At 38.3% G+C, this 144179-nt stretch overlaps 1 protein-coding gene and 1 non-coding gene across 3 annotated transcripts; one reads left to right on the top strand and one right to left on the bottom strand.

Annotated features, from left to right (window-relative positions):
- Nucleotides 1–27949: 27949 nt before the first annotated feature.
- LOC117197542 (U1 spliceosomal RNA) lies at nt 27950–28113 on the top strand. The gene has a single exon (XR_004478208.1). It is a non-coding gene; the product is annotated as a U1 spliceosomal RNA (small nuclear RNA).
- Nucleotides 28114–46359: 18246 nt separating this feature from the next.
- Nucleotides 46360–131803, bottom strand: RGS5 (regulator of G protein signaling 5). 2 transcript variants are annotated; one of them, XM_049709196.1, is made up of 5 exons: nt 131656–131803; nt 70513–70623; nt 63805–63866; nt 55666–55832; nt 46360–51474 (listed from the first exon to the last, which is right to left on the bottom strand). In XM_049709196.1, exons 4-5 carry the CDS (start codon nt 55765–55767, stop codon nt 51313–51315), a joined length of 264 nt encoding a protein of 87 aa, XP_049565153.1. In that variant the 5' UTR covers nt 55768–55832; nt 63805–63866; nt 70513–70623; nt 131656–131803; the 3' UTR covers nt 46360–51312. The 2 variants fall into 2 exon arrangements, with proteins under 2 accessions (XP_049565153.1, XP_004282084.1); XM_004282036.3 differs by lacking the exon at nt 131656–131803 and adding an exon at nt 99029–99180.
- Nucleotides 131804–144179: the final 12376 nt, after the last annotated feature.

Raw genomic sequence — 144179 nt, 5'->3', positions numbered from 1 at the left:
ATTACTTTTTATAAAACAATCTGTCAATCTTTGTTTTATGGATAAAAGTTGCTTACCAAGATTACAAAGACCAATTCGTCAGGGTATTTTACTAATATTCTTCTATGTTTTATCCTAATATTTTTACATTAGATTGTTTTTAGTTTTATGTATGTTAATATATTTGGAATTTTTTAAAAAATTTGTTGAAGTATAGTTGATTTACAATGTTGAGTTAGTTTCAGGTGTACGGCAAAGTGAATCAGTTGTACATACACTATATCCACTCTTTTTTAGATTTATATTTCCCATATAGGCCATTAAAGAGGCCTTTAAACTACGTGATGACCAACTAAATTGTTCATCATCAAAACCTATTGTTGTGATATGTATTGCTTTGCTTCTCTGATGTCTAGATGTTACATAAAAATATGGCATGAGAAAAGAAAATACTGGGTTTTGTCCTTTCTGTAATATAGAAAAGAGGAAAATTTGAGTGAGATGACTAAGGAAGTGTTCACCTAGAAAAAGAGTCCAGTGTTTTAGAGTTTGTATGCAAAATTATAATAAGAGAGCTGGGGCCAGGGACTTCTTAGTCACATCAGTGGAGGTAAACAATGCCTGGAGAAAGAACTGGGTTTCCAAAAGAAACCTAAAATTTAATAGTAGCATCTTACATTATGGCAGGCTTATTAATTGCCAAGTCTATGCTGAGTGTTTCACATGATCTCATTTAACCCTTAGAACAAAACTCTGAAGTAGATGTGCTTAGTATCTTTCCATTGTGGATGGGGAAAATGTGATATAGGAAAGTCCAGAAATTTACACATGATCATATACCAAAGAAGTGGTAGACTTCACACTGTTTGCAGATGACATAATACTATAGTATTATAGAGAATCCTAAAGATGCCACCAGAAAACTACTAGAGCTAATCAATGAATTTGGTAAAGTTGCAGGACACAAAATTAATGCACAGAAATCTCTTGCATTCCTATAAACTAATGATGAAAAATCTGAAAGAGAAATTAAGGAAACACTCCCATTTACCATTACAACAAAAAGAATAAAACACCTAGGAATAAACCTACCTAGGGAGACAAAACACCTTTATGCAGAAAACTATAAGACACTGATGAAAGAAATTAAAGATGATACAAACAGATGGAGAGATATACCATGTTCTTGGCTTGGAAGAATCAATATTGTGAAAATGACTATACTACCCAAAGCAATCTACACATTCAATGCAATCCCTATCAAATTACCAATGGCATTTTTAACAGAACTAGAACAAAAATCTTAAAATTCGTATGGAGACACAAAAGACCCTGAATAGCCGAAGGAGTCTTGAGGGAAAAAATGGAGCTGGAGGAATCAGACTCTCTGACTTCAGACTATACTACAAAGCTACAATAATCAAGACAATATGGTACTGGCACAAAAACAGAAATATAGATCAATGGAACAGGATAGAAAGCCCAGACATAAACCCACACACCTATGGTTAATGACATGATGCACCTTAATCTATGACAAAGGAGGCAAGGATATACAATGCAGAAAAGACAGTGGTGCTGGAAAATAAGTGGTGCTGGGAAAACTGGACAGCTACATGTAAAAGAATAAAATTAGAACACTCCCTAACACCATGCACAAAAATAAACTCAAAATGGATTAGAGACCTAAATGTAAGACCAGACACTATAAAACTCTTAGAGGAAAACATAGGAAGAACACACTTTGACATAAATCACAACAAGATCTTTTTTGATCCACCTCCTAGAGTAATGGAAATAAAAACAAAAATAAACAAATGGGACCTAATGAAACTTCAAAGCTTTTGCACAGCAAAGGAAACCATAAACATGACGAAAAGACAACCCTCAGAATGGGAGAAAATATTTGCAAATGAATCAACGGACAAAGGATTAATTTCCAAAATATATAAACAGCTCATGCAGCTCAATATTAAAATAACAAACAACCCAATCCAAAAATGGGCGGAAGACCTAAATAGACATTTCTCCAAAGAAGACATACAGATGGCCAAGAAGCACATGAAAAGCTGCTCAACATCACTAATTATTAGAGAAATGCAAATCAAAACTACAATGAGGTATCACCTCACACCAGTTAGAATGGGCATCATAAGAAAATCTACAAACAACAAATGCTGGAGAGGGTGTGGAGAAAAGGGAACCCTCTTGCACTGTCGGTGGGAATGTAAATTGATACAGCCACTATGGAGAACAGTATGGAGGTTCCTTAAAAAACTACAAATAGAATTACCATATGACTCAGCAATCCCACTACTGGGCATATACCCAGAGGAAACCATAATTCAAAAAGACACATGCACCCCAATGTTCTTTGCAGCACTATTTACAATAGCCAGGTCATGGAAGCAACCTAAATGCCCATTGACAGATGAATGGATAAAGAAGAATTGGTACATATATACAATGGAATATTACTCAGCCATAAAAAGGGACGAAATTTGGTCATTTGTAGAGACGTGGTTGGATCTAGAGACTGTCATACAGAGTGAAGTAACTCAGAAAGAGAAAAACAAATATCGTATATTAACGCATATATGTGGAACCTAGAAAAATGGTACAGACGAACTGGTTTGCAGGACAGAAATTGAGACACAGACGTAGAGAACAAATGTATGGACGCCAAGCAGGGAAAGTGGCAGGTGGGGTGGTGGTGGGATGGATTGGGAAATTGGGATTGACATATATACACTAATATTTATAAGATGGATAACTAATAAGAACCTGCTGTATATAAAAATAAATAAAATAAAATTTTTTTAAAAAGTGGTAGACTTCAGTCAAACCCAGAAATCTGTTTGAAATCCACACGTTTAATTAGTCTAGTCAAGAAGAAAGAGAAAAGAGGGAAGATAAGGAAGGAGGAATCAAAGCAAGCAAGGGAAGAACGACAGGAAGAAATATAAATGGAGAGAAGAGGTAAAAAGATTAAGAGTGGAGAAAGGAAAGGAAGGAGAGAAGGGAAAGATGGGAAAGAACTGTGAAAGAAATGAATATGAAAGGCATAGTAGAAGAAAAGGAAATAAAGATACACATTGTGGGACTTCCCTGGTGGTGCAGTGGTTGAGAGTCCGCCTGCCGATGCAGGGGACACGGGTTTGTGCCCCGGTCCGGGAGGATCCCACGTGCCGCGGAGCGGCTGGGCCCGTGAGCCACGGCCGCTGAGCCTGTGCGTCCAGAGCCTGTGCTCTGCAGCGGGAGAGGCCACAACAGTGAGAGGCCCGCGTACCGAAAAAAAAAGATACACATTGTGAAGGACAAAATCTCAGACACTCACCAGTCCTCATATTTGGTTTTCTACCCTTGCCCTACAGCATTGTGCTGCTACTGGGTTATCTCATACCCTGCCTGAGCTGGGGCAGGTGGAATATCTCTCTGGGACGAGTAAAAAGTGAGTTTGGGAAGCAAGCAATAAATACTAGCCAAGGTTTCTCATTAAGAATCATTTCTCCATTTCCTTTTATTTCTTTCTCTAAATTTGCCAAATCCTGAACCATTCTCCAGAGCAAGTCTTTGTTTGTTTTTTAAATACCTGAAGGAAGAAGAAAAGAAGATACAAGAACAGCTCGACTCTCCTTTGGTTTCAGCTCACCTCTGCTTTGGGGTAACATTGCACAGGAAATCCCAATCATTCAGCCCCTGTTGGAGTCACACAGAGCCAGGACCCCAGATAGAAACAGGCATTTGACGTGAGGTCCTGGTCACATTGCTCCTGCACCCCACCCCCACCCCCAAAAAGATCTTGTTGTGAGGGAAGCCAGTGATGACCACAGAATCTGGCTTAAAGGGAACCAACCCTCACATGAGTCTGATCAAGGCAACAGCCTGTGCAAATCAGTAGAGTTAGACTGTGGGAATTAGTGAGCCGTGAACTCTTGAGAGTGACCTTCCAGGGTCGACTTTAGGGGCATTGCTTCTAAAGAAAGCAAAATAAGAGTCTTGTTGATTTATAAAAGTACTAGTTGTAAAATTCCCAGAATATTCCACCAATCCATCTGGACTTTCTGTAGCTGTCTTCTCCTAGGACAGTATAACCCTGAGATATCTTTTCAGTAGCAACAAATCCTGCTCATTTTTTTCTCTCACCACCGTGCCTGTAAGCTCTACCTTCCTCCTCCTCTTCTCATTTCTTCTCTGTAGGACATGTTATTTTTGCTATCCTTGCCTTGTTGCTAATAATTACATACCTCTGAGGTGTTAGAAAGGCCACCTGTGAGAGCAGTTTGCAAATTCCAGATCAATTTCTCTTCCAATTCCTCTATTGGAGATGGCCTTACCTTACTTACATGGAGTCCCTTAAACTAGAAACTGCAGAATCATCCCTCTGCAATTCTTTCTTACTCACTCCAAACACCCAATAGTTACCCAGCTCTGCAGAATTCCTCTGGGTGAGGTCTCTCAAAGCCCATTCCTCCATCTCCATTGGCATGGCCATAGCAGGCCCTCGTCACTTGTGGCCTGGTTTATTGCCTTGGCCTTACTCTTAGTCCCTCTACCTCTAGTCTGATATCCTCTACTTCACTCTAAATGACTGCCAGTCTGCTTTAAAATGCATATTTGCTCTCTCACCCTCCTGCTTAAAATTTGCAAAGCTCCCAACTCTAGGCTAGTACTCAAGATTCTTTATAGTTTTGAATTCTTTCTATCTTTCTGGCCTCAACCCTTACAACTCCTCCTTTGATCCAGCTATAACGATTCATAGTTCCTAATGTGGCATGTTGCTAACTGCCTCTGTTATCATTCAAGTCAGTCTTCCATTCCTGTCCTTTATCTAGCTAAACTCCAACTCTTTATTTTTAAACTCAGCTCAAGACCTACCCACATTGAGAAGTCTTCTCTTAATTTCTGGAATGATTCAAATGTTCCCTTCATATTCTTTCATGTTTTTATTATTACTAGCACATTGTCCTGTAACCATTGATTTATAAGTGTGTCTTCCAAACTATACTGCCTCTTCCTCGAGGTTGCCAACCATGTCTTGTTTGCTTTTATAACTCCTGCACCAGTAAGGAGCCTAATACATAGAAGGTGACTGTTTGTTGACTGAGTGATTGACTTCTGTTTTACATACTCCTGGATCCATCCAGCTCTTCCTATTTCTTGAGTGCTTACTGTGTACTAAGTACTTACATGACCTAATACTCTCAGAGACTACTGTACTCTTGTCATTTTCCTCTTGGAGAATGCAAGGATATTTCTCCCAGGCTTGTGCTGGGGGCTGGGGGTGAAATAACCAGAGTAAGGAAGAGTTGGTTGGAGCCACTTTACAGAGAAAAGAAGATTTAAAAAAAGAAGTTACAAGAGTGCAAGCAGTGTGTTCCTATACCTATTTTGTACATACAATTAAAGCTTACATATACTTTATGTAATCTTATATATAATTAAAATCGGCGTGCTCCTTTATATGCACAACATTCTTGTTTATATCCATGGCATAAAATAGCTAACATTTATTGTTTACTTTCTGCTAATACCTATGTGTATTAATTTATTTAATGCATGTAACAACCTTATCATGAAGAGACACTAAAATTTATCACCTTCCTTTTATAGATGATTAATGAAGTCGCAGAAAGGCACGTATCTCGCCCAAGATCGTGCAGCTCAGAAGAAGAGGAGCCAGGAGTTGGCCTCAGGGCCTGGGGTCCGGAACCCATGCTCTCTGCTACACTGTCTCTCACATAATCCTGGAGTTCTGTCTACTTGGTGATCACTCAAAAAAACTAGCTTAATTGACCACTCTGCTCTCAAAAATTGTTTCTTTGAAAGTTTCTTCTGCTAATCTTGTATCACACTCATTTCTTGGTATGCCCCTGTTTCTGTTTGTCTCCCCTGTTTCTTGTAAAAAAATTTTAACAGCTTGCTTCTGACTGTGTCTTCTGACACTCTACCCAATGTTTCCTTCAAATCCTTCTCCCATGACCTATACAAGATATTCCTGTCCTTGGAGTGATAGTCAAGACTGCTAAAACCAAACTAAATCTAGACCAGTGCTGTCCTGGCATGCCCAACATAACTAGCTCACTCAGCTGCCTCCTTAATTTCTACATCCCCATTGACATTTGGACTCAGTCTGTGGAATAATTATAGACTGAATAATTATAGACATCCCCCCCTGCTGGTGGGGCAGCCTCCACACCTGCCTCTGATTCTATTCCCTGATTGATGGCTCTTCAGCACACTGATAATTGAGAAATAATTGAGCATTCTGTGACCTCAGCACTAAAAATAAATGCTCAAAATAGGCTCTCAGCATTATTAATTTCTTAGGATGAAAACTTACAGAAAATTTGAGTCAGATGAATAACCTTAAGTATAAACAGAAAGACCAATGCAAAGCAAATGGAAGAATTAAAGCAAATGGGGAAATAAATGTAAATGTTTAAGTCCACATTTTAAAAGTAATAATAATTTTCACTTACTCAGGACTGATGAATGGATAAAGAAGATGTGGTATACACATACAATGGAATATTACTCAGCCATAAAAAAGAATGAAATAATGTCATTTTCAGCAACATGGATGGACCTAGAGATTATCATATTAAGTGAAGTCAGACAGAGAAAGACAAATATCATATGATATCACTTATATGTAGAATCTTAAAAAATGATACAAATGAACTTATTTATAAAACAGAAACAGACTCACAGACATAGAAAACAAATGTATGGTTACCAAAGGGGATAGAAGGGGCAGGGGAGAGATAAATTAGGAGTTTGGGATTAACATATATACACTACTGTATATAAAATAAACAACAATGACCTACTGTATATCACAGGGAACTATACTCAATATCTTGTAATAACCTATAATGGAAAAGAATCTGGAAAAGCATATATTATGTATCTATCACCTATCTGTCTATATTTTAATAAGTGGTGGTTTTACAACTGGCTACTTATTCTGCAATTCATATTACAGTCAAAATGAAAACACCAGGGTTTAAAAATGTTCTCCAAAAAAAAGTCAGTTTCAATACTTGGTGATATTTCTCTGAATTCACACTTTCACTTTGTTTATTGGCTTTTAAGATTTCTTTTTCTTTTATTTTATTTTACTCATTTATTTATTTTTGGCTGCATTTGGGTCTTTGTTGCTGCACATGGGCTTTCTCTACTTGCTGCGAGCGGGGATTACTCTATGTTGCAGTGCGCGGGCTTCTCATTGCTGTGGCTTCTCTTGTTGTGGAGCACGGGCTCTAGGTGCACTGGCTTCAGTAGCTGTGGCACGTGGGCTCACTAGTTCTGGCTTGCAGGCTAAGAGCTCAGGCTCAATAGTTGTGGTGCACGGGCTTAGTTGCTCCACAGCATGTGGAGCTGGAGCAGGGCTCGAACCTGTGCCCCTGCATTGGCAGGCGGATTCTTAACCACTGCACCACCAGGGAAGTCCCGTGACCTTGTTATTTAAAACTGTTTTTTTTCGGATGTGGTTAAATTAAGGACTCAGGATGAGGAGATTGTTCTGCATTGTCTGGGTGAGCCCTGAATTCCATCACGTGTCCTTATGAGAGAGAAGCAGAGGTGGACACACAGACAGAAAGCAATGTGACCATGGAGATAGGGATTGGAGTGATGCAGCCACAAGCCAAGAAATGCCAGCAGCCACCAGAAGGTGGAAGAGGCAAGGACAGATTCTCCACTAGTGTCTCTGGAGGGAACATGGCCCCACCAGATTTCAGACTCCTGGCCTCTAGAATCGTGGCAATAAATTTCTGGGGCTTTTTTGTTTGTTTTTTTTTTTTTACATCTTTATTGGAGTATAATTGCTTTACACTGGTGTGTTAGTTTCTGCTTTATAACAAAGTGTATCAGTTATACATATACATATGTTCCCATATCTCTTCCCTCTTGTGTCTCCCTCCTTCCCACCCTCCCTATCCCACCCCTCTAGGTGGTCACAAAGCACCAAAAGATTTCTTTTTTTTATGCCAACCTTCTGAGGCATTTTGTAGGATTTATTTTCCGTATTATTCAGCACTTGTTATTGTTCCTATGGAATATTTGTTTAGTATATCCGGTCCGCCATAGGAGAATACACCCATGGCTTTTTATGCGGGCTCGTGGTCTTAAGAATGTGTGATGCAACAACAGTTAAAGAAACTGACATAAAGCAGTGTTTTTGCAGCAAAGAGCACTCATGCAGGAGGAACTGTAGAGGTTTTTCTTTATTAAACGTTCATGTAATTTATCTACTAGGACAAAGATTAAGATAAAGGTGGCTGTAGAGTTTGAGTTAATCAACATCAGTTGAATATGCTCAGCGTATCAATGAGTAAAGCTATAAATACATGTTAAGAATATATAAATGAGTCTTTGATATGAATAAAGATTAGTAAATGTTACTTATTATAGTGAAAGTGTTGAAAAACTACTCTAAACTTTTAAATCCAGAAAGACCCAGATGTAGAAAGAGATAACAAACTGGAAGAAAAATCATTGTTTTCTTGTTATCCTGTTCCCCCTTCTCAACCTGGTTACACCCTCTTTCATCTTCCTTTTTCAAATTCCTAAATTCCTGTCTGTATTTTCTAAGCCAAGTGAGGTCTCACCCTTCAAGGAAAATATTAATGACCCCCATGTTCTCAGTGATTCACTTCTTTATGCACAACATGCACAGCTTGAATAAAAGTCAATTTTATGTTACCTTGTCAGTCTTTGATGTTTTCCTAAATTCTTGTTCATCTTCTCTGAAACAAACAAACAAAACAAAACAAAACAAAAAAATGAGTAAGGCTTTTGAGAGCATATCCCACATGAAGATTTCTTCTATATATCCCAGAGCTCTAGAACAGTGGTAGGCATATAGACTAGTGTTCAGAAATGCTTTGGTGATATTTATAGTGACGTTTTTCACAAATACATAACTTTAAAATATGACGTTAGTTAAGGTGTATTTCATGCAAGCACCAGAACACATCTGAGACATATTCCCTGCACTGCAGGACTCTTTAAAGTCTTAGAGCTCAGTTATAGTCTTCTCTGGAAAACCTAACACAGGATCAGAGTAGGTGCTCAATAAATGTTTGCTTGCCAAACAAAGGGAAATTGAATGCAAAAAAAAAAAAAATAATAACCAAAGAGAAGAAGAGAGAGAGAAAGAAAAAGAGATATAAAGAAAAAGAAAGAGAGAGAAAGAAAGAAAGGAAAAGAAAGAAAGAAGAAAGAAAGAAGGAAAGAAAGAAAGAAAGAAAGAAAGAAAGAAAGAAAGAAAGAAAGAAAAAGAAAGGAAGGTCAATTGATTTAATTCCTTATAGATTTGTGAAAATAGAATTTCAGAGAAAAAAGGCAAATTAGGGAATAAGAAAGCTAATATTAAAAAAGAGGAAAAATAAGGAGGATATGTTCTAGTCAGAAACATTATGTGCTTCTTAATCATTTGGTACTCAAATGAACATTCTGATTGCCCTATTGGTTAAATGAACATTAAAGATGTTCATTAAGAGATGCTGTCAGATAGCCTGCTTACTGGAAAGGTGTATCGGTCATCTGAATTTCACTTTCTCAGATCACTGGAAAAAAAGTTGTTCCAATAGTTCCAATCAAACAGCTGTTCCTTTGTGTACAAGATTCTCTCTTGCATTTAGTTAGTCTTTACCTGAATTAACTTATTCCAGGAACTGGACTATTCCAAATAATTTTAAGGCACATTGGGCAGTTACATTGATTATTTTAGGTGACAGATTGTCCTTTAATCAGTTCTTTTTCTCACTGAGGTCTGCTGACTTCAAAGTGGGGAAAAACCCACGCAGGAACATTGTCTTTGTCAGCAAAAAAACCTACGGAATTCATTCTGATGGTTTTTCACCATCCATCAGCAGATGGCAATGATGAAGCCAGTATTGCTACCTTAAAGACGTAGGTATATCTATTACTCAAGATGGTTCTCTTTAAGACCTTGAGACATTAAAATGAAGTTTTCCTCCCTATCCATCAGTGTTCAAAATGAAATGAGAGCCAGAGGAACAAAATGAAGAGAGAAATGGAGCTTATTACCTTTACAAGCTGAAATTGTAACTATAATAAATCCATTTTATTGTTTATAGTTCATCAGTTTTAATTTGGAATGGAATGGGGCAAGTGATGGAATAAAGATAAGCAGAACTTGTTTAATCTCCAATGAGTCATGTGTATGAAAAATCTTTGCTTCATAGGCACAGAAAGTTCTTTGAAATTCATATCCACAAATTAAAGTGAAGACAATGTTATAGAGGCCCAAGGTGGATATTTATATCCTTGTCCTGAGAATATAAAGAACCCCTTACCTGCAGCCTGAGAAAACAGGAAGAAAAGATAATAGATAACACAATCCATACTTTCCAGATACTAGTCACAATTTATTAAGAAAAAGATTAGACGGGTTTCCCTGGTGGTGCAGTGGTTAAGAATCTGCTTGCCAATGCAGGGGACACTGGTTCGAGCCCTGGTCCGAGAAGATCCCACATGCCGCAGAGCACCTAAGCACATGTGCTACAAATACTGAGCCTGTGCTCTAGAGTCTGCGAGCCACAACTACTGAGCCCGTGTGCCACAACTACTGAAACCCATGTGCCTAGAGCCCATGCTCCACAACAAGAGAATCCACCACAATGAGTAGCCTGCACCCCGCAATGAAGAGTAGTCCCCACTTGCTGCAACTAGAGAAAGACCGCATGCAACAACGAACAACCAATGCAAACATAAAATATATATATATATATATTAGAGATCAGCAGGGAAAATAATTTTAAGGAATTTTTCAAAAATAGCCATCTATACTGGAATCAAAGGCGGCAAGCTGGAACTCAGTGGGATTCCCTGAGAACTAAAATATTTATTGGCCATGAAACCCTTGAAAAGTATTGGGTTATATATTTACGTAAGGTGCTATTGATAAGCCTATAAGGAATGGATACAGTACTGGATGACCTCAAGTAAAGATGCTATGGAGTCTAAGTATAAAATCCCGTGTTATTTCTGGACTAGACACTAAAAACATTCAAAGCACAATGAATTTATGTAGTCATAGGTCATCTTTCACTATGATTAAAAAATTGTCCCCCCCCCAAAAAAAATCAGGCAACTCCTGATTTGATGCAACTCTGATGCAAGTTGGAACATGCTGCTATGTCTTAATATTGAGATCCTTGGGTAACTTGCTGATGGAAAATATTGACAATAAGAATTATCAAGGCCATTCAGTTGTGAGAAGACTGCTGATGATCAATTATCCTTCCTCTATTCCATGTGTTCCTAATGGGGCTATCAGTCATAATAACATGACCCCTTCTGCCCTCCATGCAATTGGACACATGAAATAAACAGGGCTAATCAGGCTCTGTCACTTGAAATTTGAACATGAAAATGTCCATGAGTTCCTGCTGCTAGGATCTGTGACTCTTCCCTGGTCCTGAACTTTTCAAAGCTTGATTATTCAGCTCTTCTTTTGATTCTGTAAACCATATAGCACTTTTGATACATTCTCTTTGAGCCTCCTTAAGTTTGCCAAAGCTGTTTTCTAATCTTTAAAACCAAAGGCCACTACTGGTGATAATATTATCACTATCAGAAATGTGTTCTGGCAGGTGGAAATCTTATATAAAATTTGCAGACTCTCTTTGTTTAGATTTTTGTATGTGTACTTCAAGCAAACTCTGATTACCAATTTAGTTTCCTTGTTTCTTGAACCAGGGAGGCAGTTCTCCAGAATGTTTAGAATGTTCATTTATTTCTACATCAGTTAACATTTTCTGCATAACAAACCACTTCAATATTTGAAACTCAATGACTTAAAACAACAATTACAGGCATACCTTGTTCTATTGTTCTTTACTGCGTTTCACAGATATTGAGTTTTTTTACAAACTGGAGGTTTGTAGCAACCCTGCATCAAGAAAGTCTATCAGAGCCATTTTTCCAACAACTTTTGCTCACTTCATGTCACATTTTAGTAGTTCTCACAATATTTCAAACTTTTTCATTATTAATATATTTGTTATGGTGATTTGTGATCAGTGATCTTTAATGTTACTACTACAACTTTCTGAAGGCTGAGATGATGGTTAGCCTTTTTAGCAATGAAAAAAATTTTTAATTAAGGTGTATACATCTTTTAGACATAATGCTATTGCACACTTGGTAGACTATAGGGTAGTGTAAGCATAACTTTTATAATGCACTGGGAAACCAAAAATTTGTGTGACTCCTTTACCATAATATTTGCTTTACTGCAGTGGTCTGGAAAAAAACCCACAATACTTCCGTGGTCTGCCTGTACTTATTCTAACCTGGGTGCCTGTGGAAATGCTGAGGGTCCTCTAGTCTAAACCAGGCACAGTTAGACTTGTCCTTAGCTTGCATGTTGTGTCTAGGTCTTCTCCACATACTTTCCTCCTATCCTTGGCCAGTAGGCAATCCACGTGATGTTCTACTCATGGAGATGGCAGAAGTGCAAAATGGCAAGACCCACTTTATAAATATATTTCAAGTCTTTCCTAACATCTTATCCACTAACATCACATTGGCCAAAAAGTCACATGGCCAAAACCATGTCAGGAAGCCATTTTGGGAACTATACTTTGCCCATGTAGAAGAGAGAAGGAAATGAGTATTTGTTGTGAAACAATCTAAATTATCACATTACACCTTTTATTCATATTTTAATATGCCTTCCACACATAAAATATGCTCACTCCATTGTAAGACACGTAAAAGTCTTATGCAATTCTAGCCTCAAGCTTAAAGTTCAGAATCTCTTGATCTACTTCATATTCAGATAAGGTTCATCTTATTCCATAGGTCTATACATTTACAAGAAGATCTGCCCTCCACACACATCAACATAAAATAGGATACAGACTATTTCTAAAGAAGGTATCAGTAAATCTATTACCCTCTTTGTCACTTTGCAGCTTTCTCTGGCTGCTTTCCACCTGTAGAAAGTTGGGAATATGGAGGTCTTTTTACTTATTAAACAGTATCAACATGTATATCATCTAAGTTAGCAGCACTTTTACCAGTACAACTCTATTAAAACTTTATGAGTTTGGCACTGAGGGACTGGTTGCGATGAAGGGGTGGGACAGAGGCTGCCTGGGGGTGTTGGCTGTGAAGACGGGGCTGTGGCTGAGAACTGTCAGCAGGAATCTGCGTTAAACAATAAGTGAATTTCAGAAGCCTGGGAAGTCCAAGATCAAGGTGTCAGCAGATTTGGCATCTGGACTGATTTTGAAACTGTATGAAGAGCCACCAGATTCTGTCATCACTTGGACAGTGCCTTATAAACAGCTCTCAACTGACCAACAAAGAACTGCTTGTTTTATGGATGGCAGTTGTAAGCAGGACTTCTCAAACTTTCATGTTTATATGAATAACCCCAATCACCAGGGGATCTTGTTAAAATGCAAATTCTGATTTGATAGTGGAGTAGAAGGATGTACTCTCACTCCTTCTTGCGAGAACACCAGAATAACAACTAACTGCTGGACAGTAACTGACAGGAACACACTGGAACTCACCAAAAAAGACACCCCACATCAAAAGACAAAGGAGAAGCCACAATGAGATGGTAGGAGGGGGGCAATCACAATAAAATCAAATCCCATAACTGCTGGGTGGGTGACCCACAAACTGGAGAACACTTATACCACAGAAGTCCACCCACTGGAGTGAAGTTTCTGAGCCCCATGTCAGGCTTCCCAACCTGGGGGTCCGGCAACAGGAGGAAGAATTCCTAGAGAATCAGACTTTGAAGGCTAGCGGGATTTGATTGCAGGACTTCAACAGGACTGGGGGAAACAGAGACTCCACTCTTGGAGGGCACACACAAAATAGTGTGCACATCAGGACCAAGGGGAAGGAGCAGTGACCCCATAGGAGACTGAACCAGACCTACCTGCTAGTGTTGGAGGGTCTCCTGCAGAGGTAGGGGGTGGCTGTGTCACACCGTGAGGACAAGGACACTGGCAGCAGAAGTTCTGAGAAGTACCCCTTGGTATGAGCCCTACCACAGTCCACCATTAGCCCCACCAAAGAGCCCGGGAAGTCTCCAGTGTTGGGTCACATCAGGCCAAACAATCAACAGGGAGAGAACCCAGGCCCACCCATCAGCAGACAAGCGGATTAAAGTTTTACTGAGCTCTGCCCACCAGAGCAACAGCCAGCTCTACCCACCACCAGTCCCTCCCATCAGGAAACTTGCACAAGCCTCTTAGATAGCCTCATCCACCAGAGGGCAGACAGCAGAAGCAAGAATAACTACAACCCTGCAGCCTGTGGAACAAAAACCACATTCACAGAAAGATAGACAAGATGAAAAGGCAGAGGGCTAAGTACCAGATGAAGGAACAAGATAAAACCCCAGAAAAACAACTAAATGAAGTGGAGATAGGCAACCTTCCAGAAAAAGAATTCAGAAAAATGATAGAGAAGATGATCCCGGACCTCAGAAAAACAATGGAGGCAAAGATCAAGAAGATGCAAGAAATATTTAACAAAGTTCTAGAAGAATTAAATAACAAACAAACAGAGATGAACAATACAATAACTGAACTGAAAAATACACCAGAAGGAATCAATAGCAGAATAACTGAGGCAGAAGAACGGCTAAGTGACCTGGAAGACAGAAAGTTGGAATTCACCGCTGCAGAACAGAATAAAGAAAAAAGAATGAAAGATATGAAGACAGCCTAAGAGACCTCTGGGACAACATTAAACACAACAACATTCGCATTATAGAGGTCCCAGAAGGAGAAGAGAGAGAGAAAGGACATGAGAAAATATTTGAAGAGATTATAGTCAAAAAGTTCCCTAACATGGGAAAGGAAATAGCCACCCAAGTCCAGGAACTACAGAGAGTCCCATACAGGATAAACAAGGAGAAACATGCCAAGACATATTGTAATCAAATTGGCAAAAATTAAAGACAAAGAAAAATTACTGAAAGCAGCAAGGGAAAAATGACAAATAACATACAGGGGAACTCCCATAAGGTTAACAACTGATTTCTCATCAAAAACTCTACAAGCCAGAAGGGAGTGGCATGATATACTTAAAGTGATGAAAGGAAAGAACTACAACTAAGATTACTCTAGCTGGCAAGAATCTCATCCAGATTCGATGGAGAAATCAAAAGCTTTACAGACAAGCAAAAGCTAAGAGAATTCAGCACCACCAAACCAGCTCTACAACAAATGCTAAAGGAACTTCTCTAAGTGGGAAACACAAGAGACAAAAGGACCTACAAAACCAAACCCAAAACAATTAAGAAAATGGTAATAGGAACATACATATCGATAATTACCTTAAACGTGAATGGATTAAATGCACCAACCAAAAGACACAGGCTTGCTGAATAGATACAAGACCCATATATATGCTGTCTACAAGAGACCCACTTCAGACCTAGGGACACATGCAGACAGAAAGTAAGGGGATGGAAAAAGATATTCCATGCAAATGGAAATCAAAAGAAAGCTGGAGTAGCAATATTCGTATCAGGTAAAATAAACTTTAAAATAAAGAATGTTATAAGAGACAAGGAAGGACACTACATAATGATCAAGGGATCAATCCAAGAAGAATATATAACAATTATAAATATATATGCACTGGACATAGGAGCACATCAATACATAAGGCAATTGCTAACAGCTCTAAAAGAGGAAATTGACAGTAACACAATAATAGTGGGGGACTTTAGCACCTCACTTACACCAATGGACAGATCATCCAAACAGAATATTAATAAGGAAACACAAGCTTTAAATGACGCAATACACCAGATAGATTTAATTGATATTTATATACATTCAATCCAATAACAGCAGATTACACTTTCTTCTCAAGTGCACATGGAACATTCTCCAGGAAAGATCACATCTTGGGTCACAAATCCAGCCTCAATAAATTTAAGAAAATTGAAATCATATCAAGCATCTCTTCCGACCACAACGCTATGAGATTAGAAATCAATTACAGGGAAAAAAACGTAAAAAACAGAATCACATGGAGGTTAAACAATACGTTACTAAATAACCAAGAAATCACTGAAGAAATCAAAGAGGAAATCAAAAAATACCTAGAGACAAATGACAATGAAAACACAATGATCCAAAACCTATGGGATGCAGCAAAAGCAGTTTTAAGAGAGAAGTTTATAGCCATACAAGACTACCTCAGGAAACAAGAAAAATCTCAAATAAACAATCTGACCTTACACCTAAAGGAACTAGAGAAAGAAGAATAAACAAAACCCAAAGTTAGCAGAAGGAAAGAAATCGTAAAGATCAGAGCAGAAATAAATGAAATTGAAACAAAGAAAACAATAGAAAAAATCAGTAAAACTAAAAGCTGGTTCTTTGGGAAGATAAACAAAATTGATAAACCATTAACCAGACTGATCAAGAAACAGAGGGAGATGACTCAAATCAATAAAATTAGAAATGAAAAAGGAGAATTTACAACAGAAATACACCACAGAAATACAAAGCATCTTAAGAGACTACTACAATGAATTTTATGCCAATAAAATGGACAACTTAGAAGAAATGGACAAATTCTTAGAAAGGTATAACTTTCCAAGACTGAACCAGGAAGAAATAGAAAATATGAACAGACCAATCACAAGTAATGAAATTGAATCTGTGATTAAAACTCTTCCAAAAAACAAAAGTCCAGGACCAGGTGGCTTCACAAGTGAGTTCTATCAAACATTTAGAGAAGAGCTAACACCCGTCCTTCTCAAAGTCTTCCAAAAAATTGCAGAGAAAGGAACACTCTGAAACTCATTTTATGAGGCCACCATCATCCTGATACCAAAAACAGACAAAGATACTACAAAAAAGGAAAATTACAGACCAATATCACTGATGAATATAGATGCCAAAATCCTCAACAAAATACTAGCAAACAGAATCTAACAACACATTAAAAGGATCATACACCATGATCAAGTGGGATTTATCCCTGGGATGCAAGGATTCTTCAATTATGCAAATCAATCAATGTGATACACCTTATTAACCAATAGAAGAAGAAAAATCATATGGTCTTCTCAATAGGTGCAGAAAAAGCTTCTGACCAAATTCAACAGCCATTTATAATAAAGACTCTCCAGAAAATGGGCATAGAGGGAACCCACCTCAACATAATAAAAGCCATATATGACAAAACCAAAGCAAACATCATTCTCAATGGTGAAAAACTGAAAGCATTTCCTCTAAGATCAGGAAGAACACAAAGTTACCCACTCCCACCACTATTATTCAACATAGTTTTGGAAATCTTAGCCATGGCAATCAGAGAAGAAAAAGAAATAAAAGGAATACAAATTGGAAAGAAGAAGTAAAACTGTCACTGTTTGCAGATGACATGACACCATACACAGAGAATCCTAAAGATGCCACTAGAAAACTACTAGAGCTAATCAATGAATTTGATAGAGTAGCAGGATACAAAATTAATGCACAGAAATCTCTTGCATTCCTATACACTAATGATAAAAATCTGAAAGAGAAATTAAGGAAACACTGTTATTTACCATTGCAACACAAAGAATAAAATACCTAGGAATAAACCTACCTAGGGAGACAAAAGACCTGTATGCAGAAAACTATAAGACACTGATAAAAGAAATTAAAGATGATACCAACAGGTGGAGAGATATACCATGTTCTTGGACTGGAAGAATCAATATGGTGAAAATGAATATACTACCCTAAGCAATCTACAGATTCAATACAATCCCTATCAAATTACCAAAGGCATTTTTTATGGAACTAGAACAAAAATTCTTAAAATCTGTATGGAGAAGCCCAGGACCAGATGGCTTCACAGGCGAATTCTATCAAACATTTAGAGAAGAGCTAACACCTATCCTTCTCAAACTCTTCCAAAATATAGCAGAGGGAGGAACACTCCCAAATTCCTTCTAAGAGGCCACCATCAGCTTGATACCAAAACCAGACACAGATGTCACAAAGAAAGAAAACTACAGACCAATATCACTGATGAACATAGATGCAAAAATCCTCAACAAAATACTAGCAAACAGAATCCAACAGCACATTAAAAGGATCATACACCATGATCAAGTGGGGTTTATTCCAGGAATGCAAGGATTCTTCAATATACGCAAATCTATCAATGTGATAAACCATATTAACAAACTGAAGGAGAAAAACCATATGATCATCTCAATAGATGCAGAGAAAGCTTTTGACAAAATTCAACACCCATTTATGATAAAAACCCTGCAGAAAGTAGGCATAGAGGGAACTTTCCTCAACATAATAAAGGCCATATATGACAAGCCCACAGCAAACATCATCCTCAATGGTGAAAAACTGAAAGCATTTCCACTAAGATCAGGAACAAGACAAGGTTGCCCACTCTCACCACTCTTATTCAACATAGTTTTGGAAGTTTTAGCCACAGCAATCAGAGAAGAAAAGGAAATAAAAGGAATCCAAATCAGAAAAGAAGAAGTAAAGCTGTCACTGTTTGCAGATGACATGATCCTATACATAGAGAACCCTAAAGATGCTACCAGAAAACTACTAGAGCTAATCAATGAATTTGGTAAAGTGGCAGGATACAAAATTAATGCACAGAAATCTCTGGCATTCCTATATACTAATGATGAAAAATCTGAAAGTGAAATCAAGAAAACACTCCCATTTACCATTGCAACAAAAAGAATAAAATATCTAGGAATAAACCTACCTAAGGAGACAAAAGATCTGTATGCAGAAAATTATAAGACACCGATGAAAGAAATTAAAGACGATACAAATAGATGGAGAGATATACCATGTTCTTGGATTGGAAGAATCAACATTGTGAAAATGACTCTACTACCGAAAGCAATCTATAGATTCAATGCAATCCCTATCAAACTACCACTGGCATTTTTTACAGAACTAGAACAAAAAATTTTGCAATTTGTATGGAAACACAAAAGACCCCGAATAGCCAAAGCAATCTTGAGAACAAAAGAAGGAACTGGAGGAATCAGGCTCCCAGACTTCAGACTATACTACAGAGCTACAGTTATCAAAACGGTATGGTACTGGCACAAAAACAGAAAGATAGATCAATGGAACAGGATAGAAAGCCCAGAGATAAACCCACGCACATATGGTCACCTTATCTTTGACAAAGGAGGCAGAAATGTACCGTGGAGAAAGGACAGCCTATTCAATAAGTGGTGTTGGGAAAACTGGACAGCTACATGTAAAAGTATGAAGTTAGATCACTCCCTAACACCATACACAAAAATAAGCTCAAAATGGATTAAAGACCTAAATGTAAGGCCAGAAACTATCAAACTCTTAGAGGAAAACATAGGCAGAACACTCTATGACATAAATCACAGCAAGATTCTTTCTGACCCACCTCCTAGAGTAATGGAAATAAAAACAAGAGTAAACAAATGGGACCTAATGAAACTTAAAAGCTTTTGCACAGCAAAGGAAACCATAAAGAAGACCAAAAGACAACCCTCAGAATGGGAGAAAATATTTGCAAATGAAGCAACTGACAAAGGATTGATCTCCAAAATTTATAAGCAGCTCATGCAGCTTAATAACAAAAAAACAAAGAACCCAATCCAAAAATGGGCAGAAGACCTAAATAGACATTTCTCCAAAGAAGATATACAGAGTGCCAACAAACACATGAAAGAATGCTCAACATCATTAATCATGAGAGAAATGCAAATCAAAACTACAATGAGATATCATCTCACACCAGTCAGAATGGCTATCATCAAAAAATCTAGAAACAATAAATGCTGGAGAGGGTGTGGAGAAAAGGGAACCCTCTTACACTGTTGGTGGGAATGTAAATTGATACAGCCACTGTGGAGAACAGTATGGAGGTTCCTTAAAAAGCTACAAATAGAACTACCATATGACCCAGCAATCCCACTACTGGGCATATACCCTGAGAAAACCATAATTCAAAAAGAGTCCTGTACCAAAATGTTCATTGCAGCTCTATTTACAATAGCCCAGAGATGGAAACAACCTAAGTGTCCATCATCGGATGAATGGATAAAGAAGATGTGGCACATATATACAATGGAATATTACTCAGCCATAAAAAGAGACGAAATTGAGCTATTTGTAATGAGGTGGATAGACCTAGAGTCTGTCATACAGAGTGAAGTAAGTCAGAAAGAGAGAGACAAATACCGTATGCTAACACATATATATGGAATTTAAAAAAAAAAATGTCATGAAAAACCTAGGGGTGAAACAGGAATAAAGACACAGACTTACTAGAGAATGGACTTGAGGCTATGGGGAAGGGGAAGTGTAAACGGTGACAAAGCGATAAAGAGGCATGGACATATATACACTACCAAACGTAAGGTAGATAGCTAGTGGGAAGCAGCCGCATAGCACAGGGAGATCAGCTCGGTGCTTTGTGACCGCCTGGAGGGGTGGGATAGGGAGGGTGGGAGGGAGGGAGACGCAAGCGGGAAGAGATATGGGAATATATGTATATATATAACTGATTCATTTTGTTGTGAAGCTGAAACTAACATACCATTGTAAAGCAATTATACTCCAATAAAGATGTTAAAAAAAAAAAAAATCTGTATGGAGACACAAAAGACCCCTAATAGCCAAAGTAGTCTTGAGGGAAAAAAATGGAGCTAGAGGAATCAGACTCTCTGACTTCAGACTATACTACAAAGCTACAGTAATCAAGACATCATGGTACTGGCACAAAAACAGAAATATAAATCAATGGAACAGGATAGAAAGCCCAGAGATAAACCCACGCACGTATGGTCAATGACATGATGCACCTTGATCTATGACAAAGAAGGCAAGTGTATAAAATGGAGAAAAGACAGTTTCTTCAATAAGTGGTGCTGGGAAAACTGGACAGCTACATGTAAAAGAATGAAATTAGAACACTCCCTAACACCATACACAAAAATAAACTCAAAATGGATTAGAGACCTAAATGTAAGACCAGACACTATAAAACTCTTAGAGGAAAACATAGGAAGAACACTCTATGACATAAATCACAACATGATCTTTTTTGATCCACCTCCTAGAGTAATGGAAATAAGAACAAAAATAAACAAATGGGACCTAATGAAACTTGAAAGCTTTTGCACAGCAAAGGAAACCATAAACAAGATGAAAAGACAACCCTCAGAATGGGAGAAAATATTTGCAAACGAATCAATGGACAAAGAATTAATCTCTAAAGTATATAAATAGCTCATGCAGCTCAATATTTAAAAAACAAACAACACAATCCAAAAATGCACCGAAGACTTAAATAAACTTTTCTCTACAGATGGCCAAGAAGCACATGAAAAGCTGCTCAACATCACTAACAATTAGAGAAATGCAAATCAATACTAAAATTAGGTATCACCTCATACCAGTCAGAATGGGCATCATCAGAAAATCTACAAACAACAAATGCTGGAGAGGGTGTGGAGAAAAGCGAACCCTCTTGCACTGTCGGTGGGAATGTAAATTGATACAGCCACTATGGAGAACAGTATGGAGGTTCCTTAAAAAACTACAAATAGAATTACCATATGACCCAGCAATCCCACTACTGGGCATATACCCAGAGGAAACCATAATTCAAAAAGACACATGCACCCCAATGTTCATTGCAGCACTATTTACAATAGGCAGGTCATGGAAGCAACCTAAATGCCCATTGACAGATGAATGGATAACGAAGAATTGGTACATATATACAGTGGAATATTACTCAGCCATAAAAAGGGACGAAATTGGGTCATTTGTGGAGACGTGGTTGGATCTAGAGACTGTCATACAGAGTGAAGTAACTCAGAAAGAGAAAAACAGATATCGTATATTAATGCATATATGTGAAATCTAGAACAATGGTACAGATGAACCAGTTTGCAGGGCAGAAATTGAGACACAGATGTAGAGAACAAACGTATGGACACCAAAGTGGGGAAAGTGGCAGCGTGGTGGGGGTGCGTGTGTGATGAATTGGGAGGTTGGGATTCACATGCATACACTGATGTGTATAAAATGGATGACTAATAATAACCTGTTGTATAAAAAAAATAAATTAAATTAAATTCAAAAAAAAAAACCCAGAAAACAAAAAACTTTATGGGTTTTCTATGTATTTGTTTCCAGACAACTCCATGATGCCAAAAGCATACCCACTACTACTTTTTAGATATGCCCCATCGCTAGGCCAAATTACTGCTACTTTAGGCACATCAAACTGCTGTGGTACCATGTCATTAAGCTATCACCCATTTTTTTCAATGATGGAATCCTAATTTCTAGATTTTTAGGGGCAATAATAAAAATCCACAAGTAAATATCTACCACAGTGCATGCCACACAGTACATGCTCCATAAATATTATTTAGAAGTCCATTCTTATTTCATATGGTTTTTAAGTCCATATCTTGAATTTGCTTTAATGTTAACAGGCATGCCCCAAGTAGAAAATTGCTTACTGTCTAGTCATCCAAAGAGAATCAATAAAAATGAAAATTTTATATCTGCAGAGCTGAGAACTAGGCCACTATTACAGAAGTGCAGCAAGATGCCACCTTTACAGGAGGAACGTTCCAAACTACCTTTCTCATACTTTACAACACTGTTAAAAGTCAGCAAGACATTTATGGAGGAGTTTCATAAGTTTACATCTTTGTACCCTCTCTGGTTTTACATTTAGAGAATAGCATCATTATCTGCCATTTAACTCTAAAGTATTCGACCCTGAACAAAACAATGATTGCCGATTCGTGCAACTGAAAAGAGGATGCTGATAGACTCCAGAAAGAAGGCACAAGAGTCTCTCATTAGAGACTCATTAATGACTTGAGTCAAATCACTTTCTGAGCCTTTGTTTCTTCATCAATTCAGTGGACATAATGGTAGCTACCTTACAGTGTTTTTGCAAAGATTGAATAAGGTTATGCACTAACACGTGCCTAACATAGGATGCATAACTGTCAGCAACAGTTCTGATCCCCTTGCAACTTACCTTCCAGTCTTGATAGCTTGGAAAGCTAAAGAACTACATTTCTCAATTCCCTTTGCAGTAAAGTTTCTGAAAGTGATTTGGGCTCCACCAGTGAGATGGATTTATATGAGTCTTTGATACAGAATGGAGTTACATAGAGAGACAGGATATAGAGCAGTCACGTTGCTGGCAAAGATCATGGTAGTGGTGGTAAAATTCTGGATCTAGGACCCCTGGTGTGACTTTCCTGATTCAGCAGCTTTCTGTTCATAGCAAAGGTAGTCTTGCCTTGAATTTAGAAGCCATGGCAACTAATTTCATGCTTCTGCAGTTCCTTGAAAGTGGGAGTGGTAGCAGCTGCTCCTTGGCAGGCCAGTTCTTTGGTGTGGGATTGGTAGTCATTTTTGGAAGCTCAGCTCAAGTTTGTCTCTTCAGCTCTGCCAATGATTCTGTAAACTATTCGTGACCATTTGCAAGTCCATTTTTACTTAAACCAGTTACAGTGGATTTTGTTTCTACATTTTGGAACCCTGATAAACATACTTCACATAATAATGTTAGTTATATCTGAAGATATGTTCTCATGGAAAGCATCCTTTTAGGGAATAAAGTTTGGTATAATGGAAAAATCATGGATTTAGGAGACATTGTATACTCAAATCCGGATGACTTATGAGTCATGGAATAGCCAACAAATTATTTTACGTGTCTGAAATTCAGGCTACTCATCTGTAAAACGTTTCTAATAATGTCAATATAAAAGGTTTTCCATTATTCAAGATATATTATTAACCATTTATTAAATATCAACTGTTTTATACACATTATTTGAACAAAATAGGCTAATGCCTTCTCTTATAGTTGTTTAGGCTCTAGTGGAAAGATAGATACAATTAAAAACCTTAGCAAACAAAAATATACAATAAGTGGAAATAAGTGCTTAGAGAAGGGTTTGGCGTATGACAGGGGAAGAGCAGGTGGACCTTGTTTTATAGAGTGTGATCAGGGAAGGCTTCTTTGAGCTAAGACCTCAAGGATGTGAGGAAGAGAGAATAAGGTTATCTGAAGTAAGAGTATTCTGACAGAGAGAAACATGCTTTGCACATTTAAGGACCAGCTAGAAGGCCAATCTGACTGGAGTGTAATGAATGATGGGAAGAATGGTCGGCAATGAAGTAGAGGCAATGGTTGGCTACCAGATTGGTAGCAGGGGGCCAGATCACAGTTCCCAGGCATTGAATCAGATATCAGATATAATACATACATCCCCTGGCCTGGCACATTAGAGTTCCTTTTCCTTTCCTCCACAAAGTAGGTTAGTTAAATCTCTATGATGTAAGGCCAACCTAGTAGGGCTTCCAGGTTTGATGGCAGGATTTTTTTTGCTTTCTCTGTATTCTTCTCCTCTCTCTCAGAAGCTATTAAAAAAGTTACTCGTCTTCATAGACTACCAATCCTTTGTTGTTAGAACAGAACATTCTTTAATAACTGAATGAATATGAGTTCATTTAAAGAGAAAGAAAAGTAGAGGAAATCAACTTGCAAAAAATTAAAAGAAGAAGTTGATGTCATGCTCTGGGCTTACAACAAGCATGCTGACATTTCATAAAAGAAGAGCCTTGACGAATATTTGTAGCATGAGAGAAAAGTGATTTAAATCAGCCTCTCAGCTAAAATCAACAAACTTCTCTGAACTGCATCTCTGACATAGAGCAGACCCAGCTGTCTTCCTGCCTTCCATTTCCTGCTGGACCTCTCTGTGAAACCTTTCTGTAGCCCACGCTGTTCCTTCTGTCTGGACTGAACAAAGCCTTTTTATCTGACAAAGTCTTTACCTTTTATTTTTTAAATTATTATGATCTAGCTTCTGTGGCTCCTCTGTGAAGCCTCTTCTGATTCCCCAGGGAAGAGTTGATTAATCCTTCTATCTGTGCTCATAGCATTTCCTTCGTATCTTTATTTAAACACTTAATAGTCTTTCCTGTCTCTCACATGAGGCTGTGAGCTCCTCATGACATGTTTATGTCTCATTCTTATGTATTTCCCTGTCATTTAGTCCAGTGCTTGACAAATACGTTTGTTGACAGAAGGAAGGAAGGAAGGAAGGAAGGAAGGAAGGAAGGAAGGAAGGAAGGAAGGAAAGAAAGCCAAAATATTATATTTTTGTTGCATGCTTCTCCAACATTTTTGAAAGAGGCAGAATATATAAAACTTTAATACAACACAAAATGCTCAGAAAACTATAAACATAAGTGGGCATTTTGAAGATGATGAAATGTTGGAGACTTAGAAAATTCTAAATATGAATCACATATTTATAAGAAGTAATATTTATTTTGGAAAACCTTAACATTTTTAATTCACTCCACCTGACCTTATGCTAAATTCCCTAAGATGGAAATGAATAGCAGATCTGCATGTTTTCTTTATGACAAGCAGGAATTTTTTACTTATCCTTATTCAAACAAAACATTGATTTGAGGGATCTGATTTGCCTATTGAGAAACTGAATCCTGGTTTATCTAATCATTTGATATACTGGCAAAGGTAATAGAAACAATTTCCACTGAAGTACATTTTTCTTTTTTCAAGTTTGTTTTGTCTGCTCTGAGCTTTATTTCAACTAAACTGAACCAAAGATCTGAAGAGAGCCAGAACATTGCTAATAATAACAGAGCTCACATTTATACAGACTTCTTTCTGGAAGATTAGTAGATCAGATAGTATTATCCTGCCATTTTTTGAAAAGAGGAACCTGGTTCAGAAAGATTATTTTACTTGTCTAAATTATATAGAATAATTCTATTCTGGAACTCTGCAGTTATGCATTTGTAGATCATCACTATGTACCTAAAATTTTCATTGACTTTTTAAAATTTTCCATTGACTTTTAACTGTTAGTTTTATAGTAATACATCCCTCATTTTAAACATATTGTATTTAGCAACACATTTTATTGATCTCTAGATATTAGGTACAGTTTAAGCTGGCAAGAGGGGAACTCTGGTGACAGTCTTTAAGAAAAAAGACTGCATAAGAGTGAAGGAAAAGATAGGTACAGTCAGGCAGCCCAACTTTTTGAAAATAGAAATGACTCAAAAGAGATGGGAAGTTCTAAAAATGGGTGCTAACAATGTGGAAGTTTAACAATATCAGACACATGACAGAGTTTTCTAAGAAAGAATGACTAAATTCTAAAAAGTTTCATGTGACTAAAATCTAAAAGGTTCCATATGGTGGCATTTGTCATGGCAAATTCAACATAATTTAAGTAGCTTAAACCCTGTATAATATCTAGAAATCAATACGATGTCACTATAAAACTAACAGCTCTACTTTTTCCAGCCCCTTCTGGCTTGCTGATACACATAGCCGAGTGTGAATGTTGGTCAACCATTCTCTATATCCTCATCCTTTACAAATTGCTAAATGGAAGGATACAATTTTTCCATTTAGGATACTTATGACTCCCACTAATGTAATTAATGGGCTATGAGATTTTTGTGGAGAACTAACCTGTTATTTGAACCAAGAGTCATAAAGGCAGAGGAGAAATGGCAGAGAAGTGTCATTCAGTGAGCAGCAGGGATAGTAATTTCTCATTTTGCCTTGGTAGCAATCCTACTGCAGAGAAAAATGCTATCCGGAAGCTAAGAAAGAGTTGGTGGTGATAAATCCCTAAGTGATAAGATGAGCTGGAATGACTTTAAGCAGTTATTATGTACCTACAGAAGTGCTAAGCACTTTGGCAAGTATGATATGGTTTAACTATTGCTGTCTTAATGAGGTTATTATTATTTTCTCCACTTTATAGAAATTCAAACTGAGGTTCAGAAAGACTGAATAACTTGACTGAGGTCACAGGAAAGGGGGCAACCCTGGGCATAGCCAGATATGTAGTGTATACTTGAGGAGAGATCATTAAATATACTCCAAAGGAAAAGTTGGTATGATTTGATAACCCCATTTTTTTTCATGAAAAATGACTCAAAAGAGAAAGGAAGCAAACGAAAGATAGCAGTGTAGAAGTTTAATACCATAAGGCATATGAGAGGGTTCTCTAGGAAAGAATGACTGAACAGTAAGAGGTTCCATGGTGAATTCAATAAGATTCAGGAGATGAACCTCAGTTTTATATACAATAAATTCTGAGAAGACTGTCAATGACCTCAGAGAGTTCAAGTCAAAAAAAGGTAACTCACATTAATAGAATTAACATGAGGTTTACGTTTATAAATTGAACGCCTACTAATGTTTACAATGCTTATTAGAATAAGGCATTTATGCTTGCCTGCTTGGAGCATTCTCCTCTCAAAGACAAGAAAAATAAAAATATCATGAAACCCAAATAGCAGCTCAAATCTTCTGTTACCCTCACCTACACTTTTCTGTGTATTCTAAGGGGCTTATAGCTTATAGTCAGTTCTGTCTCATAGTTTATTCTTTCAATAGTTAATTACATACTACTTTTGCAGCATTCTCCGGGACACCCCAGCCAGAAGGGAACACAATCTCTTGTTCCTGAATTCTACAAAATCAAAGTGAAACAAAAACATAAATAAGTCTAAAGGACATAAATGTGTGTTTGAGATTTTCTGAAGGCTTGAGGAGGCAGATGGGGTTTTCAATTCAAGAATACATAAAACTTAAAATTCTATGTTAGGTATCCCTGTTCTGAAAAGTCCTTTGGCCACTCTGCTAAACGACCCAATAATTACTCTCCTCTACTGTCCTCTCTTCCCTGACTTCCCCAGTAATTAAATTTTAGTTCTTTGTTTTTGTTAATGTTAATCTTTATTAATTTTTAATTACACAGATTATACACTAATACGTTCATCCTTAAAAACCACAACACAGAACATTAGCAATAAATATACGCACACCCCAAATCATTTTCTGTTTCTTTTTTAAAAATGTGCATACTATACTTACCTGGCAGGGGAGATACCATGATCACGAAGGTGGTTTTCCCAGGGCGAGGCTTATCCATTGCACTCCGGATGTGCTGACCCCTGCGATTTCCCCAAATGTGGGAAACTCGACTGCATAATTTGTGGTAGTGGGGGACTGCGTTCGCGCTTTCCCCTGATAAAAAAAAAAAATGTGCATACTTTTTTCTTCTTTGCCAGTGAGTTTTATCCTTTCATAGGTCTTCATATTACTAATTAACATCCTTTCATTTCAGCTTGAAGAACTCCCTTTAACTTTTCTTGTAGGGCCAGACTAGTGGTGATGAAGACAAAAGTCTTAACATTTGTTTGTCTGGCGAACTCTATTTCTCCTTCAATTCTTTTTTTTTTAACATTTTTATTGGAGTATAATTGCTTTACAATGGTGTGTTAGGTGTGTTAGTTTGTGCTTTATAACAAAGTGAATCAGCTATACATATACATATATCCCTGTATCTCCTCCCTCTTGCATCTCCCTCCCACCCTCCTTATCTCACCCCTCTAGGTGGTCACAAAGCACCAAGCTGATCTTCCTGTGCTATGTGGCTGCTTCCTACTAGCTATCTGTTTTACATTTGGTAGTGTATATATGTACATACCACTCTCTCACTTCGTCCCGGCTTACCCTTCCCCCTCCCTGTGTCAAGTACATTTTCTATGTCTGCGATTTTATTCCTGTCCTGCCACTAGGTTCTTCAGAATCTTTTTTTTTTCTTAGATTCCATATATATGTGTTAGCATACAATATTTCTTTTTCTCTTTCTGACTTACTTCACTCTGTATGACAGACTCTAGGTCCATCCACCTCACTACAAACAACTCAATTTCATTTCTTTTAATGGCTGAGTAATATTCCATTGTATATATGTGCCACATCTTCTTTATCCATTCATCTGTGGTTGGATGGACAACTTTAACAGGTAGAATATTCTTGGTTGGCAGTTCTTTTTTCTTTCTTTCAATACTTTGAATATATCTTTCCACACCCTTCTGACTTGCAAGGTTTCTGCTGAAAAATCTGCCAGTTGTCTTATGGGGGTTCCCTTATAAGCAACAGGTTGCTTTTTTTTTTTTTTTTTTTACGGTACACGGGCCTCTCACTGTTGTGGCCTCTCCCATTGCAGAGCACAGGCTCCGGACGCGCAGGCTCAGCGGTCATGGCTCACAGGCGCAGCCGCTCCACGGCATCTGGGATCTTTCCGGACCGGGGCACGAACCCGTGTCCCCTGCATCGGCAGACGGACTCTCAACCACTGTGCCACCAGGAAAGCTCACAAGTTGCTTTTTTCTTGCTGCTTTTAAGATTCTCTCTTTGTCTTGAGCTTTTGACAGTTTAATTATAATGTGTCTCTGTGTGGGTCTCTTTAAATTCATCTTGTTTGGTACTTTTTGGATTCCTGGACCTGGATGTCTGTTTCTTTCCCAAGGTTAGGGAAGTTTTCAGCCATTATGTTACTTAATAAGCTTTCTGCCCCTTTATCTCTCTTTTCTCCCTCTGGGATCTCTATAATGTGTATATTGATCCATTTGATGATGTCCCATAATTCCTTGAAGCGATCTCACTCTTTCTTTTCATTCCTTTCTCTTTTTGTTTCTCTGACTGAATGAATCCCCCTGCCCTGTCATGGAATTCACTGATCCATTCTTTGATTCTTCTAGTCTGCTGTTGAAGCCCTTCTATTGAATTTTTCAGTTCAGTTATTGTATTCTTCAGCTCTGTGATTTTTGTTTGCTACTTTAAAAATATTTTCTATCTCTTTGTATGTGCATTGTTCTCCTGACCTCAGTGAGCATCTTTATGACTATTATTTTGAACTCTCTATTGGGTAAATCAATTATCTCCATGTTATTAAGATCAGCTTCTTAAGATTTATCTTGTTCTTTTGTTTGAAACACATCCCTCTGTTTCTTCATTTTCCTTGACTCTTGGTGCTGGTTTCTGAGCATTAAATAAAAAGCCACCTCTCCCAGACTTGACAGACTGGTCTTGTTTAGGAGATGAAACTTGGCAATCAGCCTGGCCCAAGCTCCTGGCTGCCTCTCAAAACTTAGAGATTGTCCAAGCCATTATCCTTCTTCTTAGTGGCTCCCAGCGGTTGAAGGTGGCTGTGACCTGTCAGTATCACAAAAGGGAGGATCATAGTCAGCACCTAGATGTAGGCTAATTAGAAGCCAGGTTTTCAGGCAGCAGCTGGGAAAGTATGCAGTTAAGCCCCTTCCATGAAAAAACTGGGAGATGAATGTTTTTGCCTGCTCCCTCTGTTATCAGGAGTATAGCCACAGGGAGTGCTCTTGTAGAGAAAAGAGAGAAAAGAGATGTGAAAGATGAGTCTAAGGTTTTGGTGTAAGTAAAGGGGTAAGTAGTGATATCACTCATTAAAGTGGAAACACTTAAGCAGGGTGGTTTTGAGAACAAAATGTCTGACTATGATTTTGGTTTTATTTATTTTAAGACATCAGTTTTGTATACGTAAAAACAGCATCTCCAATCTGTAGAAGAAAATTGATTATTGAATAATTACTTGGGGGACAATCAAGCCATATGGCAAAAAATAAAGTCTATCTTGGAGCTTATGCCAGGATAAAATCCAAATGAATCAGAGTTTTAAGCAAAAAGAATGAAATCATAAAAGCGTGAGAAGAAATGATTGGGCAATTAGATCATAATTTTAAGTTAGAAAAAATTCTTTCTAAATGTGACAGATTTTATTTTTAAATTCCCAACACTGCCAAAATCTCTGCTTTAGCAGATGCGTTCAACTTGTCTTCTTAGCCTCCATTCCATGCATGTGCAGCATAGGAATCAATCACTGACACGGGAAAAATTACATTGAAAATTTTAGGCTCGTTTTGCTGAAGTCTTTTTCCCTCTTCAGTGATACTGGTCCCCTCAGGTCCTTGCTACCTCGAATTTTTATCCCTCAGCTCAGTGATAATGGCTGAAAGCCCTAGCCTACAACTCTGTTTTCAGGATTTATGCTTCATGCCAGAAATCAGCAAATTCTATGCCGGGTGATGGGGGTGGGGAATTGGGGGGTGGGGGAGGTGGAAGCACTTCTAAAATTCTATGGGGGATAGAAAAGCAAATTCTCTGCAAGGATTGGGGGGATGTAGGACTTACCTCAATACATTTTCTTTCACTCCAAATTTTACCCTTCAATTTCTGACTGTTTTAGGTGTTGTTTGATGATTTCATACAACTATTTTTATTCCTCCCACATTTTATAATTATTTTCAGAATGAAGGTTGGTATAATACAAGTTACTCTGTCATGCATGGCCCGTCTCTAAGGAATTAATTAATCAAACAAACAACAAATAAGTAAAGATTTCGATAATTTAAATAGCACACTTTAAACATTTGAACACTTATAAACTTAGAATATTAAACCCAAAACTTAGAGAATACATATTCTTTTTAAACCATCTTGGAAAATTGCAAAAATGTACTGCGTGCTAAGATATAAAATGAATCCAAACAGATTTCGATGAATTATTTTTATGACGACTACAACCATGGAGTATAACTTCTGGACCCGCTTGACCAAGGAGCCCAAACAGTGACCCCAGGCAGCCTGAGAGCTCAGTTCATGGAACTTCCGGGCCATGTAACTTAGTCTACAGCCCTGCTCAGTAACTGGATAGCCACAAGCAAAAGAATGAACCTGGACTTCTATTTTACAACACTCACAAAAAATTAACTCAAAATGAATTAAAATCTTAAATGTAAGACCTGTAACCATAAAACTCCTAGAAGAAAACAGGGGAAAATCTCCTTGGCAATGGTCTTGGCAATAATTGTTTTGGATATGATATCAAATGCACAAGCAACAAAAGCAAAATAAAGAAAAACATCTAACTAAAATGTTTCTACACAGTAAAGGAAATCATCAACAAAATGAAAAGGCAACTTTTTCTTCTAATAAAGCGTTAATATACATATTAAAATATCCTCAAACTCAATAATACGCAAGGAAACGTAAATTAAAACCACAAGTAGCATTTCCTACCCTAAAGATTAACCAAGCATTAGCAATGATTGTCAAGGAGAAAAGGAACACGTACATTGCTTATGGGAGTATTAACTGGGACAACCACTTCGGAAAATAATTTTGCATAATTTATTAAATTTTAACATTCACATAACCAAGCCACTGGTTATACACTTCCAGGTCCAAACTCAGGCAAGTTGCCGTGCATGTGCACCAAGATGTGTAAACAAATGTTACTCTAGCATTATTCATAGCAGCAAAATAAGTAAATGCACAGATAGATAAGAGAAAAAACTCAAATGTTTAAATTCAAATGGGTAAAAAAATTACAGTACTTTCCATGTAATGTAATATATAGCAATGAAAATCAATAAACCAATGCTACATGCATCAGCATAATCTCTAAAGTAACATTTGAGCAAAGCAAAACACATATTATTCCATTTATATAAATTTCAGTGACAGATAAAACTAAACAATATTTCATTTATGGATGCATAAGTGATAAACTTGTAAAGAAAAGCAAAAGAGTAAGTCACAAAATTTAGAGTTATGATTGTTTTCTTTGGGACTTATTTCTGTTCCAATTATTATGTTATTTCAGATCAATTTCCAGTTTTGAAAAAATTTTCTGTAAGTTTAACTTAGTATGTAATGGGGTTATGTTATAAACTAAATAAGGTTTATCTGTGACCCCCTCCTTCATGAGAAACAACCTATTGGCATTCTTGATTCTTTCTACTTTACTTTGTTTCCTATTATTTCCTGTTCTAAAGTTTATTTTACTTACTTCCATCTACTTTCATTAGTTTTTTTTTTTTTGCGGTTCGCAGGCCTCTCACTGTTGTGGCCTCTCCCGTTGCGGAGCACAGGCTCCGGATGCGCAGGCTCAGCGGCCATGGCTCACGGGCCCAGCCGCTCCATGGCATGTGGGATCTTCCCAGACCGGGTCACGAACCTGTGTCTGCCGCATCAGCAGGCGGACTCTCAACCACTGCACCACCAGGGAAGCCCCTAGTTTCATTAGTTTTGCTATGCTTTTCTACTTCTTTCTTTTTAAGATATCTGCTTAGACCACTGTTTTTTTGTTTTTTGTTTTTCAGAAACTCTTTCATTCTTCCATTCTAATATAAGCATCTTAAGCGGTCAATTATTCTGTAAGCACAGACTTGGCTACATTCCACAAATTTTATATGTCATCGTTTTGTAATTATTCATTTAAAAATTCTTTCTAATTTTCACTTGACTCCTTTTTGACATGTGAGTTATTTAGAAGTGAATTCTTTAACTTCCCAACAACCGGGTATTTCCTAGTTATTCCTACTGACTGCTAAATTAATTCTTTATAACTATATGATTTTAATATTTTGAAGTTTTGAGGCTTGATTTATGTCCCAGCATATATTCAATTTTACTAAATGTTCCATGGACACTTTAAAAAATATATATATATATATATATATGCAGCAGTTTGGAGGCATAGCTCCTATACGTGATGATTAATCCAAGTTTGTTAAATAAGTATTCAAGGCAAATAAACATATGAAAAGATGTGGTAAGTCCAAATTAAAACAAGGAAATTTTCTAAACTGCAGTTAAGAAACGTAGAATCAAAACAGAATGCAGTGATTTTGCTAGGTGGAAGAAAGAGAAACTAGAGTTTGAGATGTCTACAGAGGCTAGAATCTGCAGGTCAGGGTGCTCAAGAGGTGAGACTTGCACAAAGAAGGAGCTCAAGAAATCTGCAAAGGAGTCTTCTTGATTTCTATTCAAATTTGAAGCCTGTCTTATACAAGGAGACACTGTACAAGACTGATAGAGGAAAGCCACTGGGGAGCTATGGTTTGAACAGCTATTGTGGAGATCACACAGTGCTAGGGTTGCTAGAGTTCTGACCACTTTAAAAAAATCCTAGCAGGACCTGTGACATACATAGGCAAGACCACAGAAGGGCCACACTTTAGGAATGTGCCTAATCCAGCTCAAAAGGGACACTATTTCTTAGGCCTTAACAAAGTGTTAAACAAGCCTCAACAAAAGAAAGTCAATCTGCCAGCAAATTAGCTACCTGCCAGTAAAATCTCAACACTTTTGAAAAGAAGACAACATAATTCAGAGTATCAAAAATGTAGTATTCACAATGATAAGCAAACACCTAGGCTACAAGTTAATGATAAAAAGGAAAAAGAAAAGATAAAGCAATACCATTTGTCCATTTACAGTTTTGCTTGATTAGATAGATTTTTGTATGTTGTGTTCTTTTTTTCTATCCCTTGGCAAGTGGTGTGCATCATCTATTTTGTTCCAAGGGTTATCCTGCACTGTTGTTTCTTAATTTCTAAGTAGGTAAGACTATGTTGGTAAGGTTTTCGTAGTTTATTTCCAATTTCATTTGTTTCATGATAAAAGCATAATGTATCAATGTATTTCTTTCTCTTGAATATGTATCATATGTGTGTGTATTCAAGAAAAGATACTTTATGTACAGGAGAACAAAGATAAGGTTGACTGTTGTTTTCTTATAAGAAGTTAAGTAACCAAAAGTCAATGCAAAAAATAATTACAACCTAGAGTTCTCTTTCAAGAGAAAATACCTATCGAAAATAAAGGTTTAGGGCTTCCCTGGTGGCGCAGTGGTTGAGAGTCCGCCTGCCGATGCAGGGGACACGGGTTCCCACATGCCTTGGAGCGGCTGGGACCATGAGCCATGGCCACTGAGTCTGTGCATCCGGAGCCTGTGCTCCACAACGGGAGAGGCCACAATGGTGAGAGGCTCGCGTACTGCAAAATAAATAAATAAATAAATAAAAATAAAGGTTTAATAGCCATTTTGACCGGCGGCTATTATAACCTTTATTTTTGATAGGTATTTTCTCTTGAAAGAGAACTCTAGGTTGAAATTTTTTTTTGCATTGACTTTTGGTTACTTAACTTCTTATAAGAAAACAACAGTCAACCTTATCTTTGTTCTCCTACACACACACACACACACAGAAAGTTTAAAAAAAGACATTTTAAAACAAAAGCTGACAGACTTATTATTAGCAAATACTTACTACAAGAAATGTAAAAGGAGTTCTTTGGATAACTCTTTTAAATAAAGGAATAAAGAGCACCAAAAATGATAAATATGTGAGCAAATATAAAAGTGACAGGAGGAAATAGAAAACAAAATGCAAACCCTAATCATAAGAAAGCTGGAGTGGATATGATACAAAGTATATTTCAAGACAAAGAATATTAGTAGCTATAAAGAGGGACATTTCATACTGATAAAAAGGTCAAGTTTTCAAGAAGACATAGCAATCCTAAATATGTGTATACCTAATAATAAAGATTCAAATCATGACGCGAACAATAACAGACCCAAAGGTAGACAAATATAGTTTAATACTCATCACTCAGTGATTAGAATAAGTAGGAAAAAAGTCTGTAAAGGTATAGAAAGTTTAGACAATATTATCAATTAAAAATTTCTTCTCAGAAAAATATATTGTCAATGAAATAAAAGTGCAAGCTATACCCCAGGAGAAAATATTTGAAATAAATATAACTGACAAATGATTTACATATAGAATATATAAAGAACTCCTACATTTCAATAATAAAAAAACAAACAACTCAATAAAAACAAGCAAAAATGGACAGACATGGTGCCAAGGAATATATGCAAATGGATAATAATTACATGAAAAAAATGCTCGTTATTATTAGTCATCAGCTAAATACATAAAATCACAATACATCCATTAGAATGGCTAAAATTTAAAAATAATAATACTAATTATTGCTGAGAATCTGGAGGAATGGATTCTCTCATACATTTCTGATGCACATCTTAGAACATTTAGTGAAAGTAAGGATTATTATGGGGTTAGATTTTTGCTTTTAACTACTGTGCAAGAGAACCCAGGAAAAGAAAATGATGAGCTCAGGGTTTTCAATTCTTAGCTAAATATTCATATGCAAGATCTAAAAATTATGACTTCCCTGAAAGAGAGCTTTACCTCCTGTAGTCACAGGGCCCAAAATTCTGAAAATCAAACCTAATCTAACACTGCAGCTGGTTGAATTACAATGGAAATTGAATTTTCAACTTCACAAGTCTTTGTTGTTAAAGCTAAGGCATTTATTGGGAAGGAATGGGATTCTGAGAATTGGGATTGGAACATGAGCAGATCCTGATGAAGCCACAGACGCTGAGCATCAAAATTTCCCTGAGCCTTCTTGCTAGTAGAAACAACTCTTCCACCCCTGTTTGAAGAATTTGCTCTCTCTCTCTTAAAGAAACTGTAATTAATTATTACCTTTCAAAAGCCCATTAAAAGTGGTAAAAAAAAAATTGGAAGGAAGGTTTCTAAACCTTCCTTTAGTGGTGACCTAGTGTTAAGACCTAAAAAGCCCAAAAGGAATATTTTTAATTGAAGTAGAGTTGACATATAATATTATGTTACAGGTGTACAATACAGTGATTCACAATTTTAAAGGGAATACTCATTTTATAGTTATTAAAAAATATTTGCTATATTCCCCATGGTGTACAATATATGCTTGAAGCTTATTGTATGCCTAATAGCTTGTATCTCTTAATTCTCTAACGTTATATTGCCCCTTCTCCTTCCCCTCTTCCCACTGGTAACAACTAGTTTCTTCTCTATATCTGTGAGTCTGCTTCTTTTTTGTTATATTCACTAGTTGGTTGTATTTTTTAGTGTCCATCAACAGATGGATGGATAAAGAAGATGTGATATATATATATATGTATATATGAATGATAACAACTATCTCATATTTATTTCTTGAGGTTATTATGATAATGGACAGAAAGCTGTCTAGCAAATAATTATTTTATTACTATTAATATTTTTGAAAGGAAATGCTAAGCAAAAGGAATTTATCTTACTTTGTAAGGGGTATGGTCATAATATCTCCATTAATAATTGGCCCTCAAGCTGAGTCTTTTAAAAATGGCTCAGTTGGGTAAAGATGGGGAAAGGTCATGCAGGTAAAGAGAAGACATACCACTAGGAGTGAAGAGGATGGATGTGGTTGTCTGCAGTGTAGCACCTGAGGTTTGATTACCTCATTCAGGTAGGAGATAAAAGATGCCGACAGTGTGGTGTGAATATTCACCCACTGTGCTCTACCATACAAAGGTGGAGGCTCCTTCCTCTAGGATTCTACGTTCGTGAGCTATATCATGTCACTTGTCACCTCCTTTGGGAACTCTGTGTATGCATATATCCCCTCAACTAGATTCCAGGCCCTTTGGAGGGCAGGGGCTGGGTTTAATTCACTTTTTTTTTTTTTTTCTGAGTCTACAACTCAGACCCATTTCCTGAGTTTTGAGTGGGGTCCAGGGAGGGGCCAGCTCTGCAGCGGGCTCAGGCTGCAGTACAAATGGCTCCATCACTTGGGCCTTTTATGATCCAACCATAGAAGCCCTGATAAAGAGTCACAGCACACGCACGTAAGCTCTTGGAGGAATTCTATGCTGTGTTCTGCAGAGAACGACTTTTCCTTCTGATTTAGCTGCAAGCTTGCTTCTAGGACCTGGTAGAGACCGAATGTTTGGCCATGGGCCTTCGAGTGGCCATGTGATCTGGCAGTCTGTATTCCTAACTAGCATATTACCTGGCACATAGGATTCAATAAATAAGTGTATATTAAACAACAGTAGTGAGTGCTGTAATCGAGTTCAGAGCAACGTTAATGTGCAGAGAGGCAGGGAGCCGCTGACTCTGCTGAGAGTGCTGCCAAAGGCTTCATAAACAGGAATGTCCATAAGCATTTTACCAGGATTTTTGTGTTTATGCTACTAGATCACCATTCTCAAAGAGAAAGTTTCTTAGACAGTATGTGACTTGTTTCAGTGATCCCTCAGGATCTAGAAATTTTAACTGTTTGTCCCTCGAAGTTTAGGAATGAATGTTTCTACAGCTGCTGATTTATTAACATTACTAAGGTTATACAAACCTGGTGTGTCTGGGCTGAATTGCAGCTTATCTGGACTAAATATATTTTCTAACCCCAAAACCAGAACACATAGTCTGACAAGTAAACTTTTGGGAAAAACAGAATACGATATTTGAAATGGCAACTGTCTTGGAAAATCTCTGTAATCTCTGGTTGCTATTAGCATAGCCTGTTACTTCCTCGCGCATAAAGAATGTGTGAACTACTGAGGGACCCATAGGTGATGGTCTGTGGTTGATAAAGAGAACTGGAGGTGAGTAGAATTCAGTGGGATTCTACAGAAGTGTGGGGCATCCACAAAAAGTGGACGTGGTAGGAAGAGGAAATGGAAGATGCACTCTGCACTTAGAATTAGATGCCTCTGAAGAAGTCAAACAGAAAATCCAGGCTTTCTACAACCTGGTTTGTAGTTAAAAGGAGGGAAAAGAAAACTAAAGAGGGAAGGAAACGGAAAACACCAAGCTCAGTATTGATAGATACCATGTATTACAACGTGTCACCTTTCTAGCTGTGTGGCCACGAGCTCATCACTGACTCCCTTTGAGTGTTAGTTCCTCATAGAATAAAATGGAGTAAAAGTTCTGGTATCATAAAATCATGTGTGTATCCACCAAGAATATAAGCAAATTAAATTTGGAGTAAGAAGGAAGCTGTATTATATTGTATTTTTAAAATATTTTTATTGAAATATAGTTGATTTACAATGTTAAGTTTCAGGTGCACAGCAATGTGATTTAGTTATATTCTTTTCCATTACATGTTATTGCAAAAAACTGAGTAGAGTTTAGTTTAGAGTTTTCTTTTCCATTACAGGTTATTGAAAAAAAACTGAGTGGAGTTTAATTTAGAGTTTAGTACTGTATAGTTCCCTGTACTATACAGTAGGTCCCTGTTGGTTATCTATTTTATATATAGTAGCATGTATGTGTTAATTCCAACCTCCTAATTTATCCCTCCCCCACCCCTTTCCCCTTTGGTAACCATAAGTTTGTTTTCTATGTCTGTGGATCTATTTCTGTTTTGTAAATAAGTTCATTTGTACCGTTTTTTTTTTTTTAGGTTCCACAAATAAATGATATTTGTCTTTGTCTGTCTGGCTTACTTCACTTAGTATGATAACCTCTAAGTCCATCCTTGTTGCTGCAAAAGGCATTATTTCACTTTTTTACAGCTGAGTAATATTCCACAGTGTATATATACATTGTGTATATATCGTATATATTGATATATATACCACATCTTCTTATCCATTCATCTGTCAATGGACATTTAGGTTGGAAAGCTGCATTGTAGAAATTAAAAAGAAGTAGTAGAAAGGAGTCAAAGATGAGAAAAAAAGAGCAAGTTCAGAAAAAGATAGGAAGAAATTAATCCCAAGAATGTATGATATAATCTTACTCCAAAACAGAATTTTGTAACACCAGAGACTCTGAGGGAAGAGAAACTAAAAGTGGGAAGCTAATATAATCTCATATGTAGAAATTATTTGAAAAGTTAAAGAAAACATCCAGATGTGAGGAGTCACTAAATACTAAAGCAATGTAACCATGAGCCAATATCAGGCTTTCACAAGTGGTCATAAAAGTATAACATCAGATATCAGTCCAGAGTTCCAGATTTGGCAGAATGTGACAGATGGCCCAGCTGGCTGAAATCCGAGACCAAATACCTTTTTAAACAAAGGAACCAGGCAGACGCTTTATAAACAAGCCTGACCACAGACTACAAGAAAATATTCATGTGTGCACTCCTGTATCCTTCCCTTTTTCTTACTCACTTAGATAAACTATGACTTTATTAGTGTTAACCTCCAAAGAGAAGGATTTAAAAAGAAAAATTATATTTTTTATATGCATATACTTTCATCCATGGATCTTCAATAAAGAACACACAGACATTATTCAAGATTTTCACTCTATTACCAACCTCAAAAATACGCTTTAATGTAGAGTTTGTTAACAGCACACTGTAGAGTCTGGCATAAAAGAAAATGAGCTCCAAGACTAGAACCAGAAGATCCCCACTCTAGCTCAGCTGTGATGATGCTAACTGTGTGACCTTGCCAAGTTGTTCTATGTAATGTGACCATTTTAATCCTACCTACTATGACCACTTCACAGAGTTATGAAGACAGTCAAGTGAAATAAGGTTGAGAAAAGCTGTACAAACAGCAGTTATTATTAGGTCATTGAGTAGACTACCATACTAAAGAGGCCAAAATATCTCATGTAGATATCTGGTAGACCAATTAACTGTTCATGATTCTGTATCAACTGGGTTAATTTATATTCCAGACTCTCAGGACACAGATACTAAGGAATAAGATATGGCTCCAGGGCTTCCCTGGTGGCGCAGTGGTTGAGAGTCCGCCTGCCGATGCAGGGGACACGGGTTCATGCCCGGGTCTGGGAAGATCCCACATGCCGCGGAGCGGCTGGGCCCGTGAGACATGGCCACTGAGCCTGCGCGTCCGGAGCCTGTGCTCTGCAACGCGAGAGGCCGCAACAGTGAGAGGCCCGCATACCGCAAAAAAAAAAAAAAAAAAAAAGAAAAGATATGACTCCAGCCTTTATTCAGCTCACAGTTAGGAACTGGCTGGAAGAAGGGAGCAATGCAATGGAGATTAGCACATATTATTGCTCTTTCTTCCGGTGATACCTAAAGAAGTGCTTAGTTTCTCTGCTCATGCCTCTGATGATTGACATTAGCAAGATATAACAGGGAGCAAACTGACCTGAATGATGGGAGAAAAAAGCCTTATTTTGCAGGTTACAAAATCTCTTCATACATATTATTTTATTTATTCCTCATCACCTCTTTGTGTTACAGAAAATATAGGTAGCCCCCTACTTTTGCAGACAGGAGTCTCAGGGAGTTACTACTTCTGCTGCCCAAGATGGTATAAAGGAAGATCTAGCCTACTACTCAGATTTTGTGATTCTAAACCACATATATTGGGCCAACAGGAGAGAAGTGATGGTTGTAACTAGAAAAGCCATTTTTTCATCTCTAAAGCCTAATATTATCTACACATGATTTTCTGGAGTCTGCACTTACAGTTCAAAAAGACATTGATTTAGTTTTTACCAAAATATGCCACCTGTACCTTTAAAACCTCTTGCACATCTGTTGGCTGTCTTGAGGAGCTAAGATCTGAGTAAATACTTTCATTTGGATTTCAAACGCCTTTATCTTCATGATGCAGACACTCAAGAGGTGGACGATAAATAAAATGGAAGGTCCCTCACACAAGCTAAAAATATACACTCTTTTGCTTCTTCTACCTATTCTTATTCATTCTAGAAGGAAAATTTCTCATTCTAGCCTGGGAAATTTTGTCAAGATAAGAAACATGCAATCCCCAAATACCACTAAACTTTTTTAGAGGAATAAAGTGTACTTTTAAAGGGGTAAGATTAGCTCCCTATTCCTGCTTACCTCCTAAAGTGAAAGAAATGCCATTAGAATGAAAAGTCACAATAGCTACCCACCGGAAAAAATCAATAATTATATCTTTTCTCTATTTTTTTAATGGTTAGCAAGTTGTCTGGAATTGTGCAGGGATAAAGAACCTGAGAGTTGTCTGACCTACTTATACAGAAAATGAGCAAAACCAAAGAGTCAAGGAAATTCAGTGCACAGCTACTTTGAAGGAGGTGAGTAAGTGGCTACCTGCCTGGAGGAGTCTGAGATGACTGAGGTCCCTCAAGCCTCCTGATTGGTGCCAGACTGCCCTCCTCTCAGGAATGGTATTTATCACATTGGACAGCAAAAGTGGTGGGTTGTGGGAAGGATATTTTTTCCTGAGGGCATAGTTAAAAGCCACAATAATTTCCTTTCATGGCCTGTCCTAGGAACTTGGGAAGAAAGGGGTATCTGGAATTTTTCATGTCCAGACTTCTTCAGAAGTTAAAATACCAGACCTTTGTTTTTCTAACACTTGTCAAAGAAGTGAATTCCTTAACTGTTCCACATAATTATCCTATCCAATGGGCAGGGACATGTCTTTAGTGAAAACATACCAGAGGAGAGGAATGTCACCCACGTTAGTTAGGTGGAGTCTGATGGGTGTAAAGGAAGTCCCCCAGGGAAGATGATATCTCTGCCCTAATTTTGTAAAAATGTGTAGGTGTTAGCTAGGTGATAAAGAGGGAATGTAGTGAAAAGAACTACCTCATGCAAGGCCTACAGCATGAGGAAGCATGGCACATTGGAGTTCTGCAAGATGTCACCTAAGGCTGGCTGGTATAGAGAATTTTGCATATAGGGATTCAGGGTGCTATTCTCTAGGAGAGTGGCAAACCAAATTTTAGAGTTAAAACAAATTTTTAAGAGTAATTTTGAGGTCATCCATATGAGAGTAGATGTAATATCACTGCATATTAATAGAAAATATTTGAAATGATAAGCTAATAAAAATTCAGGAATGTTTTTAAGTGAATTTGTATTTGCTTTTAAAACTTGAATATTTAAAATAGTACATGGATTTGGAGGTGTTATTCAGTCAATGGGTAGTGAACAGTGTCTATGTGTCTTTACAACTCTACAAGACTCCCTTTGTACCCTGGGACAGGAACCTATCAAGACCATGGAAACTCATCAAAGGGTTTTAAAGAGGGGAATAGCATGATCAGATAAGTCACGAGAGAAGTAACATGATCAGATAAACACTCTAAGCTGTTGAAGATTTTGTGTTACTCCTCCTAGGCGAATTTACGTTTAAGAAAGAACAATGATAGACAATGCTTAACAAAAATTGAAAGTTGAAAATGGTAGTTTGCAATTGGTAGTTAAGGAATTTAGCATGAGAACTTTTCAAGTTCTTCAAATCCCAGTAAAGAGTAAAACAATACCTAATAGTTGCTAGAATAATATGTAGGATAAAAGACTGTTCTATGTCCATAAATCTTTATTTATTATTCAGTGCTGTCAGGGAATGAGGCCATATATAACGTATACGGATGATCAGTTTTCAAAAAATAAGGTTACAATAGACAGACCACTATTTCCCTCAATCAATGCTATCGTCCCCTCAGTCGAAACACCCTTTCCCTCTGGCTGTCTTCAGGAAAGTCTTAAGAATTAAGCAATGTGTATCATCCTCCTAGATTAGTCACATTAAAGTATGAATAGCTAATAACTTTCTAACAGGATATTTTACTTTTAAAGGCGTAGTTTGTTAAACATGAAGGATATCTAATTGGGAAAATTATTAGAGGAACAGTGGACAGGAGTACACTTTTGAGAAGCACAGTTTTTCTTGGCCATCCCTACCCTACCATTTCTCTAGTATCTTACATTCTTTGATATCAACTTTCAGAACACCTATTATTATAGATATGTGAATAAGGCATAACTCGAATATTGTTCCAAAGAAAAAATACCACAGAATGGGAATCAGATCATTGGTAAGAAGCATGCTGTTATCCAGACATATAACTTTGGACAAATCATTTTGGCTCAATGAGTCCCAATTTCCTTATCTTTAAAATGAAGACAGGGAAGAATAATTTCTAAGGATGGCAGAGTGGGTTTTTGTGTGTGACTGTGTTGCTGGACTGATCAGGGCAGTTCGCTGATCTGACTGGCCAGGCAAGTGGGTGCCTCCTTTGCTCCCACGGCCTCGGGTGTTTTCAACCCCCATACCCCCTAGATGCTGGTATCTCAGCTGAAGAGAACCTTTGCAGAGAGCGGAGGACTGGACTTTCATCCTAGGCATATGAGAGCATTTGTGATGTCTATTCCAGCTCTGACATTTTCTGAATCTGGATTTTTCTTATCACCTGGAAACCGTGCCCCATAGACATAACAGAAGCCGGCGGATAACAGGAATTCTTGAGCTCGTCTTGCAGAACAACAGATAGGGGAACAGCTTGTTAACACCCCTCTGCCTGTAAACTACCTTTCCTGATTAAGCTCACTTTAGGTTAATTTTTCCTTCTTTCTCCACCCACCCCTTTAATTGTATACCTTCCCAGCTTCCTATAACTTCAGGAACTAGGAGTCAGCTCTTGTCCAGTGTGAGCCAGTTAAGGCTGGTTGGGGCCACCGATCCTAAAACTGGGCCTGAACAGCTGTCTAAGGAATGGCATTTTGACATCAGAGGGCTGGAAAGCTCCAGCTTCAGATCATGCTAAGTACCTCCATCCTGAACATGCAGACACATGTAAACAAGATGCACCTGTGCAGAACACCGATTACCTCACCTTTTCTCTACATCCAGCCAACTTTCCCCATGTCTAAGACCACCCTGCTTATCCCATAAATATCCCAACCCCCTCACTTTCAGGGAGACAGATCTGAGACATGTTCTCCCATTTCATCGCTTGGCTGCTTTGAGAATAAACTGTTTCTCTGCCACAAACCTTGGCGTGTCAGCATTTGGCTTACTAAGTGCCAGGCGAACAGACCTGATTCTGTAACAACCCCTGTTCTCGTTGTCAGTAGAAATGTGAGTGAAACTCAAGTAGACATATTATGGCTTTCACTGATAAATTAAAAAGTAGTCAAAATAAATATTCAGTTAACAGAAATACAGGAATATCCATCTTCATTCATCCTTATTCATTAATGACCCTGGACTCCAGTTCCTATTTAAATATCTGTGATGTTCCATAAGGATTCTACTTAGAAGCCAAGTGGCTCAATCTGAGGCAAAGCATCTATTCGTCACAGGTCACAGACAGGTCCTTCTAGCGGCAGACAAGGCACCACTTCTTCAAAACATAACTAAGACTTCCAAAGTCACCTGTGGGAGAGCACACCCACCCCTGCCTGTCTGTCACACACTCTGCATCCTCCCAAGGTGGGAGTACTTTGGAAATGTGACATTAACTAAGAGACCCGGCGGCCTGGCCATGAGGCCTGGCTCCCAAGGATCGAGTGAAGACTGCCTCCTCATAAGCTTGGCTTTCTGGTACAATTTCCATCCACATTTCAAATTGTTTTTAATGAGTTTAAACATTGAGAAGGTAGAAATAGACTAAAAAGTGGAAAAGCATGGAATTTGGACCAGGAATTTGCTAGATGAAACTAATTTACATGTAGAATACACTGAGGTATTGGGAAGCCATCTGAAGAGGTAAGGTATTTGGAAAGTGGTTTGTGAACAAAATAATTTTCAAGATACAGCTGATTTAGAAAATGTAAAATTAGCAAAAGACACTTTATAGATTGGAGAGCTTGGAGAACATGGCTTACATCACTAACATGATAGAATGGACTCCCACTAGGGCAGGGGTGGATTTAGCCTGTTTTACTCAAATTAGAACCAGTAATCTTAATGTTTGAGGGATCACGTGTGGTTCCTTTTTTTTTTTTTTTTTTTTTGGCGGTACGCGGGCCTCTCACTGTTGTGGCCTCTCCCGCCGCGGAGCACAGGCTCCGGACGCGCAGGCTCAGCAGCCATGGCCCACAGGCCCAGTCGCTCCGTGGCATGTGGGATCTTCCCGGACTGGGGCACGAACCCACGTCCCCTGCATCGGCAGGCGGACTCTCAACAAATGCACCACCAGGGAAGCCCAGCGTGTGGTTCCTTTGGTTGAATGGATCAACAGCAGTCTGAGAGGCAATCTGACCTGTAAGCTTTATTCTGCCACTGATTCACACAATGACCTCGAGGCATCACTTCTCTGTGGGGCAGATAAAAGTGTTAGTGATCTTTGATCTAATAATGCTTCTTGGTGGAAACTGTCAGAAAATCATCCAAGATAATTCAAATAAAGAGGAGAATAGAATAGATGGTACTGAAATGATCCATGGTGATTGCATCTACATTAAATATACCTAGGCTTCATGGGAACTGTGAATGAGAACTTAGAAACTGTCACAGGCCAAGCAGACATTCTCTAATCTCTCAATTCCTCTCTCCCATTCTCCCTTCACATGGATTCTCATCATTGTTTCTCTCTGTAAACTGATTCTATTCATGCCTCTTTCTGTATACAAACTTTCCCTTTCATCCAATCCCAACCCCACTAAATTGTATAATCTGAGGCCATTACCTAAGCTATCTGAGCACCGAATCTAAGGTCATAGAATTGAGTTGCTTGCAGTGGCACATGGTTTTCAGATCTTTCACCAGTGCAGGAAGAGAAAGGAATAACGATACTCACTGAATATTGCAGGGTCCAAATGGTATAATGTGCTCAGTCAGTGCTAACAGTGAATACCTGCATCAATAAGTTGTTGCCATCTGAATCCAAGAGAAAGTAGTAAACAGTGTATGAATATTGGGCACGTATCTCCCTTTCTGAGTTTAGCTTGTCAGGCTGTATTACAGTTGATATTTATTAGGAGAGGGATCCTCCCAGTTGATCAAGGGCTCACCTGGTATAAGGAGCGAAGTGAATAACAAGCCTACCTTAAGATAGAGTTTCATATCAAGAATGTTCAGGGGTCAAGAAGGACTCATATGAGGTTATTATATAGATATATATTTAATAGAATATATGTGATTGTGGTTACAGATACATATTTGGTGCTTTATCAAGAAGTATGAGTTACATAGTATACAACGTATTGGTTACAAAATTATAAGATAAACACATTGTTTCTAAATGAAAAACTTATAGGATAAATGCTGACAAATGGATTTCCAAACCTTTCATTTCTACACTTTTCTCTGGGCTGGTCTCCTGAAGATGAGTTGCGAGTTGCAGCATTCTTAAAAAATTTAGTCCCCCCAAATTCTAATAACATATGACATGAAAAGAACTTTTGGCAAAAATTATCCAGATTACTTCTCTCCATTGGAAAGGTTTTCAGCATTTCCCATTGTTTTGTCTATGCCTTAGTTTATACATTTTCCTAGATAGTGAGTTAAATGCTTTTAATTGTATTCATTATTAGATAACAGTGGTTAGACTCAACTATTTAAAATGTATCCTCATACGGGGGAGAAAAGAAATGGAGATATAGGTGTGAGACAGAAAGGAAAATTGTGTCAGGTGAAAAAACAAGAGGCTTATCAAACTGGATATAAATGTTGGTTTTGTAGCTTCTCTACTAGAAATGATTATTATTAAACTGCGAGGTGAGGATAATATTCCAAAGTTCGGGTTGTCTGTCTTTTTCCCTTTACTCTCTGCTATGAGTTTCCATTCAAAGCTACAAATGTCTCTGTTGGAAGTCTTGATCTTTTCAGTTCCAGTATGCTGGGGAGAGCCTTTCTTTGGATATCTATTGCTCTGGTCGGCCATATAACCTATTTGAATGAAAATATGTTTAGCACAATGAGTAGTTGCTAAATTGCTAAGGAGCCTTATCCAAGGCAAGAATTGAACACACTCTTATAGAATGGAGAGCCTGGAAAACCCATACACTGAGATGTATCAAGACATCGTGTCCAGAACCTACAGAGAGTTGCCTGGCCCTTGGGTTTGGACATTTGGATGTTAGAAACTGGGTTCTCCATGCTCTGCTCTCTGGCACATGCAAGCCCACTGGGGAAAGAAAATCTTCCATGTTTCTTCTTTTATCTAATCAAGAATCCCTAGGATATTAAAATGGATTTTCACATCAATCTGCATTGTTAGTCAAAAAAGCCTTCCTGCAAGTCTTGATGGTGACAGCAGAAACTACTTGATTTTCAATCGAGTGGAGCTGCTCTTAAATGTCTCCTAGTGAATGGTCTCACTTTGTAGGTCTGGGCACTTACTTCTTTACCACTTCCCATCTCTCCTTTCCCCCCTTTCTTTTCTCATGACCCTATTTCTCCCAAACTTGCTAAATTACCAGGAAACAAGGAAAATACCCTGCTAGAGGGAATGATTTCAGGGATGAAAATGATTCCTCTGAAATATGATAGCCTTTGAAATGATTCTCAAATTATCAAATTTGTGATGGGACGGATAGCTTGACAAAGCCCTGGCAGAGAATGTTTATTAGTTTACCAATTGATTTACTAATGGTCAAGATTTTATTGAAACTTCTGGATATCTATTATTCTTTGGGAAATAATAACAAGTCCACCCTGTTGAAAGGGAGTGTATACAGAGAGCACATCAACCAAGCAGAATCCATGGCTTTGTAGAGGACAAAATAAAAACAATTTCTTTAACAACTTCTTCTCTTTATGCACTAAAAACTGAAATCTGCTTAAAGCATAATTTATACCATAGAGAATTAGAGTACATAGGTGGTATGGGGAGTGGGGCACAAAATGTTTTCATAAATTTGATTCTATTGATTTGAAAGCAAAGTTACTGAAACACCTCAGTTCTGCATTTCAGAAGATGTCTATCTGAGAGAAAGAAAATGTGTATGTGTGTGCATGTGTGCATGTGTGTGTAGGGAGCTGTTCACATAAACAAGCATTGCTTTAGCAGATGAACATGGAACACAGCCTCCTAATTTACTCTGAGAGTCTGTCTCTTTCTTCTGGTCAAGTTTAGATCCTAATCAGACACCAACCACAACCACAAACTATATCAAACCCAGGCAGAAAAACAGGTTATGGTGGTTATCTGACCTACCTGCCAATCTTAGGTTTCTCTCAAGGATGAGAAGCATATACTCCTATTCCCATTGACTACCTCTCTACATTCCAGATTCACTTATGACTGTTACATTTTCACAAGGGAGGAAAATGTCAGCACCACAGGGCTCTCTCCTGCATTGAGTTTCATACTTTCCCAGGCAATTTACTCAAGGGAGAGTGGGGAGGAAGGGGAGGAGGCAAAGGGAGTGATAAACAGATGTTACACATTTTCTTTCCTGGAAAGTTCATCCCAGTTTTCCTAATTTCCCAAAATTTAAAAGAATGTTTATTTTTTTTGTGTTACTATGGCAACTTCTAGCAGCTCAGTTTTTTTTCTAAGTTTAAAAACACCAAAGATTTCAAAGAATTTTCTAGGGCAATTTTTATACATTTGCTTTTTCATTTTGGGCTGTGATATTTGTACTCCTTTTAATTTTATTATTTAGAAGAGTGTGTGTGTGTGTGTGTGTGCGTGTGTGTGTGTGTGTACTGCTTTAAATTTAAAATCATATTTACATATATATTACATGTCACCGGTTGACTGCAAGGCATTCATGCTTCTTGTAGCCTTTACAGCATTGTCCTCCTGGTGCTTTTCCTGCCCTCTGCCTCCTGGGTTCAGCTTATGAAAAGGTGAAGGTCCTTCTTATCCTCCACTGACAATTCTACCCACTTACATAGGATGTGCAGTCAGTTTGTGAATACAGTCAGTCCGAGTCTTTGTCATATCAACCATCTTGGTGAACTCTGTAATCTCTAGTTAATTCTCTGGGTATTTTCAAACATTTTGTTGTTTCAAATAATATGAATAAAATATTTGAAATATTAATGACATCAAAATTTTTCTTAAAAATGTTTTGGCATTCAAGAAAAACATAACTCACCTAGATTCTTCAGTTCTTAAATTTTCTAGCTGCATTAGCAAGTAAAGGATTGGTGATTTTATACTGATTTGGGGCAGCATAGACAGATGCTGAGGATGGTTGTGCTGGGAATTCTTGTTGTGAGTTGCTTGTCACTCCTACACGAATAGACATGGTGAGAACTTCTTTTTCATGCTCACAATGTTGGTCTGGCCTAGCTGTCGACTGCTTGATGACGGAGTTTCTTTGAAGTGAGCAATACTGACAAATATGAATGAACTCATACCAGACTAGCAAGAGTTGGCAGTAGACCCAGTCACTCCGACCCACTTTCAGAGTTTGAAATGGCAAGTATTCAGGAAGGGCACATTAGCCTTTGAAATACAAAAAAAAAAAAAAAAAAGGAAAACCCAACAAATACAGTCAGTGTTTACTCAAAGAATACAGTCATATAGTTGCTTCGCTTTCAATACTCTTAGGAATTAAGTGAATAAATGGGCTACAAACATGTGAAACTAGGAGTGTATGAAAGAAAAAAAGAAACAAAAGGAGTAAATACAAGACTAAACAATGTAGTCTTCTATTTAAACATTTCAGATTTTTATTAGTCCTTTAAAAATTACTTGTTTAGTTAACTCTGTGTCCTCACCTTGGTTATATTCATACATAGTTTGACTCTATTACTAGATTATGTAAATCATTGTTTAATCAAATCTACTAAAGATAAGAAAAAAATTCTAGCAAGACTTATAATAATGAAATACAGAATTAAAAGTTTAAACCTACTAAAAGTACCATGGCTTATCAATTGGTTGTGTGTAAGGCATGTTAGGGGTATAAATGTGCGTTTTGACTATAAATACAATTCATTAATGCAGGGAGCAAAATAGGGAGGGAAGTGAGGGGTTGCTAAAAGATCAGATTATTTTGCAAAATGCAGGGTACTTTAAAATTTTATCTCACTTAGAACGTCTCTGCATTTAGTCAAATTAAGTTTTCCAAAGATAATTTGGTGTTTTAAAGATAATCGTCTTTTACTAAACAAACTGATGGCATCATAGGAAAACTAACCATTTTAGGCTTGATGAGATTTTCCCGTCTTAGTGTACAGCCCTCTTGATATTGAGGTGGGAGACCACTGCAATGAGTAGCAACTGTTTTATATGATTGGAGTCAGAAATTTTGGAATTTTATACTCACACGAATTTTAAATAATTTGAAAATTGAAACTTTGTGCCTACATACTAGAGGCATAGCTACATGTATAAAGTAGTCCCTTGTCAATCTCAGGTCATTGATTTAATACAGAATTTGGTAACTTTATGCATGGGAAGGTATGAGGGAAGTATAGGGAAAGAAGTTATATGGATGGCGTTCAGATCGATTTTATATAAACACAGCATATTTATGTATCTATATCTCTTGTTTATAATCTCTAGCTAACACAAAGATGCTCTCAGAAGAAGATCAATATTTTTTAACCACGTATTTGCTTAAAAAATCCAATAGTGGCTCTGCCTCATAAAATTCTTAGCAACTTTTACTAACCAAGTTCAGAAATAATGAGAGGGGTGACCCCCTCATGGATCAGAATTTTTTTTTAAATGAGATCAATTAGTTTCAGTTGAAACTGGTCTTTCCACATCCACATTCTTCTTCATACCAATTTAGGGGGAGATCCATTACCTAAACCAAATGGACCTACATTCAATGATATCATATTCTTATCTTATATTTCCTTTGATAGATTTTTTTCTGTCATTCTGATTGAGTTTCACAACAACATACAAGAGTAGAGCTTAATTAAGAATGGGGGCAGGAAGAGGAAATTGGAAAAGGAAGGCATTTGGGCAATAGATAAACATCCAAAACAATGTGGGCAAAGGAGGAAGCAACACTCTCTGGGGTTTTCCATTTGAGAGTTTTTGAGCAAAAGCTGCTATAGGAAAATATGTGGGTTGCTGGAAAGTGCAGGGTTATTGTGGAGGAAATAACTGTCAGGATGATTCTCACAGACCAACTACATTGCTACTTGATGAACTCCTGATAAAACCCAGAGCGTACAAAGCGAGGCAGTGAATCCTTTTCCATCAGGGCATGGATTCTTTTCTGGGCCACATCAAAGCTGCTTGGGGAAGGTTCCGCCAGGTTCTTCACTGTGATGTCCTTCGTGAAATGATCAATATTCACCTATGAGACAGGAAACAGGGTCACTGAGTCAGCCAGGTTATGGGATTTGAGGAGGGCTTGGGAGAGAAGTGGAATTTCTCACCAGTATAACACACGAGGGGAAGAGAGTCATAGCAAGTGAGAAATATCATTTCTACTTTATACGCAGTGGGGTAAGGCAACTTCAACAAATGCTTCAACAAATGCATGACTCAGATTAAGATCAACCAGTGATAGACACCCACTGTTAGAAACAAGCAGCCAACACATGCAGACCTCATATAATCCTCACAATAACCCTAAGAATGAGTCTTACCTTTTGTAGGGGAAAGATAGATAGATAGATAGATAGGCAGATAGATAGATAGATAGATAGATATAGATAGAGACTTCTTCAAGATCACAGAACTAATAAATGTATTTGAATGCAGAGACTCTGAATTCGAATCCAAGTATCCTGATGCCTAATCCCACAATCCTCCTACCACAGCATTTTGTTTCACACCTAGTGGGGAGAATGAAGAGAGAGAAAGAACTTCTGACCAGGAATCCAAGAACTTTTGCATGGTTCTCAAAGAATAAGGAAATTTGGTCTTTTCCTGAAACTAAGTGGGAAACAATGGTTCTAGTGCAACAATAATAACAATAGCAGCTAATACTTAATGAGTGCGGAGAGCTTAACTTTTACAGGCACTGTGCTATGAATTCATTGAATCTTACAACTCTAGGAGGCAATACTGACACCTACATTTGATACCTGAGGGACAGAAATGTTAAGTGACTTGCCCAAGATCATAAGTGGTAGAGAGAAAACTCAAAAGCCCAGCAATGTTGCTTTTACCCAGTAGACTGCAGTGTTGGAAGGCATTATGGCGTATTTGTCCTGAATGCAGGGCTACTACATCGAGACATTCCCAGGGACACCATTCATTTTAGGGTCCGTGTAAATGGCCCCTGGAGTTGTACAGTGTACAACCTGCCTGGGCTTGTCTGAGTATGATTTGAGAGAAATCACTGTACAACACGTAGTATGTTTCAATGACTCTTAAGGTGTCTGCATGTAAAAGAGAAAGAAACAAATCAACCAATATTTTGAATTGGAACATGAGAAAATGTTTTAGGTCTCTCCTGGCCTGCTAGAAGTTCTTGATACTGAGAAAAGCTATTTGGGCTCAGAGAATTATGAAGCAGCTTTAGGTCAGAGTCAGGGACAAAGACATGATTGGGGAGTACCAGGCCAGAACACACAGGAGTGACTGTGACTGAAGGTCCAGGATGAAGTGAATTGAGGCTATGACATGTTTTCCACAGGTGAGAGGGGCCTGTGTGCTTTATGCAGGAATGGCGGAAGACTACACAGACAGCACTGGAAACAGCCCCAGAGGTGAGGTAGTCTGACTCCTGCCTTCACGGGTGAAGACTCCGAGACCCAGAGAGGTTGTTACAGGCCCACAAACAGCTAGTGAGGGACAGAGGTGAGGCTATCATGTATATTTCTCTATTCTCAATCTGTTATTCTTCTTACCACACGAAAGCGATATTTCTTCCTTCTTTTAAATATATACTGAGCTAAGGTGGGCAGCCTTACTCAAATAGTTACATTTCTAAAAATTATAGAATTATCTCCTAATCCTATTTTTTAAAGAAGTGATGTATTTAAAACTTTCTAACACATTGTATGCACCAGCAAAAACAGCTATTTGTCTTATAAGTTTTATGTGCATGGGCTCCTCTAATGAATCATTTTGATATATACTCGTCCGTTTGCTAGAGAGCCAAGAAAATATTTTTCATTAATTAAAAATATGGACAGTTGACAATCTGCAGTATACGAGTTTTCTACTTATTGAACTACGCAGGGTCACTTCTCTTTTTTTAATCTTAGTTCCAATTTTTTTACAACTGTATCTCTCCTTCAGTTCCTTATCTTAAAGAACTGAGGTGAATATTCAGAGAAAGAAAATTTAGATTACTATTTGCTTGGGTAGATTTGTTTTATAGGTCAATCTGCTGGTCACCAAAATGAAATAGTAAATTTGGGGGTCAAAATACAAGAGTTGGAGAATTTAAAAAATAACAGCCACAATTTATTAAACATCCTCTAGGTACACATACATATATGTGAGATGATTACAGTTAAGGGAACAGAGAATTAGAGAGCTTTAGTGAGAAACTTGCCCAAAGGTATGCATTGAGAAAGGTCTGGGTTGGGACATCTGCACCCATTCATCTCACAAATATTCACTGAATGTTTATTATGTGTCAGGAGTGATCCACATTCTCTCTGATGCCCAGCTCAGAGACTGGAGGCCAAGGCTATTTTATTTTGAGCTCACAGGTCCTCATAATGAGGGCCACTATTTGTGTGTTCTAGTAACTCAGCCAGGGTTTTGTTTATTTTGAAACTTCATTTTTTTTTTTTTTTTTTTTTTTTGTGGTATGTGGGCCTCTCGCTGTTGTGACCTCTCCCGTTGCGGAGCACAGGCTCCGGACGTGCAGGCTCAGCGGCCATGGCTCACGGGCCCAGCCGCTCCGCGACATGTGGGATCTTCCTGGACCGGGGCACGAACCAGTGACCCCTGCCTCAGCAGGCGGACTCTCAACCACTGCGCCACCAGGGAAGCCTTTGAAACTTCATTTTTAATGTCTCATACTTTCATGATAAACACCAATGTTCTAGTAAGGAACCTTGAGAACAAAATTTTCCTGGAGCTCAAAGCAATAGTCCAGATGAGTCTCCACGATGTGCAGATATTGCAACAAATCCTAGACTTCTGTAAATAGGAATGATGTTGGTAGGAAGATAGGCTGGAAATGGGAGATCAGTTGAAGTCAGAAAATGGGTGTCAAATTTAATACTAATCTCCTTGGTAACATCACAAATAGAGATTCCACGTGGATAGAAGAATAATGTCCCAGCACAAAAGGCATCAGAAGTAGGGGAAGTTAACATATATACATAGGGTGGGAGCCTGAGGAGTAGAACAGGAGATCTGGATAAGATTCCACAGCAAGACTAAGCCCAGTTCCATCTTAGGACTCTCACTTTCTCCACCTTGACCCATGGTGCTCTATACTCTCATGCTCCTGACCTCTACCTCCTGTGTCATGGAGGGAGCTCATCTGTTGGTATTAGGTATATAATTTGTCCATCCATTCAAACATATTTATCTTTTAAAAAGGATCAGTGATGAATAATGCATTACCAAAGGAATAAATATCAAATGGTGGGACCTCAAGAGTCTAGAGCACCTGAGAGAGAAAAATGGTATTGGGGTTTTCCCCTCTCAAATAATCTTAAGTTAATTACTGCCTACCTAGAGGGTTTGCTCAGATCACCCCTGTGATTGACCCCAAATCTTGATGAAATGTTTGATGTCCAGATTGGATTATGGGGTGCAATGTGAAATTAGTGACCTGACCAAAACATGATGAACAGGTCTTGCTGAGGCCATCCTGAATTCCAGAGAAAGCCTTTTCAATTCAGTTTCATAAACAGCAAAGGGCAGATAAACTACCCCAAATCCTTTTTGAAATCAACACACATCTTGTCTTTAGCAGTCAGTTAATGGTACATTGTCTTCTGACATCTCTAGCACTATTATCTTGTAATCATTTGATTTTTGTAAGTAGAAACCCTGTTTCCCCTGACTAGAGTGTAAATGGAAAAGGCCTGGGGGAAACAACTGGATGGGGGAGAATAGAAGGGAAAAGAGAGAGTTTTCATAAGAAAAGAAAGGGAAGGGAGGAGAAGGGCAAGAGGAAGAGAGAAGAAATTAAGTGGTAGAAACATTCAGTAAGCATTCATTAGTTCAAATGTTGAGATATACATTTTCACGTCCGCTCTTTAATTTCATCCTCACAACCATCCTGCAAAAATAGCCTTCATTACCCTCATTTTTCCCAAAGAAAGAAACTAAGTTCAGACAGACTCAATCATTTATCTAAGATCATACAACTAGTATCATTCTGACTTGCGATCACATACTACTGAAAAGAGACCCATGATTGCTTAGAAAGTGACCTAAACAGAGTTCAGGTTCATACCTGCTCGACTGTATTGCTCTGCCTTTCCACTCAGTAGGCGCTTACGAAAGGTGGCCCACTCTCAGATAGGAATAGCCTGTGGCTGCAAAGTGTACCGCCGTTGGAAATCCTTCCTGGGAAGTTGTTGAGCTGACCACACTCACCCACCTTCCCATCAGGACCAACCTCTTTAGGAGCCTCCGCTTGGATGAATTCTTCATAAATCTTCTTTGCCTTCTCAGCCATCTTGACAGGGGACTTGATCTTCTTGTAATCCTCACAGGCCATCCAGAACTCAAGGTTTTCCTCACTAAATTCAGACCTCAGGAAACTTTTGAAACTGGCAAGTCCGTCTAGCAAGGAAAAAGGTTATTTGAGGAAATGTATTCACCCTATCTATCTAACACTATATCCCACATTGTAGCCTAGGTTTATTTACTATATATTCCTGTCATTTATGCCATAACCTTACAAAAGTTAACTCATTTGTTCCTCATTACGAATCTATTTTACAAATGAAGTCAGAGAGATCAAGTAACTTGCCCTTAGTTAAGCAGCTGGTAAGTGGCAGAGCTGGGATTCAGATCCAGACAGTCTATACTTAGGTGATGAAGGTTTACCTGTATACAACATCCAGGGACACTGTGAACACTAATGCCATTCTGGATACTTATCAATTACCAAAAGGAAAAAAATACATTTAAAACTTGATTTGGTAGTGTAAGCAACATTAATGTTGATTCTCGTGTATGAACTACTTGCAGTCTTTTTGTTTTTCTACAGATGATTTTTGAGCAAATATCATGTTCTGGGAATTATGGTAAGTAAAATAGACATGGTTCCGGCCCTAATGAAGTTTATAGATCCTGGGGGAGGTAGAAAAGAAACACACACAAATAAATGTACACAACAAAAGAAAACCATACGAAAGATAGTAAGAGTAACAAAAGGGGTCCTAACCTCGTTTTAGGTTTAGGGAAAGCCTCCATGAGAAAGTGACATTCCATTTGAGACCTGAAGGAGGAGTGGGAAGGGGCCCAATGAAGTCACCACTTGCAGAGTAGTTACTATGCCCGTCAATTATTCATCAGTCTATAAACATATTAAATTCAGTATAATTATAACTACTGTGATTCTGTTTTCAGTGCACTGTTGCTCCTGTAGAATATATTTCAGCTTATAATTTAAATATATATACATCTATATATGAATATCTATCTATCTATCTATCTATCTATCTATCTATTAGAGATTCTTGGGCCTGATCCTTTTGTTTTCTTTTTCTTTCCTACCCCTCCAGCTCTAACCTCCAAAGTGGTAGATAAGTAGAAGGCAAGGTCAGGATTTAGGAAGGCACTGGAGAGGAACAAAGGAAAAATCACTCTTTATCTTCAATATTTTCTTCCTTTTAAAGCTGTCTCTCTCTTTCTATCTATCTATCTATCTATCTATCTATCTATCTATATATATGCTTTTTTTTAAACCCAAATTCTAACAAATGCATATGTACTGAGAGAGAATCCATGTCCATTTACTATGTAGGGAAAGTAGATTTCTAAAGGAAGGAGAGAAAATTCTAGTGTTCCACAGACTGTATCACAATTACAGACATGCCTGGCATGTCATTTGCCTCTCAGGGCAGAAGGTTGGACTGACTATAACCAGTACATCAGGGTCCACCTTTCTAACTTGTTCCCCATCAGGAGACACTTCTTCAATTCATTAGTTTTACTTGCAGACATATTCATGTACTGAATTCATTTCCTTTGACCTAATTTCTATCTATTTCCCTTCCCCTTGAGTATTTCTCCCTACTCCTTTTTATGGACTCTAAATTTTCATTCATTAGTCATTGCATAATACATCGATTTCATACAATATGCACAAAATGTGATGATTAAGCCTGAAATATATGGTTGTCTTTTTTCAATTTTCCTTCTGTGCATTTTTATTGTCTTCATACCCCTCACAGTTCCCTGAAACTGTGTTCAGTTCTAAAGAAACAGAATGACTAAGTTATAATTAATTGGATTAGGGTCACCAGTGATTCTGAATCCAAACAAGACACTTTGCATTTTAATCCCCTCTCCCTGTACTTAACCTAAAACCATTTTTTATTGATCAACACCTAAAAATACATTGGGAAGTGATGGTAGGTATGATAAACAATTTTCTCTAGAAACCCAGCTAGAAGAATTACTTTGAAACCACTTGATAATGTTTACCTGGTTAACATCAGATGTATTTTCCCTCTCTCTGCCCGTATTTCCCACCATATTTCCGGCACTATTTGTTATCATTTAGTGGCACGGGAGTCAATGGTACATGCTGAAAGAAGAAATAACCCCCGAATTCTCTCTCTATCATTCTTAAAGTTTTCATTGTTTCTTAAACAAAAGGTGTCAGGTAGTCTTTGTTGAAATGAGAAAATTCCCAGGCACTTTCTAGCTACCGGGAAATGACGATAGGAATGAAGTCTTATGAGCGCCCACACAATCAGGTCTAAGATTGTAGACAAAGCAATAACTTCACAGAATAAGTCTGGGCCAATTTATTCTCATTAGCCCCATGTCCCCACAACATGGTGATTCAGGCACTCTGAATCACCCTCTCCACATCTTTGAAAAAGGTAGAGATAAAATTCTAGTCCTCAGAAACATTGTTATTTATGACCTGAGGATACATTCCAGGATTCCACAGCAATGTTAACATTTACCATACATATACCAAGTCGTCCGATACAGAAAATGCACTTGGAAAATAACTTTCCAGTGTATTGAGTCCATTTCCTGGGTACTTGTTTCATCATTCTCTTGAATCCCATGATGTTATCTCAAGGCTTTTTGTCAATGTACGCACTCTCAATCAAGACTCATAAAGTGGATTTATTATTGGTCTGGGAGATGTTTAAAGCTATTCTTTCTCTCATCTGGATTTTGAGGATTCTCTAGAGGGTCCCTTCCTAGGACCCTCTAACGCCACTCCCCAGATGATTTCTCCTCCTTAACCTCTGGTTTTCTACTGGTCCATTCCTCAGAGACCCTGAGGAATTCCCATTACCCCTGAGGAAGTCCTGTTGGGTCAGAGTCAAATCTACTCTAGGCCAAAGTCTCTATTCTGTGAGGAACACACATGTCTTCTTTGCCTCACATTATTCCCCTGCCCACTCCACACCGCAGTAGAGTCCTCAGTACACAGCCCTGAAAAATCCCTACATTATTCCTTGCTGAGCCCACACAGAGCCTCAAAATACCATTCCACACACATCTTCGGGCATCCTTTTCCTAAGAAGTAGATGAAACCCACCTGATCTTCTGGTCTGGTGGCAACACTCTGGGTTGTGACCCACATTATAATCCCAGAGCTGGCCCTAATGAGTGATGTCACTTTTGACATCCCTGTAAAATAAAATAACAACCCTGCCAAAGAACAAAATGAAACCACCTATAAAACCACTTTAAAAATAAAAAGAGTATAAGACAAATCCAAGTCCAACTGGTATAAAGGAAAAAAATGCTGAAAAGTAGATTAGCACAAATCTCTTCTCCTAGAGGAAAAATAGTGAAACGTTACTGATAGTTGATAAATACCATTTCATAGTTTACTTTCAAAGCATGGACTCTAGAGTTAAGATTGCCTGGAGGTTGATGCTTACACACCACACTACTACAGTAACTTGGGCAAGTAATCTAACCTCTCCAAGCCTCAGTTGCCACATCTGGTAAGTGGGGTACTAATGGAAACTACCTGACAGGGTGGTTATAAGGGTTAAATAATTCATGGAAAGCTCTTACATGAGGTTGAACACAATGATAGCTCAATAAATGCTGACTTTCATCATTATTATTCATGCCCAATTTAAAAGTAATCTTTATCACCATTCAAAACCCAACTCAAATGTTGCCTCATATACAAGGTAGTCTTTACCCAGTACCTGCAACTTGCTGTTGAGGATTTTTAGCATCATAAGAGGAGAGATCACTTTCTCGGTTTTGGTTGGGATTATTTGCTTCTATGGCTATCTTTCCCAGGAGGCTGTTGACGATTTGAGTTCAAGGTTTGAGTTTCATTTATCTTTGCCCTTCTTTTGAAAGCATCCCACCTCCTAGTCTAAATCTGTGGGCCTAACATTTAATAGAGGTTCAAACTGAATAAAATAAGACCCATTGAGACAAAAGTTTCCTCTCAAGTCTCAAAACTGAAGAATACAAACATTAAGGAAAAATAAAATGACTGATTTTGCTATTGCTGTAGTATTTTATTTCATGGGCAAGTTACCTAAGCTCTCTATGTCTCAGTTCCCTTTTCTGAAAAAATACGGATTGTTTTTGCACCTGTTTTTGTAAGTCCTAAAATTATTGAAATCGTTAGATAAACTAATAAATGCAAAGTGCATAGGACAGTGCCTGGCACATGGTGAATAATAAATGTAAGCTATTGCTTTTATTGTTATAATTGTTGCTTTAAAGGGAATTGTGGCTACCAGTGAGTAAGATGATGATAAATGTGAGCCAGAAAATAGAAGGGAGAAAATTGGAAACAAAAGAAGAGAAGCAGAAGGAGAATGCAAAGATGGAAACAAAAAGAGGAGCCCGGAGCCAGGCTATTCCATTCCCCATGCAAGAGTCCAAATCTCAAGCGTGTCTCAAGGAAATGTTCTGACATTTTGGAACTCCTGGGGCAAAAAGATTCACATAAAAACTTTGCTACTACTGGATTGTGTTTCATTCTTCGTCTGCTCTTAAAGACAGTCGTATGGAAGAGTTTAATGTCACTGTCTTATTTAAACTCATGTGCAACCTGTTTTTGTGTTTAAAAAGCAATACAGCAGTATGTGCCCCATGGACCTTCAAAAAGAAAACAGATGGTGCCACATATAAAACTGAAGACAAGAACGTAAGGACAACTGCTGTGCTTTCAGAACAGAGTCGAATACACTGGGCTATTAAAAACTAGTTTTCATAGGTTATCAGGTAATGCCTATTAGGCTTTAATAGGTTTAATAGGTGATTATCTTGTAATAACCTATAACAGAATATAATCTGTAAAAAAATGAATCATTCTGTACACAATGCAGTATTGCAAATCAACTATATTTCAATAAAAAAAAGATTTTTAAAAACTGAGGAAAGAAAGAGAGGAATCTTGTGGAAGAGAAGAGATTGAGGAGCAGCTTAACCGTCCTTTTTTTAAGAGGTTTGGTACCAATTGATTTCATTTCCAGTCAAGAAAATTTAAGAAAAATGTGGATATAAGAAATGCTTGGGGAACTGAATCAATATCTTACATTAGCACAAGAGAATGCCAAATGTTCCTCATAAATCAGCAAATATGCCATTCCTTGAGGTTAAATGATTTAATTTATCAAATCAAACATGCAAGAAGGGATTGTGAAGTTTTAAATATGCATTTTTCAAATGTGTCTTTCTTCATTACCTATTCTGCATCAATCACAGCTAATGTCAGAACTATCATAGTTCTGGTTATAGACCGTTAGATTTGCAGATTCAAATAAGAATATCTCATAAGAACTGAGTTGCCAAAGTTTGGCTTAAAAGTTATTCATGGTGCACGAAAGCTGGTGTTTGGGGAAATAGGTCAAAAATTGTTTCTTTAGGGCTTCGCTGGTGGCGCAGTGGTTGAGAGTCCACCTGCCGATACAGTAGACACAGGTTCGTGCCCGGGTCCGGGAGGATCCCACGTGCCGCGGAGCGGCTGGGCCCGTGAGCCATGGCCGCTGAGCATGCGCGTCCGGAGCCTGTGCTCCGCAATGGGAGAGGCCACAGCAGTGAGAGGCCCGCGTACCGCAAAAAAAAAAAAATTGTTTCTTTAGGTTGACGGTGTTGGGGTAGAAGTACTTGGGCATGCCTGTCATTCCACTAGTCCTCTTCTAGAAATAGCTGGACAGAGGGCAGTAGAGACAAAGTGGCAAGAGACAGACACAGCAAGAGGGAGAGTCATAGAAGCAGAGATAGAGGGCAAAATGGAAAGAGAGGAAGAGACAGAGACACAGAACAGAGAAACAGAGGCAGAGGGAGGGAGAAGCTGTCTTATTCGCTCATGGCATCACCTCCCATAGAGCATGGCACTCTTTTGTTTCTGTGAGATCTCTGTATCCATACCAGAAACCCTCTTTTTCATTCATGCTAGTTTGAATGGATAGATATCTTCTCAAGGAAAGAATTTTGACTAGAACAGTTATCAAATGCTTTTCCATTTATTGCTTGGGGAAATCGCCCAAGTCTTAAAAGAGTTAATTACTTAAAAGATAATGATGTGGAACTTAAGAACACACATATATATACACAGACATATACTATATATATAACATATATAGTATATATAATTTTAAAATATATCTAATTAAATAAAACATTGTGAATTTTATATATATTTACACACACATGTATATACATACTTCCCCTCTAAGAAGCAGAAAATATTATTGTGAGGCTCTCAGGCCTCAAGCTCACATCATGAAAATCATCTATTTGCAAGCTAAGAACTTCAGTCCCTCAACAAATGCTAAGGTGTTAACACCAACTGCCTCTGGCTTAACTTATAGTTAAGTTCTCCTGAAAGCCTGAAATATATGAACATGTGGCCCTAAGGATTAGTATGACTGAAAAGGATTTTATATGGCCACATAAATATATATCCTTCTCTTTAATGGTTTTAAAAACATGGAAATGGTTCTGCTAATTCTCAGGTTTGTTGACAGTAGCAATAAATACCTGTATCCAGTGTACTTAGAATTCATAATATATAATATGTCATCTGTCAGGTTGCTACTGGCCCTAAAACCACTGTGTAACACAATAAATAAGGCAATTGATAAACATAAATATTTTTCTCCTAGTTGTCTTCATGGAATTTCTGTGTCCTAGAAGAATAATGAAATCATTCATTAACCCAGTTATTCAATAAGCATTCGTGGAACACTTTATATGTATCAAGACTGGGTACTCTGTTTAACACAAGAAATAAAAAGAAAATAAAAAATGGATAATATTGAGAAAGTTCCAAATCAGAGGCTTTGGTGTTCTGCCTCCAAATATAAGATATTGATTCTGTCACAGGTAAGCAGATTAACTCACCAAAAACAAGAAATAAAAAACGTTTGTATACAATTCAACATACATTCTTTGCTATGTAGCCTGTGTCTATTAATCTTGATGGTCCTGTGGGAAATATTTTTTAAATTCTTATTTTTGCAAAGCATTTAACAAAGTTTCATATTCCATCTTGTGATGAAAATGGAAAAATATGGGTTAGATATCTTACATTGAATCCTATTTTTAGAGTGAACGATTCAACAAATATTTGTTTTCCTATTACTGTGCACTTCCTGTTGTGAAATTATCCAGAAGAAAAAGACTAAATCCTGGCTGTCAATGAGTTTATAATCTGTTATAGGAGGGAGACGGCTATGATCAGAGTACAATGTAGCAAGTGACAGCGGCATAAAAATGTGCAGGCAAATTGCACTGGGACCTCAGAGAGAGGATAAATCATTCCGGACGGTCAGGGAAGACTAGGCATTTAGTATTTAGATTCGCTTTTATAGGAGAGGAGAATTTCAACAGACAGAGATATGAATACAAAGTATTCCAGCCAAAGGGAATACATGTAGAAATCCTATATGGAGGGGAGAACAGTTCAATTTGACTGCAGACCAGCCGTATCATCACTATTATGGAGAATCCTAAACATCGGAAATTTGAACTTGATACTTTAGGCCTGGGAATCAGTAAGGATTTTGTATTGGGGAAAGGCAAACGGTGCTCAGGTATATTGGTATTAGCTTGGAGAGGAGTTCTTACTGGCAGTTTTTTCATGTCTTGAATGGAGATATAAAAGGCCTGCTGCCAGAAGAGGAAACTGTGGTTAGGGGAGGTTAGCAACCCATGGCGGGTTACAAAAGCAATGAATAGCAGTTTGAACTGGGACATACACCCAATCCATTCCTCATAGTACAGTGATATGTACCCTGCTACACCGAATCCACAGCAAGCCGTTATGAGACCAAGCTGGAAGAGGCAGTATCTCTACTTTACCGATGAAAATTTTAAGAACTACACAGATCAAGCCACTAGCTCCGCTCACACAAGTAAGCAGGACAGATGGGAATACAACCTGCACTCAGGAGTCCTCAGGACACCTATTTGCACATTCTCCCACCATGAGCTAGATAACTACACTCCCTTGACATTCTTCCAAAATTGAAGAAACGTCAAAATTGGGGAAGAAGGACATGGGCAGCCTAAAGCGCTTTTTTTTGCCTCTGTCCTTCCCCTGACCTTTATAAAGATAATTCAGACTTACAGTTGTTCTGCAAGAGCTTGTCCAGGGAATCACGCCACTGCAGGGCCTTGTCCAATGAGGGTCTAAATCAAGTATTAAGAAAGAAAAAGGAGACAGCCATAAGAAGGGAGTTAAGCACATACACCAACAATGAACTGAATTTGCTTTTCTTTGAAATGTTACAGTTGAGGACCCATTCTCAGGACAAGGGAGTTAGAGCTGTTTTATTCTGAACAAGTGGGTATGATGAGCTGGGTTTGCTTGCCTACGTCTATCTTGCATATTTTCATCTCTTGTTGAACAATTGGGTTAGGCCTCTCCCTTTTCAGAAGGGCCTATTTGTCATGAAGCCACGTCTTGATATTCTTGTGTATCCCATAACAGTGCCTCCAATTGTGGTCTTTTTTTCCAAAAGTAACTGAATAAAATCCAGTTGTCCCATTATAGGGCTTGAACTCATGTTCCCTGCTTCACTAGTGCTGCACTTTAAACACCAACTTAATCCGCAAAGGGCGTCAGATTCCACATCCACAGCCCTTCGCCACCTTATTGGGATTGATGGAAGATGCAAGGTGTGAAGCTGCCTCGTGTTGGGAATGTGCTCACAGGAAGTCTACATTTTAAAAACTCTGGGTGCATTTTCCTGCCTAATTAGAACAGGATACTTTTTTTTTTAAGATTTATTCTTTCTGAGAAGAGTTGTTAGACACCGTGCAAAGGAATGTTGTACACAAATGCTCAGGATGCTGAAGGTACGAGTCGACACATAATTCCCCCTTAGGCTGTTTTTATTTTAATGTTTATATAGGCAGAAACCCTGCAGCTCTTTCGTTTTAACTACCAATTTTTCTTTCACAGCAGAATTGTGTCAAGGTGGGCTGGTATTGTCTCGGAAAAATGGCTGACTGTGCTCTCCCAGGGCTCCCCCCTCAGCCCCCGCTCTCACTCTTGTGTTACAATGTGAGTTCTTCGTTGTCAAATCAAAACAGACTAACAAGGCATTTATTAGAACATTAAGGCCAATGAAGGTGTTTTTCCTAAATTGGAATTTCCTTAGCTCTTAACTGGTTGATCAGCTGTTCAGACAACCCAGGAAAATTCCTGCTTCTGGCTTTTAAAAAAATAATATCTTAGGGCTTTAATTCTTTCGGTTATCAGTGAGATTGATAAGAGTTGCTGATTCTCCTTTTCGTTTTGCTTTCGAGGCTCAGAGTCAGCCTCACTTTATCTATGTAAGGAGTGCAGGATGGCAGTAGATTTTTTGGCTAAAATGCTGTGACTAATTCCTTCCATTCTCTATTCCTCACTGTGGAGCATGTGCAGATTTTGAGTCTTAATTATACGACTTTCCATAAAGTTTTACGCTTTTACTATTTGAAGGTTAAAACATGCCAATACTGAGAGTAACAAACCTGGTGGAATAATCTTAAGTGGTTTCATTTTCCTGGCTAGAAACATATGTATCATAGATCAAAAACTCAACAATAATTCCTTGGAAATTTATTTTTAATGAGTGAACTACCTTCTCTCCTCCCGTTTTCTTCTGGTTAGTGTAAAGAAACACAGGGAGGAGAAATGACATGAGGAAGGAATTTCAAGCATGCCCATATATTTTTCTGCCTCATTTTATTTCTAACAAGAAAAAGAGCTATTTTCTAGAGGTCAGTAACTCCTTTTGGCTCTTCTATATTACTTCATGCTGAGAATTTTTCCTATGTATATATTATTTTGTACCAACGTTTTTAGCACAGTCTTACGAATCTTAATTTCTTCACTACAGTGGGTTCCATGTTTTACATATGACACCCGCGAAGTCTTTATTGCTGACAGAAACAACAAGACATTAAATAATTGAACAAAAGAAACAGAGCAAGGGGAAGGCTGAATCGCCTTCTGATTTTGTAAATACCCCTCGTAAAATGAAATCACCTTCCTGCCTTCCATTTCCTCTGGCTATTATGGAGGGGCACAAGAAGAAGAAATGGCAAGAGCAGGTGCACCGAACTTAAGCATGTTACCAGATCCAAGCTGTCCCAAATGGTCTTGTTAGAACCAGACTAATGGTCACAATCAGCAGTGCCTCACAGCCAAGATTAAATTCCTGAAAAGGATATGTGCAGAACCCGCTTGGGGGTAATATTAGTCCAAATTGTTTCAAGGACACAATCGAGCAGAACACATCCTCCACACCTCGAAGCCCAGTATTCTGATTCCCAGCCTAGGAGGTGCCACAGGTTCATCCCGTTGTGATTCTCAGAATCTGCCATTAAGTCTGAATTCTTTGAAATGAGATAGATGCAGATCTAAATGACCAATAAGTGTCCTGGTTTGCAAGGTTGTAGCTGCCCACAGGGAGTTGACATGGAGTTTCTGTGTGTGGGTGTGGAGGGAAAGAGGAACCCAGTTCCAATGAAAGGCAAAATAAACATTTATAGAGATGATTAACTGTTTTATAATGGCCAGTGTAAATGTCACTTGGTCCAGGAAGTGATGATCTCAGCTGGAAGTGTTCTCTCCCTCTTTACTGTACTCTTACCACATTTACATCTTGAATCTCCTACAAGGCAATGATGCACTCACTGCCTGGAGGTATAGCTTGTCAGCCATGGAGAACTTTTCCCATTCTACCCTGTCCTACAGTGCGTTCCCTGCAGCGTTCATCTACCCAGCAATATGCATGTCAGATTAATGTGTAAATTAATAACGGTTCAGTTTGCTCAGAGTTAGTCTGGTTGATGAAAGCCACAAATAACCCAACACTTAGAGTACAGAAGTTTTAGCCCCATGAACCATGACTACAGCTATAAGCAACTCTGGCATTTACTAGCTCTCACCTTGGGAGATTATTTTAACCTCTCTAAGCACCGGTGGTTTTCTTTTTTGTTTTCTTCCTTTTTAAAAATATCTACACAGTCCCTGGCATACATTTAAACACTCCTGATAATGTTTTCACGTGCTCTTGCCCTTGACAAGGAAAGTAAATCCAAGTTATTTATTGGCACTTAAGTGCCTGTTCAGTTCTCCCTTCCTTCCTGCAACGTGTCTGCTCATGTCCAGTCTCAAGTTCATGGACATTTATTGAGCCCTCCCCCCAGGGCCAACAGTGACTTGGGCACCATGGATGGGAATGCAGATAAATATACCTGCCACTTTTTTTGTTTCTGTTTTTGTTTTAACATCTTTATTGGGGTATAATTGCTTTACAATGGTGTGTTAGTTTCTGCTTTATAACAAAGTGAATCAGTTATACATATGTTCCCATATCTCTTCCCTCTTGCGTCTCCCTCCCTCCCACCCTCCCTATCCCACCCCTCCAGGCGGTCACAAAGCACTGAACTGATCTCCCTGTGCTATGCGGCTGCTTCCCACTAGCTATCTACCTTACGTTTGGTAATGTATATATGTCCATGCCTCTCTCACGCTTTGTCACAGCTTACCCTTCCCCATCCCCATATCCTCAAGTCCATTCTCTAGTAGATCTGCGTCTTTATTCCTGTCTTACCCCTAGGTTCTTCATGACATATTTTTTCTTAAATTCCATATATATGTGTTAGCATACGGTATTTGTCTTTCTCTTTCTGACTTACTTCACTCTGTATGACAGACTCTAGGTCTATCCAGCTCATTACAAATAGCTCAATTTCGTTTCTTTTTATGGCTGAGTAATATTCCATTGTATATATGTGCCACATCTTCTTTATCCATTCATCCAATGATGGGCACTTAGGTTGTTTCCATCTCCGGGCTATTGTAAATAGAGCTGCAATGAACATTTTGGTACATGACTCTTTTTGAATTTTGGTTTTCTCAGGGTATATGCCCAGTAGTGGGATTGCTGGGTCATATGGTAGTTCCATTTGTAGTTTTTTAAGGAACCTCCATACTGTTCTCCATAGTGGCTGTACCAATTCACATTCCCACCAGCCACTTTTTGATGTCTATCCATGGGCCAAACATTGTGCGTCCATCTTTAATCCGCACAGTAAGGCTCACTCTGCAGTTTACCAGGCCGGAGTGTATGTAGGCCAACAGTTTGTAGTGGTTCTCCCCCGTGCACAGGCTAGGGACTGTTTATGTGTGGAGGTCATTCTAGAGTTATAAAGTGGCAAAACAACAGCAACAACAAAAGATAGTTAAAATTAGTGACATCAACAGAGAGTAAATGAACATCTAGAATATAAAATAAACTATAAAAATATCTACACCAGCTCTTGAGTATTTTGCAATTGATTATATTATGAGCCATGATAATAGTTACTGTAAACTAAATTTACATGGTCTTGTAACATCTTTATTTTTCATTATGAGGACCTATAGCAGAGCCTTAGGGAATGCTCACATATAGAAGGTGGACAAAAGTGAGAGCCCTTAGAGAGAGAGAAGGCAGTGGGAGAATTCAAAATTAGAAGTTAAGGTGGAGAGTTTTAAGGTGGCCAACTGATGAGCAGAGTCAAATGCTGTCCACGAGTCAGGAGTTAGCCCTTGGTGATGATGGTTTCAGTTAGGCAGTAAGGTTTAGACCCAACAAAAGGAGTTAAAGAAGAAATTGAAAGCAGTGACTTTCCAGTTCTAGAGTTTTCCAGCATAAGCAAGAGGAAGAGATATGAGTAGAAGGGGTGAGGGGCTGGGAGGGTGTTTTTCAGAGTGGAATATGGTACTTGTTTGTTCTAGTGGAAGAGGGTCTAGAGGGAAAAAGAACAGTTAAGAATACTAAAATGGTAACAGAGGCTGGCCTTGGGTGGTAGGGATATAGGCAACTTTTATCTATTTTTTTAAATGGTTCAATTTTTTTCCTAACGAGAAGAATAAAAATATATTTTAAAAAGAGAAAATGCTTTTTTAAAAAGGGATTGCTTTTTTTAAAAAGATGAGAGGAGTTAAAAATACCTTCCATCCGGAGAAGGTCTATTTTCTCCTCTGAGATTTATTTTCTTCTCCTTGAGAAGAATGTGGGTAAAAAAAATACAGAGAAACTTTTAAGTGAGGAGAAGCGAGATCAGCTGAGTTCCTGCAGAACACAGTCTTCTCCTGCTTGTTAAAAAGCATGGAAATTTGCCAAATATGAGTGAAATGGGGTTTACGAGTTTGGAAGAGGATAGGAAAGATTTGTAATGGTCACTGTTAAAAATGCAGTAGAGATGCACAAATATTCTCTAGGGATAAGAAAGATTTTTCCAAAACAATTCAAACTTCTGGACGAAAAAGGGGGCTAGAAGACAAGAGAAGAAAATAATCCAATGAGTGTCAGCCCCAAGTTATCTTCCAAAACTGCTTCTCTCCAAATCCTTGTTAAAGCCAAATAGTTCAAGTGTCTGTGTGGGATATTAAAGCAGAGAATCAAAGGAGGAAATGTAGCACTGTATTTATTTTTTAAAAGTTAATTCCAACAGATCAATAACCACCACAATGTTTATTTCAAAATAGACTTTTTGATCTTTTGCTATTATGAAATGTGGTTCTTATTCTCTCCCAGTACCTGGTGTCCACCACTCCACATTGAATTAACTTCCCTTTTCTAAGCACAGAAAACTCAATTATGCCTCATTTCCGGTTTGGGATCACTTTGAAGTAATATAAGGAGAGTGGAAACATCCACTTAGATTGATGAAAAAAATTTAAAAGGAATAACCTGTCTCTCTATCCCCCAACCAATCCAGCTATATTAATTTGAAGGTCATTTGGAGAAAAGGTTGGCCAATTTATACAAATATTAAATTTTAAAAGAAATGGAGATTAAAAGGGATTCCTATATTTTTACCACACTTCTGTGATCTCTTCAAAGCTTTTAGGTAGTAGAGTGAAGGGGTTTGAATACATTTGGCTTTTCTTCTTCCCACTTTCCTTTCTTGATTTTAGTGGTGTCTCTGTTTTAAAGGGAAGATGAGTGTATCTGTCTAGTCAGTGTCGGGCTGTGTAGCTAGTGGAACAACGGTAAACACCATGAATGCTGTGAGTATTGTTATTAAGTTAGAGTAATGCCAATGAAATTGTGGGCTATGTTCACTGCCATAACATCGTGAATATTGAGAATTATAGCTTCCCTCCATGCCTAAATTGATAGAAGTATGTTGGTGCATGGTTAGGGACTGCAGAAGTCCTGTCAGGACTATTAATTTATGGACTGGGGAAAAATTGCTTGATGTGCATTAAATAGGAGTATCTGGTCAAGTATTCATTCCTCCACCAGGGAACAGTCCTCTGCTCCTCTTTTAGACCTTGAAGGGACAATATCTTGGAGAAGAAACCTTTAGGCTTAATAGTCTGCCTTGAACTTAGCCTCTTTTTGAGGGAAATGTCACCACTTATATCTCCCTGCTGAGGAAGTAGCCCTCAAGATATTTCCTGAGCAGGTGAGCATCCAGGGATCATAATTAATTGGATCAGCGATGCTCACCTGACCCAAGGACAGCAAGTGAGCAGGTATCTTTAACCACACTTCTGTGTGATGAGGTGGCTGGTGCCATTTTATAAGACACGGCCTGTTTCTCCAATGATGTCCCAATATGTGGCCTTATCTCCATTTTTTAAGCATCCTGCCAGTAAGCAATATTATGCTCCATACACGAGAGAGTGAAAAAAAATCCTATTCACAAACCAAGTCTCTGAGTACTCTTATGATCTTCAATGAGTCACTGAAAGGGGGAGTTCTACAGAGGAAGGATGGTGCTATACACTTGAAGAATAGCCATCCTCTGGAGGAAACGAGTGGAATCCATAATCATGACTCACTTCTGGGTCTTGGCTGGTTTCTCCGCCTTCTCAGGGTATGGAATGACAAGGTCAGCAGCAGACTCCGGCTTCTGGAGGAGAATTCCCAACTTGATCTTAATCTCCTTGGCCCTGAAAGAAGAGATGTATGAGGGGGAAATGGACAGCATATTAGCATAAAGATCTAAAAAAGGGATTTCATTCCGTGTCAAAGAAACAAAAATGAGCAAAATCCTATTTCACTGTTGTGGCAGAAAGAATACTAATGTAGAAATTGGGACACGTGAGTTCTAATAACATTTATCATGCTCTTAACAAGTCCCTGGCTAATATGCATTATCTCATTTTAATCTTAATTATTGTTTTATATGTATTCTTTCATGTTATATATGGCAGATACTATAGTAGTCCTATTTTACAGGTGAAGAAACTAATGACAGAGAATCCAAATAACTTAATTAAGGTAACCCAGCCAGTATGTGGTGGAAATGGACTTGACCCCAAGCTGTCTGACTTTAAGTTCACAGGTGGAACTCACTGTATTGCCTACCAGTCTTCTGAGGGCTCTGGTCCCAGCTCTGCCATTAATTAGACATATAATGTTTGAAAAAATAATCATGTTTTATTGCCAGACCTCCGTTGCCTCATCTGTAAGATGACAGAGTTAACCTAGATGTTTTTTTCAGTCATTTGCACCTATAAAATTAAATTATTCTGATTGATGATTACTTCTCTGTAAACTGTTCTTCTTTTATACGGATTTGACTTTTTTCCAACCCCTTGCCCATTGTTCCACAATGGCTATTGTAGTATCTTACACGCAGTAAGCCTTCAATAGATGAGTATTAATTACCAACAGACTGACAGAATCATATTACTCCTTTCTATCTTCAACATTTTAGTGAACAGACATGGTCAGAATTCTGGGCACTTCTCCACCCTAGAATGCAACTGTTTTCAGGCCCAGTTCAAAACTAATCTCCTAAGTTACCCATCATTTTATCACAAGTCTGAATTCAAAAACACCAAGCAAATCTTAAGCATTAATCCATAAGACAAGCCATTGTATACTGAGAGACCCAAAAAGCTGTCCTTTCACTGTCCCCTTGGCACTTCCTACATACTTTTAAGATAGGGCTTATCATACTGCATTATGGCTACTGATTTATGTGTCTGTTTTCCAAGCTGGATATAAGAACTTTTTGCAGGTGGGAATTGAGTCTTAAATACCTTTTCAACCCTGTGCATAGCACAAAGCTTGGCAGCATAGTCAATATTCAAAAATATTTGCCAAAGTGAACTAAAAATATCTTGATTTTTGTTCCTCACAAATCTGCTGACATTTATTTCCCAGTCAATGCTGATCATAACCGAAGCCTTACAGAGCTGTGTCGGGATTAGGATATCATGCTGTTGCCAGATAGAGTTTTGTTACTATAAACACACTTTCCTCATCCATTCACACGGAGACAGTGATGAGACAATTTAAATAAATAAAATGTGTGACATTAGCAATTATGGATATTAGGGAGAAAAAGTTAAGGACATATACTGTATAACTTAAAAAAACATAAATATTCAATCATATCGTAGGTTCCTTTAGTATAGTAAAGTTATTTTGAAACTCTGATTTAGAATTAGTAACCTCCACAATGTCTTTTCCTTTTCGTTTCTTCCTGCCTCTGTTCTCTCCCGAGGGCCCGCTCTCCAGCTTAAGACAACTCAGGTACCACATTACAGCAGATCAAACTCCGCTGAGCACATTACAGCTGAAACAGAATGTTCTGCTGAGGGAGCTTATATAAAACATGAGAATAAGAATAAGTGTACTTTGATTCCAGGCTCTGCAATTTGCTTAAACTATCTAATGTTAAGTTTTCTCACCTAGAAAGTGGGACTGATAAAATAGTACATACTTATACAATTTTTGTGATGATTAAATATGTTAATGCATGTGAATCACTTAAAGCAGCAGTTGGCATATAATACTGCTTCTTCCAAGTTAGTTCTAACTGCATAATAATTTTTTTCCAGCCAAACTCAAGCCATGTTCCCTAGCTTTGACTACCAAATTAAAACATTCAGAAATTTCCCACATGTTACTAAGAATTAATACACCCACTGCCTCCCATATTCTACCTCTGGAGACAAGAACTGCCAACTTTATATTTATCTGAAGGATGAAGAAAACAGTATTTGGGGGGAAAAATGCATGCAATACATGTGGCTACCCTCTGCTGGCCAGTGTATAGTACTACAGCCAGAAGCAGCAGGTTCATCTTTTCCATCAAGACACGCTATCCCACCCAGAACTTTAAGAACTCCATCCATAATACCTCTTCTGCTTGCTCTACATGCCCCTCAGTTCCTGCCCATAAGGGGAAGTCGTGAAGCAACTGTTTGAGTTTCACTTGACCCAATAGTTCACTCACCAATATTTAGCTAAAGATTATCTAATGAATGTCTAATGAATGTTTCTCCTGTGCTTGGTATTTTGGTTGGTTCTTTAGATTTTTGTTTTGCATTTTTTTCCCCATCTCAACTTCTGTTTCTTTTTTCTTTTCCTCTTTTGCTCCATTTGAGCCATTTGCTTTTGTAAAAGGCAGAGAGATATTTGTGTTTGATTGCCTAGTGAAAGAGTAAGTTGGACATGAACAGGTTATTAGAATGAAGGGGTTGAGCATTTTAAAATTTCATTTATTCATACTACTTTACTCCTTGATCATGTTACTGTGTCATCAGTACACAGTAAACAGACAAACACTCACAGGGTTTTGTCTTTGCCTGCAAGGTACTTATAGCCTATTGAAGTCTCAGGCTTGTGAGCAATCACAAGCAGGTATTAAAGAAGAAGATGCCCAGAAAGCAGCATCTCTCTGGGCATCCAGTGTCCACAAAGGTGAACAACAGAGCACTGGGGGAGGACCTCAATGTCCACAAGGGTGAGTCAGTGGGGCTTCTCAGAAGAGGCAGGGTTAGAATAGCAGTTAGCCAGGTAGACAAGAAAAGGCTGGGACTTCCGGGTAGGAAGAGGATAATGTGCATATCATTTGAAGGGATGCAAAAGTGGTTCTGCATTGCCTGAGTGTAAAGTGTGACTGGAGAGAGAAGAATGCCATGTTAGATGAAGTCTACTCACTCTGCCTCCCCTTCCTGATGGAAGGGTGGATGATGGAGGACCTCTGTATAGTATGCAGCCTTCAGTAAATTTGGTATGAAAACCAAAAAAAGGTAAAACTATTGAAAGGTGCCTTCAAAGACTGTCTCTACATGAAGAAGTGGCAGCCTGTCTTACAAATCTATTTCAAATTTTTCTTTTGCTAATTCTTTCAGGATGCATTTTCCCATGAAAACACTGTCTATACATGGTGGTTAAATTCTCCAAGACATCCCACAAAAGACTTTTAAAACCAGAATGAACCAGAATCCTCGTATAATTTTATCTATATCACTATTTAAATTGTCTTTTTGTGGGATAATCTAGAAATCAACCATTTATAACACTGCCCATAGAAAATCAGATTTCACTTCCTCAAAGTAGAGAAACATGCCAGAACACCAGATTACTCTTTTCCTCATACTTGCCCTGCGGTTGTAAGGGAGAAAGGAAATGCAGTGCTTCAGAAAATACTTCTCTCTATGGTTTAGTATAGGCTCAAACATAGGACGTTAAAATGTTAACGCACATAAGTCGGGAAGACCATTTGGTTGAATTAGGAGTTTGACAGCATATAGGGAGTGAATAACATTATTGTCTCTCTTATAAAACAGTGAATGTTTAAAAGCTGAAGAGTTGACCAGTGCTGAGATTGAAACTACTTGAAACATTTTACTCTTTCTGTAGGAATAAACTGTGTTACTACGTTTGTTTTTCTCCTTAAGAATTCCTGGAATAATATTTCATTCCCCCTTCTCCCCTTCCTCCCCACCATACGGACATATCCAAATATGGGAATGAAAAAAGAAACAACAACAAATGGAAAATCAAGCAAAACAAAAGCTCAAAGCTTCCATTTTATTTTCTCCTTTAAAAATAAGCTTGAATGTATCTGACATTCATTTAATGTCAAAAACAAACCCATCCAGAGAAGAAAACTTTTTAATATGTTTATGATTTCAACTCAGTCCTTGGCTCTGTTTGACCGCCCACCAGGCAGTTTTCCTGGCTATATTACATTAATGCCTGTTAACAAGAAATGATTCGTATCTCTTCTCATCACACCCCCAACCCTGTTATCCTTTGGTTTTACAAAGAAAAACTTGTTTTGAAATAAAATCATTGGAAATGCCTGGGTGAAATTTAAATTAAGGGTTCAGAGGAAGATAATCCTTTCACTAGATGGCTCACATTAGTGATTTCAACCTGAAAAGAGTTTGAATAATTGTAGAGTTGTGCAATTTTAAATCTGTGCCCTGTGTGGGTATGCTTTCAAAAGGCCCTGGACCACCTCTGTCCTTCCAACTAATTGGTGAATTGAGTGAAAATTATTACCTTAGGGTGAATAAGTGTGGAAAACAGTACAAGCAATCACTAAAACAAACACATAGCAGAATTTTTCAAAATACAATTATATTCAAGTAAAATTTATCAGTAACCAGCTATATATAAAGTCCTGTGCTAGGTGTTTCAAGGATTACAAAGATGTTCCTTGCTTCAGAGACACGTGGAACTAAGGAAATGTAGGACATATACATGTAAACTATATGCTAGATATTTTTCTACTCATTGATAAAAGTGGAGGGGATATATTAATAAAAGAACATAGACCCTAGCCTCAAGGAGCTCAAACGTGATAACACGAAGATAGTGTAATAGGAGACACATGCTTTAACAGCTGGCCCTACTATATTCGCAGAGGCCTCTGTATTTTTCCTTCATGGTCCTTATCAATTTGCATTATGTCTCTGTGTATTTATTTGAGTCCTGTCTGTCTCTCCCATTAGAATGTCAGGTCCCCAAGAGCAGGGTCAATATCTGTTTTGTTCACAGCTCCAGTCTCAGCACTTAGCCCAGGGCCTGGCACTTAACAGACATGCAATAAATATTTACTATATAAATTGATGAATCAGCAAACGAATGAATGAATTGAATTGCTAGGTTATAGTAAAACTGCATTTTGGGGCGGGTGGGTGAAATATTGGGGTGTAGCACCAAATAAGCCATCGAGGACTTAGATGTCTCTGATTTGGTTAACTGCAGAGAGGTAGTGTCATTAAATGACTGCAAGGACTCTGACTGAACTCGATTTCTGTCTGTTAGAGAAGTTGGAAATAGACGAATGGGGGCTGAAACGGAGTATGCTCTTCAGTCCCTCACACCAGATAGGACACACTCTGATGAGAGGAGGCAGGGAGGGTAATTACAATCACTCAGTCTAATCAGAATCCATCATGAGACCAAAATTTATCAGGATTTACTTAAACAAAATTATTCCTGAGGCACAGACTAGTTCTGAGATTGGACATATGTCGGGAACAGCCAGGAAGGAAGACAGGAAGGAGATAAATTGGGAAGTATAGGACAGGGTATTTAGGACACATTTCTGAAAGAGGTGTTCCAACCTGTCCCCTGTCAAGGACAATCCAATTTAAATCCAATCCAACTTAAATCTGTGTTGCAGATGCCCCCTGCTGGACATGGTAAATTGTGAGCATCAGTGAAAAAGAGCAGATCTGTTCCAGGCTGCTGCCTTCTGAAGAAATACCACAAACCTTGTTTCTACAGGAGCAAAAAGGACATGCCTTTTCTTGGCTCCCAAAAGTGTGATAAATAGCCATTAAAGATAAATAAAAGTTCCTAAAACACTTGTTAGCAACAAGATTCCACAGCTGGAGAGTACTACAGCCGGATCTGAAAAGCAGAGGAAGAAATGACCTTTCTAAGTTCTTTCAGCCAAGATCTGAGTCACGTAGACAGAACCCCAGCAGATGCTCATGGAGAGAAGGGAGCCCAGAGGACTTATGTCCACTGTGCTGGACCCATCTAGAGAGATTCATTTGGTTCAAGAGTGGAAAACCTTCTTGTTGACTGCTCATTGAAAACTTGAGATCAATGGAGTTTGTTACTGATAGATGGCTCATGAGACACAGGGGTGATCTTGAAAACCCTTAGTAGAGTATAAGGAAACATCTGTGGAAAATCAGGTCAATTCTAGAACTGAAATTCTCAACTCCCCAGGATCCTCCATGCATGGCCCCTTAAAATCAAGATTGACTCTCAAGTGCAGGGGGAAGCCCCTCCAGGGTCATTTTGGTGGAGAAAGAATGTATGAGTTTGGCATCTACCATTTTCCTGAATTAACCTTCTTCTACTTGAACTAAAGAAAGTCCACCCATTGCTTATGTTTTAGCAGAAAATGAAAAAGTAGTTTACTAATGCAATGTGATACCATGTTAAAGTCTGTATTTTTTTATCTGACACATATTAATATATGATACATTATGGAAAATGACTCTAGGTTAGTTAATATGAAATACTCCTCAGTGGTCCAAATGATAGAAAGATGAAGAAAATGCTAAAGAATATACGGTATTATTATTATTCATGCATTAGGATATAACGCCAGAAATGACAGCTCTGTTTCCAAACACAATTGAATCATTCCCTGGTAGAGCTTTAGGTTTTCACTTATATTAATCATTAATTAAATAACAAGCCATGTCAAACTGTAAGATGGCTGAAAAAAATGGAATTGATGAGGACTTCCCTGGTGGTGCAGTGGTTAAGAATCCACCTGCCAGTGCAGGGGACACAGGTTCGATCCCTGGGCCAGGAAGATAGCACATGTCACGGAGTGACTAAGCCCGTGCGCCACAACTACTGAGCCTGCGCTCTTGAGCCCGTGAGCCACAACTACTGAGCCCACGTGCCACAACTACTGAAGCCCGCGTGCCTAGAGCCCATGCTCCACAACAAGAGAAGCCACCGCAATGAGAAGCCCACATACCGCAACGAAGAGTAGCCCCCGCTCGCTGCAACTAGAGAAAACTGCATGCAGCAATGAAGATCCAACGCAGCCAAAAATAAAAATAAATTCATTTAAAAAAAATGGAATTGACAATGTCAGTTGTGTCAAATGTGTGCATAGAAGTCACTTTTGTCTATTATAACCTTCCAACACAGTATTTTCTAACCTCTTCTTTCAGTAAGTTCTCTTAATGATAGCTATTTTCATTATGTTCAAGCCCTTACCTCAACTACCTCAGGTTGATTCATCACCAGGGCCCCTCACAGGCAACCTGCTGTAAAAGACTAAGGATTCCGTCTACAAGTTTACTGACTTGGTTTCATAGGATCACAGTTGAGATAGAAAAGACTGGCCTCAATAGCTTCTCCTCTTGCTCACTTATTTTTTCAACAAATTAAAAGTATGCTTATTAAATGCTTGCCATGTGCCGTAGACTATTACAGGTTTTGAAATCCCCAGTGAAACAAAAAGACAAGATCCTCTCATGGAGTTTATATTTCAGTTGGGCAAGACAAACACAAAATAAGGAATCCAAACAATGAAATGAAAAATTTCAGCTGCTTGTAATTGCTACAGTGTGACACTGGGTAAGCGTTAGCTTCTGCTACTTGCTCTAATCACAGTGGCAGTCAGCAGGCTTGTGAAAAAGGCCCCACTCCAGAGGTGGCTGCTAAGTGCCTCAGCTGTCTTTATAGAGAGCAATACCAGTTGCTTTGTCAATTAGCAGAGCACGTTAGAAGTGAGTTTTTACATGTAGGTTTGTTCAATAGGGAATGGGCTCTCTCCAGTCATAATAATGATATTCAAGTCATTTGTGCTAGAGACACTATTGTGCAAACTCACACCCACTCCATAGAAAGGTTGTAAGAATGTAAATAGCTCTTTACTCTTAGAGATGGCACCTGTGGCTCAATCCCTAAGTAGTCCTATATCTAGGCCTTGATACAGAGATTTCTTTTTGCCTGATACCAGCTACAAAGGTATTAGAATCCAACCTCAGAATATTATTGTCAGAGTAAAATTTTCCTACACGTTATAGTCGGAGCACAAAGAATTGTGCCTTTATTGAGATTACAGAACCAGTCGTATAACTATTTTGCGCCAACTTGTTAGTAACTATCTGCCTAAGTAAGTACGGAATAATTGGGTTTCATTATATATATGGTGGTCTTGCTTTCACTAGCTGGTAGTGAAGTTGTGGAGAAATAACTAATCATCACCCACCACTAACCATTAATAACTACAGTTATCTACCAAAAAGAACCTAAGAGTTGGATGTGAATAAATTGGTTTAGGCTAGTTTTCAATAGCCACTTACAATCTATGGGACCTTATGCAAGCTATATAATGTCTCTTGGTCTCAGTTCTGTCATTTGTAAAATGAAGATACAATTAGTTCCTGCTGTAAAAAGTTTCCGGGTGGAGTGCATGAGATGATGCATGTAAAAGTTAGCCCGGTGTCTGGCACGTAAATAGCATGTCATACATGGTCACCATCATCATCATATCTACTTATTTAATACTATCTTATACCACTTGGTGTTACAGTTTGTAGCAGTTTCCCTTAACATCTGGCGTATTAATATTTGAGTGCATTACGCTCATTTTCTCTCACTTGGTTGAGTGAATTATATGCCTTAAACAGTACTTGCCTGGCGAAAAGCCAGAAGCAATTTCTGGTGACTCTGTATGGGGGAAGATAGGAGGAAAACTACATGATAAAAGCCAGGAAGGTACTGGGCTGCAAAGCAATGATGAAAAAAGAAAGTGAGACCCTGACTCACTTAGAAGCAGTGGGGAAAATTCTATCTTCGCAGCATCTTTGTTTGCTCCCTGTCAGTCAAATGCAGGCTGGATGTAGGCAGGTTAATAGAGCCTGTCCCTACCTGATGATGTATCCTCTTCCTCCATCACCTGGGGGAGAAACACACTCTGTCTCCCCACATCCCTGATATTTCCAAGTGTCGAAGACCATGTGAGGTCACTGGACCTTCATTTTAATCACAAGATCCCTGAATCTAGGTGCAAGCATGCCAGCTGTGGGCAAGAGTTCACTCCTCATGGCACACAGGCAGAAAACAGGTGGCCTGTAGCAACTCTTAAAAGTAATAATAGGGCTTCCCTCGTGGCGCAGTGGTTGAGAGTCCGCCTGCCGATGCAGGGGACACGGGTTCGTGCCCTGGTCCGGGAAGATCCCACATGATGCGGAGCGGCTGGGCCCGTGAGCCATGGCCACTGAGCCTGCGCGTCTGGAGCCTGTGCTCCGCAACGGGAGAAGCCACAACGGTGAGAGGCCCGCGTACCGCAAAAAAAAAAAAAAAAGAAAAAGTAATAATAATAACATATAAAATATTAAGGTATTGAGGTGTTAATTCATGTTTTCCTCTACTTATAGTTTTTCTTCTGACTTTCAAGAAGGTAGCTAGGCATTTGTGCTTTCTTACCTCTGAGGGAGTTGTGTTGTGAGGCCAAAAGCAGGTATTGATGGAAGATGGTATCCCATTTCTGGCCTTTGTTTTCCAAGACCCTAAACTCACTGGGGAGATATGCTGGCTTCGTCCGAAAGGGAAGGATTGCTTTTGATGAGTGAGTGGTAAAGGAAGAGGCAGAAAAAACAGAGAGGGAAAATAGGGAATCCCTACGACAAGGTCAGAAGACTGTGGTTTAGGGTTCTCTAACTAATTGACACCCCACTCTCCCCTGTCACACACACCTTTGTGGGACTCCAGGGAGGTGGGAGGATCACAGAGGGGGATAGTTATATGCTGCCCATAATGAGACTTTGCGCTTAGCCCCAGAGCTCCCGCTTCACCCAAGCTGATACCCAGACCCAAGCAAGAGTTCCTGGAATGACTTTAAGGCACTGTGACGCTTCAAACAAGAAAGATATAAATAATGATATATCCATTTAAAAATTGTTCAAAAGCCAGCCACCTCTAAGAGTGAAAAATCCCTCACAAAAAAAAAAAACAGGAGGGTTCAGGAGAACTTACTAACTGTATGGTGATAAAAACATGGAAATAGTGAACTAACTGTGGCCAACTTTCCATTGCTGAAGAAAATTCGTCAAGAAAAGACAAAACCAGCTGTTTTGAATAACAGCTAAGTCATATGACATCTGGATCTGTCCAGATGATTTCATAAGATACTTTCCAGATCTTGAGTCCATTATTATAGTCACAAGCAGCATGCTGGATTGTGTTCAATCTCTCCCCGACCTTGGCAGAGAAAATTCCAACTCCTAAGTGTGGCAAAACTCCCGTCTCAGGTTATATAACTGGAAGAGTTTGCAAAGCAAGTAGGTTTCGGGTCGAAGAGGCTGTTCCCAGAGAGAAAGTGAAGTGAAACATTGAGGTATTCCCCAGAGAATGTAGCTAATGCCAAAACTAAGCCATTTTTCCTAAAAGGCAATAGACAGTATAGCACAGTGGTTAAGGGCATGAATGTTGAAGTCAAAGTAACCAGATTTATCTTACTACATGTGTGACTTTTGGCAAATTTCTAAGCCTCAGTTTTCTCATCTGTAAATTGGAGATGATAATGGTACCTACCTCAAAAGGTTCTTATGATGATGAAATTAGTTATTATATGTGAAGCACTTACAGTAATGCCTAGCACATTGACAATGCACTCTATAAATGACAGGGTGTATTATTTACTATTATTATTATTATTAATTATTATTATCTTACAGAAAACCCTGTGCCAATGAAGGAACATTTACACACAAAAAAGCCTATAACATATTATGTAACAGTAGGAAGGAAATTTAGGAAAGAAACAGTAAACATGGTAACATTGCCCTTAACTAAACCCTATTTTCAGCTCAGTCACTAATTTGCTTGGTGATCTTAAGAAAGTTCTTTGAGTTCTCTTGTCTTCAGTGAAAAATAAGAAAAGAGAGAGAGGAAGGAAAGATGGAAGGAAGGAAGGAAGGAAGGAAGCAAGGAAGGAAGGGAGAGAGGAAGGAAGGAAACAACTTTAGTGAGAAAAGCTCTAATATCTTCTCTAGCTATTATAAACTAAGACTTCAAGATCATCACAGTCCACATCTCGAGAAAATAAATGAGAAAGCGAGGACCTGAGCTGTGAAACGACTTGTAAATAGTACCACAGATTCCTTTTCTATTCCGTCCCCCTTCCCAACATCCCATGTTTATCTGTAATTACAATATTCTCCTTCCCATAATTTATAAACTCTCTGATTCACATTAAACTGTTTGTCTTCTTTATTCCCTGTAGATAATCTATCACAAATGTTGTTCTTTCTTCCTAGAAAATTCTTTTAAATGTGCCTTTTCCTCTCCATATCTAAATTTAGCACCTTTCTCCAGGCCTGAGTTACTAGGACATCCCACCTTACCATTTCCTTCTTCCTACTTGAATACATCCTGAACTCACTACCAGAGTACAAACACTTTCCTACTCGCTTGTAATGGCTTTCTATTTACCATGAAGTTTCTCAAACTTGAATATATACCCCAATCACCAGAAGGTCTGGTTAAAACACAGATTTCTCAGCCCCATCCCAGAGTTTCTCATTCAAGAGTTCGGAAGCAGGACCGGAGAATTTATATCTCTGGTCCCAGGACCACACTTCTGAGAACTGCTGATCAACTGATTCAGTTTCAAACATCACTTTCTTGCTTCCAAAGTCCTCCACTTCTAAGCTTATTTCCCTTGGCTCCCCATAACTACTTGTATACCTAGTCCCATTGGCTTCCTCCTTAACCTGCTTCCTGACTGCCACCATATGACAATTAAAACTATTCTAATGCTCTAGGACCAGAAAAATCTCACTTTTTTCCTGAAACCTCTGTAACTGCAAAAACCTAGAGTGCTTTCTCTCTCCTCTAACATAAGATCCTCTGTTTTGTGATCATATTTAATGGACCTTACAGAGCTTTTAATTTGCCCTACCCTTATTTTAAAAGTAGAAAAATTGAGGTTTGTGTAAATTAGAATATTTTTCGAAGATCTCATACGATGTTATTCTTAGATTTCTAGTAAGTTGCAGAGCAAGGGATAGAATGCTTTCCTTCTGCTGAAGTTACGGACAGCACATTTTCACCCAATTACTCTACTTTCTCGTGAATGCGTGTCTAAGAGTTCCATGTGTATGTACTCCCAGTGAGATAACAAGCCCATTGAGGGTGGGTACCATATTTTACTTCTTTGATCTCCCAGAGAATCTAGAAAATAACTTTAAAGTTGTTTTAACTCCTAGGATGGTATAGAGGATAAAAGTACAGTTCTATATTGCTTTCGTTTATACTCCAACTCTTACTTACTAGTGGAGTGACTTTGGGCAAGTTACTTAAATTCTAAGCTTCCAATTGTCTATGTAAAATAGTGACAATATAGTTCCTACCTCACATATATATTATGGAGCTAAATACATTAAGGCATTAAAGTGTTTAGAAGAGCAATTAGCACACAGTAAATATTCCCTAAAAGTTACCTATTATTATTACTGTTCTACTGTATTTGTCCTACTATCCTATCACAGCATCTTGCATATGGGTGTTGGGTAATGTTTATTGAATAAATAGAATAGAATAGAACTCAACAAAGATCTTTTTGACTGACATGCGAGATAAGCTCCTTTCAGAAAGTCTCCACCTGGAAATAATGCAACTAACTCTGAAAGCATAGAGGATATACATTTCTGGACAGCACTCCTACAGAGAGACAAAGAAAGCAAATTTGGAGACCTCTGCTGCTGCCTAGCTCAGCTCAGAGTTACATTATAATATCACCAGCCTTGTGCTGCTATTTTAAAATGAAAAAAAAAAAGTATTGTTTTTCCCAAGCACTGACTACTCCCTACTCAAGGATTCCCATGGAAATTGAGATAATTCCCATGCTTTTATGGCCTGTCTCTTACATAGTCATCACTCAGAGTAGGTTATTAGGAGTAAGGAAAGAGACAGTGGAGGAACAAGACAGATAGGGTAGAAGTCTTTTTTTCCCTTTGACCTTAAATTCTGTGTCTTATTCAAAATATTGTTGGCAGGATTTCTGGACTTTCTGTAATTCAATTTGGAAGCCAGATAATGAACAGTGGGAAACTGGTCTTCAAGTTGAGGAAGACAGAAATTTGTGGTTTATTTTGAGCTCCAAAGGTGGAGAGGTCAGAAGGCATTCCCATGAGATCCTCTCTGAACACTGGTGTGACCCATAGCCTTTGAACATCTCCATCTCATTTGTGTTAAATTATAAAGAAGGACCTTCTAGAATGAAGTTTCTAGTTGTACATGGACTCTAGTTGTTTTGTATCTTATAAAAGCAGGAAATAAAGGTGGTAATAAAGGGTATCGGAAAAGAGGGAAAGAAAGAGTAGTAAAGTAAAATTTACCTAAACCTTAATCAACGTGAACATATATTACATCACTTAATAAAACTACAGTTCCCAAAACTTAACGTGTCCGCTGGCAATGAATTTATATAATAGATACAAGTTCGTTGCCTTGAATAATCAGAACACTTGGTCAACATTTATCTTTGCCAAATTATTATGTGTTGAGCAAAATAATGACATAACGATGAAGAATAAGAGGACCTTTACTTGTCTGAAGTACAGAATTATATTTCAAACCATTTCTTCTCTCCCTCCCTTAACATAATGTAACAATGCCTTATTATTCTCAAGATTTCTATTTTCAAGAATTATCTATTTATTGCTTCATAAATTCACTTATCCATTCACTTATCAGACTCTAATAGAGCAACCACTGTTTGTCAGGCACTGTACCAGATAGTATGGGGAGTGCTTTACAAAATTAATAAGAGATTGTTCCAGACCTCAAGTAGTTCCCATTTTATAAAGAAGATATATGTACAGTTGTCACTCAGTATACTCAGAAGATTGGTTCCAGGACCCCTACTCCCCACAGATACAAAAATCTGCAAATGCTCAAACATTTTATTTTCATATGAAAAGGTGTAGTACTTGCCTATAACCTACACACATCCTCCTATGTACTTTAAATCATCTCTAGATTACGTATACTACCTAATACAATATGCATGCCATGTAAATAGTTGTAAATACAATGTAAATGCTATCAAAATTGTTGCCAGCACTTAGCAGATCCAAGTTTTGCTTTTTGGAGCTTTCTTGATTTTTTTTCGCATGCCTTTGATCCCTGGTTGGTTGAATCTGCAGAACCCCCAGGGACGACGGGCCAACTACATACATAGTTTTCTTTGGATGCGGCTATGACAGATAGAATGAGTCCCAGGTTTGAAATTGGCACCCCAGAACTCAGGCATGTGGAGTGTATTGTCTGACCTTGGGCTGGATATTTAACTTATCTGTGCTTCTTTATCGGTAAAATAGTAATGTTGAAAACATCTACCTTGCAGGGTTAGACTAAGAATTAAATTAGATAATGTCAAATACCTAACCAAAGTTGAATCTGAGGGAAGTTGGTTAAGAAGTGATAAGAAATACAGGGACGATGAAAAAATTCTGTGAGAGTTCAAGGGATGCACTGTTAGCTTCTCCATGAAGGAGAAAAGAGAAGGCTTCTCGGAAGGGTTGAGATTTGGGGATGTATGATTTGGTTGGAATCCTGTGTGCGCAGGGAGGAGAGGGTATTGGTTGGATCCCAAAGCAGCTGCTCTCTTCCTGTCTTTCTCCCAGCTCCCCAGGGATCCTTCCAAAAGTTTAATATGGAAGCCCCCATCTTCCTAATATGTTTTCTAAAAATTCCAAAGATGCTTTCAAGGTCCATGCATATGTCACAGGTCAATGCATATGTCATTGCATTCCATGCAATGCTGGAAACTTCTCTCCAGCATTCTTATAGCATTCTCTCATGTTTCTCCCAATGAGCAATGAATTCTGACCTGTGGCACTCACACATCAAGGCTTGGTGAACAGGGATTCTTCCAATTGTGTGGTTATTGGGATAGGAGTTACTAAGTTAGAAGTCTGGGTTCTGGGTGGGGACAGGGTCCAAGAACCAAGCAGATGGTCACCTAGCTGCTGTGCTGCAAGAAAGATGCAAAGCAGCTGTCTTTGAACTGAGCTCTCTCCTCTAGATTGAACACATAGCAATCTTAGACAAATGCAAATGTAACTTTATGTATTGCAGATGCAAATCACAGCTGATAGGAGACCGTCAGCTATAAAATGGAACAAGAGAAAAAAGACCTGAGAGTTTGGGGAAGCAGGCCCAGAGAGCGTGCTAGGGACGTCCCACAGAAAAAAGAAGGAAAGAATAATGGCTTCTATAGGGCAAGTATCTAGTTAACCCTTTGAGGTGTAGCCTGCACCTGAGAAATTTTCAATTAAGATGACAGAAGAATGGTCTGCAGAGCATAGAAACAGGCATAGAAGGAGAGGGGGAGCGAGTCACATGACAGAAGTTTCATTCTCATGTCTCCCTTGGTGGTAGGCTAAATAATAACTCCCCAAGATGTCCGCATCCTAATCCCTGGGACATGTGGATATGTTGCCTTATGTGGCAAAAGGAATTTTGCAGATGTGATAAAGTTAAGGATCTTTAGGTAGAGAGATTATTCTGGATTATCTGGGTGGGCCCAGTGTAATCACAAGGGTCCTTGTAAGGGGAAGGCAAGAGGGTCAGAGTCTGAAAGCAATGTGTCAATGGAAGCAGACTGAGAGAGATTGGAAGAAGCTACACTGCCGGCTTTGAAGGTCAAGGATAGAACCATGAGACAAGGAATGTAGCTGTCTTCCAGATGTCAGACCAAGCAAGAAAATGACTCCTTCCCTAGACCCGCCAGAAAGAATGTAGCCCTAGGACCATTTTAGACTTCTACTTTCCGGAACTATATGAGAATAAATGTGCATTGTTTTAAGCCACTAAGCTTCTGGCAGTTGTTACAGCAGCAACAGGAACCAAATATATCCTCTCTTAGCTTCTGTTTTTCAGACTTGATTCACTACAGAAAATAGACTTAAGGCAGTCAGACTGTCTTCTCATCCCCATTCTACTTTTCTATTTTCAGTTAACAGCTAATCTCAATTCTTTTCACCTTTACTGAATGGTCTATATTTCAGCTTTAGCTTTCTGAATTTCCTCCCTAGACCAGCTATTCTTTTCTAATCTTTCTCCTTCTCTCCTAGCCCCAGGAGCTCAAACCAGACACAGCATCCTATAGGCTTCGGTTTCATGGCATAGCTAGCTAGGAGTTCTTCCCTAGAGTCCTGCATTTTGCAGTTACAGTTGGGTTTTTCTTTTTTTTTTGAAATCAAATTAATTTAGTAACTATAAAACTATCAGGAAAGTCAGGATAAGGTGTTCTGACTTGACATTACCTAAGAATTCCTAAAGGAGAAGACTTGAGTTCAGAGGAAAAAACTCATTACCTACTCCTAAAAAGAATATCCCCCCTAGGCTACCAAATTCTATCAATAGTCCATTTATTCCATCAACACCCAGGCTCAGAGGGGTTATCTGTGATCCCCCTTCTCTCCTGCTTCCTGTCACCTATTTTTCTCATTTGCTTTCTAATGTTCCACGCAATGGGCCCTTCCATTTGAGTCCCACTTCTATATGTCCTGTTTAGCTCTGTAGGGAGATGAAGGTAGTTTAGGATGCTTTCCAGTTCCCTGCTCTGGCCCCATTCTGAGACATGGCTGCAAGGGTATCCCAACATGAAAATAACTAAGAAACATCACACACTTAGAAAAAGTACATGTTCCCCAGCTAACTAAATGGTTTACTCAACCCATATAATGCATAACCCTATTTAGTGTTTATAACAACCCTGAGGGAGGTATAAATGTTATTCCCATCTTGCAGATGGGAAAACTGAGTCACAGAGAAATTAGGTGATTTGCCCAAAAATCATCCAGTAAATGACAGTGGTAGGAGTCACACCCAATCTCACTTCAGCTCCTGAGCTCTTAATTACTAGGCAACACCTCTCTCATGTGTTCAGATGTTGTAATTGGCAGTTGTAGGCATCTGGTAAATAGAAATTTTGTTCCAAATCATTTTTTTTCTTAAAGACTACTGTTTGTTTCCTAATCAAAACCTTTTGAAAGATGGTGTCTATGGAAGAATAAATATCTTAAAAGTGAAGACACAAAATTCATAAATTAATGTTCATCAGATAAAATAAAATGAAGGTGATATGGAAATCCAGAGACCTTGAATTATCTCCAACTCTAACCAGCTATGTGGTCTTGGACAAGTCACCAAACAGTTTGGACATATTTTCTCATCTATAAGAGAAGGAATTTGTCTGTGACACTGATCCTGTTCTCATTCTGTGATTCTAAGCTGGTCACCTTAGAGAAGGGGAAAAAAAAATCACATCCCATCTCAAGGGGCAGAATCTATGATTTCGAGTCACCAGACCTTTATCGTGTGTATGTGTGTAATCAGAATTGTGCTAGGTACTCAATTCTACACTGTCACAATTGTCAATTGTCTTTGCTAATCTTGTCTTTTTCATGCTCTTAAACTGGTATCCATTTAATAAAATATTAAAATAAGTAGCTAATGAGAGTTACATATTCCTTTCCCTCAGCTGCAGTCCAGCCATCTGCACTCACATTTCCGCATAATTGCAAACATCAAGGCCCTGTCTGAACCAGGAAGGGAGACAAAGGTTAATGTATTCTCAGAGGATCTGGAAGATAAATGTTAGAGGGCAATTAAAAATTTTTTAAAGGCTTTTTGAACTATCAAATTACAATTTTGAGAAAATCTCAACTTACAGAAAGTTATTTTCTTCACTGTTGCCTGCTAAAGGAAAAGTGTAAAATTCAACCTGTGAAGGGAGGAAAAAAAATCCCCACTGATCTACATTCATCTATATGAAAAAAAAATTGCTTCCTCCTAGCCAGCTCAGACACTTTCAAGCTGTCTGTGTGAATCTCTGATTTCAACAAACAGTCCATCTTTTTTCCAAGTCATAAAAAATATCAGGTGTGTGTGTGTGTGTACATGTGCACATGCATGCATGTGTGTGTGTTCAAGTGACATACTGTTTTAGACTTGGGGGACTCAGAAACAAAGTCCAATACTCTGAAGGCTTGTTATTCAGAAAGCACCAGACCTTAGATAGGGGGCTCTCCTGGGAAAGTCTTCAGTGTGACCTGCACTGTTGACCTTATCCTAAAGTGCACAGGTCATTCAGTCCCATGTTCCTGTAGACCCAGGTATCTCTTGTAAACTATTACTTAAAATGTTACCAAAATACAACAAACTACTTTGTTAATGAGACATCTTGATTCTTTCTAAACTTCCTGAATCCCCACAGACAAGTGCCTCATCAAGAAACAGATGGTTTGCACAAAAAAATATCAAAAAGTAGTAGCTTGACAAAAACAGCTCCACGCACTTCAGTACCAATAATGAGCACTTACACAGAAGAGCACTTCACATGTTTTTCAGGTATTTTACTTCATGTTTCATATCTTCCTCAGACTCTAATATGATAGTTCCCACAACTTTCTAGAATGTAAAATTTAGGAATCTGAGTGACATTTTGTCCAGATGGGTTAGGAATTGTCTTGAGAAGTGTCTGGGGAAGCAGTTGGAAAAGAGAAAGGAAAGCATGTAGAATACAGAATAATGGTCTTAGCCTTATTTGCTATTTGTGAAGCCAGCTGATTATCAAGTACCTACTGTCCAAAGTGTTCAAAGACTGCTTAGCTGAATCTTTTCAACCCTGAAATATTTCCTTTTTGAAGGAGAAAAAAAATGTCAGGGCAAGGTATTTTATCTCAGCATGGCAACTGAATAGAATGCTTTGCAAAGAAATACCTTGTCTGGACTTTCCAGGAGAATGATGGTCAGGGTGAGTAAGCTCGAAGTCGCGTGTGCATTAGTTGGGTTGGTGGTGCATATATCCTATGATTAGGCTGGCCACATCTACAGATTTTCTAGGAAAGACCCAATTTCTAATGCCTGGTCTAGAGGCAGGCTATATGTCCTCATTCTAGTCAGAAATTGCAGTCACTGTGCATATTTGTGTCTGACATGGATTCATGTAGTCAGAGGCAGTCTTCATGCCACTTGAGGAATTGTCTATACTCCAGTATCCACTCAACTGGTAGATGAAAATTGGTTAATTATGTAAAAGCCTAGAAACCCCAATTCACCCTTCTTATTCCAGCCTCAAGGATGGAAACTCTCACTGTTAAGTTGATGGATGAGTTTCCTTCTGGGCAGCATTCAGAAGGGCATGAGCGGACCACAGTTTCCACTGACTGAAGAAACACGGGACCTAGCGTGAAAGCAGTCAAGGCAGGCACTGCACACTCAAGGTGAGGCGTGTCTGTGTCCTTATTTCACTTTTCCTCCCTGCCCTCAAGGAAGTTATACTCTTGAGATAAGAGAGAACTAAATTAACTGTAAACAAAATACAGTGACCCTTGAACAACAGGGGTTTGACCGGCACAGGTCCACTTCTATGTGGATTTTTTCAATAGTAAATACTACAGTACTACACCATTCAGCAGATGCAGAACCATGGATACGAAGGAGCCAGTGGATTTTCCATTCCAAGGACGGTTGGTCCCCCAATGCCCCGAGTTGTTCAAGGGTCAATTGTACAAGAATCATAGACTGTTATAATCCATGATCTTTGAACCTAATTCACCCTCGAATTTTACAAGAAACTGAAACCATCTGTTCCTTTCATGGAATTTGCCAAAATAAAAAGAGTCACCTTCCACTACTTATAAATATATGTTTTTCACAAACTGGGAGTTTAGTCTGAATTTCATACAAGCATTTTTAAGACATATAGGGTACTGAATTTAGTCCATTGAGATCCTAAGTGACTGGAAGAATATTTCACACTTTTAATCACTGCTTTCAAGCTACATCCAGAAGTTAGTTTCTGGGCCTTCCTGTAGGACTTGGGAAGAGCTGGAAAATTAAAATAAAAATACAATCTTTCTTCAGAGTACACGGTGTCCAAATCGAGAACAATGAAGTAGTGGAGCTAGAAGGAGTGAAGAGGATCATATAATTGATTTCTCACCTTTTACAAATACAGTAATGAGGCCTGGGGAAGGAACTGACTCATAACTCACCCTCTGCTATTTAGTAGAAGCCAAGTTTACAGCTCAGGACCCTGGATTCCCCATCCAGCACCTTTTCCACATGTTACATAGCCTTTTATACTTAAATCTAAAAATTCTGTGTTCTACAAATAAATTGCAAGGAAAAAAGAAATAAAAGACCGGAAGCCCATTGATTAGGAAAGATATAAGAGGCTCTGGACCAATCGAAGTGTGCGACCCTGGGGTTTATGTGGTGTTGGTGCCTGGGTGGTGACTTGGGGTTACTCTTTCAGTTTTTTTTTTTTTTTTTTTTTTTGCGGTACGCGGGCCTCTCACCGTTGTGGCCTCTTCCGTTGTGGAGCACAGGCTCCGGACGCGCAGGCTCAGCGGCCATGGCTCACGGGCCCAGCCGCTCCGCGGCAAGTGGGATCTTCCCGGACCGGGGCACGAACCCGAGTCCCCTGCATCAGCAGGCGGACTCTCAACCACTGCGCCAACAGGGAAGCCCTACTCTTTCAGTTTTAAAAGAGTAGGGTGATTGCATGTGAATCTGTTCAACAGTGCCTCAGGGAAGACGGCTTAGTCTCCTCACTGTTGTGAAGTAAAAAAGCAGAAAAAGGATCTGTGCCCCAGCGGCTTCCAGCTCCAGGCATGGTGTGCGCTGCACACAGTAGGATCTTAGTAAACATGATTTGATGTGGAGGAGCCGGTGGTTCTGCAGTCACTTAAGGGATGTGAAAGGTGGGTGAAAGGGTACTGGAGACAAACCCCTCAGGTCGTCTTGTTTATGAACCGTGGATGCCTCACCACACTCTACCAAGCAGCTCCAAATTAAGATGGCTAAAGTGCCCCCACCAGATAGAAGGCACTGGTCTCTCAGTCTTTCTGGGACCTTAAAGTGCTTTTGCAATAAGTGCTTTTCCATAACTAGAGCCTAATTAATTGTAGAAAGAAGTAGAAATTGCATCTTTGGGACTGGTTATGTTCTTATCAGTCTAATAATAAAATTTAACAGTAGTCCAAAAAAAAAAATGTGTGACCCTCATTTGGACCCTGAGAGGTCAAACAATCCAACTGCAAAAAGGTCATTGAGGATATTTGGACGCTTACTGACTATTTAAGGATATTAAAGAATTGTTAATCTTTCAGTCTAATCGTGGTTTTTAATGTCTTTTAATGTTTTGTAAAGAGCTTTTAAACGGGATACTTGCTGAAAGAATTATGGGCAAAATCGTAAAAATACTGTATTATTATACAAACTCATCATTATTATTATTTTTTTAATGAGGCTATGATGAGGAAGGAGGAAAAGAAATAAGCTTTCTGAAAAGCCGTGGCTCAGGGTTTCCACCGCCTCTCCCACCACCTCTGCTGCCTTAGAACCTGCCGCCGCTGCAGCTGCTGCCGCCGCCTCCTTCTCTGGCCTCTCCGCCACCTCCACAGGACCCAGGCCCTCTGTCCTTGAGAGGAAGCTGTATTCGGTCTCCCTTGCGGGCCCGGGGCCCAGCCATGACAGACAGCGGGGGTGGTGGAGGCACCGGCATGGTGGGTGGCGGCCCCATCCACCCGGCCTCACTGCTTCCTGGAGACCCGCAGCTCATAGCGCTCATCCTGGAGCAGCTCAAGAGCCGGGGCCTGATTGATAGATTTCACCGGGACTGCCTGGCCGACGTGGACACCAAGCCAGCTTACCAAAACCTGAGGCAGAATGTGGATAATTTTGTGTCAACACATCTGGAGAAGCAGGAATGGAATCCTACGATGAACAAAAACCAATTGCGAAATGGTCTGAGGCAGAGTGTGGTATAGTCAGGGATGTTGGAAGCTGGAGTGGACAGAATTATTTACCAGATGGTGGATCCCAAGCTAAACCACATCTTCAGGCCACAGACAGAATGAGCAATTCATGAGTTCCTGGCAGCCCAGAGAAAAGAAGCTGTGCCAGCACCCCCTGCAGAGCCTGAAAGCCAGGACCCTCCAGCTCCATCCCAGGATGCTTCCTAAGAATAGGCCTGACACATTTTGGAAGCTCCATTGAATTAATGGTGAAGAATTGGATTCAGTTACATAAGAGTACAACTTCAGAATGAAGACAGGCCAAGGTCATCACTGACTTCAAGATGCAACGTTGACTGTGAGGCGGTGTCCAGATAAATTAGGGAGCAAGTGGGCCAGTAGGAGAGTTGACCATGTGGGCCCCCATATTGTGCTGCCATCTGGCCAGCCTGTCCAGGGGATGACCCCCAGTAGACACTACAGATATATTAAGAAACACTACCTCAACTCGGGGTTGTCCTGAAACGAACCTTTGTACTTGAACTTAGAAACTGTGTGTGAATTTTAGGGTTTGTGCGTGGGGATAAGCAAAAGCTATAATGAAGGAACATAACCAGTCCCAAAGATGCAATTTCAAAGAATGACACTAAAGGTTCGCCAGGAGTAAACATTGGACAATGCTTATTTGATACTCTTTCTCAGAGTTGTACAAGTCATTAGCAGCAAATAGCTTTAAGATCTTTGTGACCCTCTTGTGCATGACTTTTTGTATCTTCCATTTCCTCTCCCCTGTAAGGTGTCAAAACATGGGACCTTAGAATGCATGAGAAAATGTAGACTTAGATGTACGGAAAAAACATTTGCAGGCTCTCTGTCCAAGGCTTCTTCCTATCCTACAAGGGCTAGTGAGTCTTGGGTGTGTTTATTTTATTCTCATGTTTGTGTTTTTTAGAAGGTGAATAATTAATAAGTGGCTTAAGTTTTGTAATTAAATCATTTGATACTCTGGGAAAAAAAAAGCCGTGGCACATAACTGAAATTTAAATGTTGTTTTTCTGACTACCTATAAAGATGGAAAGAAGGATGGAAGGAAATTAAGTATTTATAAGGGTCTGCCTACTAAAAATTAGTTACCTTATATACATTATTTCATTTATTTTTTATAGCATCTCTCCCCAACAAGATAAATATCCTCATTTATGGATAAAGAATGAAAGCCAGAGAGGTTTAGTTTCTGGAGTTTATACAGCTAAGGAAGTAATAGAGGTGCAGTTACCACCTCCATGTTTTTTTCACTCCACCACATTGCTGATGTTAAGGTAGGGGATAGACTGTGAACTTACATCCTTCCTTACTCTGGGTTTTCTTTAATATCCCTAAAATGTGTAACCTTAGGAGTTACTTTCTCAGTGAAAAACAATCAGGCTTTCACTGTCTTTATCCTCTGGGTGACTCAGCCTTTAAAATAGGGGGCAGGTTTAATGTTATCTGAGACTCCATTCGAATGAACTTTAAAGGAAGAAAGAGATAGGAACCTGTTATCTTCTGGCCTCCAGCCATATTCTGGTTCCTGTTACTAATGATTGATCCTGACTGAACTAATTAAAGTTTAGTTCCTTTGCTTTCTGGCCAGCAGGACAGACAAAAGCCATTAACACACAATCCCAGAAATATAAACTCCCTCCCTAGATAGCATCTATCCCATAATAGTGTGTAGTCCTTGTTAAAGAAGGAGAAACAAATTAGATAACCTTTCAGGTTAGCTTTCCAAACTTAAGATTCTGGGATCTAAAAGCGTTTTTGAATTGATATCTGGTGTTTCAACGTAGCTCAGAGTAAATGAAAGAAAAAATAGGAAGAGGCAACAGAATACAGAATGTAATTCATTAAAGAAGCTGGGACAGTACTGCATGAGAAATAGCCAAAGTGATATAATGTCATGAGGTTCATCTTGCATTAGAAGCAAAAGAAGACTCACCTCTTTAACTAGGTTTTCCTGATGAAATTATAGAAAAGCTTTCTTTCTCTCCCAGTCTCTTCCATTCTGCGCCCCCAAACAGGAAGCCCTCTTTATTTTACAACATACACTCTTTATCCTATTGTAGCATAAAAAAGTCATTGCTCTTGTCCTTCTCAATCCCTTTGGAAGCAGAGAAAGCACCAGGACAACCTGGAAGCAGGTCTGTCTCCACTTGCTATAATAAATATTTGTGCCTTCTTTTGACAAAGTATTTAAGTGCCTACTATGTGCCAAGTACAGATTGTCTTTTTAGTAATTGAAGTCTTTAGACAAAAGGGGGGAAAATCTTCTTCATGAACAGATCTTTTCAATCCTCACAGTTGGTGTGGATGGGCACTGGACAAGTTCCAAGGAAACAGTATGCAGGACGAGGTGCAAGGGAGGTTAACTGTAGATGGAAATCCAAAGTTCCCTCCTTGCTTGCATGAGAGAGACAATACAGACTGCACAAAGATGTCATAACATCAATCCCCTCTCACCTCCCAGCCTTTGCACATGCAGACGTGCCCCTTGGCCTGGGATGACTTCCTTCTCTTTCCTCTTCCTCTCTGGACCTGACCAACTCCTCAGTCCTTTCAGGCTTAGTTCATAAACCTTAGGCATCCTCCCCTGTGACTTCTTAGTTTTCCATAGCTACCCAAAGCTCTATGAGCTCCCCACCCATTCCCCCCACTTTTGTGCTTCTTAGCACTTGGTGCATTTATTCCTCTACAGTGGATCTCAACACAGAGGGCTACTTTCTTCTTATTTATCTCCTTACGTGGACTGAAATTTCCCTGAGAGTTCTTTCACCCTTATGCTTAAGGCAAGTATGGAGGTTGGAAAGGCAATCCAGAGAAACAATAGAAATTGTTTCATCAGTAAGAATTGAAACAAAGGTTTTTCTTAGGAACATCCCCTTGCTATTTTATTAAATAGTTTATTCACTTCCTTAAGATTGCAGGGTTTCACTGAAATATTTGCAATTATGTCACAAGACTCTCTATCAGCAATAGCAAGCTTCAAATTCATACTTGTTCCCAGAAAGCATGATCCCAAACCCTACTATCTCTTTAGGCTTCTTTGATGATCCTGTGTCCGTTCTCATTCATTTATCACTTATTCAAGTTCATTGCTACAGTCTTTAATTCACTAGGTGCTTATCTTTTCTCTATAATTGGTCCAAGGTTGTGCTCATGCCTTTGGAAAAAGCTGTATTTACTTAATCCTGTGGACTCAGGAGCCTTGACCCACTCTGTTTGTTGCTTCTGTGTGGCTTGACAACCTTACAAGATTAGTTGATTAGGTACTTTTCTACTCTAAATTATCCATACTTAGACCCACATAAATTGAAGAAGATGGGGAAACATTGAATGTTTAGTAAAATGATAATAAACAACAAAACAAAACATCACTTTCCCCATTTACTTTCTATAGCTCCTGAAATTCCCAGCATTGCCACACACTTGAGGTGGCCAGAAGCCCCTGTGTGAACTATGGATTAAACACATTCCACAACTAGCAGCCTTTATAATCTTAAACAGAAATCAGATGTAGGTCAGATATCTATAGAAGAGTTTGTGACACTTTATTAACAGCCCAGGGAAAATTCTTTGTCCGTAGCTGTCTTCATTACTCCTTTACTCCCCGTTTTTAGTTTAGTAGAGACTGTAAATTTGGTATCAGGAGTGGTCAACCCCGATGGACAAAAACAATAATAATCACACTGGTTGCTTTATATAATGGTGACAGCTTTGGGGGAATCACAATGATAACACTCTTTGTTTCAGAAGACTTCCATCTTTTTCCAAAGAGCAATATTTACTTTAAAAATTAAACTTGTTCAGAGAAATTCAAGACACTTAAAATAAAATGAATTTTTTAAAAGAAGCCTAAAATTCATAGCGGAAAATCACTGGTAAAAATAAGACTTTCAATTGACTCAACTCTTTCCTTTTCCATTGACTCTAAGATTCCCACCCATACAGCACAGGTTTCAATAGGCTAGAAGGTAAAAATTGTGGGGTGGGGGCCATTTATTGCCCAAATATTTGGATTATTGGTCTCTCTAAATATATAAAAAATGTGAGGTCAACTTTGAGTTTTAATGAGCAATAGTCTTAAAAATATAAATAAATAGTAAAACAATAGTTTCTACAAATACATCAAAGTTGACTCTGGCTTAATGCTTCCGTAAACATTGAGAAAGGACTATTTTCCAAAGCTCCTCGTACATGAAGTAAATGTTGCTTTCTTGGAAGTCAGATTCTCACTGAGTAGATTGCTTCTGCCACAGCCATGATTTCAACACAGGGTTGAATTCTTGACGATTTTCATTAATTGGCTCCCAAACTTTTAGAGAGAAATAAATTAGGAAAAATTTTCCTTTACTTGCATCTCTCGCTAGTCACTGAAACCAGGTGTATTTCACTTTATTTAAACTATGTTATGATTAGAAAGGATGTTAGAGAACAGCTAATCCAACATTCATTTACTAAATAAGAAAATAAAATCCCAGGACAGTGAAATCACTTGCTCATGGACACAAATTAGTTAATGACAAAACTAAGTCTGTTCTTTACTCCGTAACCAGTATTCTTTCCACTATGAATAGAGCCAAGGAAGGCAGGTTTGGAAGGATTTATTCAAGTATCATTTTTCCCTTAGAGTGGACAGTTTTAGGTTCTTTCCATGAGAGTGTGCTAACAGCTCCCTAGCTCTACAATTCCACTTCTCCAAATCACTCATTACAGTCATTGGAAATATGACTATATTTGCAATGGTAACAGATCATGAAAAAAAATGTAATAGGACACAATAATCACAGGATTCTACCATATGCCTTAAAAGTTTCAGGCAATCTATGCAAAAAAGCTTGCTCCTTGGTCAGTCTATAATATACTGTGTGAACATTAGTTATATCCTTGAGCAGAAGAATTTACTGTGAATTAAAAGATTTGTAAAGTGAATCAATAGCAATGTTGGTAGTGAATTAGTGAATCAGATATGAAACAGTTATAGGAATCAATGAAAGAAATGTGCACTCCATGTGCCTCAGTAAACATTATGCATATTTACAAAAACAAATCGGGCAATATTAGTAACAATGCCAAACTTTCAACAAATATTTATTGCTTTTTCACTAAATGCCAAGCAGTGGGTCATAGGATCACAAAATGACTGGCAGACCGATGTTAACAATCATTCTGAGGCAATAGTTCACCAATTAACAAGGTTAAGATTTACCCATTACATGAAAGTACCTGATTTCAAACAATAAGTGGGCTAAAGACATGTGTTAAAATTGTTGTAAAAGTCAAATCTGCAATTCTCAGAGTTGTAAAAATGGAAATGGAAAAAATTATGCATCGTCATGTCCAAGGAATTGCCTTTCACCCCTGTATTCCCCCTGTTTCTCAGGCTTTCTCTAGGGGGAAAGATAGGCTGATAAACAGTACCCAACACTGAAACCTGTCTTCCCCCCTGAGGATGGTCCAATGGCCAATATTGCCCACCTAGTTACAATCTAGTCCTAGTCTAGTTACTTAAGTCCTACTTTACTTTTTTAAAAAATATACACATCTTTCAAAAATAATCTGTGCTTTTTTTTTTTTTTTTTTTTTAATCTGTGCTTTTGACAGCACAAAGTGAGAGAGGTCTTTATTTCCGGTCACTAGACAGTATTGTTGGAGACAAATTCCTTTTCTAGGATGTTATCTCTTTAAAAATTATTTTGAGATTATTTCTAGGGTCGAAGTCATCAAAAAGAAAACCTGAACTTGTAAGAGACAGAAGTACAGATCCATTGAACAACACAACCTTCTTAGGCAAACATTGACAGTGCCTTTAGGGATGAAGTTAGGCTGTACGAGGATCACCTTTATTTCCTTTAAATAATGTAGGATCAAACAAAATTTAATCAAATTCATTCTTAAGAACTAAGAAGAGGAGAAATATCCCTAATTCTCTGCATCAGGTAGGATTTCTGGGTTAAATTTTCTAACAAGTCAGATATTTGTTCTCCTCCTGTTTACTTAGTCTAGATACTTAGGATTCCCTCCAGAACATTGTCCAGTCTGAAGACAACCACAGAGCCTCAAAGATGCTCCTCTGTATCTAAAGAACAATGATAGCTAATAAATAATCTCTATGTCCCAAGGGCTGTCTTCCGTCCAGCAATCCAGCCCCTTCCATCTGATGGTATCCAGATACAAAGAACAATGAGAAGTCCTCTCTGCCTCATTGCAAATCTCGGTCTTCCTTTCTTATTCCATGTACATTAATAAAGGTTAACATTTACACATTTCTCATATGTGCCAGACAGTGTTCTGAGCATTTCACATACAGTAATTCAATCCTCATAACCAGCTAGTGAGGAAGATACTTAGTAGATCCATTTTTACCAGTAAGGAAACTGAGATACAGAGTTTAAATAAAATGTCCAACACCACACAAATAGTAAGTAATGTAGCCAGGATTCAAACCCAGGCAGTTTGATGTTGGAATCCATGCTCTTAACCATACACTTCTGAGTCTGAACAAGTGCTTATAAAATAGGCATCTCCTCAGAGGAAATGATGTTCTGGATATAAATGGTTATGATATATCTCATATTGCATCAGTCTGCTAGCTCAGATCTTTCAAAACCTTGCCATTAACAGAGAGGAGGCAATTCCCAGTCTATAATCAACCACCTGTTTTGCCACAAACTACAGTGGCCCTCTATTGCCTCTGAGTATCCTCCCCTGAGAGAAGATTCTCCTTATCTCCACCTCTTAAGTCAAAATAACTCACCTTTCCAGGCATGAGTGGGGCAAGGCTGCAAGTCCTTTACACATTTTGGCAAATGGCTTAGGTCCTCAGCTTTGAGCACAAGTCCTTATCAGCAGAGTAAGTCTTTGAAAACTTCAAATCCGTCTGGGACTGCCTTTTTCTCTGAGGAATATATAGAGGCTCTTTCCCAGCCCTCTGTCACTCTGTGGACCAATCCAGAGCCTTAGAGGAAATTGCAGGCTGGAGAACAGCAGCAATTGTGTGGGAGTTGGAGGCTGGAATCTTTTCTCTGCTGCAGGCGCTGCTGCATTAGGCTTCCAACTGCTCTTATCAGAACACTTACTCTGCCAGGGCAAGGAGAGTCCCTAAACTGTGCACAAATCATTCACGTTTTAGCTCATAATTTTGAACCAACCACAGCAAAGATGTGGGCTTTGTTATGAGGCAGAGGGCCTTGGGCTAATTCATATATGTCAAAGTCATAGATTGTTAGGACTGTAAGGGCCTTTGCAGATCATATAGCCCAACGTTGTTTCACAGTGGAGGAAACAGTGTTAGAGAAGTTCAGGGGACATGTACATGAGTCCCTATGATGTGCCAGGCACTCAGGTGGATGCTAGGAATTCAAAGAAGAAGGTACTCTCTGCTCTCAAGATCCCCAAACATCATATCAGTACGATATAAGTGAGCAATAGAGGCAGGTCCAGGATATTGTGTTTTCAAGCACCACAAGGGAAGATGTTTTTTGGAGGCAATAACCCCTGAGCTGAGTGATGAAAGAGACAAAATACCTTACATGATTCTATCTACTAGATTTTAGCCCCCAAGTTCCCCTAATTCTATAAGTGGTATTCTGATTGATCTTTATTTGATGACTAGGTTAGGTAATTCTTCAGAGCACCACCCCCACCAAGTCACTCATCCTTGGCTAGATTTGTCATGCTTTCTCCTTCAACATTTTCCTGCTTCCCACCATTCAAGGATTATTTTCACCAAAATTTATTTTATTTGTGTTTCATCCTCTCAGGACCCAAGGGGCTGATAAATTAATATGTAAATGCAAATGCCTAAGGGGTAGGCATGAATCCTAGCTAAAAATAAAGAACATCACATAAGCTGTAAGAAAAGCTCTAAATTTGGAATTAAATATGATGCTCATAAGGTTCCTTGTTATTTGAAATTATTTGTTTTAAACTGTTTTAACTGTTGATCAGGAACTGTAAAGTCAATATAGTGTATTATGACCTCGTGCTTTAAATTAAATAAATATTGGATAATAGGCAAATATCCAATTACATTGCATGAAGAAAGTTAGACATTGTTTTCCGAAATTTTTGCTTTAATTATCCATATATATGTGTGTGAACATGGTCATTAGATAAACTGCATTTCTAACTATAAATCATAATCAAAAAGACTTGAAAGCTATAGCTCTATACTATACATTTTTTTTAACATCTTTATTGGGGTATAATTGCTTTACAATGGTGTGTTAGTTTCTGCTTTATAACAAAGTGAATCAGTTATACATATATATATGTTCCCATATCTCTTCCCTATTGCGTCTCCCTCCCTCCCACCCTCCCTATCCCACCCCTCCAGGCGGTCACAAAGCACCGAGCCGATATCCCTGTGCCATGCGGCTGCTTCCCACTAGCTATCTACCTTACGTTTGTTAGTGTGTATATGTCCATGACTCTCTCTCGCCCTGTCACAGCTCACCCTTCCCCCTCCCCATATCCTCAAGTCTGTTCTCCAGTAGGTCTGTGTCTTTATTCCTGTCTTACCCCTAGGTTCTTCATGACATTTTTTTTCTTAAATTCCATATATATGTGTTAGCATACGGTATTTGTCTTTTTCTTTCTGACTTACTTCACTCTGTATGAAAGACTCTAGGTCTATCCACCTCATTACAAATAGCTCAATTTCATTTCTTTTTATGGCTGAGTAATATTCCATTGTATACATGTGCCACATCTTCTTTATTCATTCATCCGATGATGGGCACTTAGGTTGTTTCTATCTCCGGGCTATTGTAAATAGAGCTGCAATGAACATTTTGGTACATGACTCTTTTTGAATTTCGGTTTTCTCAGGGTATATGCCCAGTAGTGGGATTGCTGGGTCATATGGTAGTTCTATTTGTAGTTTTTTAAGGAACCTCCATACTGTTCTCCATAGCGGCTGAACCAATTCACATTCCCACCAGCAGTGCAAGAGTGTTCCCTTTTCTCCACACCCTCTCCAGCATTTACTGTTTCTAGATTTTTTAATGATGGTCATTCTGACTGGTGTGAGATGATATCTCATTGTAGTTTTGATTTGCATTTCTCTAATGATTAATGATGTTGAGCATTCTTTCATGTGTTTGTTGGAAGTCTGTATATCTTCTTTGGAGAAATGTCTATTTAGGTCTTCTGCCCATTTTTGGATTGGGTTCTTTGTTTTTTTGTTATTGAGCTGCATATGCTGCTTGTAAATTTTGGAGATTAATCCTTTCTCAGTTGCTTCATTTGCAAATATTTTCTCCCATTCTGAGGGTTGTCTTTTGGTCTTGTTTATGGTTTCCTTTGCTGTGCAAAAGCTTTTAAGTTTCATTAGGTCCCATTTGTTTATTTTTGGTTTTATTTCCATTTCTCTAGGAGGTGGGTCAAAAAGGATCTTGCTGTGATTTATGTCACAGAGTGTTCTGCCTCTCTTTTCCTCTAAGAGTTTGATAGTTTCTGGCCTTACATTTAGGTCTTTAATCCATTTTGAGCTTATTTTTGTGTATGGTGTTAGGGAGTGATCTAATCTCATACTTTTATATGTACCTGTCCAGTTTTCCCAGCACCACTTATTGAAGAGGCTGTCCTTTCTCCACTGTACATTCCTGCCACCTTTATCAAAGATATGGTGTCCATATGTGCGTGGGTTTACCTCTGGGCTTTCTAACCTGTTCCATTGATCTATCTTTCTGTTTTTGTGCCAGTACCATACTGTCTTGATTACTGTAGCTTTATAGTATAGTCTGAAGTCAGGGAGCCTGATTCCTCCAGCTCCTTTTTTCGTTCTCAAGATTGCTTTGGCTATTCGGGGTCTTTTGTGTTTCCATACAAATTGTGAAATTTTTTGTTCTAGTTCTGTGAAAAATGCCAGTGGTAGTTGGATAGGGATTGCATTGAATCTATAGATTGCTTTGGGTAATAGAGTCATTTTCACAATGTTGATTCTTCCAATCCAAGAACATGGTATATCTTTCCATCTGTTTCTATCATCTTTAATTTCCTTCATCAGTGTCTTATAATTTTCTGCATACAGGTCTTTTGTCTCCTTAGGTAGGTTTATTCCTAGATATTTTATTCTTTTCGTTGCAATGGTAAATGGGAGTGTTTTCTTGATTTCACTTTCAGATATTTCATCATTAGTATATAGGAATGCCAGAGATTTCTGTGCATTAATTTTGTATCCTGCTACTTTACCAAATTCATTGATTAGCTCTAGTAGTTTTCTGGTAGCATCTTTAGGATTCTCTATGTATAGTATCATGTCATCTGCAAACAGTGACAGCTTTACTTCTTCTTTTCCGATTTGGATTCCTTTTATTTCCTTTTCTTCTCTGATTGCTGTGGCTAAAACTTCCAAAACTATGTTGAATAAGAGTGGTGAGAGTGGGCAACCTTGTCTTGTTCCTGATCTTAGTGGAAATGATTTCAGTTTTTCACCATTGAGGATGATGTTGGCTGTGGGCTTGTCACATATGGCCTTTATTATGTTGAGGAAAGTTCCCTCTATGCCTACTTTCTGCAGGGTTTTTATCATAAATTGGTGTTGAATTTTGTCAAAAGCTTTCTCTGCATCTATTGAGATGATCATATGGTTTTTCTCCTTCAATTTGTTAATATGGTTTATCACATTGATAGGTTTGCGTATATTGAAGAATCCTTGCATTCCTGGAATAAACCCCACTTGATCATGGTGTATGATCCTTTTAATGTGCTGTTGGATTCTGTTTGCTAGTATTTTGTTGAGGATTTTTGCATCTATGTTCATCAGTGATATTGGTCTGTAGTTTTCTTTCTTTGTGACATCTGTGTCTGGTTTTGGTATCAAGCTGATGGTGGCCTCTTAGAAGGAATTTGGGAGTGTTCCTCCCTCTGCTATATTTTGGAAGAGTTTGAGAAGGATAGGTGTTAGCTCTTCTCTAAATGTTTGATAGACTTCACCTGTGAAGCCATCTGGTCCTGGGCTTTTCTTTGTTGGAAGATTTTTAATCACAGTTTCAATTTCAGTGCTTGTGATTGGTCTGTTCATATTTTCTATTTCTTCCTGGTTCAGTCTTGGCAGGTTATGCATTTCTAAGAATTTGTCCATTTCTTCCAGATTGTCCATTTTATTGGCATAGAGTTGCTTGTAGCAATCTCTCATGATCTTTTTTATTTCTGCAGTATCAGTTGTTACTTCTCCTTTTTCATTTCTAATTCTATTGATTTGAGTCTTCTCCCTTTTTTTCTTGATGAGTCTGGCTAGTGGTTTATCTATTTTGTTTATCTTCTCAAAGAACCAGCTTTTAGTTTTATTGCTCTTTGCTATTGTTTCCTTCATTTCTTTTTCATTTATTTCTGATCTGATTTTTATGATTTCTTTCCTTCTGCTAGCTTTGGGGTTTTTTTGTTCTTCTTTCTCTAATTGCTTGAGGTGCAAGGTTAGGTTGTTTATTCGAGATGTTTCCTGCTTCTTAAGGTGGGCTTGTATTGCTATGAACTTCCCCCTTAGAACTGCTTTTGCTGCATCCCATAGGTTTGGGTCGCTGTGTCTCCATTGTCATTTGTTTCTAGGTATTTTTTTAATTTCCTCTTTGATTTCTTCAGTGATCACTTCATTATTAAGTAGTGTATTGTTTAGCCTCCATGTGTTTGTATTTTTTACAGATCTTTTCCTGTAATTGATATCTAGTCTCATGGCATTGTGGTCGGAAAAGATACTTGATACAATTTCATTTTTCTTAAATTTACCAAGGCTTGATTTGTGACCCAAGATATGATCTATCCTGGAGAATGTTCCATGAGCACTTGAGAAAAATGTGTATTCTGTTGTTTTTGGATGGAGTGTCCTATAAATATCAATTAAGCCCATCTTGTTTAAGGTATCATTTAAAGCTTGTGTTTCCTTATTTATTTTCATTTTGGATGTTCTGTCCATTGGTGAAAGTGGGGTGTTAAAGTCCCTACTATGAATGTGTTACTGTCGATGTCCCCTTTTATGGCTGTTAGTTTTTGCCTTATGTATTGAGGTGCTCCTATGTTGGGTGCATAAATATTTACAATTGTTATATCTTCTTCTTGGATCGATCCCTTGATCATTATGTAGTGTCCTTCTTTGTCTCTTCTAATAGTCCTTATTTTAAAGTCTATTTTGTCTGATATGAGAATTGCTACTCCAGCTTTCTTTTGGTTTCCATTTGCATGGAATATCTTTTTCCATCCCCTTACTTTCAGTCTGTATGTGTCTCTAGGTCTGAAGTGGGTCTCTTGTAGACAGCATATATATGGGTCTTGTTTTTGTATCCATTCAGCCAATCTGTGTCTTTTGGTGGGAGCATTTAGTCCATTTACATTTAAGGTAATTATCGATATATATGTTCCTATTCCCATTTTCTAAATTGTTTTGGGTTCATTATTATAGGTCTTTTCCTTCTCTTGTGTCTCTTGCCTACAGAAGTTCCTTTAGCATTTGTTGTAAAGCTGGTTTGGTGGTGCTGAACTCTCTCAGCTTTTGCTTGTCTGTAAAGGTTTTAATTTCTCCATCAAATCTGAATGAGATCCTTGCTGGGTAGAGTAGTCTTGGTTGCAGGTTTTTCTCCTTCATCACTTTCAGTATGTCCTGCCACTCCCTTCTGGCTTGTAGGGTTTCTGCTGAGAGATCAGCTGTTAACTTTATGGGGATTCCCTTGTGTGTTATTTGTTGTTTTTCCCTTGCTGCTTTTAATATGCTTTCTTTGTATTTAATTTTTGACAGTTTGATTAATATGTGTCTTGGCGTATTTCTCCTTGTATTTATCCTGTATGGGACTCTCTGTGCTTCCTGGACTTGATTAAATATTTCCTTTCCCATATTAGGGAAGTTTTCAAATATAATCTCTTCAAATATTTTCTCAGTCCCTTTCTTTTTCTCTTCTTCTTCTGGAACCCCTATAATTTGAATGTTGGTGCGTTTAATGTTGTCCCAGAGGTCTCTGAGACTGTCCTCAGTTCTTTTCATTCTTTTTTCTTTATTCTGCTCTGCAGTAGTTATTTCCACTATTTTATCTTCCAGGTTACTTATCCGTTCTTCTGCCTCAGTTATTCTGCTATTGATTCCATCTAGAGTATTTTTAATTTCATTTATTGTGTTGTTCATCGTTGCTTGTTTCATCTTTAGTTCTTCTAGGTCCTTGTTAACTGTTTCTTGCATTTTGTCCATTCTATTTCCAAGATTTTGGATCATCCTTACTATCATTATTCTGAATATTTTTTCAGGTAGACTGCCTATTTCCTCTTCATTTGTTAGGTCTGGTACATTTTTATCTTGCTCCTTTATCTGCTGTGTGTTTTTCTGTTTTCTCATTTTGCTTATCTTACTGTGTTTGGGGTCTCCTTTTTGCAAACTGCAGGTTCGTAGTCCCGTTGTTTTTGATGTCTGTCTCCAGTGGCTAAGGTTGGTTCAGTGGGTTGTGTAGGCTTCCTGGTGGAGGGGACTAGTGCCTGTGCTGTGGTGGATGAGGCTAGATCTTGTCTCTCTAGTGGGCAGGTCCACGTCTGGTGGTGTGTTTTGGGGTGTCTGTGGCCTTCCTATGATTTTAGGCAGCCTCTCTGCTAATGTGTGGGGTTGTGTTCCTGTTTTGCTAGTTGTTTGGCATAGGTTGTCCAGCACTGTAGCTTGCTGGTCATTGAGTGAAGCTGGGTGCTGGTGTTAAGATGGAGGTCTCTGGGAGATTTTCGCCATTTGATATTATGTGGAGCTGGGAGGTCTCTTGTTGACCAGTGTCCTGAAGTTGGCTCTCCCACCTCAGAGTCAGAGCCCTGACTCCTGGATGGAGAACCAAGAGCCTTTCATCCACACAGCTCAGAATAAAAGGGAGAAAAAGTAGAGAGAATTAGTAGAAGTAGGAAGAAAGAAAGGAAGAAAGGAGGGAAGGAAGGAAGGAAGGAAGGAAGGAAGGAAGGAAGGAAGAAAGAAAGAAAGAAAGAAAGAAGCAAAGGAAAGAAGGCAAGAAGGAAAGAAAGGAGGGAGGGAGGGAGGGAGGAAGGAAGGAAGGAGGGAAGGAAGGAAAAAGGACAGAAAGAAAGAAGATACAGTAAAATAAAATATCATAAAGTTATTGAATTAAATAATTATTTAGAAAAAAAAAGGGACGGATAGAACCTTAGGACACATGTTGGAAGCAAAGCTTTACAGACAAAATCTTACACAGAAGCATACACATACACCCTCACAAAAAGAGGTAAAGGGGAAAAAATCATAAATCTTGCTCTCAGAGACCACCTCCTCAATTTGGGATGATTCGTTGTCTAAAGGAGGGAGGGAAGGAAGGAAGGAAGGAAGGAAAGAAAGAAAGAAAGAAAGAAAGAAAGAAAGAAAGAAAGAAAGAAAGAAAGAAAGAGAGAAAGAAAGAAAGAAAGAAGGTAGAGTATAATAAAGTTATTAAAATTAAAATTAATTATTAAGAAAAAAATTAAAAAAAAAAACCATGGACGGATAGAACCCTAGGACAAATGGTGGAAGCAAAACTATACAGACAAGATCTCACACAGAAGCATACACATACACATTCACAAAAAGAGGAAAAGGGGAAAAAATCATAGATCTTCCTCTCGAAGCCCACCTCCTCAATTTGGGATGACTCGTTGTCTATTCATGTATTCCACAGATGCAGGATACATCAAGTTGATTGTGGAGCTTTAATCCGCTGTTTCTGAGGCTGCTGGGAGAGATTTTCCTTTCTCCTCTTTGGTCTCACAGCTCCCAGGGGCTCAGCTTTGGATTTGGCCCCGCCTCTGCGTGTAGGTCGTTGGAGGGCATCTGTTTTTTGTTCAGACAGGACGGGGTTAAAGGAGCCGCTGATTCGGGGGCTCTGGCGCACTCAGTCCGGGGGGGAGGGAGGGGCACTGCGTGCGGGGCGGGCCTGCAGCGGCAGAGGCCGGCATGACGTTGCACCAGCCTGAGGCCCGCCTTGCGTTCTCCCGGGGAAGTTGTCCCTGGATCCTGGGAACCTGGCAGTGGCGGGCTGCACAGTCTCCGCGGAAGAGGGGTGTGGATAGTGACCTGTGCTCGCACACAGGCCCCTTGGTGGCTGCAGCAGCAGCCTTAGCGTCTCATGCCCGTCTCTGGGGTCTGCGCTTTTAGCCGCGGCTCGCGCCCGTCTCTGGAGTTCCTTTAAGCAGCGCTCTTAAACCACTCTCCTCGCGCACCAGGAAACAAAGAGGGAAGAAAAAGTCTCTTGCCTCTTCGGCAGGTGCAGACTTTTCTCCGGACTCCCTTCCGGCTAGCCGTGGTGCACTAACCCCTTCAGGCTATGTTCAAGCCGCCAACCCCAGTCCTCTCCCTGCGCTGCTCCGACCGAAACCCGAAACCCGAGCCTCAGCTCGCAGCCCCGCCCGCCCCGGCAGGTGAGCAGACAAGTCTCTCGGGCTGGTGAGTGCCGGTCGGCACCGATCCTCTGTGCGGGAATCTCCCCGCTTTGCCCTCCGCACCCCTGTTGCTGTGCACTCCTCCGCGGTTTCGAAGCTCCCCCCTCCGCCTCTCGCAGTCTCTGCCCGGGAAGGGGCTTCCTAGTGTGTGGAAACTTTTCCTCCTTCACAGCTCCCTCCCACTGGTGCAGGTGCCGTCCCTATTGTTTTGTCTCTGTTTTTTCTTTTGCCCTACCCAGGTACGTGGGGATTTTCTTGCCTTTTGGGAAGTCTGAGTTCTTCTTCCAGCATTCAGTAGGTGTTCTGTAGGAGTTGTTCCACGTGTAGATGTATTTCTGGTGTATCTGTGGGGAGGAAGGTGATCTCCGCGTCTTACTCTTCCGCCATCTTCAAGGTCCCCCTATACTATACATTTTTTAAAGTAAGGAACCCTGTTGTATTCACCTCTGTACCCCAAGTACTTCATACAACATCAGGCACATAGACATTTATAAAGATTGCTTGAACTAAATGCAGCGGTCCAAGTTCTGTTGTTACTGGCTACTTAAAACCAGAAAATCAATGAATCTGAGTGATGGAACACTCAGTTTTCATAGAGATGTAAACCCTGTTGTTGACTATTGAGTCTCATAGTGGGAATATGTGTAAAACAAGCAGAGGAGACTCCTTGGAGCTAGAGCCTAAATTACTGTTTGATACCCAAGGGGCCTTGAGGAGAGAATAATATGGAAAAAAAAAATAATGTAAAACATTGGAGAGTGATGCCTTGCCCAAGGCTGGGGATCAAAGCAGGTTTCTGACTATCCCAGAAGAGTTCATGTGATGGGTGGACTATTCAAAAATCAAGATTCTATCAATCATAGTAAATGATGGACTAGGATGGGCTAGAACCCAAAATGAAAAGGAAAACAAAAAAGCAAACTTCAATAGAAATAAATATTAATCCAGTATATATTTGTTTTAAAAACATCATAAGGATGAGGTAACCAGAGGGGATATAAAAGAGCTTGCTCATTGTATTAGGGTTCTACAGAGAAATTGGCAGACATTTATTATAAGGAACTGGCTCACATGATTATGGAGGCTGAGAAGTCCCAAGATATGCAGTCAGCAAGCTGAAGACTCAGGAGAGCCAATGGTCTGTGGTCCTAGTCCAAAGGCCTGAGAAGCGGAACCGATGGTATAAGTTCCAGTCGGAAGACAGGAGAAGATCCATGTCCCAGCAAAGACAATCAGGAAGAAAGGATGAATTGTCCCTTCCTCTGCCTTTATATTGTACTCAGACCTTCAATGGATTGGATGAGGCTCGCCCATGTTAGGGAGGGCAATCAGGTTTACTTAGTCTTCTGATTCAAATGTTAATCTCATCCAGAAACACCCTCAAAGACACACCCAGAATAATGCTTGACCAAATATCTGGGTGCCTGGTGGTCCAATCAACTTGACACATAAAATTAACCACCACATACAACTGAACTTACTTACAAAACAGAAATAGAGTCACAGATGTAGAAAACAAAGTTATGGCTACCAGGGGAGAAAGGGGAGGGGAGGGATAAATTCGGAGACTGGGATTGATATATATACACTACTACATATAAAATAGATAACTAATAAGGACCTATTGTATATCACAGGGAACTCTACTCAATACCCTATAAGGACCTATATGGGAAAAGAATCTAAAAAAGAGTAGATATATGTATATGTATAACTGATTCACTTTTCTGTATAGTAGAAACTAAAACAATATTGTAAATCAACTATACTCCAATAAAAGTTAAAGTGTCATATATATACAATGGAATATTACTCAGCCATATAAAAAAACAAAGTCGAGTTATTTGTAGTGAAGTGGATGGACCTAGAGTCTGTCATACAGAGTGAAGTAAGTCAGAAAGAGAAAAACAAATACCGTATCCTAACACATATATATGGAATCAAAAAAAAAAATGGTTCTGAGGAACCTAGGGGCAGGACAGCAATAAAGATGCAGATGTAGACAATGGACTTGAGGACACAGAGAGTGGGAAGGGTAAGCTGGGAAGAAGTGAGAGAGTGACAATGACATATATACACTACCAAATGTAAAATAGAGAGCTAGTGGGATGCAGCTGCATAGCCCAGGGAGATCAGCTCAGTGCTTTGTGACCACCTAGAGGGGTGGGATAGAGAGAGTAGGAGGGAGACGCTAGAAGGAGGGGATATGGGGATATATGTATACTTATAGCTGTTCACTTTGTTATACAGCAGAAACTAACAAAACAATGTAAAGCAATTATACTCCAATAAAGATGTTAAAAAAATTAATCATCACACTCTAAAATAACTTTGTAGTTCTTTTTAAAACAAACATTTTTTTTCTCCTCTTCCCTCCTGAACACCTCTCAAAATGATAGTAAATGTATGAAAAAGGTATAAAGCTATAATAACATAGAGAAAGGGAAACAGGCCATCACATTCTGAGTGGTTTCAATCTCTTTATCAGAGGAGGAAAGATGGTTAGGAGTGGTAACTAAGGAAACAAGGGAAAGAATTCAGAGAACACCCCCCAAAAAGGTATCCATTTGCCTTGCAGGAATAACCTCACAGGGGTTCAGACCCAAATGCTAGATACTACAGGGGACAGTAATTAGCTGAGGAGATGGAAATGGTGGGAGTAATGGAAAGTTTTCATCAGATGAAAGGGTCTCCTGCCCACACACCTCTCTCCCCACACACAACTGCTCTGATTCATTTCTAATTCATTTTCTTAGCTAAATCATGTATTGATTTATTTAGCTATTATTAGCAACACGTTTATGGAGACACATTTTACAGCCAGTGATGGCACCACAAGGAGAACGTCCAATCTGGTGACCTCCGGGATGTGTGGTGGACGATGAAGAGGCATCACCCACCCACTGATTCATCTCCCTTATTGCTGCTGAGTTCCACCCTCAGGCAAGCTAGGAGCACACCTTACATGTTGCTTGATTTCTTTCTTTCTTTCTGATAAATTTTAAAAATTATATACAAGGTCAATTTTCAGTTCCACCACCCAGAAGTCAACACTGTCAACAAGTTGTGATATTTGCTTCCAGGCTTTTTTTTTTTTTCTTTAAATTAAGCAGCGATAGAACTAAACTTTTAAAAGACCATTCCTATTTCCATTTATTCCCCATTTTCACACACATAATCCCTATTAATACTTTGGTGTGTGTTTGTCTTTCAGATCATTTTTTAATGCCTTCACATACATTGGATTCATAAAAAGTATATAGTAATAATTTATGTTTTGATTTATATATACGGTAATATAATCTCCATCTTAATTTTTTATTTAAAATTATGCATTCTTGGTTTTTGTTTTTAGCATGCAGTGTTAGCTAACACTTATGGAACATTTTCTATGAACCAGGAACTTTTAAAAACACTTTTCATACATTTGTATATTTAATATTCAGAATAAAACCATGAGATAAGTGGTGTAGTTATCATCATTTTAAAAATGAGGGAGCACTTTGATCTTTTAAATAAAGATGAACTTGTTGAGAGTTAAAAAGCATTGATATTAACACTGCAAGTATGGAGCCTACACTCTACCTCTGGTGTATCTTTTTTAATTGATGGAGAGAATTTATCATACACATGTATAATTGCATTTGTCTACAGACCAGCTGTTGAACATTTAGGTCATTCCCAATTTTTTACTTCTCACAAAAGTACTTCAATTAATGTCACTGTTTATGTCTTCTGGAGCAGTTTATCTACAAAGTATTTCATAAAGCACAATTGCTAGATCATGAGATATAATACTACAAAATTATAAAATGGTTAGACCAATTTAGGTCCCCCCAACAGAAATGTATGACTACATCATTTTCTTCTCATTTTCACCAATACACAACACTTTCCAGGCTTTAATTTTTGCCACTGCCAGGCAAAAAAATATCATTTTGATTTTTGACTTTCTGATCACTGATGAATTCAAGCTTCTGTTCATATTTGTATTGGCCATAGCTGTTCTTTTCTTCCATTTGTTGTATATTCTCATTTATTAAACAATCTTACTATTTTGCTGTTTGGCTCTTCAGTATTGATGTGCAATAATTCTTTATATAAAAAATAAAACTAAAAATGGGATAAGGGGGAAGAAAAAAGGTAGAATTAGATTATTGATTGTTGTATAGGCAATAGGTTAGAGTTAAAGGAGACCAATAAAATCTGATAAGCCAGATAACAACAGGTTAAATAAGAAACAGGAGGGGGGACCTTCAAGATGGCAGAGGAGTAAGACGTGGAGATCACCTTCCTCCCCACAAATACATCAGAAATACATCTACATGTGGAACAGCTCCTACAGAACACCTACTGAATGCTGGAAGAAGACCTCAGACTTCCCAAAAGGCAAGAAAATCCCCACGTACCTGGGTAGGGCAAAAGAAAAAACAGAGACAAAAGAATAGGGATGGGACCTGCACCTCTGGGAGGGAGTGTGAAGGAGGAAAAGTTTCCACACATGAGGAAGCCCCTTCACTGGCAGAGATGGGGGTGGCAGCGGGGAAGCTTCAGAGCCACAGAGGAGAGCGCAGCAACAGGGGTGCAGAGGGCAAAGCGGAGAGATTCCTGCACAGAAGATCAGTGCCGACCAGCACTCACCAGCCCGAGAGGCTTGTCTGCTCACCCGCCGGGGCAGGCGGGGGCTGGGAGCTGAGGCTCAGGCTTCGGAGGTCAGACCCCAGTGAGAGGACTGGGGTTGGCTGTGAGAACACAGCCTGAAGGGGGCTAGTGCACCACAGCTAGCTGAGAGGGAGTCTGGGGAAAAAGTCTGGAACTGCCTAAGAGGCAAGAAACCATTGTTTTGAGGTGCACGAGGAGAGGGGGTTCAGAGCACCACCTAAACGAGCTCCAGAGACTGGCGCAAGCCACGGCTATAAGCATGGACCCCAGAGATGGGCATGAAATGCTGAGGCTGCTGCTGCAGCCACCAAGAATCCTGTGTACAAGCACAGGTCACTATCCACACTTCCCCTCCTAGGAGCCTGTGCAGCCTGCCACTGACAGGGTCCCGTGATCCAGGGACAACTTCCCAGGGAGAACACACGACATGCTTCAGGCTGATGTAACATTACACTGGCCTCCGCCACCGCAGGCTCACCCTGCTTTCTGTGCCCCTCCCTCCCCCCGGTCTGAGTGATCCAAAGCCCCCTAATCAGTGACTCCTTTAATCCCCTCTTGTCTGGGCAAGGAACAGAAGGCAGAGGGTAACTGACCCACAGAGTGGGGCCAAATCCAAAGCTGAACCCCAGGAGCTGTGCAAACAAAGAAGAGAAAGGGAAATTTCTCCCAGCAGCCTCAGGAGCAGTGGATTAAATCTCCACAGTCAACTTGATGTACCCTGCATCTCTAAAATACCTGAATAGACAATAAATCATCCCAAAATTGAGGCGGTGGACTTTGAGAGCACCTGTAGACTTCAGGTTTGCTTTCTATACTTAATTTGTTTCTGGTTTTAGGTTTATATTAGTTTAGTATTTAGAGCTTATTATCACTGGTAGATTTGTTTATTGATTTGGTTGCTCTCTTCCTTTTATATATATATATTTTTTTTCCTTTTTCTCTTTTTGTGAGTTTGTATGTGTATGCTTCTTTGTGTGATTTTGTCTGTATAGCTTTGCTTTCACCATTTGTCCTAGGGTTCTGTCTGTCAATTTTTTTTAATATAGTTTTTAGCACTTGTTATCATTGGTAGATTTCCTTTTGGTTTCATTGCTCTCTTCTTTCTTTCTTTTTTAAAATTACTTTTTAATTTTTTAAATAATATTTTAAAAAATTTATTTTAATAACTTTATTTTATTTTATTTTACTTTTCTTTCTTTTTTTCTTTTTTTCCTCCCTTTTCTTCTGAGCTGTGTGGCTGACAGGGAATTTGTACTCCAGCCGGGTGTCAGGCCTGACCCCTTGAGGTGGGAGAGCCAAGTTCAGGACATTGGTCCACCAGAGACCTCCTGGCTCCATGTAATATCAAATGGCAAAAGCTCTCCCAGAGATCTCCATCTCAACACTAAGACCCAGCTTCACTCAATGACCAGCAAGCTCCAGTGCTGGACACCCCATGCCAAACAACTAGCAATACAGGAACACAGCCCCACCCATTAGCAGAGAGGCTGCCTAAAATCATAATAAGGTCACAGACATCCCAAAACACACCACCGGAGGTGGACCTGCCCACCAGAAAGACAAGATCCAGCCCTATTCACCAGAACACAGGCACCTGTCCCCTCTACCAGGAAGCCTACACAGCCCACTGAACAAACCTTACCCACTGGGGGAGACATCAAAAACAACAGGAACTATGAACCTGCAGTGTGCAAAAAGGAGACCCCAAATGCAGTAAGTTAAGCAAAATGAGAAGACAGACAGATACACAGCAGATGTTGGAGCAAAGTAAAAAACCCCAGACCAAACAAATGAAGAGGAAATAGGCAGTCTACCTGAAAAAGAGTTCAGAGTAATGATAGTAAAGATGATCCAAAATCTTGGAAAAAGAATGGAGAAAACACAAGAAACATTTAACAAGAAACTAGAAGAACTAAAGAGCAAACAAACAATGATGAACAAAACAATAAATGAAATTAAAAATTCTCTAGAAGGAATCAATAGCAGAACAACTGAGACAGAATAAGGGGTAAGTGACCTGGAAGATAAAATAGTGGAAATAACTACTGCTGAGCAGAATAAAGTAAAAAGAATGAAAAGAATTGAGGACAGTCTCAGAGACCTCTGGGACAATATTGAATGCACCAACATTCAAGTTATAGGGGTCCCAGAAGAAGAAGAGAAAAAGAAAGGAACTGAGAAAATATTTGAAGAGATTAGAGTTGAAAACTTCCCTAACATGGGAAAAGAAATAGTCAATCAAGTCCAGGAAGCAGAGAGTCCCATAGAGGATAAATCCAAGGATAAACTCGCCAAGACACATATTAATCAAACTATCAAAAATTAAATAAAATGAAAAAATATTAAGAGCATCAAGGGAAAAGCAACAAATAGCATACAAGGAAATTCCCATAAGGTTAAAGCTGATTTCTCAGCAGAAACTCTGCAAGCCACAAGGGAGTGGCAGGACATATTTAAAGTGATAAAAGGGAAAAACATAACCAAGATTACTCTACCAGCAAGGATCTCATTCAGATTTGATGGAGAAATTAAAATCTTTACAGACAAGCAAAAGTTAAGAGAATTCAGCACCACCAAACCAGTATTACAACAAATGCTAAAGGAACTTCTCTAGGCAGGAAACAAAAGAGAAGGAAAAGACCCACAATAACAATCTCAAAACAATTAAGAAAATGTTAATAGGAACATACATATTGATAATTTCCTTAAATGTAATGGATTAAATGCTCCAACCAAAAAACACAGACTGGCTAATTGGATACAAAAACAAGACCCATATATATGCTGTCTACAAGAGACCAACTTCAGACCTAGGGACACATACTGACTGAAAGTGAGGGGATAGAAAAAGATATTCTATGCAAATGTAAATCAAAGGAAAGCTGGAGTAGCAATTCTCAAATCAGACAGAATAGACTTTAAAATAAAGACAATTATAAGAGACAAAGAAGGACACTACATACTGATCAAGAGAGCAATCCAAGAAGAAGATATAACAATTGTAAATATTTATGCACCTAACAAAGCATCACCTCAATCCATAAGGAATATGCTAACAACCATAAAAGGGGAAATTGACAATACCACAATAATAGTAGGGGACATTAACACCCCACTTTCACCAATGGACAGATCATCCAAAATGAAAATAAATAAGGAAACACAAGCTTTAAATAACACATTAAACAAGATGGACTTAATTGATATTTATAGGATATTCCATCCAAAAATAACAAATACACTTTCTTCTCAAGTGCTCATGGAACATTCTCCAGGATAGATCATATCTTGGGTCACAAATCAAGCCTTGGTAAATTTAAGAAAATTGAAATCATATCAAGTATCGTTTCTGACCACAATGCTATGAGACTAGATATCAATTACAGGAAAAAAACTGTAAAAAATACAAACCCATGGAGGCTCAACAGTATACTACTAAATAATCAAGGGATCACTTTGAAGAAATCAAAGAGGAAATCAAAAAATATCTAGAAACAAATGACAATGAAAACACGATGACCCAAAACCAGTGGGATGCAGCAAAAGCAGTTCTAAGAGGGAAGTTTATAGCAATAAAATCCTACCTTAAGAAACAAGAAATATCTCAAATAAACAATTTAAACTTACACCTAAAAGAAGTAGAGAAAGAAGAACAAAAAATCCCCAAAGTTAGCACAAGGAAATAAATCATTAAAATCAGATCAGAAATAAATGAAAAAGAAATGAAGAAAACAATAACAAAGATAAATAAAACTAGAAGCTGGTTCTTTGAGAAGACAAACAAAATTGACAAACCATTAGCCAGACTCATCAAGAAAAAAAGGGAGAAGACTCAGATCAACAGAATTAGAAACGAAAAAGGAGATGTAACAACTGACACTTCAGAAATACAAAAAATTGTGAGAGATTACTACAAGCAACTATATGTCAGTAAAACAGACAACCTGGAAGAAATGGACAAATTCTTAGAAAAGCACAACCTTCCGAAACTGAACCAGGAAGAAATAGAACATATAGACAGACCAACCACAAGCAGTGAAATTGAAACTGTGATTTAAAATCTTCCAACAAACAAAAACCCAGGACCAGATGGCTTCACAGGCGAAGTCTATCAAACATTTAGAGAAGAGCTAACACCTATCCTTCTCAAACTCTTCCAAAATATAGCAGAGGGAGGAACATTCCCAAACTCATTCTACAAGACCACCATCACCCTGATACCTAAACCAGAGAAAGATGTTACAAAAAAAGAAAACTACAGACTAATATCACTGATGAACATAGATGCAAAAATCCTCAACAAATTACTGGCAAACAGAATCCAACAGCCCCTTAAAAGGATCATACACTATGATCAAGTGGGGTTTATCCCAGGAATGCAAGGATTTTTCAATATATGCAAATCAATCAATGTGATAAACCATATTAACAAATTGAAGGAGAAAAACCATATGATCATCTCAATAGATGCAGAAAAAGCTTTTGACAAAATTCAACACCCATTTATGATAAAAACCCTGCAGAAAGTAGGCATAGAGGGAACTTTCCTCAACATAATAAAGGCCATATATGACAAGCCCACAGCCAACATCATCCTCAATGGTGAAAAACTGAAAGCATTTCCACTAAGATCAGGAACAAGACAAGGTTGCCCACTCTCACCACTCTTATTCAGCATAGTTTTGGAAGTTTTAGCCACAGCAATCAGAGAAGAAAAGGAAATAAAAGGAATCCAAATAGGAAAAGAAGAAAGAAGTAAAGCTGTCACTGTTTGCAGATGACATGATACTATACATAGAGAATCCTAAAGATGCTACCAGAAAACTACTAGAGCTAATCAATGAATTTGGTAAAGTAGCAGGATACAAAATTAATGCACAGAAATCTCTGGTATTCCTATATACTAATGATGAAAAATCTGAAAGTGAAATCAAGAAAACACTCCCATTTACCACTGCAACAAAAAGAATAAAATATCTAGGAATAAACCTACCTAAGGAGACAAAAGACCTGTATGCAGAAAATTATAAGACACTGATGAAGGAAATTAAAGATGATACAAATAGATGGAGAGATATACCATGTTCTTGGATTGGAAGAATCAACATTGTGAAAATGACTCTACTACCCAAAGCAATCTATAGATTCAATGCAATCCCTATCCAACTACCACTGGCATTTTTCACAGAACTAGAACAAAAAATTTCACAATTTGTATGGAAACACAAAAGACCCCGAATTGCCAAAGCAATCTTGAGAACGAAAAAAGGAGCTGGACTAATCAGGCTCCCTGACTTTAGAGTATACTATAAAGCTACAGTAATCAAGACAGTATGGTACTGGCACAAAAACAGAAAGATAGATCAATGGAAGAGGTTAGAAAGCCCAGAGATAAACCCACGCACATATGGACACCTTATCTTGATAAAGGTGGCAGGAATGTACAGTGGAGAAAGGACAGCCTCTTCAATAAGTGGTGCTGGGAAAACTGGACAGGTACATGTAAAAGTATGAGATTAGATCACTCCCTAACACCATACACAAAAATAAGCTCAAAATGGATTAAAGACCTAAATGTAAGGCCAGAAACTATCAAACTCTTAGAGGAAAAGAGAGGCAGAACACTCTGTGACATAAATCACAGCAAGATCCTTTTTGACCCACCTCCTAGAGTAATGAAAATAAAACCAAAAATAAACAAATGGGACCTAATGAAACTTCAAAGCTTTTGCACAGCAAAGGAAACCATAAACAAGACCAAAAGACAACCCTCAGAATGGGAGAAAATATTTGCCAATGAAGCAACTGAGAAAGGATTAATTTCCAAAATTTACAAGCAGCTCATGCAGCTCAATAACAAAAAAACAAACAACCCAATCCAAAAATGGGCAGAAGATTAAATACTTTGGAACAAACTTAAGAAACGTATAAAACTAACACAAGGAAAATTTTAAAACACTCTAGCAGACACAAAATTTGAGTCAATCAAATGAAAAGACATCCTTCTCTTTGACTAGGATGACTCAACATTATAAAGATGTCAGTTCTACCTATATTAACTATATTAACTTCTAAAATTAACACAATCCTCATAAGAATTCCAGCAAGCTTTTTTATGGAGTTAGCTAACTTGATAATAAAGTTTAACTTGGAAAAATAAACATACATGAATATCAGAACATTAAATATTGTATAATTAAAACAATGTAGTATGAGTAGATAAATATATGGGGAAAACAAAATAGTTCAGAAATAGACCCAACTATGTATGAAAATTTAGTATATAAAAAAGATATCTCAAAACACTGGGACCAAAATAGACATAATAAATGGTGCCAGACAGTTGGTTTGCCATTCGGAAAAAGATAAAATTAGATCCATACCTCATATTCAAGAATATACTTCATATGGATTAAAGATCTAAATGTACAAAATGAAACCCTGAACACTAGTAGAAAACATGGGTGGATTTCTCTTTAACCTAAGTGTAGGGAAAGGCTTTCTAACTAGCACTCAAAATTCAAAGACAATAAAGAAAAAAATTGGTAAATTTGATACATTAAAAATAAAGTCATAACAAAAATCCCAAAACTGAAATCAAAAGAAAACTGGCAAACTGAGAGAAAACTTGTAGCACAAATCCTAAACAAAAGGCTGATATCCCTAATCCCCATAATGAACTTAAAAAAATTGAAGACAAAAAGATCAAAATCAAACAGAAAAATTGAGGAAAAGACATACTGGCCTTTGCTTTTCAAAAGCATTAAAGTCATGAAAAGCAAAGAAAACTGAGATACTGTCACAGACTGGAGGAGACAGGCCATATGGGGTCCTGGCTTAGTTTCTAGATAAGGAAAAAGGCATTAGTGGGACAACTGGCAAAATTCAAATAGTCTGTAGATTAGCTAATAGAATTTTATCAATGTTAAAACCCTGGTTTTGAACACTGTACTTGGGTTATGTAAGTTTTAACATTAAGAAAAGTTGGGTGAAAAGTATATAGGAATGCCACAGTTTTGCAATTTTTTCATAAGACTGAGAGTATTTCAAAATTAAAAAAAAATTAAATTATTATTTATATATTCTAATCTTAATTCAGTGTTTTGTAAATATATTCTCCCATTTTGTAGCTTATCATTTTACCTTGTCTATGGTACATTTTGATTTTGTCAAGTTTACCTAGTTTTTTCTTTACCATGTGAGGGTTTTGGTCTTATGCAAAAGAGCTTTTCAGTACAACAAACCCACAAAGATATTCTCCTATATTTTTGCTTAATAATTTGATATTTGCTGTTCACAAGAAGCTTACTCTCCCTTGTTAGCCTTTACAAAGAATTAATTTATATTAGTGTTGACCATCTCTTTTGTTTCCTATTTTATTACTTTGTGTGTTTTTATCTGTATTGTTTCCTATTTTCAACTTTTTAATGTTTATTCTATAGTGTGTATTTTTAAAATTAGTTTATAGTTTAAACACTTGGCTAATTTATATTCAGTTTTCCTTTCATTTGAAGCCATAAATTACCTTCTAAATACCTGTATTATCTTCATTATACAAGTGTTGATATGTTATTTAGTCTAAATATTTATAATTTTCTTTTTTTTTTTTTCCAGTCACACCACTCAGCTCATGGGATTTTAGTTCCCCCACCAGGGATTGAACCCGGGCCCTCTGCAGTGAGAGCATGCAGTCCTAACCACTGGACTGCCAGGGAATTTCCTATAATTTTCATTATAGTATTCTTTTAATCCATGATTACTAAGAAATGTGGGTTTTAGTTTCTGTATTTTACCTTCTAAATGTATAATTTTTAAAGAAAAATTTTCTATTGTGGACTTGTAACTTAATTGTATTGCAGTCAAGATAAATTCCTTATCTGCTTGGAAAAATGTATATTTTCTTTTTGTTGGTTATAGGCAAGGTTCTATACATCTCTTTATTGTAATTATTCATCGTATTCAAATCTTTGCTATGCTTATTTATTATTTCTGTTTATCAGTTCCTCATGGAGATATTTTAATACTTTTCAATATGGCAAGGATTTTTCAGTTTCTTCTAGTAACTGAGACAGTATTTACTTTGCATATTATGAAACTATATTTTTAGATGCCTGCAAAGTCATGATCGTTATATCTTTTAATTGAATGGCTTTTAAAAAAACCTGTGTGTAATATCTGTCACTGTCTCTCAATAAATTTTGCTCCAAATTCTACATTATCTGATACTAACATTTCTATCTGACCTTTGTTTTGGTTAGTAATTGCTTATGTCCATCATTTCTGGGTCTTTCTTTTAAATTAAAAAACGTATCTCTGTGTTTCAAATACAATAGTTTATGCCTCTTAATAATTGGTAAGTATAGTTTTTTTCCATTTATTGTGATCAATAATATATTTGGATGTATTTTTACAATCCTATTTTGTGTTAACATTTCCCCCCTTTGTTAATCTTCACTTTGAGACAGTAAGTTTTTTTTTCATTTTTTCTTTCTATTATGCTTTACTTGCTTAGCAGTTATAGACTCTATTATTTTAATGGCCACCAACAGATTTTTCATATGCATATTAAATGCATTTTAACAGTGTAAACATTACTTAGTATTCCCCTCTTCCCCCGAAAAAAAATAAAAACCTTAGCTTCCATAAAATACCTTTCTCTCATGTTATTATTTTCCTGCTAAAAGAAAAAGAAAACATACACACACAAAACAGTAAGCTATTGTTTCTTTCAAAGTATTTTATAGTCACTATATACTATAAGTTTATTCTCATGTCATACTGATTTTTTTTCTACTGTGGCTTTTCATCTCCCATTTTTTCTTTCTCATTCGTCTTCTTTTCGTAGTTCTTTCAGCAAGGATCTGTGGGAGTATACTTTAAGAATCCTTGTATTTCTAGAAAAAAATGTTACGCTGGTTGTAGAATTTTAGTTCATAATCTTTTGCACTGAGCACTTTGAAGATATTTACTGTTTTCTGGAACCTATTTCGTGCTGATGCAAGCTCTCCTGTCAATGTGCTTGCTCTGTTGTGAGCAATCTCTCTAGGAGCCTTTAGGATTTTCCTCCATTTTTCAGTACAAAGGGCATACTGTGTCTTTGTTTTTAATTCTGCTTGATATCAAGGACTTTTCAAAATGAAATTCCATGTCTTTCTTCAATTTTAGAAATTCTCAGCCATTCTCTGCACATTGCTTCTTTTTTCAATAGTCTCTATTAAAGTCTTGAAGCTTCCAGTAAACAATGCTGAGCATCACATTCTATCATCCCTTTTTTTTAAAAAAAAAATTTATTTAGTTTTGGCTGCATTGGGTCTTCGTTGCTGTGTGCAGGCTTTCTCTAGTTGCGGCGGCCAGGGGCTACTCTTCGCTGCGGTGTGGTGGCTTCTCTTGTGGAGCATGAACTCTAGGCACACGGGCTTCAGTAGTTGCAGCACACAGGCTCAGTAGTTGTGGCTCGTGGGCTCTAAAGCGCAGGCTCAGTAGTTGTGGCACACAGGCTTAGTTGCTCTGCAGCATGTGGGATCTTCCCGGACCAGGGCTCGAACCTGTGTCCCCTGCATTGACGGGCGGATTCTCAACCACTGCGCCGCCAGGGAAGTCCCTATCATCCCTTTTTTAACTTCATTTTTATTCCATCACTTTAAATTTCTGAGTGGCATTCTGAAGTACTTTATCAATGTTATCTGAATTCAGCTATGACGATTCTACTATTTACTCTTAAAATCAGGTGTTTTTTTCCTTAAAATTATAATGGTAATAAATTTAATTTCTAAGATTTCTATTTGATCCATTTGAATAACTTTGTTCTAGTTTTATGGATATAATGTCCTGTTTTATTGCCTTGCAATTTTAAAAACCACTTATTGTAAAGTATTTCAATGGCCTTTCAGGGGAGCAGTATAACATAATGGATAAGCACAGACTGGAGAGAGAGAGAGCCTCAGTTCAAACTATAGCTCTACCCCTTACTGTGTCACTGGACTAATCACGTAAAATTTGGGCAGCTTCATGTTTTCTATAAAGTGAAACTTAAAGGAGACTGTGCCTATTAAGTACTTATAATAGTGCTGTAGATTAAGCACTCAGTAAAGACTCACTATTAAAATTGTCTCTCGTGTTTTTAATTTGTTTTCCATGACATTGAATCTCCTCATGGTTTTTAATTCCTGTCTGGGATTTTACCTTTTGTAAAATTACCTCCTGTGGGAGTTTTCTCCCAAGAGTTTCCTAGGGTTTAGATACCGCATTATGGTCAGGTTTCTACATTGTCTGCCAGGCTGTGCTGGATGGACTGGTTTTGAACCAGGTCTTGTCTTATTATATTGGTAAACCTGGAGGATGGGCTGGGGACAAGAACAGTTTCAGTCTGGATCATGTGTATGGAAGACCCACACTGAAACACTAGTGTTCCTGAATGAGTCAAGAGGAAGCAGGAGTGAAAGCCGTATACTTTGCTTGTTTCAGGTTTTAGTCCAGCTAGTTGACTGAGAGAATAACTTGAAGTTCACCATTTCTGAGAAGTTGTGGGTTCAGAATTTTAAGAAATTTGCTAGTGAATGGGAGTTGAAGACATTGAAGCAATTAGTAAACACTATTCTTTCAAGACGTTTGAGGGTGTTTGGAAGGAGAGAAATGACATGGTAACTTGAGCAGCAATAAGTAAGTAAGAATTACTTTTAAAAGCATGAATGAGATGTAAGCATGTCTACAAGGTGACTAGTGGGCCAGCTGAGGTTTGGAAAGAATGTAGATCCATCTGAGACTAAGTAGAAAGAAAATAAAATGATGATATTTCTAAGGATATTTATGGCCAAGGGAACAGAAGATACGGAGGCTTCTTTGATAGTCCCAGTCTATCCATTTAGGATGAAGTGAAAGCATAGAATCTTTGGAAAGATTCTCACCCACTCTTTCCATTAGGTTCATGTTTTGCTAAATTATTATATATTTCGGTAAATGGAATTGTCTTTTAAGGATGGCTTCAATGTATCTAAACACTAGATGATTCCTGTGGAAATTCTAGGAGGCTCTCACTACATAAGTTAAATTAGAAGTAGAATGGAGTCGGGTCCAGACTACATGTTTTTTCGCATTTAGAAGACATTAAAAACAAGGAGTCCTACTTTGTTAATAAAGGGAACAGACAGTCAGCATAGTTCTGTGAGAGCTGATTTTCTGGTATAATTACCCTTAGGTAGTATTTATCTTCAAGGTCAGTAGTGACTGTTAAAAAGGTTGTCTCTTTCCCTGGAGAACTGCATCCTCCCCTGACAAATAATTTCTGCTGGAAGAACATTCTGTAAGTCCATGTTCTCATTACAAATATCCAACTTAGCACTGGAGGACATTTAAAAAACAAAGCCTTTTTTGATCTTTCTGAACCAAATGTCTTGGACTTAATTCTTAATTCTCTTTCCACGAAATAAGCAGCATCTTTTAGGTGGAGGATTAATCTTTCAATCCTTATCTCCATCTTCCACACAAGTGTTTTTTGTTTTTGGTTCACACATCTGAATGAGGAATTTAGATAGATGACCTCTAAGTTCCCTTCCATTTCTAACATGCTAGAGCTCTTTAAATCTGGGTGATTACAACGATTTGTGTCTTATATCCATACTATAGTCTAAGTTTCTTGAGGCTAAATAGGGAACACACTTTGTCTTTGGGTCCCCCAAAACACATAGGGTGGAGTGCTTGTATCAGTAAATCTGTTACTGAAAATATAAATGAGTTAATTAAATAAATGACAATACCTCTAAGTGGCACAGCATTGCCCAGGGATATCATCTTCATGAGAATTAGAAAGAAGAGGCAATTCTGGGTGGACCGAACACCTAACTGCATGGCTTAATTGGTGGACCATAGGCTGAGACTCATCCCCAGCCTCCTTTCTTGGTCAGAATATAACCTCTATGACTGTACAGGGCTCTATGGCCCTGCTACTGCCTTACATCATTCTACCTCTCATGAAGCCAGAGGAGCTGGCTTCTTCATAGCTCCCTCGTAGGTCTGCATATAACCTTAGAGGACAGCTGTCCTGAGAACCATCTTGCTACTAACCTAGGCATCTAATCCGCAGCCACAAAGACATACACACCCTCCTCAGAGTTACTATTAGGGCTCGACATCATGAGGCCTCCTATCTCTCGTTACCTCAGGCACCTCCAGAAGTAAAGCCTTGCCGTTCATCACTATTAACCTCATACTAGTCTGACCCAATCCCTTTTTCTCTTACAGCCCTATCACTGGATGCTTTGTAGCTCTGTCTTTATAAATTGGCTTATTTTCCTTAACTTAAGTCTTTTCTCTTACCATTAACTGAAATTGAACTTGTCCTCAAATAAGAGGATTTTTATTTTTGCTATTGTTTTGTTTTGTTTCCTCATATCGTGTTTCATTTCCTGTTCCTGACTGCAGGATCCGGAGGTATCTTCATTTTCTTCCTTTCTATACATTGTCCCTTCAAGATTCATATGCCTCCATGCTCTCACAAAATCAGCTTATCCTCTAAGACTCACATCCCCTGCATATAATATATGGCCGATACTACTAATTCCCTATACACTACACATTCTCTTTTTTTTTCCAAAACAGAAAACTGATTTTATATGGAATAGCAATATGCTGAGATTTTTTTTTTTAATTAAGATTTCCCTTGCAGCTGAGATTAGCCAAGTCACACAGTTTCATCTAATGTAGTGGAAAGAGAAATCACTGGATAGGATTTGCAGAAACTCACTTGATAAAGTAGACTCAGCTGGATCTCTACTTTTGTCCCTCGCCTTTCCCTTCTTGCTGACTGTAGTGACAACTTCATGCTGTATGTAGCATTAAGTTGGCATTTCATCCTGGCAAGCATGGGGGAGCAAGCATGAGGGCAAAAGCCACAAGCTAAAGATGGTTTAAAGGAAAGAGATAAAAAAAGCCTGTTGGTATCAGCCTAGAGAGCCTCTATCCAGACTTCTTGTTATGAAACAGAAATAGAACTTCTCATTTATTTGACCCAAGTTTGAAGCTAAATAAGCATCTAACTTCTCTGGCTACTCCTACTCTCTGAGGACTTTGACCACGAGATCACAGTTTTTCTTTAGCACTCCATTCCTTGATTCTTTTTTTTTTGGACATGGACAATTTTTTAAAGTCTTTATTGAATTTGTTACAATATTGTTTCTGTTTTGTGTTTTGGTTTTTTGGCCATGAGGCATGTGGGATCTTAGCTTCCCAACCAGGGATCGAACTGTACCCCCTGCACTAGAAGGTAAAGTCTTAACCACTGGACTGCAGAGAAGTCCCCTGCTCCTTGATTCTTGCCATCATTCATTGTGGTATCAGTATCCAAGTTGGCGGGGGTGGTGTCCAATCAACATTTACACCTAAAGATTTTTTTTTAAACTCATTTCTGATTAGCATTGTCTCACTCCACCAAGGACTCACACAGGATTTTGTCATAACCCGAAACTGCACCACCTCCAAAATCTAAAATCCAAAACTTCTTGTAGAGCATTTCTTGTTCTACAAGGTTAGTTGATCAAGTAATCCCATTAAAATAATCTTTTGATCTTGTCGGACCACCAGGCTATTGAACTTGCTACTGTATCACTAGCCTTAAAATCCCTCCTCTATTTACTTCCCTACTTTCCCAGGCAAGACTCCATGAAACTGAAGTGTGATCCCTCAAACACTCTCAACACTATTCACTCCTGCTCCCTCCAATTTATTCACAAGGCAAAAACCTATGTCTAGCTTCAGTAAGCAAATGAATATTCTAGATGAGAATTCACAAGTTTTCACACAGGAGAGATAGGTTTCATGTTAATTTTGTGATCAACAACGTCAAATGTGTACTCAACTCTCTCCCAAAATTCCAGTAGGTTGTAAGAAGTTTAAGTTCCCATTTTTTGAAATAACTGAAGAACTGTCTCACATCTTCTCCTCAGGGTCTTGGATCTTATTTCACTGGGGGAAAAATAAAAGAACTTCAAACCTCCAAAAACTAACTCCTTCATATATCCATCAGCAAATACTTCCTCCTCACTGGCAGCTCCCAGGGGCCTACCTCCTTCGAATAATTCCCCTCTGTCCTCCTCACTGACAATCTCTTCCTCCCTCCTGGCTCACTCTCCATTATCATACAACCATGCTCTACCTCTCTCATCTTCACAAACCTACCCCTGATCTCAACCCCTGCCCACAGCTACCTCTATCTCTCTCTTCTCCTTTTGGGTCAAAGTTCTTTAAAGAATTTTCTTCACATCCAATCTCCATACCTTCACCTCCTATTTTCTATTTGCATGTGTATTTCTTTAAATATTTTTTCTTGCCGTTTGTTTTTTGAAAATGGGATTTTTTTTTTTAGTGCGGCAGATAATATAGCAAACACTCATATACTCATGACCTAGAATCAAAAATTGCTAACATTTTTGCCTTTTTTTTTCAGATTCTTCCATGTTTTGTTGTTTTAAATAAATAAATCATCACAGGTAAAGTTGAAATCCCCTTTGCTCTCTTCCCTATGCACATTCTTTTTGTTACCTAGAAAATTATTATGATACATTTAGCTCACATCCAAATCATTTTTTATACTTTACTACATATAAATATATATCTTTTAATTTTTATTTTATATACTTTACTATATAAAAAGAAATATCTATCTATATTTATGTATATATATATATATAACCATAAATAATCTAAATCTAGTTTTGTGTATTTATTTTAAAACATACATAAAATTGAATGATTCTGAAACTTTCTTTTTTTCCTGAAGTTTAGGCTTTGAGGTCTCTCATGATGATTCATATTTATCTATATCATTCACTGTAAATATTGTATTCCATCATGTGTGTTCAACATCATTTATTTGAGAGGCTGCATTGTATGGTGATTAAGAGCAGGGGCTCTGGAACTAGGCTGCTTCGGTTTAATCCAAGCACCTATCACATACTAACTGTGTGACTTTAGGCAAGTTATTTTAACTCTCTGACATCAGTCACTTCATCTATAAAATGTAGTCAGTACATGTAGCTGCCTTTTTGGATCAAATGAGGATTAAATGAGTAACCTACATGAAGCACCTAGTTCTTTCATGACCTATAATAAGCATGCAATACTGGTGTGACAGTAGGAAAACCGATGGCACACTCAAATTTGGATAATTTGACAAAGGCTTACTTATACAAGGACTAATTACAAAAGTGTAGGCAGAGAGTAGGGATGCCACAAGGAACAGGTTAGTAACCCATGGCAGCAGGAAAGAGAGCGAGCTGTTAGTACTCCTAGGCCAGAACAAAAACAAATACATCATTAAGAAACAAATAAATCATTACAAATGAATTGAATCTGGCTCTGCTCCCTTTCTCAGTCTTTCTCCTTTCCCTTTTCCAAGGGAACTGCTAATAGGCCTCTGGTTTGTATCCAAACTATATTTTTAAACTTTTATATACACACAGATGCAGATACCTAAACCTCTTCAAAGAAAGAAGTTACAAGAACCTAGGGTAGAGTTGTGTAATAGAGGTCTTCTTTAAGAGGAGCAGGGTCCTTTCAGTGAAGGACACAGCTTGGGATGCCTTCAAAGGGAGGGAACTATATACCCTGACCTCTTTCTTTTCTTTTCCATCCATCTCTTTCCAGGGTTCTCTATTGGCCAAACGCAACCAGAAACCAGAGGGCAAGGGAATCTCTCTTTTTTTTTTTTTTTTAACTTTTTATTACAAAATATTTGGATATATACAAAAGTAAATAAAATAGTATAGTGAGCCCTCATGTTTCAGTCATCCAGCCCCAATACCCATTAAACCAGGGGCAATTATGCACCCCCAACATCCTTAAGTATTTCTATATGTACAAGGGAGTCTCTTCTTAAGGGCTAATCTCCTAGGGCAGATTGCTTTTGGAAAGTGAGTAGAGTAAGCAAATGGCTTTTACTGTATTTGTCCTTTCTTCCTGTCCTCCTGTTTGTAATGCCAACCTGATACTGGAAGTAGAGCAGCCATCCTGCAACCCTGAAGCAACCAACATGAGAACAAAAGCCACAAGCTAAAAATTGTTTAGTGGAAGGGAAAAGCGTCTGTGTCACTGTTGGCATCACATGGCCCTTGTATCAGCCCGGAGAGCCTACTCCCAAACTTCCTGTTATTTAAGAAAAACAAAACCCTTAATTTATTTAAGTTACTGTTTGAAATTAAGTGGAATAACTACCCTTACCCTCACCCACCTGGTATCTCCTTCTTAATCTGAAGCCTTTCAACTCCTGCCTCACAATTTCCTCAAGAACTCTGTAACTGGTTCTTTTCATCATTCATTATGGCCTCAATATTGATGTGACATTCCCAGTCAACATCCAGTACTTTTTGAAGGGTGGAAAGTGGGTGTGGAGGGGAGAATGTAAGATATCAAGCACTGTCCACCCATCTTAGGTCTTAAGTCCACCCCTCAAGTCTGCATTCACTCTCATCCTTTATCTAGGAGAAAAGTTTGTGAGCTGAACATAGGGTACAAAGTCCTATCAGCTACCATACCATCATGGGGAGAGGTCGATTTATTCATACTCTGACCATCTTATTGGTGCCCTGCATTCCAATTATAGTCATTTCTTCCCCCTTTGTAACAATTCATTTTCCCCCTGATCATTAGGACCAATCACTAAGTCCAGTAAAGTGACTCCCGCTCTGCCAATTGGTTTAGCATCATAAGAAGCCCCAAATGACCAGCAGGCAGTCTCAGCTTCCAATTTCTTGGAGGCATGGAGATATTTCCTAGTAGAAGCAATCTACTCTTTGGTACCAGGATTTCCAAACCTAACAAGCCTAAGGTCAAAGTACATAAAACCAAAATTATAAGCTGAGATGTTAGCTACAGCAGTGGGTGGGGTCATTTCTACCTTCACTTCTTGGCTTCTGAACTCATGCGTTCTATTTGTGGTGAAGCTGGCTTACAAATGGGCTGCTGGTTTGAAGTATGCATTGTATCTATTAGCACAGAACCCCAATATTCAGGTAATCAAACTCCAACTGATGTTGTAACTATGCCCTCACCATGCCATTTAGCTGTTTTATCAAGCCAGCTACTTCTGGGCCTTGTGACCTACAGTAAAAACCAGTGAATTGCACGAGTATGAGCCATTATCACATACTAATTTGTCATACAATGTAATCTCTGATGGAGGAGCAGCACTCTAAGGTGATAAATCAGGCATTTTGTAAAACTTTAAATGATAATGCTGGCAGAAATGCTGCAGGCAGTAAAGGTAAGCCCATACCCACAATATGGGTCTATCTCTGTGAGGCCAAGTGTTGCCTTCTCTCCCTTCTACAGTTATGGTAATGACCATATCAGGGCATCAACATTGGCCTCTGCCTTTGACAAGTTGGATATTTTCACTCTGTGTTTGGAGAAGATAGTATACTTCAAAGTGCATACTCAAAAATGCCATCTTTACCCCCTATATTCATTTCAACTGTAAATTCTTTGTAGGCAAATTTAAAAAAAAACAAAAAACCTGATAGATTATACAAGTTGCATCATCAGACTGAAGAAAGCATAAATAATCTTTGAACAGGTCTTAAGGTCCCTTCTTCCCACATGGAGGTCCATCTTTTTCCTCTTCTTTCCTTTCACTTTCCTTTCACTTCTTTCCTTTCACTCCTCCATCAATGGAGGAGCAGATATAAATCTGATTGGCTAGATTCCAAACCATGGATTAGTATGGGTACTAGTGGTCATGAGATCTCATATGTGGTCCCTGCCTCCATGTGGTAAGCTGACTTAAGAAAGACATGATTTTGCAGTGAATGACAGCCTTCAACCCTCGTCTCTCATTCTGACCTCAGGCTTGTATGCAGGGTTTACTGAATTAGGGCCTCTCGTGGGGCTGAGGTTTTTCCCTTCACTATCCTTCGTTTTGTTCTCTTCTCTTCTTTCTGGTCTCTTTTCTCTCTGCTTTTCTCCTCTTCTCTTCATATTCTTTCTCATATCTCCTTCTCTTGATGGGATGCAGGACATGCTACTTCAAAATATGGCCCCTTGGCATATTGACTATTTTAATCTGAAGGAGTTTGAGAAACCTGCAGAAGTAGGATAGTCTCTTTGACCTTCCCTCTGCCCTTCTCCCCTGAAGCTGGTCATAAGACCCTCGTATGAGAAGTGCCCTCCCTGTACCAGGAAGAATGGAGCATCCTTATATCCAAGATGGAGGGACACCAAGAAGAACCCAAAGCAAGAGACCTTGCAAAGTTTCCCCCCGTTTACTACACTTAGCTCATACTCTTTGCCCTATCATATTTCTCCATGACTTTCTACTTTTCATCGAATCTAGCATAAAAACACTCAGTTTAACTGTTTCTCCAGATCTTCATTTCCTTATGAAAGATCCCATGTTACATAAAACTTATATTAAATAAATTTGTATGTTTTTCTCCTCTTAATCTGTTTTTGTCAGTTTAATTTTCAGATCCAGCCTAGGACTCTGAGTGTCAAGGAAAACTCCTTCCTCTCCTACATTCTTCACTCTCACCCCTCCCCTTCCTCTCTCCATCTCTATCTGACCTCAAGATAGGTGGTGTTACCCTTATACATCAAGTCCACAGGACACCTTGCTAGCTGCTTCTCTTCCTGTTCTTTCCTCTCTGCTATATATCTGTGTGGATAAGAGTTTTAAAAATCCAACTCTTTCTTCTTAACTTATTCTCTGTATGGCCAGCCAAAAACTGGTAAAATTCAATATTTAAAATGTTCTTAACCAGCTCTTTAACAAAGTTTTCATTGAGGAACCAAGAGCTTGCAAAGTTATTAGCAAAATAATACTTCTGGTTTCCTTTTTGCTAATGATTTTGAAAAGGCTGGCCAAGGTAGAAGTATTTGCCAGAGTATTTTTTGGACAATCCTGGGTCTTCTGTCCATAATAGTCCTAAATCCCCATTCTAACCCCACACAATTTTCAACATGAATAAATACCACTCTCTAATTACTTTGTGAAGGATTTATTTTTTTTGCTAAATAATTCATGAATTAATGAACAAACAGGAAGATTTATGATGATGATATTAAACGAAAATGAGGTAGGGTCACCTATTTCATCACTGATGGATGTCAGGCAAATTCTTCACTATCACTACCTGGAGTAAAACAGAAGGGAAAATATTTCTCTAACAAAAACCAATGGATTTGACCTTGATTCCACCCCCAGTTCTTCGGCAATATCACTGCCTCCTATGCAATCCACTGTGCTCAGAAGACACAACTGTTTTGAGGAAACAAGTTGGTTTTACTATAACATAGGAGCATTTCAAAGTCTAGACTAAATGTGGGTGGAATAAATCATAAATATAATTTTACCTGGTTTAGTTCTCGTAAGTCAGTTGGAAACACTGTGCTCTCATCATATGTCCTTGAAATCATGCCAGGTGGAACCCTGTCCAGAGATCTCCATGCAGCTAATCAATTCTTCCAATGGCCACACATAATTCAGGTAAGAAACGACATAATTCAAGCCGTATAGGAAGCTTCATTCTCAGAAAGGCAGGAAGCTTAGATCTAATTCAGGGCAGTTCCTGAAATAACTGTGTTCTTCATAGGAGGCTGGATATCGCAGTTGGCTAAGGAGTGCAGGTTCTACTGCTGGCTCCAAAACTGTAAGAATAGGATACTTACAGTTCCCACTTCACAGGGTTCTTGTGAGGCTTAAATACAATAATGCACATTAAATATAACATAATGCCTGGCACAGAATAATGACTCATTAAATGTTAGTCATTGTTATTCACTTTGTACAAAAACAGAAGTAATTACAGTAGTCTCTAATCAAACCCAAATATCATAAAATACTTTGTTTTAATATTTTAGAGGCATCTACACACATTTATATATACACTAAAATTTGGAAATATCCAAAGTGTTGGACCCTTACAAGCATTTAGCTCTTTATTTACCTCTGTCTCATTCAACAAACAAATTTAAGAAAATGAAAGAATCATTAAGACAGAAATGCCAAGCTGTTTACCTTTTCTGCTTGACTGTTCATCTTTTTTCTTTTCCCACTTACTTTTTCCACTGCTAAATCTCTTACTCCAGATTTCTGCTAATTGAACTTGGTTCTCTAGGTTTTCTGAAAAAATTTCAAAGAAGATTTATTTATATTTCTTACACATTTTGGAGAAAAAAACAGTCACAAACAATTTATGATCCAATAAATGCCAGGATTGTGATGGAGATGAAAGGAAATCAGCATTTATGACAGGACTGGCTAACAGTAAAGAAGACATTGGCTCCTTTTCTCTTTCTGAAAAGACCAAGAATACAAAGGTCAGGTAATCTTTTCTTTTTCTCAGACTCAGTAAAGATTTAATGAGTCCTTACTGCATGCCTATCCCTTCCCCAAATTGCTTAAAGTTTTACAAGTGGTAAAAAAAGTTGAAAAAATTTACGTGACAAAACAAACTTTACTTAACACTTCATGAAGCAGGCTGTCTATGTTCTCAAGCGTCCAGAGAACTGTGAGTCAGGAGAGAAAACAGCAAGTTTTTAGGGTAAATGAACAAGGAAGAGAAAGATGAAAAACAAGCAGGAAACAAGGAAAACATTTGAGTTGCTGGGAAATTAGGGAATTGTCACCTGGATGGCATGATTTCTGCGCAGGTGGAATCCTTAAAAAAACGTGGAACTTGGGGCTTCCCTGGTGGCGCAGTGGTTGAGAGTACGCCTGCCGATGCAGGATACACGGGTTCGTGCCCTGGTCCGGGAAGGTCCCATATGCCGCGGAGCAGCTGGGCCCGTGAGCCATGGCCGCTGAGCCTGCGCGTCCGGAGCCCGTGCTCCGCAACGGGAGAGGCCACAACAGTGAGAGGCCCGCGAGCCGCAAACAAACAAACAAACAAACAAAAAAACGTGGAACTTTAAATGTTAGGTTTTGGTTTGGGGATGTAATCTCCCAGTTTACTGAGGAAAGGCCACTGTTAGGTTAATTAAAGATTTCTACCTAAGGTAGAAAATACTTGCAAAACAAACAGAAGGTGGAGTTTGTCTGCTTTCCACCAGTGTTTCCCAAGTGTGTTCAGTGGAGCACTGGTTTTGTAGGATGTCAGTGGGCTTCTTGTCAAATAACTTTAGGAACAAAGTTTAAAACCAAATTGACCAATTCTTTTCACCAAGACATCTTAGAGCTTTAGTTGTGCTAGAGTAGGAGTCAGGGATGGGTCCACAAGTTCACATGGGGATAGATGGGCTAGCTAGATCAGATGCCAGAGCTAGAGACAATGTCTTCAGATGAAAACATTGCTCAGTGCTTGCATGCCATTTCTTGCAACTGCTTTGGCCACTGCATCCATTACCAACTACATGGACATTACTTGCTTGACCAACAGGTGTTTGAGTTCCACATCAAAGACAAACTCCTTGCAGAATAAAAACAGAACAGACAGAAAATGGAGCTCATCACATCTGGCCTTTTATTATTTTTTTTTTAGTCGCAAAAATCTATGCAAACAAAAAACGCTTAAAACTCAACAAGAAGACAAACAACCCAATTTAAAAATGGGCAAAAGATATGAGCAGGCACCTCACCAAAGAGGATATATAGATGGGAAATAAGCATAAGAAAAGATAATCCACATTATACAAAACAGTGAGATATCACTGCACACCTATTAAAATGGCCAAAATTCAAAACACTGACAATACCAATGCTGGTGAAGGTGCAGAGCAACAAGAACTCTATTTCATTGTTGGTGGAGATGCACAAAGGTAAAACCACTTTGGAAGACAATTTGGTAGTTTCTTATAGAACTAGACCTACTCTTACCATATGATATAGCCATCATGCTCCTAAATATTTATCCAATTAAGTTGAAAATATCTCTCCACATAAAAACCTGCATATTTATATTTATACAACTTTATTCATAATTGCCAAAACTTGGAGGAACCAAGATGTCCTTCAGTATGTGAATGGATAAATACATAAACTGTGGTAAACATCCAGGCAGTGAAATATTATTCAGTGCTAAAAAGAAATGAGCTATCAAACCAGAAAAAAGACATGAAGAAATCTTAAATGCATAATACTAAATAAAAGAAGCCAATCTGAAAAGACTACATAATGTATGATTCCAACTATAGGACATAAGGGAAAATGCAGAACTATAGAGACAGTAAAAGGATTGGTGGTTGCCAGAGGGTTGGGAAGAGAGGGGTTAATAGGCAGCGCACACAAGACTTTTAGGGCAGTGAAACTATTTGGTATATATATATCAGTCATTATACATTTGTCAAGACATATAGAATGTACAACACAAAAAATAAACCTAATGGAAACTATGGACTTTGGTTGATAATGTTTCAGTGTTGGTACATTGATTGTAACAAATGTATCACACTGGAGAAATGTGGAAACTCTGCTTTTTGCTCCCAACCTAAAACTTCTCTATAAACTAAAGTCTATTAATTTTAAAAATATATATACAGCTTTTAAAAAATGGTATTTTTTAAAAATCAAATGTCATGTTTGCTGTCATAAAGAAGTCTACGTGATAACAAAATATTTCACATATTGTGTGAACATTATCATAGACCACTTCATCCGTTAAACATTCATCTGGGATAGGTATACCAGGTAAGATTATTAGACAAAAATATGTTGATTAAAAAAAGCCCCACAAAAAACCACTCATCTGTGTAAGGTACCCTGCTAGGTAAAACTTTAATTAAAACAAATATAATCCTTACACTTTGGGAATCAAGTTCACTCAGATAATCCTACCTTAAAAAGAAAACTTAGTGATACTTTGTTTTAAATTTAAAGAATAAATTGAACAGCTGGATCCTATTCTATTGACACCACCATTAATCTTCATAAATTATCAAGTGTACAAGGTGAAGCCTAAAGAACATTGATTAAACCAAGCTTATATTTGTCATTTGTTAATTTAAACTATGTCTAGTTATTCATATTTATAATGACTTTTAGATATTCTTTAATATGATGACTCAACATTTTGTCATGGATTTCAGTTATATTTCTACCTTTATCATTTGATTTTCAACTTGTTTATGGTATTTTTTTTTCTACGAATAATTACATGAGTGACAGTTTTCACTATTTTGATTAAAGTTTCTGTCTTGATGTAATGCTCTATTTTCTTTTGGTTCCTTATATAGTTTACTCTTACAGATTTATATCTTTAGTTCATCTGGAATTAATTTTTTGGATGGTATTTTTAAAATGTTTTGCCAGTTATCTTTACTACACAGCTTTTTTGTAAAAAAATCTGTATGCACCATTTTTTGTAACATTGACAAGTTGCTGCCTCTTTCACATGATAAGACTCAACTATTCAATCCATCTTCCCTGTGGAACAGAACAAAACCACTCATGACTTTACACTTATGCCTTTTTTGGATGAAGAAACGCAGTTGCTATAGGATGTCCCCTGGAAGATATCATCACTTGGCACTTATTTCACTGCAGAGGGAAGAAATTTGGGGCCTAGATCAGAGCACAATCAATATCTTTCTACATGTTCTCTCCTATAAATTATAATATTAAACAAAATCATTATTTAAGACTAATATTCATATATATATATGCTGATTAGCATTGTGAATCTATAAAATGAGAATCCTCTATGAAATGTTTCCTGAGCATTCTTGTTCACTGGGACTTTTTTTTTTTTTTCTATGTTTGCTTTACTAGACATCTCCTTCCCCGGATTAATATCACCCCATACAATTCACTTTGGGAAATAATGCTGGGAGAGGTGGGAGAGGTGCGAGAAGTGCAGAGAACCTGGAACCTTGATGACATCATGGAGCCACTGATGGAAATAATTCTGAACCTGAATTCTACCATTGTTTGAGACTTCTCATGTGTGATTAATTAATTCTTATTGCTTAAAACTGCTTGAATCAGGGCTTATGTTATTTGTAATGCAAATCAACGGGTACAAAAATTGGTACTCAGAGTACGGTGCTATGAATAACAAATCCTAAAATGCAGAATCGAGTGTAAGAGGTTGGACATGGGGCAATGAGGAACACACTATTTATAATGGTGGTTTGTGTTGACCATTTGTTGTAGATCTGCACAAGATTAAGAAAAGCTGACTCTAAAAGTGTCCAATCTAAAGAGTGAGGTGGGAAACGTGACTTAGCTCTAGTCTGCAGACCAGGTGGACTGAGAGTCTGGTAATTTGGAGCTATGCAAAACTGGTTAGAAAAACTGAATCTGACCCATGAGTTCTTAATCTGATCTCCATATATCTTAGGTGCTTTGAGGCTCTGTTAACAAAATTCAGAGCATATATGTATTTGGATGGAGAAAAGAAATTACATCTTTCTTTTCACTAACCTCTAAATGAAATTTAGCATTTCCTTTAATTATAAATGTAGACCAAACAAACAAACCAACTCACAGGTGGGTCTGTGTGATTCCATTTGTTATCCATAGAATTCACAGATACTTTCATATCATATTATAGTTATTACAGATGTCTCAAAATATTATTTAGTTAACTACTTTGAAATTTCAGTAGACTCACTGCTAGATATTAAATTAATTTTGAGTATCCTAAGTATTAAATTTCATGAATTAGTAAACAAATATTTATCAGAAATATGTTTTTAATATTTTCATGTCTATATTTCAATCTCATTTTTCTTGTAACCCTATGCATTTTATTTTATGAACTTAAACACAAACACATTATTCCATGTCTGTGTCACCGAAGTTCCAAAGGAGTTAGTGGCATAAAAAAGGTTAAGAACAATTACCCACAGTAAAATTAGTGAGAGAGGAGATGGGGAAATAGGAAATTTAGGAATGGGATTGTGGTAAAAGACAAACATTGCCTCAGGCTACTCCCTAATAAATGTTCTCCACCCTACAAAAGGGACAAAGGTATTTATTGTGAAGATGCATCTGGGAAAGAGCTGGGGACCAAGAAGTGGATTATGGCGGTGCTTCCACACCCAAAAGTATTGTTTATAATCCCTCAGACTGAGGTCATTCATGCGAAGGCCAGAGGTCATGGGCTGAAGTCAAAAGCTTGTTGCCGGGAGCCTGGAATTCTCAGACTCTATCTGGACAGACTTTATGACTCTGAGTGGTAAATAGATTTGCAGCTTAATAAGTTTTTATAATATTTTTGATTATTTGCTTTATTCTTTATTGAAGTGTAATAAGTATAAAGAAAAGTGTTACAAGGCTACAGATCTATAAATTTTCAAACTGAACATACCTATATAACCAGCGTCCAGATTAGGAAACAAAGCGCTAAGAGCACCCCAGCAGTGCCCCCTTCAGTTCCCTTCCAGTCATACTCCCCTATTGTCACTTTTAATAGCATAGTTTAGTTTGCCTGCTCCTGTACTTTCTATATAAATGGGATCATACAGTATGTACTCTTGTGTCAGTCTTCTTCATTAAGTTTGGGAAATTAATCCACATTTTTGCATGTTTGTTAAATTGCATTGTTGCGTAAGCAGAGATTTTCAAAGTGTTTTCTAGGGATTCCGGGGGTTTCTGGGACCTCTTCAGGGTTCCCATAATGCCAAAAGCTCAGCCTCTGTGCACAGGTGCCGAATCAAAACTCGGAGACAGAATTTTGGGTGAAGTAGAAAAGAATAGCTTTATTACTTTGCCAGGCAAAAGGGGACACAGCAGGCTCCTGCCCTCGAAAACTGTGTGTCCCAACCTGGAAGGATTTGGTGAGGAGTTTTATAGCAATAGTTCAAGGGTGGGGTTGCTGATAAGATTAGGGTTATGCAGGGCCTGCATTCCTCAGGTAATGTCTTGATGAGCTTATCTGGTTACTTTAATCTGGCCTCAGGTGGTCTTCTCTGGAATGAAGAATGCTACATCTTCTATTTGGGAGATTTCAGTTCCATAAAGAGCTCAAAGGTATTGTTATGTGTATCCCTTGAGATGGAACAGGACCCTGCCCCAAGGTTGCACTATTGTTTCTTGACTGCTCCTCCCTTGTCTGTGCATTCCCTCCCTTCCTTGATTAGCAACTATTTGAACCTGTCCTTTGGAACTCAGGGAAGGTCTTGGAGGCTGAACAGAAAGGCTTCCTTGCTCAGGAGCCCCACAGCGTCCTGCTCAGTTTCATCCACAAAGTCTCAATCACTTTTTTAGTAAAACTAAAATATCATTTGCCTTTTCACTCACATTCTCTCAGGAGTGTACTGTGGAGTTTCCTAGAGGCTACATGACATGTAAAGGTACTTACGTACTCCCATCTTTTAAAATTTCTCAGTCTTAATTTCCAATAATGTAAAGACTGATAGATATAACCCACATAAACAAAAACTCCTTGGGTTTTGCAGTAATTTTTAAGAATTTAAAGAGGTTCTGAGACCAAAAAGCTTGAGAACCATGACTGTAATTGTGAGATTATACCATAATTTATTTTTTCATTCAGTGTTGATGAGCATTTGGGTTGTTTCCTGTTTTTAGCTGTTATGAATATTGCTTCTATGAACATGACTTTTGGTGAATATATGGACTCATTTCTGTTGGATATATATACCTGGGAGTAGGATTGCTGGAACATAGAGTATATATTTAGTTTCTAGTAGATACCATCAGTTTTCCAGAATGTCTATATCCACTCCCACCACCAGTTTATGAGTGTCAATTCTATATTCTCACCAGCAGTAAGTACTGTTTATCTTTATCATTTAAATTATTCTGTTGGTCATGTGGTGGTAGTATATCAAGGTTTTAACATGCATTTCTCTGATGACAAATGAAGTCAGGCACCTTTATATGTATGTTGACTATTTAAATATTGTTTTGTAAATTGTTCGATTATGCTACTGGGTTGTGTGTCTTTTCTTATTGATTTGTAGGAATTCTTAACATTTTAAATGTTTTTTCTGTACCTATTGAAATAATCAAATGTTCCTCTGTCCCTTTTTTTTTTGTCAATGTACATTACACTTATTAATTTTTTAAAATTAAACTACCCTTGAAAAATTGGGTGAATTCTACTTGGTTATGATGTATATCTATTTCTGTATATTGCTGGATTTGATATGCTAATTTTTCAAAAGGCTTTTGCATCTATGTTCATGAGAGAATTTCATCTACAATTTTCCAGTTTTGAAATGTCCTTTTCAATAAGGTTAGGTTGGATTCTAAAAATGATTGTAAAATGTTCCTTCTTTTCTTATTCTCAGGAAAATGTTGTGCAACATTGGTGTTATTTCTTCCTTAAACATCAGAAAGAATTAACCCATTAAATCATCCAGGTTTGGGGTTTTCCTCTCCCCCTCCAGTTTTATTGAGATATAATTGACAAGTTAACATTTTATTAGTTTCAGAAGTACAGTATAATGAATATATATGTATATTATATATAGAAATGATCACCACAATAAGTTTAGTTAACATCCATCACCTCACATAGTTGCAATCTTTTTTCCTTGTGATGAGAACTTTTAAGATTTACTCTCTTAGCAACTTTCAAATATACAATACAGTATTATTCACTACAATCACTATGTTGCACTTTACATTCCACAGAAGTTATTTATCATATAATTGGAAGTTTGTCCCCTTTGACCACCTTCACCCATCACCACCTGTGGCAACCATCAATCTGTTCTCTGTTTTATGAGTTCACTGTTTTTAGATTCGACATATAAGTGAGAGTATACAGTATTTTTCTTTCTTTATCTGACTTATTTCACTTAGCATAATACCTTCAGGGTCCGTCCATGTTGTCCAAAATGGCAGGATTTCCTTCTTTTTATGACTGAATAATATTCCATCACATATATATATATGTGGTATATATATATATACCACATTTTCTTTATCCATTCATCTAACCTAAGCTACTTAGGTTGCTTCCATATCTTGGCTATTGTAAATAATGCTGCAATGAACATAGGGGTGCATATATCTTTTCTAATTAGCATTTTTGTTTTCTTCAGATAAATACAGGGGATGGAATTGCTGGATCATATGTTAGTTTTATTTTTAATTTTTTTGAGGAATCTCTATACTGTTTCCCATAGTGGCTATACTAATTTAAATTTCCACCAACAGGCACAAGGGTACCCTTTTCGTCATGTCCTGGCCAACACTTGTTATATCTTGTCTTTTTGATGATAGCCATTCTAACAGGTGTGAGGTAACATCTCATTGTGATTTTGATTTGCATTTCCTAGATGATTAATGATGTTGAGTGCATTTTCATATACCTGTTGGCCAACTGTATGTCTTTCTCGGAAAAATGTCTATTCAGATCTTCTGCCCATTTTTAAAAAAATTGGACTGTTTGGGGCTTCCCTGGTGGCACAGTGGTTGAGAGTCACCACTGGTTGAGAGTCACAGTGGGAGGCCCACGTACCACAAAAAAAAAAAAAGAAGTAGAATCTGAAGACTGATATCTACTAAAACATTAAATCTGTCATTTAAAATCCTGCTATAGGGACTTCTCTGGTGGTTCAGTGGTAAAGAATCTGCCTTCCAATGCAGGGCACGTGGGTTCCATTCCTGGTCAGGGATCTAAGATCCCCCATGCCGTGGGGCAACTAAACCTACGTGCTATAATTACTGAGAGCCCATGTGCCGCAAACTACAGAGCCCACATGATCTGGAACCTGCGCACCACAACTACAGAGCCCACGTGCCCTGGAGCCCGCGCACCACAACTAGAGAGAGAAACCTCACGTGCCACAATAGAGAAAAGCCCAAGTGCTGCAATGAAAGATCCCGTGTGGTGCAACAAAGACCTGACACAGCCAAAAAAGTAAAGAAAAAATTAAAAATAAATAAATAAAATAAAATAAGATCCTGCTATAAAGAAAATCACAAAATATCTGAAAATATTTGCAAATCATACATCTGATAAGGGGCTAATATCCAAATATATAAAGAACTCATACAACTCAATAGCAAAAAAACAAACAGTCCAATTTTTTTTTTTTTTTTTTTTTTTTTTTTGCGATATGCGGGCCTCTCACTGTTGTGGCCTCTCCCATTGTGGAGCACAGGCTCCGGACGCGCAGGCCCAGTGGCCATGGCCCACGGGCCCAACCGCTCCGCAGCACGTGGGATCCTCCTGGACCGGGGCACGAACCCGCGTCCCCTGAATTGGCAGGCGGACTCTCAACAACTGCACCACCAGGGAAGCCCCTCTACTTCTTTATTTGTCTGTTTTAATAAATTGCCTTTTTGTGGAAGTTATTTTATCAAAATTTTCACATGTATTTGTATAAAGTTCTTCACAGTATCCTCTTTTCAACTTTTTGATGTTCGTAGGATCTATGGGAATACTGCATTTTTTATTACTGTTATTGTTAATTTTTTTACCTTAAAATAGTTTTATTTCAAAACAGTTTCAAGCCTACAAAGTTACAATAATAATAAAAGAATTCCCATATTCCTTAATCCAGATTCCCTAATTGTTATTTTTTTTCACATTTGCACTCCATTCTCTCCCTCTACACACACACACACACACACACACACACAACTTTTCTCTGCAATGATTTCCCATCAATGTAAATACTTCAGTATGAGACCAACCAAAATAAGGACACTTACCGACTTCATCACCCTCCTAATCAGGAAATCAATTTTAACATAACACCATTAACCAATCCACACACCCTATTCAAATTTTACTAATTATCTAAACAATGTCTTTTTTCTTTTTGTTACAGAATCCTTTGTGTCAAATTGAATCATGTCTTATTGATTTCCTTTAATCTGCAACAGTTCCTCTTTTCCTCTTCTCATGTATTTGACAATCTTAAAGAGTTCAGCTCTTTCATTCTATAAGATGCCTTTCAAACTTAGTCTATCTGATATTTTCACATGGTCAATGCTATGGAAAACCATAGAATTAATGCTGTGCTCTTGTGGTAGTCTGAATAATGTACCCTCAAAGATGTCCATACCCCAACTCCCTGTGAACCTGTAGCTTTACATGGGACTTTTCAGATGTGTAGCAGACATCTGGTATCCTGAGGCACTTGCCTCAGTAGGTGCATCAATCCAATCAATCACAGGCAATAATTTAAGTGTGATATCATTGCATTCCATAAATCACTAGCGTTCCATTTATCATGGTCAGAAGCTCAGCACTGAGTTCAAGCCCAAAGACATGACCAAACCAATCTCAAAATTCTATCTTTGAGCGATTGTTTCTGGGGACAATCAGTTTCAGTTTCTGAGTCAATTAGAGTTCAGTTAGGAGGTAAGAATCATATGTAATTTTTAAAGAATGCAATATGAAAAACTGTTAAACAAGTTTAAAACTGTTCACAAGGTATATTTAGAGACAAGAAAAAGCAAACACAATTATCACTGAGGTAGAAACTGCAGGAAACAGCTACCAACTCTAGGAGGACAAAGAGGTAAGGCTGGAAAGACTAAACTGAACAGCTTAGAGGAGTAGGCTATAACCGGAACCCACACATCTGAGGAGGGAACACTGCTCAATTGGTGTTTGTGTCTCCGAGCTCCACAGAGGGGCACTTAGGACTTGGACCAAGACCTCTGAGGAGCAAGCCTGTTCCATGAATCTATCGTGGTTTCTGAGATAGATTTCTACTAAACATGCTCAATATGTTGGCCACGGAATGTTCTGTGACTTGATTTTGCCCATGAAACAAACACCAATCATGTGTACAAAGAACAGCTAAACAGCAGGATTACTCTCTTCTAATCAACAATAGAAAAATGATTACAAATGGTGCTGAGTTTTATGTGACGTGAGTCTTTGAAGATGATTGCTGTCATATCCAGCTGAAAATAGGGTTTTATTGTTATCTGTGCTTAATTCTCCTAAGAAAGAAAACTAAATAAGCTTCTTGCTTACTCCATAATGGCCCTTCAAGGCCAAAAGTTATTTTGCTTTTCTCATCCGCTTCAGTTTTTTTGAAAAATCATCATCATAAACACTGGTCATTCACTTAAGTGATGTGAGTGACAAGACAGCAGGAGCGATAGTCCTAAGTGATAACCAGAATACACCACTGTCACTCTTTCCACTGCTAGCAGCCTGGTCCAAGACACCAGCATCTCACATATGAATTAGTAACTTAACCTCCTAGATGTTCGCCATTTCTACACACTTCTAAGTGTCCCTTTCAATCTGTTCTTGACACAGCCACCAGGGCGATCATGCTGTGTTAAAAGCTAGGTCAGAGTATGGTTATTCCTCTGTTAAAAACATCCTGATGACTTCCTATCATGCTATAGAAAAGGCAATGCTGGGGTCACAGTAGCCTTTAAGGCCTCGCGAGAGTTGCAGATCTCCCCTCCATTCCCTGGCTCAGTGACTGCTACCTGTCTGACCTCGCTTTCTGCTCTTCTCTCCTCACTCACCTGTCCTAGCCACACTACCCTCCTTGCTGCACACTGTCCACAGAGGCAGGCATGTGTGAACCTCAGAGCACGTGACCTCGCAATACCCTCTCCTGGAAAACTTTCCCCAGATATCTGCATGGCTTTCCTCCACATCCTCCTTCGGAATTTTACTCAGATATATTTTCTAAGTGAGACTTTCTCTGTGATTCTAATTAAGATTTTAACACACACAGACCTTCTGTTCTTATCCTCTTCCTGCTTTATTGCCTGACTTCTCCCACAAAGATCTAAGTTCCATAAGGTCAGGGATTTCCACCTCTCTCTCTCTTTTTTTTTTTTTTTCATCACTGAATTCCCAGTATCTTCCAGATACCTGGCTCATAGTATGGCATTAACAAATATTTACCAAATTAATAATTAGATGAGCAAATGATATATAATAAACTAACAATTATTGGCTGGTTGGAAGCAAGCCTCTTCCATCTCTCTCTGTTTAAATATTAAATCATAACAGGTGGTACTGAAGAAATTTACCTCT

Source organism: Orcinus orca, chromosome 1 (genome assembly GCF_937001465.1).
Source record: "Orcinus orca chromosome 1, mOrcOrc1.1, whole genome shotgun sequence".
Lineage (NCBI taxonomy): Eukaryota > Metazoa > Chordata > Mammalia > Artiodactyla > Delphinidae > Orcinus > Orcinus orca.
Note: the sequence above shows the minus strand (reverse complement) of the source record. Positions and strands in the feature narration are given on the sequence as shown.

Coding starts and splice junctions, on each gene's coding strand:
- RGS5 (XM_004282036.3), bottom strand. CDS start 99,072: ATGTGTAAAGGACTTGCAGCCTTGCCCCACTCATGCCTGGAAAG. Junction 63,867..70,512: donor AAACCAGCCAAGACCCAGAA/GTGAGTCATGAT, acceptor TACTTGATTTAG/ACCCTCATTGGACAAGGCCC. Junction 55,833..63,804: donor CAAGCTCTTGCAGAACAACT/GTAAGTCTGAAT, acceptor TTTCCTTGCTAG/ACGGACTTGCCAGTTTCAAA.